General features: G+C 42.8%; 1 protein-coding gene across 1 annotated transcript; it reads right to left on the bottom strand.

Annotated features, from left to right (window-relative positions):
- Positions 1-44,400: 44,400 nt before the first annotated feature.
- On the bottom strand, positions 44,401-111,329 carry PHF3 (PHD finger protein 3). Its single transcript, XM_066604202.1, has 16 exons — positions 111,230-111,329; positions 94,393-94,659; positions 91,036-91,185; positions 86,817-88,374; positions 80,568-80,886; positions 78,130-78,307; positions 76,701-76,845; positions 73,595-73,751; positions 73,367-73,483; positions 71,763-71,891; positions 71,041-71,173; positions 65,902-66,097; positions 60,878-61,034; positions 57,411-57,500; positions 53,374-53,569; positions 44,401-51,801 (listed from the first exon to the last, which is right to left on the bottom strand). The coding sequence occupies exons 2-16, from the start codon at positions 94,634-94,636 to the stop codon at positions 49,733-49,735; spliced, it is 5,838 nt and encodes a 1,945-aa protein (XP_066460299.1). The 5' UTR covers positions 94,637-94,659; positions 111,230-111,329; the 3' UTR covers positions 44,401-49,732.
- Between the last annotated feature and the right edge of the window lie 32,850 nt (positions 111,330-144,179).

Raw genomic sequence — 144,179 nt, 5'->3', positions numbered from 1 at the left:
CCCCCCCCACCCAATTCTGCTAGTGAATCCCTTTTGCCATTCTATACCACGTTTCAGCAGCCTGAAGCATCTCACTGTCTGCCAGGGCCCCCTTCTTATCTCTCAAAACTTTTCTGCGTTCCCTGTCTACAACCCCCCCCCCCTCCATTATTCTCATTTCCCAACATACTCTGTTCCTTTCTTTCAGCAACAAAGTCACATGCTCTATGCCCTTTATCTTTGCTTGCTTTGTTCACCATTCTCTGAAATCCCTGGACAACCTGCATCTATGCCATTTTCTACTCTGCCTACTTATTCTATCCTATCCTGAATTGCTGGGTAAAGTAGTACTCCTTTACTAGATTCCATCTTCCTCAAATCCTCTCAGTACAACCCCTCCTTTCCTCGCAAATCACAATGCACATTAACTCTATAACACAAAACAAAAGCAACAGATGGGTTTACTGGGGAATACTCTCAGGGGCTTAAAGTATACATCTCACCTATCTGTACAACAACCCACCCTCAATCAGTAATCCCCAGTAACAAACCCTGCACACACTTTGGACAAGACATTTGACTATACACAAAGACTGACGATTATATTCAATGACCAAGACCTCAACAATATTTGGAGTATCCAGCCATCACACACCACGGCTATAATCCCCGTGTATCCCTTCAAGTATGAGAACATAACGCGCTCGATCATACAAGTAAATACGCCTATTTTAAATTTTCCCGGCCCTGCTCTCCAAGTGTATTAGGGCAAACCATGCACTATTACGTAGGAGAGTATGCCCCGGGTGTGCTCCCTCAAAGAGTATAGGAACACACTGTGTCCTGCTATACAGCCCAAGTCCGCCCTACTACAAATTAACCCTCACAAAATCTGTCTCTTGATCTTGTGCACACTGTCTTTAACCGTCTCAAACACAACATTCACAGCATACAAAATACCCCTAGACAGGTTACACGGTGAAAATTTGGAGTAGGCAAAACTTAATTACCTGTCTTTTAGTGATTGCTAGCTGACAGCTTAGGGATAGGGAGGTTAAGAGTTGGAAATCAGTTCACACAGGAAGATTAACGTAAAGCAATCTTAACGTACTCTGTAGATAGATAGCGGGCCCACTGATTCCATCTGTTAATCTTCCGATCTCTCTCTTATCCAGGCCACTGGTGATCACAGCCTACTCTCCCACCCATGGGGCGCCACTGCTCTGGATATGAATTTCTCCAGCAGGTTCTGGGGTATTCTGTAGCTTCCTAATTGCAAAACTCTGATATATGCGCGTAAGAAGAATTCAGACTGAGACACATGTCCAGTATGAAGCTTAGAGTTCAGAGGGAAAACAATCCCAGAGCTTCTTTTATTAAAACACACAATACCTGCCCTTTATGGGCGTATAACATATGACATAGTAATGTATATTTATTTTTATTCGTTGAGCCATATAGAATCTCCCCCCCCCCCCCCCCCCCCGCCGCCTCCTCAGGCCTCTTGTATAAACTAAGCCTTTGTCTCCTCAACATGTGGTCAGGCAAAGACCAGTTCCTTTGTCCCGGGAGTTCAGTTGGGGGTGGGGGAGGACTGAAGAGAAACCCAACGTTACTTTCAGTTCCACTGCATACCAATGTAATTTAACCCGAAAGGCTGCATTGGAACTTTACATTGGGCTAATGTTATAGCACACATCTTTCACCATGCCATTGTCCAGCAATTGCCATAATGAAATTATGCAGCTATCAGCCTCTACAGAGTTAAATAACTACAGCTGCGTAATACATCTAGTTTATGCAAATCAATAGACATTTTACGCTAATTAATCATCATTTCTACTACAGTACGTCCTGGTGAAATCTTTCACCATGCTTATCTGATAGGTCACTGCATCTCTCTGGGAAGTAGTCAAGGTATGAGTGCATGAAATGTACTTTGAGGGAAATGTTGCATCCCAAAGCCTGGTATGATCATGTTGGTCACAATCTGTGCAAAGTCATTTGATCTTGTCTTCCCCAGAAATTTGACTGTCACATTCTTGAGTGCCATCGAGATAGATTTTTCATTAAGCATTTCATGGAATCTATTGTCATGTTGCAATTCTCTAATATGTGGATTTATGAAAACACCCTCTTTTACTTTTTTTTAAATAAAAGATTGGTAAATTTGGTCTTGAGATAGGCAAATCCTTTACCATTTTATCCATTGCCTTGACAAAGTGTTTCATAAGGCCTAATTTAACCCCTTCATGACATGGCCTATTTTGGCGTTGAGGACCAAGCGATTTTTTGGTATTTTTCCATCTCCATTTTTCAAAAGCCATAACTTTTTTATTTTTCCGTGGACGCGGCCGTATAAGGGCTTGTTTTTTGCGTGGCGAACTGTAGTTTTTATCGATGCCAATTTTGGGTACATAGACTATATTGTAAAATTTTTATTTTTTTTTTAATGATAGCAGAGAGAGAAAACGCATCAATTCTGCCATAGATTTTTTTATTTTTTTTTTACACCGTTAATCATGCAGCATAAATGAGACTTTCCATTTTTTCTGCAGACCGGTACGGTTACAACGATACCAAAATTCTAACATTTTTTTTAGGTTTTCCCACTTTTCTGCAATAAAAACCCTTTTTTTTGGAAATCTTTTTTCTATTCTAAATTGCTGCATTCAAAGTCACGTAACTTTTTTATTTTTTGATGTACAGAGCTCTATGAGGGCTTATTTTTTGCGAGACGAGCTGTAGATTTTATTGGTACCATTTTGGCGTACATACGACTTTTTTGATCACTTTTATTGCGTTTTTAGTGAGGCAAAATGCTAAAAATGAGCATTTTGCCTCAGTTTTTTAGCGTTTTTTTTAGCGTTTTTTTCGGTGCACAGTCAAAAGCATGTGCAACTTATTGTACGCATCGTTACGGACGCGACAATACCAAATATGTGGGGTTTTATTTTTTTTTTACCTTTTTTTATGCTAATCTGAGAAAAAGCATAAAAAATGGTTTTTTTACTTTTTTTTTACATTTTTTTTAATTCATTTTTTAAATCTTTCTTTTTTTTACACTGTTTGTGTCCCTCTGAGGGACTTTAACCACTGCCCTGATGATCGCTGTCATAAGGCATGGCAGAGCTACTGCTCTCCCATGCCTTATCGCTTATACAGCGATCTCAGGCATAGGCAATACAGGACACCAGTGTCTGGCGTCCTGTTGCCATGGTGACAGGCCGGGCTCTCGCGATGACATCGCGAGTTCCGGCCGGAGACACAGAGGGAGCCGCGCTCCCGCTGTGAACTCTTTCCCTGCCGCGATCTACTTAGATCGCGGCAGGGAAGGGGTTAACAGTGGCGGGCGCATCTCCGATGTCCCCCCGCTGCTGCAGTGAGATGCCGGCTGTGACTGACAGCCAGCTCCCGCTGCGGGATAGCGCTGGATCACATATGATCCAGCGCTATCTCCAGGACGTAAGTTTACGCCCTGTTGCGGGAAGTACCCCGCTCCCAGGACGTAAACTTACGCCCTGCAGCGGGAATGGGTTAATATATATAATAATGGAGGAAGCAGGATGTCCTCAGAGGACACTAGACTCTGCCATTGAACATTTTTGCCCCAACTCTCCAAATTTTGTCTGGCCAATCCTCATGTGGTGAGATTACTTGTCATGGCTAGCCAACTTACAGAGAGAACAGGAATACTTTGTGAAGTGATTTGACAGCAATGATCTTTAAGTCTTCACAGAGCTTTCACTTATATTCAGAGTATTGAAGCATATGCTGCAGCATTTCATTGGACTCTTTTCCATTTCTTCACTTGACATTTTCTCCTTATATCTCTCAAATGGTAACTCACCACATAGATAGCAAAAGCTGTCTGGTTTGTTTTGGGAGGTGAACAAGGCACTGCGCCGAAACGCGTTCTTGTTTGTATCATGTACCTGATTGTACGAGCATGAAGAAAGAATAAAGCAAAGAAAAATCATCTGATGTGTCCGTATTCCCATGTATCCACTATCATTTGAACAAGCCATAGGACCAAATGGCAGAACGGATGTGAGTATGATTTTCTCTGCATGCACAGACTACAAGCACCGCAAGCAGCTAAGAAGGTGAGACAACTTCTTATTAGTTTTACTGTTAGACAGTTTTGATAAATGAGGCTGATGGGTTTTAATGGTCAATATACTGCAACACAATGGTACAATATTAAATATCCTACTTTACTATGATGTCTGTAACTTCATTATCTGGCCTGACAGACAATTTTGGTTGCCATATTTGGATCCAGCAACCAGAAAATAGGTAAGAACACAGATTTTTATACAGGAAAATACATCCATGTAACAGTGCTATTCTTTCTGGCATCTCCAGCAATTCACTCTATGCTTATATGTGGATAAGAGCAGATTTGTAGAGGTTATAAGGACAGGACACCATTTGTATTACATGAAGCATGCAAAAAGAAATGTAGTAAGGTAAATACACCTCTATGAGGTTCTGGAATTTATTGAAAAAACACTTATGTCTAATATGGAATGCATAAAACATTTGTGCTTTAGTCAGGTTCATCCTCCTTTGTACTCAGCCACATAATTAATTGATTTCCTCTGACCCAGTTTCAAGCCCTATAATCCATATGCAGTAGCATGTTGTATTTGTATGCGGCTTGTATATTTTGTGTGTGTGACCATGAATATTGGTTTATAACTGCAAATTTCTATAAGCGCTTGTCTACAACTTTCACAACTCTTTCCTAGTGTGAAAAAGGCAATGGAAAAGGTTACTTCAGTTTAACATCCTTCACTTAGCAGGTATTTTACCTTTGCAATTTAGCAATGATATGGCGTGAAATGAGCCTTATTCATTGAAGCAAAAGAATAGCAGCTTATCTCTGTCAATTAATGTAAATCATTTATTGTATTTGAATCCCCAGTAAGAGGATTACATTTGATGGATATAACTTTTGTTTTCATATTTTAGGGCCTTCAATTAGGACAATAGCGTATTGCACAGGCACCGTAATATACACTATGTCCCCGATAATTGGATCAGTTGCCTTAAGGGTTATACAGCCAGAATTCGAAAGACAGAATAAAAGAACATGACAATGATAAGGCTTTCATTGTATAGCAGTCAACAAAATTGACATTTCATTCTTGTATGATAAACAAAGCATATTGATGAGAGCCATTTATATTTGTAAGGAAAGGAAGAAGTCTGAAATTTCAGCTTCTACACTGAAGGGTATTAGAAATGGCTAAAGTGAAGCCCATTACAATCAGCATGTGGTAGCCTTCTCTTTGTCAGTTCTTTCTCACTGTTGATGATTTGTTTGTTTTCTGCAGTTCTCACTTATTAGAAAAATATTTTTAATGACACTATTGCAGATGTTTCTCCAGAGGTAAAGGAGATATCACAGCATTAGAGATGAGCGAACGTACTCGGATAGGCACTACTCGTCCGAGTAATGTGCCTTATCCGAGTACCGCTGTACTCGTGCTCAAAGATTCGGGGCGCTCCGCTGCTGACAGGTGAGTCGCAGCGGGGAGCGGGGCAGAGCGGCCGGGAGAGAAGGAGAGAAAGATCTCCCCTCCGTTCCTCCCCGCTCTCCCCTGCAGCTCCCCGCTCCGCAGCGCGTCCCGAATCTTTGAGCACGAGCACAGCGGTACTCGGATAAGGCACATTACTCGGACGAGTAGTGCCTATCCGAGTACGTTCGCTCATCTCTACACAGCATTCAAAGGGCAGACATTTCCACCTTTAGGGCATTGCCAAAGCTTGAAGAGTGGTTTTCTAATCCCAGTGAAGTCTCTAGGAAGCCAGCTTTAAATTAGCACACTCTGATACTGGAGTAAATGATAAGACTTATTAAGGAAGGGATGATTTTTTTAGAATTTGCCATTTAGTATAGGCATATTTTTTCTGTAAAATGGATTTTTGCTCCTGTCCTCAACCACTAAGAACAATGCATATGGATGTTCTAGCAGCCAGGTTAATATATATGTATTGCCTTTTTGTAACTTGTAAGTCTAAAACATTTTAAATTACACTTAAGGGCCAATTCAGACCTGCTTTAGGGCTTCACTCACAATTTTTGGAGCTGAAAAACAGAACTAAAATGGAAATTATTTTACCTTTTTTTCCCCACTGATCTTACTAGGTTTCCATAAAAAACCAAGGCTTTCAATTTTCTTCTATTCAGTTAAGTTTCATTTTTTTTTAACAGGAACAAACAGCGCAGTCTGCAGCGCTTTTTGTTCTTGTAAAAAAAATGGAAACCAAACAGTAAATTGAAAGCTTTCCATTTCATTTCCCCTTTTTTGAAACCCCATTGAAATCAATGAGGAAAAAAAACTAAAAAGTCTATTTTGGTTTTATTCATTTATCTGCTCTAAAAACGAAACAGAGAAACAGAATTGTAACTAAAGCCCTGAAGCAGGTGTGAATGGGCAATAATAATCGCTAAGATAGTAATCCCTATCATACTTAATAGTAAAAAATTACTATGTTTTTCAGTTTTTCATTGATTTTTCATAAACAAAAACAAGGGGTTGAGCGAAATGTATGGTATGTTCGAATTGAACCCAATATATTGTCGACTATTTAGAGGCATCTAGGATTGAGCTATAATAATGCACCCTGAAATCTCAGCTTTGGCCACAAGAGGGAGGTTAAATACAACCAAAGGTTATTACCAATACCCTGCTTCCTTTAAAATAAGACCTACCCTGAAAATAAGCCCTAGTATGATTTTTAAGTAGTGTCCAGGCAGCTATACATGTGAAAAAAGAAATATTTTGGAACAAAATTTAATATACAGTAAGACCCTGTCTTATTTTCAGGGTGACAGGGGTAGTACTGAATGCTACTAGTTTCACTGGAAAAAAGCCAAAAATGCAGTTCCTGATAAGGCGCAGAGCAGGCACAATCGCCATAAGTCCGGCATAATTGCCATAGGGTAGGCACAATGGCCATAGACCCTAACAAAATGCATTTTGGCAAAGACGCATTGGCTTAAGGGCCAACGTCAAGGCCACAATGCATCCATCAGAACTTACACTAACTCACTGTTAACTAAATAAAAATCACTGATTGTGCCTGCTCCGCATCTCATCAGGTACTAGATTTTTGGCTCTTTTCCAGTGAAATATGTTTTTGGCTTCCCTCTCACCTGTGATTTTTAGTTAACAGTGAGATAGTGTAAGTTCTGATGGACACGTGGTGGCCTTGCCATTGGCTTATCAGCTTATGCGTCTTGGCCAAAATGCTGAACTAACACCCGCATTTTATTAGTGTGTATCAATATTAACTTTATGCAGTTTGCTATAGACTTTTGGGGGAGCCCAAGATGTCAGCCAGTGTAGCCCAGTGTTGAGATACAGGGCAACCCACTGCTATGTCAGTGTGAGTTGTAATCCTGTATTGTGGGATGCACCCATCTATTGGCTGGCTTCTATGGTATCGTTCGCATTGCAGACTAGGTTCTTCTCCAGTTACTTCTCTCCAATCTGGGCTGGGCTGAGTGGATGGCTGCATATAAGTCTGCAGTGAACAATTTAGCTCCTCTAGTTTATAGTCTGGCTCACTGCATTTTGTTAGGGTCTAAGACCATTGTGTCTACCCTGCGGCGATTGTGCTGGCCTTATGGCAATTGTGCCTGCTCTGCACCTTATCAGGTACTGCATTTTTGGCTCTTTTCCAGTAAAATATGTTTTTGTTTTCCCTCTCACCTCTGTGATTTGAGTTAAACTACTAGCTTCTAGACAAAGTTGTGATTGGTTCTGTAACTCCATGTGATTCTGTGGTTGGGGACATGAATACAAATAAATTTTACACAAAAAGAAAGCCTATACTGAAAGGCAAATTCTAAAAAAAAGTAATTTCTTTAATAAGTGGGGCAAGTAGCCATCTTAGGACAGTGTGAGAGAAAGAGAACAGCAAAAGAAGTGGTGGAGACTAAGTACAGTAGTATAGGCCACATTTCCCCTGCAAGGGTAACGACCAGATTGAGGACTGCCAGAGTACCGAGTGACTGAGGACAGAGAGGGCCCTGATGACCCCAGGGTCCAAAGAGCAGCAGCCATGAGTGCCCATATAGATCACTAGTGCAAAGGACCCTTTGCCTTTATCTGTCACCGCCATGCCATACACAACACCACCCACCTGTTTTCATCTGCAATAACAGAAATTTGGTGCTTAGCCGGTAGTTTATAGTATCTCCAAAGTGCACAATGCTGAATGACTGAGTTGTAGCTGCAGCTTTGCATTCTGAAGGTAATAACTATTCTTTTTTATACTTACAGCTACTCTAATGGTTGGTTAAAATAACTTCCATGAGTGAGGGGTAGAGGTATATATGAAGAGACAATGACCCAACTAGTGGAAATTTTTACATGAAGACTCTAGTTAAAGATTATGACTACCTTCATAACCTTTTTTTTCCGATTATTACTATGCCAATGTATCTAAAATGAAAAATGAAGTAACTTTGTAATAGGTCTTGATTAAAAATTATTTTGTTTGTACAACACCTATGCAAACCTGTTGGCTTTCATGGTAACAGGCAATAGTCCTGTATAGTCTGATCTTACAGTCATATTTTTTTCCAAGAGTCTCCTACTAAATGCATGTTAGCATGAACTTGGAAACACACGAAAAAGTATGACTACAGGATAAGATTATGCTAGTTCTATATCTCAATTTATAGGTCTACATAGAGCTGTAGACCCCAAATAATATGAAGTTTTTAATAACCTGTTTTCCTAAGATGAGGAAAATCAGCTTGTACGTTATAGGGTTTTTTTCTGCCTTCCTCTGGATCAAAGATTGCAGGATAATAGGCTGAACTGGATGGACATATATATGTCTTTTTTCAGCACTGTAACACACTGTGTTACTATGCTAAATTTTAGAGATGAGGGAGCACCGAAATGCTCGGGTGCTCGGTACTCGAGTCGAACGTTTCGTAATGCTCGAGAGCTCGTTTCGAGTAATGAGCCCCATTGAAGTCAATGGGGAACTCAAGCATTTTTGTATGGGACCGATGCTTTGCATAGGTCCCACTATTAAGCCAAAATGGGGGCAAGAGCCTGGCGGTCACCCCCTAACAATTTACTGGGGACAGACCATAAGCAGCAAGGCACACGCGCTGGCACACTTTAGCTAAGCGCCACACTAGCTGCAATCAAGGACAATCACGGCCTGCGGGTGACACCGCTGCCTCTTCTCCTGGGTTACATGCTGGCATTGCTGTCTAATCCCCCGCAGGACCCTGCGTCCACAGCGCATACAAAATTTTCCCTTCGCAGCATTCAGCTGGCCTCATGCCACACACTCGCTTCATAGCCACGCCACCCTCATGTCGATTTATAAGTGCGTCTGCAATGAGGAGGAACTGGAGACACACACTGCAGAGGGTTGGCAGGGCCAGGCAGCGACCCTCCTTGAAAGTGTGGGCGATAGCCCACAATGCTGATGAGAATTGATGATAAATTAACGTACGATCATCATTCCAATTCCGTGCCACCTCCGTCACAAAATTGTCAGGAGCCGCAAACGTGGGCATGAAGGGGACTTAGGTGCCAGCACTTCTACACATCTCCACAAGGCAGCAGTGCATACTAACACTAAAGATTGGTTTGAAGCAGGAGGTGTCGCAAAATTAGCCACCACAGGTATACAGTGACCCTGTGAAAGTCTTATGAAATCACTAACGCTTCCTGTGTATGCTCCAATCCAGTATCTTAGATAACTGTGGTAATTTGTAGCACGAGAGATAATACATGCTGACCAACACAGATCCCGAGACCCCAAGCAGGATGATGAGGTGGCATAATAAGCCCGAGAAACCATGACCGAGGTAGGACCCGCAATACTCTGTGTGGGAAGCATGTGAGTGTGCCCAGGGTCAGGCTCAGTCTCAGCCTCCACCTTCTGTGACCCAAAGTGCCGCGAGTTACATAGCTATTGGAAATCCATGTGTCGCCACACAATTCATTCAGTGTATTTGTGCTAGATAGCTGAACACCGCAATGGAAATCTTTGTGCACCCACAGCATAGGCGAGCCCATGAAACCCAAGGAAAGTATTAAACATGAAGCAATTACAGTGCCCAAACATGGCAGTTTCACCCCACCTAGGACCTCGGTCTCTGCACACACCCTCAGCAGTCGTGGGCATAAAGCGGACTCGGATGCTAGTACAGCTGTGAACATCTCATTAAATCAGTTACTGTTGCTTTCATTGCTCCAAAGACTGGATGAACCACAAGGAAGTTCCACAAGCCAAACCTGGCGCGGTTGCATTCCCCCCCCAGGACTTCGGCCTCTGTCCATACCCTCAGTAATCGTGGGCATAAAGTGGACTTGGATGCTAGTACAGCTGTGAACGTCTCCTTAATTCAGTTACACTTCTTTTGATTGGTCCAAACCAGTGTCTCAGATAACTGTGGTAACACGAGAGCAAATACATGTCGACCAACGCTGATCCCCAGACCCCAAGCAGGAGGAGGAGGTGGCATAATAAGTCGGAGAAACCGTGACCGAGGTAGGACCCACAATACTCTGTGTGAAAGGCACGTGAGCAGGTCCAGGGTCAGGTTCGGTCGCAGCCTCCACCTTGTGTGACTGAAGGTGCCATGAGTTACATAGCTATGGGGAATCCATGTGTCCCCACACACTTTATTCTGTGTGACAGATAGCTGAACAACACAATGGGAAAGCCGTCTGCACTTTGCACCCTACCCAAGTCATTCAGTGCATTTGTGCCAGATAGCTAAAACACCGCAATGGGAAATCTTTGTGCACCCACAGCACAGGAGAGCCCATGAAACTCAAAGACAGTATTACACATGAAGAAATCAGAGTGCCCAAACATGGCAGAGTTTCACCCCACCAAGGACCTCGGCCCACACTTCCGCCCTAGTCAGTCAGTGTATTTGTGCCAGATAGGTAAAACACCGCAATGGGAAAGCCGTCTGCACCCTCCCCAAGTCAGTCAGTGTATTTGTGCCAGACAGGTAAAACAACGCAATGGGAAGTCTTTGTGCACCCACAGCATAGGCGAGCCCATAAAACTCAAAGACAGTATTAAACATGAAGCAATTACAGTGCCCAAACATGGCAGAATTTCACCCCGCCCAGGACCTGTGCCAGATAGCTGAACACCGCTATGGGTAACCTTTGTGCACCCACAGTATAAGCGGACCCCTGAAACTTTTCTGTTGTAAGAGTATAGTCGAACCCCTCAAACCTTTCAATAGCAAGTGTATAGGTGGACCCCTAAACCCTTTTAGTAGCAAGTGTATAGGTGAACCCCTGAAACTTTTCTGTTGTAAGAGTAAAGGCAAATCCTGGAAACATTTCTGTAGCAAGTGTATAGGAGAACCCCTCAAATCTTTCAGTAGCAAGTGTATAGGCGGACCCCCCAAACCTCTTAGTAGCAAGTGTATAGGCGAATCGATGAAACTTTTCTGTTGCAGGAGTATAGGCGAACCCTCAAAACATTTCTGTGGAGTGGTGACACAGTCTTGCTGGGAAGCCATAAAACTGGCAAAGGCCTTGGAGAGTGTTCCCCCGCCTGCGCTGGACATGCTGCCTGATTCCCGCGCCTCTCCTGCTAGTTGGCCCTCGGAACTGCATCTTTGCCGCTAGCGCTGTCAGATGGGAACTTTAGCATCACTTTTTCCATCAGGGCCCTGTGGTATTGCATCACTCCTGTACCCCTTTCCTCTTCGGGAATGAGAGTGTAAAGGTTCTCCTTATACCGTGGGTCTAGAAGGGTGTACACTCAGTACTCTGTGGTATTTCACAATTGCTCTACGCTGCTCGTACAGCCTGGCCAACATGTGCAGCGTAGAATTCCAGCGTGAAGGCACGTCGCACAGCAGTCAGTGCTCTGGCAGCTGAAACCAGGTTCTCAGGGTGGCAGCATCCGTGGTGGACTTGCGGAAATGTGCGCAGACGTGGTGCACCTTGCCGAGCAGGTCAGACAAGTGGGGGTAGTTTTTCAGAAACTGCTGAACAACCAGATTGAAGACGTGGGTGAGGCATGGCATGTGTGTGAGGCTGCCGAGCTGCAGAGCCGCCACCAGGTTACGGCCGTTGTCACACACAACCATGCCCAGTTGGAGGCTCAGCGGCAAAAGCCACAGGTCAGTCTGCTCTGGGGCTGTGTGCCTCTTGTCACCTAAGCTGATTAGTTTCAGCACGGCTTGCTGACGCTTGCCCACCGCTGTGCTGCTGCGCTACGCGCTACCGACGTGCTCACACTTCTTGACAGGTAGGGGTGACGGAGTAGGAGGAGGGGGGGTTGGAGGAGGTGGCATAAAACACTGCAGATACCAGCACCGAGGTGCCATGTGCTGACTTCAGAGGGCGACACTGCTGAATTGCGTATATATAAATGTATTTTATTGTGTTCTGGGGATGTGACAGGTTCCCTTTAAACCTGCATTAGCCCTTACACAACACCTAAATTAGAATGACAACATTGTTTTGTTATAACTAGCATATAGCAATAAAACACAGTGGAACACATTTTTTAAGAAAAAATTAAAAAAAAAAAATTATAACATAAAAAGTTATGAAGACATTCCAACTGATATATAATAATGAAATGGACAATTATTTATCTATGTTTAAATGTAGCTTATTGGAGACAAAGAGGTTTTGTTATGAAAAAAATATTCTATACTCACCTATTTCTTCCCCATCAAAATCCTTACTACGTCTTCTCATCACTGAGCTTCTCTAGTGTCCCAGGTCACCTCACCTCAAGCCGGGCTGTCTTGTTATGAAGCTGGCATTGCTCACATTCCTTCCGGACGGGTCAGTGAAGGTCACATCCCTGTGCTGTAGCGTTCACTGATTGGGAAAGAATTGTAATCTATTTCAGAGACATCTCGCATGAACAATCTCTGAAGAAGATCGGCACTCCCCCTGCAGGTCTGTGATGTAACGTACGTTGCAGGGCAAAAAGAAGACCGCTGGCAATGTACCTAACCTCACAGGAATTAGAAGAATCAGGCAGCTGGAGGTAAGGTGACCTCCCCGGACGGCAGAAGACAGGAGAAGATAGGGGAGGTGAAGATCAGGTAAGTAGACTGACGAGGGAGGAATAAGTAAGTATGGAATTTTTTTTTTTAAAGATAGAACCCCTTTAAGCAATGAAAACAAATTTCCTCACATTTTGGTCTAATCAGTCTAGAAAGTTTTACCTATGTTTATTTTTTAAATTCATGAAATAAACCGGATCATACAGTTAAAGACGTAGAATACTATAAGGATCTATGGGACTTAAGTCTGGCTTGTTGTTGTTAGATGATCTCTTCTGTTAACATTTTATAAACTGCAAATATTTAATAACATAGTATACAGACTATTTTGATAGTCTTATGAAGAGAAAAGACAAACATTTGTTAAGAAAGCAAAGAATATTGTATAGTACATATGCAAACCTTATAGCAATTTTGACCACCTTGAGACCAAAAATACTCCACATTTTAGATATAGTACATTTCTGTTTAAGTAAATTAAAGAAACAAATGATAGAAACCCACATACATGTATAAATAGCGAAGTGTAATGGTTCTTTAATGTAAATACTATTCTGTTACTCCAACTTAATTAAAGTGCCACAATATCACAAATAAGTCTACAATTGTATGATGTATGTTAATAAACAGAAACAGACCATGTTTATAAAAGAGTTCCACAGCCCTGCTTTTACATATGAGAATTTTCTTGTTGTTTGCCTGATAAAAAGTCCTTCTATCCAGGGCTATTTGGGCCAAATGTCATGTGCAATCAAAGTAAGAATACAGGAGCATAAATTTTCAGTTTCAAACACACCAATTTTTTTCAGCAGAAACGTAATCCATCTCAGTTAAGGTGGCAGGTCCTGAAGCATGATACTTTACAGCTAACAGCAGGCAACACACATAATTCAGTACTTAGACGTGAATATCAGTGGATGGACAGACGAGTGCCAATGTAAACTTGCAAAAGGAGCAAGGCTTAGGGTCTCAGGTGTCTACTGTAATTCAGAAAATATAGCACAAATTGTTTGTCCTCACTACTCTGCACTAAATCATTGGCATCATATTTATATCTTAAACTACAGGTGAATACAGGTTATCAGTAAAGACGTGAGAAAACCTTTTTCTCTTAAACAAAAGAATATGTACACTGTGCAAAAACTTCAAAGTCAGATCAGTTTTACTTTACCTTATGTCTTCTATACATTAATCTAGGCCACACAAATGAATAAGCATTTCTAAACTGATAGGTGTTCATTTCTTAGGGTTACATTGTGTGCAAAAACAATATGTTTCATTACACCAGATCTTGGAAAAAAAAGATGCCGCTCCCTGAAAACAGTCCTGAAGAAAAAATCCAGCTAGAAAGTTTAGACATACTACAGCAAAATGAAGAGAGACCAATGGGTGAAGATCATTTAGGACAAAAGTAGCATTAGGCTGGGTTCACACAGGGCAGATTTGCTGCGGTTTTGCCGCGGATTGCCGTTGCATATCCGCACTGCGGCAAAACAGCTGCGTTTGCAGTGCAATGCAGCACAAATGAGTTTTGCCAAAAAGCTGTTCTCACAGGGCGGATTTTTTTCGCACAGCCACAGATTTTCAAAGATGCAGCATGTCCATTCTTCTGTCTTTTCCGCAGCGTTTTTTTGTCCATAGACCTCTATGGACGCAGCAAAATCCGCACCAAAATACGCGGCAAAAAGTAAAAAACGCTGCGAAAAAAAACGCTTGCGGATTTTTCCGCAAGAAAATCCGCAGGAAAATCCGCAAGCCAAAATTAACCTTTGAAGCGGTTTTGCCGCAGAAGCATTTCTTCTGCGGCAAAACTGCAACGGAAAAGACGCTGCAAAACCGCAGCAAATCAGCCCTGTGTGAAACCAGCCTTAGTAGTAGCATTACAACATATAGATATGAGAAGATATTAAGATTAGAGATGAGCGAGCACCAAAATGCTCGGGTGCTCGTTACTCGAGTCGAACTTCCCGCGATGCTCGAGGGTTCGTTTCGAGTAACGAACCCCATTATAGTCAATGGGCGACTCGAGCATTTTTGTATATCGCCGATGCTCGCTAAGGTTTTCATTTGTGAAAATCTGGGAAATTCACGAAAGTGATGGGAACGACACAGAAACGGATAGGGCAGGCGAGGGGCTACATGTTGGGCTGCATCTCAAGTTCCCAGGTCCCACTATTAAGCCACAATAGCGGCAAGAGTGGTCCCCCCCCTCCCCCGCACTGTCAGCATAAAGATCATTCTCCTCTGCCACAGCTGTATCAGCTGTGGCAGAGAAGAACGATGTTAGCCCATTGAATTCAATGGAACCAGCAATACAGCCGGCTCCATTGAAAGCAATGGGCTGCTGGCGAGCGCGGGATGAATTTTCGGGATGGGCTTAAAAATATAAGCCCTTACCTGAAAATCATCCTAAAATGTGTAAAAATAAAAAAAAAATGTATATTCACCTTTCCGCTGAAGCCGGAGTTCAGCCGCGTCTGGCCGGCAGTTCTCCTGAACTGCTCTGAGTAGTATTCAGCAGCCGGGGATTTAAAATCCCCGCCTGCTGAATGAGCTGCCTCTGATTGATCACAGCCTCACCAATCAGAGGCAGCTCTCACTCACACCCATTCATGAATGGGTGAGTGAGTGCTGCCTCTGATTGACAGCTGAGAGCTGCCCCTGATTGGTCCCTGCGCTGAGCCAATCAGAGGCAGCACTCACCCATTCATGAATTCAATTTTTTTATTTTTACACATTTTAGGATGATTTTCAGGTAAGGGCTTATATTTTTAAGCCCTTCCCGAAAATTCATCCCGCGCTCGCCGGCAGCCCATTGCTTTCAATGGAGCCGGCTGTATTGCCGGCTCCATTGAATTCAATGGGCTAACATCGTTCTTCTCTGCCACAGCTGTTACAGCTATGGCAGAGGAGAACGATCTTAATGCTGACATTTTTTTATTTTTACACATTTTAGGATGATTTTCAGGTAAGGGCTTATATTTTTAAGCCCTTCCCGAAAATTCATCCTGAGATCGCCGGCAGCCCATTGCTTTCAATGGAGCCGGCTGTATTGCCGGCTCCATTGAATTCAATGGTCAGTGCTCGTTTAATCGAGACGAGTACCGCGTGGTGCTCGTCTCGAGTAACCAGCATCTCGAGCACCCTAATACTCGAACGAGCATCAAGCTCGGACGAGTATGCTCGCTCATCTCTAATTAGGATACATATACTGCAAACAATCTATGTAGAAAGGAAAGCACAGCACAAACCATTCACACACTGGACACAGCACACGCATGCTGCACACATAGGACTCATACAAAGGACACACTCTTTATACAGTGCATATTTCCTCCTACATTGGACATGTTGCTAACACTATGCTTTTTTCACTCACAGTGCAAATATCAATCAAAAACTTACATTACATTTCAGTACTTCATTTGCTTTCTACTGCCCACTGCAGATAGTATATAAGTATTTTGTAGAGAAATTTTACCTGTACTTAGCCATAACTAGATGATGAATTAAAGGAAATGTATCACCTATATTTTTTAACTAAATAAAACCAGATAGTGAAACATATTACATTTTCAAATGTTTTTATTTTTGATTGCAGATTTATTTCTGCTTTCTATACATGACAATGGAGCAGCTATTTTGCCTGGACTGCAGTTAACAGTATTTAGAGATATACTTTACAGCAGTTTCATGGGCCATTCACATAATAGATAGGAGAAGACTAGAGATGAGCGAGCACCAAAATGCTCGGGTGCTCGTTACTCGGGACGAAATTATCGCGATGCTCGAGGGTTCGTTTGAGTAACGAACCCCATTGAAGTCAATGGGCGACCCGAGCATTTTTGTATATTGCCGATGCTCGCTAACGTTTTCATTTGTGAAAATCGGGGCAATTCAAGAAAGTGATGGGAACGACACAGCAACGGATAGGGCAGGCGAGGGGCTACATGTTGGGCTGCATCTCAAGTTCCAGGTCCCACTATTAAGCCACAATAGCGGCAAGAGTGGGCCCCCCCCCTCCCAACAACTTTTACTTCTGAAAAGCCCTCATTAGCAATGCATACCTTAGCTAAGCACCACACTACCTCCAACAAAGCACAATCACTGCCTGCATGACACTCCGCTGCCACTTCTCCTGGGTTACATGCTGCCCAACCCCCCCCCCCCCCCCGCACGACGCAGTGTCCGCAGCGCACACCAAAGTGTCCCTGCGCAGCCTTCAGCTGCACTCATGCCACGCCACCCTCATGTCTATTTAGAAGTGCGTCTGCCATGAGGAGGAACCGCAGGCACACACTGCAGAGGGTTGGCATGGCTAGGCAGCGACCCTCTTTAAAAGGGGCGGGGCGATAGCCCACGATGCTGTACAGAAGCAATGAGAAATATAATCCTGTGCCACCGCCATCAGGAGCTGCTCACGTGGGCATAGCAGTGGGGAACCTATGTGCCACACACTATTCATTCTGTCAAGGTGTCTGCATGCCCCAGTCAGACCGCGGTTTTTTATAAATAGTCACAGGCAGGTACAACTCCGCAATGGGAATTCCGTGTGCACCCACAGCATGGGTGGCTCCCTGGAACCCACCGGCTGTACATAAATGTATCCCATTGCAGTGCCCATCACAGCTGAGGTAACGTCCGATTAAATGCAGGTGGGCTTCGGCCCACACTACATGCCCCAGTCAGACTGGGGTTCTTTAGAAGTGGACACATGCAGTTACAACTCCATGTGGACCGACAGCATGGGTGGCTCCCTGGAACCCATCGGCTATACATAAATGTATCCCATTGCAGTGCCCATCACAGCTAAGGTAACGTCCGATTAAATGCAGGTGGGCTTCGGCCCACACTGCATACCCCAGTCAGACTGGGGTTCTTTAGAAGTGGACACATGCAGTTACAACTCCCTGTGGACCCACAGCATGGGTGGCTCCCTGGAACCCACCGGCTGTACATAAATGTATCCCATTGCAGTGCCCATCACAGCTGAGGTAACGTCCGATTAAATGCAGGTGGGCTTCGGCCCACACTGCATGCCCCAGTCAGACTGGGGTTCTTTAGAAGTGGACACATGCAGTTACAACACCCTGTGGACCCACAGCATGGGTGGCTCCCTGGAACCCACTGGCGGTACATAAATATATCCCATTGCAGTGCCCAGCACAGCTGATGTAAAAAAATTGCCCATGCCCAACCAAGAGGGCAGGTGAAACCCATTAATCGCTTTGGTTAATGTGGCTTAATTTGTAACTAGGCCTGGAGGCAGCCCAGTTAAAATAAAAATTGGTTCAGGTGCAAGTTTCAACGCTTTAATGAGCATTGAAACGTATAAAAATTGTTTACAAAAATTATATGACTGAGCCTTGTGGGCCTAAGAAAAATTGCCCGTTCGGCGTAATTACGTCAGGTTTCATGAGGAGGAGCAGGAGGAGGAGGATGAATATTATACACAGAATGATGAAGCAAAAAGGTCCACGTTTTTGATGGTGATAGAGAACAATGCTTCCATCCGCGGGTGCAGCCTACGTATTGTTTAGGTATCGCTGCTGTCCGCTGGTGGAGAAGAGAAGTCTGAGGAAATCCAGGCTTTGTTCATCTTGATGAGTGTAAGCCTGTCGGCACTGTCGGTTGACAGGCGGGTACGCTTATCTGTGATGATTCCCCCAGCTGCACTAAACACCCTCTCTGACAAGACGCTAGCCGCAGGACAAGCAAGCACCTCCAGGGCATACAGCGCGAGTTCAGGCCACGTGTCCAGCTTTGACACCCAGTAGTTGTAGGGGGCAGAGGCGTCACGGAGGACGGTCGTGCGATCGGCTACGTACTCCCTCACCATCCTTTTACAGTGCTCCCGCTGACTCAGCCTTGACTGGGGAGCGGTGACACAGTCTTGCTGGGGAGCCAGAAAGCTGTCAAAGGCCTTAGAGAGTGTTCCCCTGCCTGTGCTGTACATGCTGCCTGATCTCTGCGCCTCCCCTGCTACCTGGCCCTCGGAACTGCGCCGCCCATGTTGGAGTTGGTATTCCACTATAGCTCTACGCTGCTCATAGAGCCTGGCCAACATGTGGAGCGTAGAGTTCCACCGTGTGGGCACGTCGCACAGCAGTCGGTGCACTGGCAGATGAAACCGATGTTGCAGGGTGCGCAGGGTGGCAGCGTCCGTGTGGGACTTGCGGAAATGTGCGCAGAGCCGGCGCACCTTTCTGAGCAGGTCTGACAAGCGTGGGTAGCTTTTCAGAAAGCGCTGAACCACCAAATTAAAGACGTGGGCCAGGCATGGCACGTGCGTGAGGCTGCCGAGCTGCAGAGCCGCCACCAGGTTACGGCCGTTGTCACACACGACCATGCCCGGTTGGAGGTTCAGCGGCGCAAGCCAGCGGTCGGTCTGCTCTGTCAGACCCTGCAGCAGTTCGTGGGCCGTGTGCCTCTTCTCTCCTAAGCTGAGTAGTTTCAGCACGGCCTGCTGATGCTTGCCCACCGCTATGCTGCCACGACGCGCGACACCGACTGCTGGCGACGTCCTGCTGCTGACACATCTAGATTGCGAGACAGAGGTTGCGTAGGAGGAGGAGGAGGAGGATGGTTGAGTGGAGGAAGCATACACCGCCGCAGATACCAACACCGAGCTGGGGCCCGCAATTCTGGGGGTGGGTAGGACGTGAGCGGTCCCAGGCTCTGACTCTGTCCCAGCCTCCACTAAATTCACCCAATGTGCCGTCAGGGAGATATAGTGGCCCTGCCTGCCTGTGCTTGTCCACGTGTCCGTTGTTAAGTGGACCTTGCCAGTAACCGCATTGGTGAGGGCGCGTACAATGTTGCGGGAGACGTGGTCGTGCAGGGCTGGGACGGCACATCGGGAAAAGTAGTGGCGACTGGGAACTGAGTAGCGCGGGGCCGCCGCAGCCATCATACCTTCGAAAGCCTCCGTTTCCACAACCCTATACGGCAGCATCTCCAGGCTGATAAATTTGGCTATGTGCACGTTTAACGCTTGAGCGTGCGGGTGCGTGGCGGCGTACTTGCGCTTGTGCGCCAACACTTGCGCTAGCGACGGCTGGACGGTGCGCTGAGAGACATTGGTGGATGGGGCCGAGCACAGCGGAGGTGAGGGTGTGGGTGCAGGCCAGGAGACGATAGTGCCTGTGTCCTGAGAGGGGGTTGGATCTCAGTGGCAGGTTGGGGCACAGGGGGAGAGGCAGCGGTGCAAATCGGAGGCGGTGAACGGCCTTCGTCCCACCTTGTGGGGTGCTTGGCCATCATATATCTGCACATGCTGGTGGTGGTGAGGCTGGTGGTGGTGGCTCCCCGGCTGATCTTGGCACGACAAAGGTTGCACACCACTGTTCGTCGGTCTTCTGCACTCTCAGTGAAAAACTGCCAGACCTTTGAGCACCTCGGCCTCTGCAGGGTGGCATGGCGCGAGGGGGCGCTTTGGGAAACAGTTGGTGGATTATTCGGTCTGGCCCTGCCTCTTCCCCTGGCCACCGCACTGCCTCTTCCAACCTGCCCTGCTGCTGCACTTGCCTCCCCCTCTGAAGACCTGTCCTCAGTAGGCGTAGCAAACCAGGTGGGGTCAGTCACCTCATCGTCCTGCTGCTCTTCCTCCGAATCCTCTGTGCGCTCCTCCCTCGGACTTACTCCAATTACTACTACCTGAGTGATAGACAACTGTGTCTCATCGTCATCGTCCTCCTCACCCACTGAAAGCTCTTGAGACAGTTGCTGGAAGTCCCCAGCCTCATCCCCCGGACCCCGGGAACTTTCCAAAGGTTGGGCATCGGTCACGACAAACTCCTCCGGTGGGAGAGGAACCATTGCTGCCCAATCTTGGCAGGGGCCCGAGAACAGTTCCTGGGAGTCTGCCTGCTCCTCAGAATGTGTCATTGTAATGGAGTGAGGAGGCTGGGAGAAAGGAGGAGCAGCAGCCAGAGGATTCAGAGTTGCAACAGTGGACGGCGCAGAATTCTGGGTGGTCGATAGATTGCTGGATGCACTTTCTGCCATCCTTGACAGGACCTGCTCGCACTGCTTATTTTCTAATAAAGGTCTACCGCGTGGACCCATTAATTGTGAGATGAATGTGGGGACGCCAGAAACGTGCCTCTCTCCTAATCCCGCAGCAGTCGGCTGCGATACACCTGGATCAGGAGCTCGGCCTGTGCCCACACCCTGACTTGGGCCTCCGCGTCCTCACCCGCGTCCACGTCCTCTAGGCCTACCCCTACCCCTCAGCATGCTGTATTACCAGTAGTGCAGAAACAGAACGCTGTAATTAAATGTGCCGCTTATTGGCCTGTGGTTGGAGGCTGACTTCTCTTACGGAACGCACAGCAGAGCCAGGAAACAATTTTGCGCACGCCTGTAGTGAGACGTAGGTGTGTATGACTGAGCTAGTGGAATTCACAGCGCTAAGCAGTCAAGTGGCCAAAGGCCAGTAGTAGGCCTTAAGTATTTTGCTTCTTTTTTTTTTAAATGCTGAGCTGAAACAGCAGACAGATACTGTAGGCAGCGTATAATATTATGTATAATCTTTCCCTCTGGCGGGATGACGGCGATCATGTAACAGAGACAGCAGATCCAGGAAACAATTTTGCACAAGCCTGCTGTAACGCCTAGCTGCGTATTAATTAGGACTACTACCCCCAGCAGATAGATACTGTAGGCAGCGTATACTATTATGTATACTGTTTCCCTCTGGCGGGATGACAGCGCTGAAGTAACAGAGACAGCAGATCCAGGAAACAATTTTGCGCAAGCCTGCTGTAACGCTTAGCTGCGTATTAATTACGACTACTACCCCCAGCAGATAGATACTGTAGGCAGCGTATAATATTATGTATACTCTTTCCCTCTGGCGGGATGACAGCGCTGAAGTAACAGAGACAGCAGATCCAGGAAACAATTTTGCGCAAGCCTGCTGTAACGCTTAGCTGCGTATTAATTAGGACTACTACCCCCAGCAGATAGATACTGTAGGCAGCGTATAATATTATGTATACTGTTTCCCTCTGGCGGGATGACGGCGCTGATGTAACAGAGACAGCAGATCCAGGAAACAATTTTGCGCAAGCCTGCTGTAACACTTAGCTGCGTATTAATTAGGACTACTACCCCCAGCAGATAGATACTGTAGGCAGCGTATAATATGTATACTCTTTCCCTTTGGCGGGATGACGGCGATCATGTAACAGAGACAGCAGATCCAGGAAACAATTTTGCGCAAGCCTTCTGTAACGCTTAGCTGCGTATTAATTAGGACTACTACCCCCAGCAGATAAATACTGTAGGCAGCGTATAATATTATGTATACTGTTTCCCTCTGGCGGGATGACGGCGCTGATGTAACAGAGACAGCAGATCCAGGAAACAATTTTGCGCAAGCCTGCTGTAACGCTTAGCTGCGTATTAATTAGGACTACTACCCCCAGCAGATAGATACTGTAGGCAGCGTATAATATTATGTATACTCTTTCCCTCTGGCGGGATGACGGCGATCATGTAACAGAGACAGCAGATCCAGGAAACAATTTTGCGCAAGCCTGCTGTAACGCTTAGCTGCGTATTAATTAGGACTACTACCCCCAGCAGATAGATACTGTAGGCAGCGTATAATATTATGTATACTCTTTCCCTCTGGCGGAATGACAGCGCTGAAGTAACAGAGACAGCAGATCCAGGAAACAATTTTGCGCAAGCCTGCTGTAACGCTTAGCTGCGTATTAATTAGGACTACTACCCCCAGCAGATAGATACTGTAGGCAGCATATAATATTATGTATACTGTTTCCCTCTGGCGGGATGACGGCGCTGATGTAACAGAGACAGCAGATCCAGGAAACAATTTTGCGCAAGCCTGCTGTAACGCTTAGCTGCGTATTAATTAGGACTACTACCCCCAGCAGATAGATACTGTAGGCAGCGTATAATATGTATACTCTTTCCCTTTGGCGGGATGACGGCGATCATGTAACAGAGACAGCAGATCCAGGAAACAATTTTGCGCAAGCCTGCTGTAACGCTTAGCTGCGTATTAATTAGGACTACTAGCCCCAGCAGATAAATACTGTAGGCAGCGTATAATATTATGTATACTGTTTCCCTCTGGCGGGATGACGGCGCTGATGTAACAGAGACAGCAGATCCAGGAAACAATTTTGCGCAAGCCTGCTGTAACGCTTAGCTGCGTATTAATTAGGACTACTACCCCCAGCAGATAGATACTGTAGGCAGCGTATAATATTATGTATACTCTTTCCCTCTGGCGGGATGACGGCGATCATGTAACAGAGACAGCAGATCCAGGAAACAATTTTGCGCAAGCCTGCTGTAACGCTTAGCTGCGTATTAATTAGGACTACTACCCCCAGCAGATAGATACTGTAGGCAGCGTATAATATTATGTATACTGTTTCCCTCTGGCGGGATGACGGCGCTGATGTAACAGAGACAGCAGATCCAGGAAACAAATTTGCGCAAGCCTGCTGTAACGCTTAGCTGCGTATTAATTAGGACTACTACCCCCAGCAGATAGATACTGTAGGCAGCGTATAATATTATGTATACTGTTTCCCTCTGGCGGGATGACGGCGCTGATGTAACAGAGACAGCAGATCCAGGAAACAATTTTGCGCAAGCCTGCTGTAACGCTTAGCTGCGTATTAATTAGGACTACTACCCCCAGCAGATAGATACTGTAGGCAGCGTATACTATTATGTATACTGTTTCCCTCTGGCGGGATGACGGCGCTGATGTAACAGAGACAGCAGATCCAGGAAACAATTTTGCGCAAGCCTGCTGTAACGCTTAGCTGCGTATTAATTAGGACTACTACCCCCAGCAGATAGATACTGTAAGCAGCGTATAATATTATGTATACTGTTTCCCTCTGGCGGGATGACGGCGCTGATGTAACAGAGACAGCAGATCCAGGAAACAATTTTGCGCAAGCCTGCTGTAACGCTTAGCTGCGTATTAATTAGGACTACTACCCCCAGCAGATAGATACTGTAGGCAGCGTATAATATTATGTATACTGTTTCCCTCTGGCGGGATGACGGCGCTGATGTAACAGAGACAGCAGATCCAGGAAACAATTTTGCGCAAGCCTGCTGTAACGCTTAGCTGCGTATTAATTAGGACTACTACCCCCAGCAGACACGCAATAAACTGAAGACGGTCACAAGCAGCCCAAATATAGTATTTTTCCCCAATTTTTTGGAAAAAGCCCACTGCCTATATAGCCTGAATATCTCTTTCCCTGCCTTACCAGTACTGGCCCTATACTCTGTACAATGACTGCAGACTGCGGACGCAATGCTCTGCACGCCCGATATACAAAAAAAAAATTGTGCAACACTGCTAAAAGCAGCCTCAACAGTACTGCACACGGTCAGATGTGGCCCTAAGAAGGACCGTTGGGGTTCTTGAAGCCTAAAATAACTCCTAACGCTCTCCCTATAGCAGCTCCGGCACCAGCAGCACTTTCCCTGAACTATGTCAGAATGCATCTGTGGCGAGCCACGGGAGGGGCCGATTTATATACTCGGGTGACACCTGATCTCGCCAGCCACTCACTGCAGGGGGGTGGTATAGGGCTTGAACGTCGCAGGGGGAAGTTGTAATGCCTTCCCTGTCTTTCTATTGGCCAGAAAAGCGTGCTAACGTCTCAGAGATGAAAGTGAAAGTAACTCGAACATCGCGTGGTACTCGTCTCGAGTAACGAGCATCTCGAACACGCTAATACTCGAACGAGTATCAAGCTCGGACGAGTACGTTCGCTCATCTCTAGTTGCAGCCTATCGGCTAGGATTTTGGGCAGGAATTTGTAGTCGCAATTTAGCAACGCAATTGGTCTATATGATCTTGGATCTGTCAGGTCTCTGTTTGGTTTGGGGAGCAGAATCGTTCTGGAAATTCCGAAGTCTTCTATTTGGGTGTCATTTGTGTATATTGTGTTGTAGAGTTGCATCATTATTGGTACTATATCTGTTGTTAGTATTTTACAGTACTCTGCCGTGAGACCATCTGGTCTCGGCGATTTGCCTCCTGCTGCCCTTGCGATCACTTCCGTGTTATAGTTTTTACTTTAATCCATCTTAAATTATCCAAGTTAATACAAATAAAATAAAAAAGTTAAAAACAATACTGATCGTACCCACTAACAACTCGCTCTCACCACACACACACACACACACACAACGCCCTATCATCATGCAGAAGAGAAAAATAAAATAATTTAAAGCTGGTTTTATACAGTAATCTTTTTTCCATGTGAATGATCTTGCACAGCCGTATTTTCTAATCCTCCACAAAGTGTCCACTTCCTCAAGAAACCTAATGGAGCATTACATGTAAATAACAATTTGCCTAAAAAACTTCTTACAAAATCCAAGCTCAAAATACCAGACTCTAAATAACCTACAGTACTGTGCAGGTATGGAAAAAATGCTGCAAAGAATGTTTTAAAATATAGAAATGTTAACAGTTATTTTTTGTCAATTCACAAAATGCAAAGTGAATGAACAAAAGAGAAATGTAAATCAAATCAATATTTGGTGTGAACACTCTTTTGCCGCATCAATTCTTCTACGTACACTTGCACACAGTTTTTGAAGGAATTAAGGGAAGTTGTACTAAACATCTTAAAGAACTACGCATAGATCTTCTGTGGATGTAGCTTGCGCAAATCCTTCTGTCTCTTCATGTAATCCCAGACAGATGCAATGATGTTGATATCGGGGCTTGGTGGGGGCCATATCATCACTTACAGGGCTCCTTGTTCTTCTTTGCGCTGAAGATAGTTCTTGTTGACATTAGCTGTCTGTTTGGGGTCATTGTCTTGCTGCAGAATACATTTTGAGCCAATCAGATGCCTCCCTCATGATATTGCACGATGGGTAAGTATTTCTGTATTTCTCTGCATCGAGGACACCCTTAATCCTGACCAAATCTCCAACTCATTTGTTAAAATGCAGCCCAAAACTTGCCAGGAGCCTCCACCATGCTTTACTGTTGCCTGTAGATGCTCATTATTGTACTGCTTTCCAGCCCTTCGGCAAACTAACTGCCTTCTGCTACAGCAAAATATTTCAAATTTTGACTCAGTCCAGAGCAACTGCTGCCATTTTTCTGCACCCTAGTTCCTGTTTTCATGCACAGTTTTGTTGCTTGACCTTGTTTCTGCATCAAAGGTATAGCTTTTTGGCAGCAAATCTTCCATGAGGATCACTTTAGCCCAGACAATAGAAAGGTACTGCCAGTACTGAGCTGATGGCACTGCTGCACATCTTTCAATTTCAGGAGAAAGTAAGCATGATGTTTCTTTCGGTTGCATTGTTTCCTTGCCAGACTACTGTGTCTTTGCACTTCTTCAAGAAAAACTTGTACAGCACATCTTGAAGAGCAGTCTGCTTTGAAATATTTGCCCGGAGAGACCTTGCTGATGCAGTATAACTACCTTGTGTCTTGTTTCTTTGCTCAGTAGTCTTGCCATGGTATATGACCTATGATATGGAACTATCTTCCACAACCTCACGTTTAATCTTTTGTTTCCGGCCTGTTGTGAATTGTTAATCCTATATATTATCTGCTATTGTATAGAAATTTCATGCTTGGGGAAACAAATCAGAGGTTGCTTTTCGCTCCTTTCCTCTAACCATGTAGTTTGGTTGGTCAGATTTTTTTGTAAACTGCTACGTATAGAGAAGCCACCACTGGCACTAACTATCTCTATACTATGTGTCCTATTTATGCTTGAAGGTCTTTTTTACCTGATTGCAACAATCATATTTATATAGGTGGTGGTGGGGGAGACACATGTACGCCATTTTTTAAATCTCTCCTCAGTATACTTGCAACAAATGGCGATTCATCTATTTAGGTTCCTTCTGTAGAGTAGTCTATTAACCCCTTAAAAACCAGGGTGTTTTGGACCAGACACTTTTTAGAGATTTTACCCATGTGGTGGTTTCTCTGTTCTATTTTTTTCCTTCAGCTACCAAAATTATTTTTGCAGCAGTGTTTTTTTTCTGTGACATATAGGGACAATTTTTTAAATAATTTGTATAGTTTTGCATTACAGGGCGCATATGGCGACGGTTTTGGTTGGCACGGTGGTGTGTCAATTTTTTATGTATATATTTTTATTTTATTCTGTAATTTTTTTAAACTTATTTTTGTAAATATTTTTTTTAACATCTACGTCCCACATTACGTCATATAAGACCTGTGGGGGTCATTCACATTGTATTTCCTTTTTTTAATTTCACATTTTTCCACCGTAGCTGGGGCATCCATCTTATCGGTGAGAATCATGCAGTTCTTGTCCAATTCTATGTGAACCACTGATTGATCAATATTTAAACTGGACAAAAAGTGCATGAGTCGATGATTTTTATGCTAGCTGAAACTGAATGACAAACGAGAACCACACCATTCATGTTTGTCGTTCAGTTGCAATTAAAATGAACAACTATCGTTCAGTTTCACTTGTTTGAATGATTTTCTGAACAATAAACGTACCATCTAAATGCAGCATAACTGATGAGATTTTGAAAGCAAAAGGTGGTGACAGCAAATATTGATTTAAATTTCTCCTTTGTATTAACTTTGCATTTTGTTAATTGCCAAAAATAAACTAATATGTACTTTTATTTTTGAAAGCATTACTTTCAAGCATTTTTTCAATGTCTGGCAAAGACTTTTGCACAGTACAGTAATTGAAAGCATTGCTTAAACATATGTTTAGCATATCATTAATAAAAAATTAAAAAATGTCCCAAACCCCAATACAACTTAGAGCATCTCCAGAGGAGGTGTACAAGTTCAGCATCATACGAGTGAAATTTGGGTCAGGAGACCTATGTATTAGGATAGAATTTAGTGCCTCACAGTATGGTGTGATCTGTGGTTAATCATAAATCTAATATAAATAAGCCTACATGCTTTTTCTTGCACCACACTTTAACTCTTTTGGTGTAGGATGTTGGTGTCATTAAATGACACACATGTGCACCGATGCCGTAAAATCATCAAATGTGAGTTTAATACATTCAGGGAGCTGTCAGGCGGGCTGGAAGTTACAATGTTAAGTCTATGGGTGGTGCTGCTGTGCTTCAGGCATGCGCTGGAATGAGTGAAGCATTGCTAAGCAACACAGCATACACTGCTAAGCTGAACCATACACTGCCCAACCAAGAGCGAGAGACAGAGAGAGAGACAGCGATAAAGAGACAGAGAGAGACAGTCAGAGCAATAAAGAGACAGAGTGAGAGAGCGATAGACAGTGAGAGAAAGAGCGATAGAGACAGAGAATAAAAGCAATAAGAAAAAATCTTTTTTACAGCTGCGCTTCTATACCGACCCTCGGAGGTAGATAGGGAATAAGCTACTAAAAACTTCAGTTCATAGTGAGCTAATTTTTATTCCCAAAAAAAGACAAATACATCCCGATAAATACAATAAGCAACGCGTTTCTGCGTCAACTGATGCCTTTATCAAGCTAATATCATTACTACTCATTCACAAATATATATATATATATAAAGCCTACCTTAATCATGCACCCTGATGTAGTACATCTGGTCTCTCCCCTGCTGCACCACGCCAGACGCTAACCTCGTGTGTGTGTATAGGGGCGGTTTTCCACATACCCGCTCACGTCATCTGACAGGTCCTCAAACCTTCCTGCGTTCCACTACGGGTGCCGAGCCACAGCATACGTCATCACTCTCACGTGGGGGTTGTGACCCAAATGAGGTCATCACACTCCTATCAAACTCAGCGAGAGGCTTGTTCTCTATGCATAGATTTAAAAGCCGTGGGCAGCGGCTCCCCGCTTAAAAAACACAGATTACGAATGTCTAATACGGAGGACACTTAATCCCACATTAATGTTCCTCTATGTTCATTTTTCTCAGTGAATAGGTTTAAAACCCGTAGGCAGCGGCACCCCGCTGGAAAACACAGAGATTTACAGATGTCTAATCTAGAGGACACTTCTTCCCTACATTAACATTCCTCTATTTAAATTATATCTCCTGTATAAATTGCTCATATTATGTAACCGATAATGGCTAAAAACCTAATAAAAGGTAGATTACTACTAAAATAGATTAGGTGGTATGTACAATAAAATTATACAGAATTACCTCCTTATTACAATCCTCATCTAAACCTTACTAAATGTTAATGCAATATGCATATCGCTTAACTTAAGATTACCTACCCCCAATAAATATGTCAATATTCATAATATCCAAACAATACTCTATAAAATATGAACTTACAGGTACATATAAAATGTGTGTCAAAAAATACATAATATCATATAATACTCTACATTGATATGCCAATAATAATACTATAAAACCACCATAAATTAGAAATATAAATACATAAATATCTCAATCAATATTAATAAAATCCTATAATATAATAAAAATGTTACGAAATTTTTTCTAACGTTTCGTTTAAACCATTGGGATGTAGTAAATCCATCCGAAAAATCCAGAATATTTCGCGTTCACGTAAAAGGGTGAACGATCTGGAGGGGATGGTTTCCAATGGTGTGACACTTAATTTAGTAGAGTCTTGATTATGTATTTCTTTAAAATGCCGGGACACACTATGTTTCATAAAACCTGATACTATATTAAAACGGTGCTGATTTATTCATGTCCTAAGGGGTCTTGTAGTACGGCCAATATACTGTAGTCCGCAGGGGCACTCCAATAAATAAATTACCCATGCGGACTCACAGTTTAGATGTTGTCTTAAAACTACTGATTTTTGTTCACGTTTCACAAAGACTTCTTTTCTTCCATCAGGGATGGATACACAACATTTACAGCGATTTTTTTGACAGCTGAAAGCCCCTCCACTAGATTCACTAGTTTTATCTTGAATTCTTTTTTTGTTTTTCAGAATTTTTTTCAAAGGATCTGATGGCGCGATGATATTTTGGAGAGTTTTATTCTTTCGATACACAATACTAGGAGTGTTAGGAATTTCCTTAATTAAGAATGGATCCATTTTCAATAGACTCCAATTTTTCTTCATTATTCTTTCTATTGATTTATGTTGTATATTAAATTTCGTCAAAAATAAGTTTTTTATTAAAATCATTCTTCTCCATTTTGTTATCACCCTCCTTTCTTTTTTCAGAAACAAAAGATGGTCTATTGTCTAGTAAAACTTTATTATAGGCGTCTTCGATCAGGTGTAAGGGATAACCTTTCTCAATGAATCGTGTTTTAATGATTTCAGCTTGTTCTTTAAAAATCTCAACTGAAGAACTATTCCTTCTAAGTCGTTTCAGCTGTCCGTACGGGATGTTCGTCCTCCAACATTTTTTGTGACAGCTTTTAAAGCTGAGATAACTATTACAGTCCGTCATTTTAAAATGTGTTCTAGTTTTAATTTCTCCTTCCTCAATATAAATCACCAGATCTAAAAACACTATTTCTGTGTAATTTATGTTACTCGTAAACTCTAGTTGACATTCATTTTTATTAACTCTGGAGATAAATACTTCCAAATCTTCAATACGGCCATCCCAAACTATTATAATATCGTCAATAAAACGTTTAAAGAATATTATCCGGCTATCATTAAAATTATTCTCCTCAAATGCACCCGTAAATAAATTTGCGTAGCTTGGTGCGAAACGCGTCCCCAATTTCTTTTGGGACTCTGGCATCAGGGGATCATTATTAAGGAATGACCGTATAGCTCTTAAGCCCTGGTGATGCTGTATGTTCGAATATAGAGATGTGACATCAAGTGTACACCAAATGTACGACTCTTTCCACGTAAGTGGTTCCAACAATGAAAGTACATGACTATGTAGTGGAAACCCAATATATCTATATTCTGGACTGTGGGCCTTTGGTAATGGACAATGAACCTGTTTTTATTTTGTATACTAAGTGCCAGTACTTTTCCATTACTGATACAAATATAGATATCCAATGTATCTACTTCCTCTTATGAAACTTCTGTTCTCAAAACGCTGACAAGATAATATATAGTATAAACACGTTACATTTTCCATCTGTTTTGCAACTTTGGAAGACAGTATAACTCAGACATAGATAACCGCAGTCTGAAACAGCTACCGCAATAATTACCCAAGCAATTTTACTGGAAACGTATGCAAATAACATGGGAGGTTTGTGCAATTTACAGTTCATGATGTAACATCCAATCATATCGAAGGAACCACACGTGGCTCCAAGACAACCCACTCATTTCATCCACCACCTGATGGCCAATCACAGATGACCGGAGGATGGAAGAATTGCAAGATGCTTATCCAATAATTAAACAATACGTTGTATCTATGTAATCTTTGACCTGCCCAGATGGGCGGATATGTTAAACTCTTTAAAAGAGGCTACACGCCCAACATTAAAGGAGAATTGAGGAAGCTATACATGCTGAACCTGCGTCAGTGTGAAAACGTCTTATGCGCATATAATCAATTCAGAATTAATATGGAAGGGTGTAAACATTCCAAATTGAGTAAGCCGTGGTTCCACAAAGGAATTCCACGACAGTGGCACCCCAGATGGGACGTGATCGATAGGCTCCAAAGAGCTCGGACACAAGGCACGGACATAGACAACCTTGGACTTAGCGGGCCCACCAAATCATCAGAACACGGTAAGATAAATTAATTATCTATACCTGTGTGGCTAACTCCAGGCTCGCCTATCTGCCGTGTCAAGGCCGAACGATTTGGAACTGCACGACAGGTACTTTTAAGTCTCGATCACGTGATAAGAACCTGTCATAAGATAAAAAGGAATGTTTACATGCCTGTTGTTTTGAGAGTACTGGTCGAGTGGCGAGGTCAATAAGCTGCCCTAAGGGGGGGAGACCCTGCACAGGCGTCCCTACTTGGTCACAGGTTTGGTTACAGAAACCTAAGAGTAAGGGACCTGTCAGGGGGTTTGACTAGGTGTTCCTACTCTGGTCTGGTTTGGTTACAAAGCCTAAGGGTCAGGAAGCCGTCAAACGTCTGGGCAGGTATCGCTACTTCGGTAAAGTCGGTAAAGGCTTCGGGAGAAAGTGAACTGCCAGACCGGATCCCGAGGGGCAGTGAGACTAAAACCAGCCGTACTGGTGCTCTGTCTATTTGTGTGTGTCCACAAATTTGTTTTTCGTTTGAATGTCCACGAGTAGATCCCTCCGTCTGAGGGTAGATTAATAAACTGTGTAGCGACAGAAATGCTAGAGACTCTAGGGCGGGGCATATTATGTCCGGCGTCTGAGGAGACTTCTATAATCATGAATCTGGCAGCCATGATTGAAATTGAAAGGCAACAAACATTGTACCAAGGTCAATTCTTACACCCTCCAGAAAAGCGTGGAAGGGGTGGAGAGTCAAGTTATCATTGATTAATCAAGCAATCTTTCTGTGTGTCCTACCTGTCTTTTATATAAAGTTAGTGTGCTTGTCTGTTGTGTAGAGCTAATCCTGCTGAGTTGTTATATAGAAATAGTCTGTTTGTCTGTTATATAGAATTAGTATCAGTCCTGCTCAACTGTAAGAAGGGATTGTCGACAGTGAGAACGCATTGGCTGGGTTATAGCCAAGATTAATACACCGTACACAGCGGCGCGCTGTGGGTTTGGACTTTGTAGGTTGCATGTTCATTATTGGATCCCTTCTAGTAAGGCAGATTACTAAACTGTGTTGCTGTTGAATTGTTAAACGTTAAAAGTATAGGCTTGTGCCCGTAAGTTTAGGGAAAGGAAAAAAAAAAAAAGGCTGCTAACTACATTTAGAAAGAGGAAGTGCTGTAACTCTGAATAGAAGTGAAGCAATTTATGTGCTGTAATAAATAACTACTGTTGGATGTTAAAACTACTAGTGTGTCTTGTTATGTAATCTAATCTCTGTTATACACCCGTCACACAAATGTAAAAAGTTATATGCCACTCACATCCTGAGGGGGCTCTTAAGAATACAAACTGTAACAAACTGCGTAGCCCACCATGCCCACAAGAAAATACATCTATGTTTGCCAAGTCCCCAATTCAATTGTAACCACATACAATGTTAGGTGGTCACCGCTGTGACCGTAAAGTTACAACATAATATTTATGCATTAGACGTTAGAATTTCCCTAAATGTCAGAAAGAGGAAGAGAAGGTGGGCTGAAATGGCGTCTGTATTAACACATGCCAAAGACACCAGCGTTCAATATAACAGTTTAGCAAATAGGGAGAATTGCAGTACATTACCAATCAGATGGAGATGCCCGGCATCTAAGACTGCATCTGCCCGGTCGCCGGAAGTCTGGGACAAAAACTGTTGTAAAAGTAAAATTAGCCACGTTCTCCCTTGTAATCCTGTCTCTGGGCTGTCACAGGAGCGAGAGATTTTAAAAAGAGGAAGTTATGATGCTGCAGTCCTAAGGAAGTTAAATTTAGATAGTTTAAACTGGTTTGAATAGTTAAATTTAATAAACGTAAAAATCAAGTACCGGAAGCGAATGAGGTAAACGAAGGTACACACTTCATAGGTGAAATAATGTGACATCATGTCTGGGAAGTAATTGGACAGGGGAGTGTGCCTTAGTAAAGCCCTTATGCTCCTCCACATCCTGTCAGACAGCATTGAAGATAATGAGGTTACCCCCAATAGTTACTTTATCTCGATCCAACTCTGCTGTGTTCTGTAGTTATCCTGTCATGTTGGTCTACCCTTGTTTCCTGCATAGGTATGACGGCTCTTTCCAGTCTTGTCACTAGGTAGTGTAGGGTCAGGGTAGGCGGCCTGGACGTGTTCACCATCAGGACTATCTCCAGGAGGGACATTGGTGTGGGTGAAGATCAGGGAGTCCCTATCTGTGCGTACCTGTGCATACTACTAGTATTGTAACAGCACACTAGAGTGAGAAGAGAGGCTCCTGGTGATAGTTTTCACCTACACGTGTACGTTGACGTCATAAGACAGCCAAGGGGGGTACCTGACGAGTTTTTAAAAATTTTCCTGATCATTATGGTAAAAAAAATGTTGACCAGATTATGTTTATTATAATTAGAAGCGATTTTTAAGTTATACTAGAGATGCCTTATAGGGACTAGTCGACCAATAGGACCTACCTCGACTATGATTTTTCAAAATAGAATGGCACTAGGTACGATTTTAGCCAAAAAAGGGAGTGTCTGTAAGATGATAGGGGAGACTTGTACCTACATTCCAGACAACACGTGACCCGCAGGTAAAGACGCAGTTGCCATTAAGAAGCTAACCGCACTAACTAAAAAGAGCTAACCTTAGTCTGTTTCCTCAGTTAGGCACATACCTAACAGCAGAATAGGAAAAATAAGTTTTAAAACATTGTGTATTTAGAACACTGTGATAGGTTTTCGCTAAGATTTTGCTTTATTTTATCTGCAGTGCACTCTGCTTATGTCCACGCAACATACCGGTGTTACAACGCCCCTGGTCCTGTTACCTTGCCGCGTCTGGAAAAGGGAAGTGGAAATAATCACCTTGTAGTTTTTTCCTTCCAGACTGATAGATACGATCATGCACTTACTAATGAGACAGGAGTTCAGTCATATTGATCAGTAATTAGATAGTTCTGATTTTGCACTCTTGTCGATGAATCAAGGTAGCGTCTACACAAGTTATGCAGTGTTTACCTAAAATAGTAAAAGCCGCACCTCTCCTAACCTAATGTCTCGAGATCCCAGGTGATAGCCTAGACCTCCACATGTGCCAAAGACCCGATTGCCATGAACCCACAACCTTTGAATTAAAACCCACACCTAGGTATCAGAGGGGCATTTGCAGCCTAGGCGACAGTTGTGAAAGACCGCCACTCTACTGAGTTTTCAAAACGTTCTACACAAGAGTTTATTCTGATAAGGAAGTTATTAATTATATTTGTCACCTTTATAGTCATCCTAATTTCTGTTTGTCGTTGCATACAGTGTATTCCGACCCTGATGACTGCCTGGTCCACCTGTCTCACTACGATGTCCAACAAAAAGCCCACTATCAGCGCAAACGTCGTCATCATGGATCCAGAATGTGATGATGTCGAACCATCCTATACCCCCATGGCAGTAATAGGCCCAGTCGTCTACAACACAATGCGAGTCTAGGGTCAGCGGTGGGGGATTGGGGTGGGACGAAGCAGGGCGAGTTTAGTGAAACAGATAGTTTCAAGGGGGTTCTGTAGTGGAAACCCAATATATCTATATTCTGGACTGTGGGCCTTTGGTAATGGACAATGAACCTGTTTTTATTTTGTATACTAAGTGCCAGTACTTTTCAATTACTGATACAAATATAGATATCCAATGTATCTACTTCCTCTTATGAAACTTCTGTTCTCAAAACGCTGACAAGATAATATATAGTATAAACACGTTACATTTTCCATCTGTTTTGCAACTTTGGAAGACAGTATAACTCAGACATAGATAACCGCAGTCTGAAACAGCTACCGCAATAATTACCCAAGCAATTTTACTGGAAACGTATGCAAATAACATGGGAGGTTTGTGCAATTTATAGTTCATGATGTAACATCCAATCATATCGAAGGAACCACACGTGGCTCCAAGACAACCCACTCATTTCATCCACCACCTGATGGCCAATCACAGATGACCGGAGGATGGAAGAATTGCAAGATGCTTATCCAATAATTAAACAATACGTTGTATCTATGTAATCTTTGACCTGCCCAGATGGGCGGATATGTTAAACTCTTTAAAAGAGGCTACACGCCCAACATTAAAGGAGAATTGAGGAAGCTATACATGCTGAACCTGCGTCAGTGTGAAAACGTCTTATGCGCATATAATCAATTCAGAATTAATATGGAAGGGTGTAAACATTCCAAATTGAGTAAGCCGTGGTTCCACAAAGGAATTCCACGACAACTAGAATCTTTAATATGGGATGGGAGGGAGACTACAAATTTCTGCAGGTGCACATCGATATAGTGCGACAAAGCGCTAGTAATGGAATTTATCCCCGCTATAATTGGGCGGCCCGGAGGCCGTTCAATATCTTTATGCACCTTAGGAAGAAAATAAAAAAAAGGAATTTCTGGATTTTTGATGCAAATAAAATCCCTTTCTTTTTTCACCAAACAATTATTCTTTAAGGCATCATCTACCAAATCAAATAATTTTATCAAAATTATATCTGTCGGATCGGACCTTAGTTTCTTATAGTATTTAGTGTCACTTAGAATCCTATCTGATTCCCACAAATAATATTCCAAATCCATGATCACTACCCCTCCCCCTTTATCAGCCTTCTTAATAATAATTTCATTGTTCGAAGCTAAATTCTTTAGATTGTGGAGCTGTTCTCGGGTCATGTTATGTGAAAGATTTATATCCGAATTGCACATTCCTGAAAAATCTTGTAGCACATTGTGATAGAATGTTTCTATAAAATTCCCACGGCTCTTTACTGGATTAAATTTACTCATAGGTTTAAGATTAGTCAAAATAGGATCTTCCAAATGAAATGAATCTTCTCTTGATCTACTGGAATCTTCATTCCTCAATTTCTGAATAGAGAAATGTCGACATACTGATAATTTCTTTAAAAACTGGTTTAAATCGACAAACAAATCAAAAAGATTTGCTTTCGTTAATGGACTAAATGACAGACCTTCAGCCAAAATTTCGGCTTCTTTTCTTCTCAGTATGTATTTAGAGATGTTAAAAATCCCCATACTCCTGGCTTCATCCACTCCAATATCTACGGTGTTTGTATTGCTCTCAATTTTTTTGTTATGGTTTTTTTGTCGCCCAGACCTCCTTCCGCCCCTTTTACCTCGGCGTCTTGAAAATTTCTTTTTCGTTGTTTCGACTGTGTTGGAGGTATTAGGGGTTGATAAAACTGAAAAATCTTCTTTGATCCTACCCCGGATCCTGTCGTGGAGTTTACAACCCGAGGAGTTGTGGGCTTCAGAACAGGAAAAAGGGGTTCTGTACTGCAAATTCCTTTCAAAGGACTACATTTAGATATTTGTTGTATATGTGATGCAGTAGCACTCTGAGAATTTAAATCAATAAAATTGGGGGGCGAATCCGCCAATGGTGAGCATAAAAGTATTCTCTCAATTTCCGAAGTTGAGGTTTTCACATCTGATCTAATTTCTAGCCTCTCTTCTCTTACTGAATTTTCTGTATTATTGATCACAATCAGCGGAGTTAATAATGGTGTCTCACAAACCTTTGTTCTTTTTTCTTCTACTGGTAATATTTTTGTAGATGGCAAAATGTTCTGGATTTTTCGGATGGATTCACTACATCCCAATGGTTTAAACGAAACGTTAGAAAAAATTTCGTAACATTTTTATTATTATATTATAGGATTTTTTTAATATTGATTGAGATATTTATGTATTTATATTTCTAATTTATGGTGGTTTTATAGTATTATTATTGGCATATCAATGTAGAGTATTATATATTATGTATTTTTTGACACACATTTTATATGTACCTGTAAGTTCATATTTTATAGAGTATTGTTTGGATATTATGAATATTGACATATTTATTGGGGGTAGGTAATCTTAAGTTAAGCGATATGCATATTGCATTAACATTTAGTAAGGTTTAGATGAGGATTGTAATAAGGAGGTAATTCTGTATAATTTTATTGTACATACCACCTAATCTATTTTAGTAGTAATCTACCTTTTATTAGGTTTTTAGCCGTTATCGGTTACATAATATGAGCAATTTATACAGGAGATATAATTTAAATAGAGGAACGTTAATGTAGGGAAGAAGTGTCCTCTGGATTAGACATCCGTAAATCTCTGTGTTTTCCAGCGGGGTGCCGCTGCCTACGGTTTTTAAACCTATTCACTGAGAAAAATGAACATAGAGGAACATTAATGTGGGATTAAGTGTCCTCCGTATTAGACATCCGTAATCTGTGTTTTTTCAGCGGGGAGCCGCTGCCCACGGCTTTTAAATCTATGCATAGAGAACAAGCCTCTCGCTGAGTTTGATAGGAGTGTGACAACCTCATTTGGGTCACACCCCCCACGTGAGAGTGATGACGTATGCTGTGGCTCGGCACCCGTAGTGGAACGCAGGAAGGTTTGAGGACCTGTCAGATGAGGTGAGCGGGTATGTGGAAAACTCTGCCCCCTATACACACACACAAGGTTAGCATCTGGCGTGGTGCAGCAGGGGAGAGACCAGATGTACTACATCAGGGTGCATGATTAAGGTAGGCTTTATATATATATATATATATATATATATATATATATATATATATATATTTGTGAATGAGTAGTAATGATATTAGCTTGATAAAGGCGTCAGTTGGCGCAGAAACGCGTTACTTATTGTATTTATCGGGATGTATTTGTCTTTTTTTGGGAATAAAAATTAGCTCACTATGAACTGAAGTTTTTAGTAGCTTATTCCCTACCTACCTCCGAGGGTCGGTATAGAAGCGCAGCTGTAAAGAAGATTTTTTCTTATTGCTTTTATTCTATTTTCCCCATTTGTTCTTAAGAACTTTGGGGTGCTTTTTGTGCTGCTGCTCTCCAGGAATACATGAAAGAGTAATATTAGATGCACATATTATATGTTTTTCTGGATAATACGGAAAGCCCTCCATTAAAAGAAATCCCTGAAAGGCGAACGTGGATTCCAGATGCAGACGGGACACAAAAAGCTTTTGGTGCTCCGCCTGTCACCCGGTAAGTAAAATTATTGACAGTTTCTGCTATCCCTTTCCATGGCTATGGCGCTCTCCCTAATTTGTTTTTCGATAGAGACAGAGAGAGACAGCGATAGACAACAATAGACAGAGAGGAAGAGAGACAAAGTGAGAGAGCGATAGACAGAGAGCAATAGAGACAAAGTGAGTGATAGAGACAGAGCGATTCAGAGACAGTGATAGATAAAGAGACGATAGAGGAAGCAATAGAGACAGAGTGAGAGAGCGATAGAGAGACAGTGAAAGTGATAGAAACAGAGAGAAAGCAATAGAGAAACAGAGAGATAGTGATAGACAGAGAGAAATAGTGATAGAGAAAGCAATACAGAGACAGAGTGATAGAGAGAGCGATAGAGACAGAGAGCAATAGCGAGACAGACAGAAAGAGAAGATGACAGAGACAGAGATAGTGATAGACACAGAGAATAAAACAGCGAGCAATAGGCAGACAGAACAAGAGCAATAGACAGAGAGAGCAATAGAGAGCCAAGAGAAAGCGATAGAGAGAACAACAGAGACAGAAAGGGAACAAAAGAGATAGACAGCAACAGCGAGACAGAGAGAGACAAACAAAAGAGACAGATAGAAAGAGAGAGGCAGGCAGAGAGGGACAAACAGACAATGAGAGAGACAGAAAAAGAGAGTGAGACAGACAAACAGAGAGAAAGACAGACAAAGAGAGATACCTGTAGGCTTTTTTATTAGATATCTGCTGCAAATACAAAGTGACACTCTAAATAATCACCTAACCAAGCAGATTTAGAAGTTCACAACCACCACTTTTGAAACATTTTATATTCACGTAGCGAACATCGGGTCAATCTAGTTATATAAAACAGTGAAAAATGTAGAAAATGTACTTCATACTCCTATATGCAGGATGTGACCAATGTAAGTTAGATATCTAATCAATATCCTGAGATCTTTTTGTTGACTTAAGTTCACCACCTATATTCTCAAAGCTCAACTAAATTTTATAAACTCCCCTTCTTAGATTTTCTTTTGTGAACCTACTCATAAAACTAGTGAGTTTTCAATCTAAAAACAGTGATTTTTCTTTTATGGACCTAAACCAGTGTTTCCACAGATACACAGAGGCAGCACAATTCTCTTGAAGTATCGGATTTATCACAGAAAAAGAACCTAAAGACTAACTTTTTTATGCTTAATTAAAAATGCAAGGAAAAAGCTATGTACATAAAAAGTAGCCGACTGTTTTGGCAGGGAACTGGGTAATAGATGTCCACCAATATTCATCCCTGTTTATGCAGTCCGTTGTGTCTCCCTAATATAATGAGATATATTTTCAGACGCTGCAAGTGCCTATACAAAAACTTTTAAATAGGGAAGAGAGATAGTATCTGTAACTGGTTTAGGAATATTCCCAACCAGTTTCTCTGCTCCATAGAGTCCCAATCCCTTGATATGATTAGGAATGCTTGTATACAGCAGTCTTGTGTCTTAAAACTCATGCAGCGTTAATCTGAGTCTAGAGACAGGCAATCCAAATCACTCTGTGAATCCCCGAGTGTTGTACTCATAGACCACACAGAGGGGTTATTTAGAAGGACCTCTTTTAAGAAAAAGACCTCAAAATACTATTGACAAAGAGACTGGTGCAGTAACTCCGTGATATATCTATTTGCAGATAGGGTAAAACTGCTGCGTAAAGAACCCAGTCCTTTGTATCCTCCGCACGTTTCAGTTGCCATTTGTAGCCAGAAGTGTACTTGCTCCTGGCTGCTGCCTCCCTCATGGAGATGCTGCAATGGGGCAGTTAATATGACAGAGTGTTCTTTTCTTTTATGGGGTAGAGAAACTTTGGGAATATTTCTAAACCAGTTACAGATACTATCTCTCTACCCTATTGAAAAGATTTGTGTAGGCACTTGAAACATCTGAAAATACATCTCTCATTATATTAGGGAGACACAACGGACTGCATAAGTGAGGATTAATACTGGTGGACATATATTAACCAGTTCCCTGCCAAAACAGTCAGCTACTTTTTATGTACAGTTTTTTCCTTGCATTTTTAATTAGGCATAATAAAAGTTAGTTTTTAGATTCTTTTTCTGTGATAAACCAGTGTTTCCCAACTACAGTCATCAAGGCACCCCTACAGGTCCTTTTTTCAGGATATCCTATGATAAGAACAACTACGGCAATTTCCAAGGCACTGGCAATAATTACATCACCTGTGTAATACTGAAGAAAAACAGAAAACACAACTTATTGGGGTGCCTTAAGGACTGTAGTTGGGAAATACTGACTAAGGATGAGCGAGTATACTCGCTAAGGACTATTCGTCCGAGTAATGTGCCTTAGACAAGTATCTCCCTACTCGTCCTTAAAGATTCGGGGGCCGCCGCAGGGCGGGGAGCTGCGAGGGAAAGCGGGGAGGAACGGAGGGGAGATCTCTCTCTCCCTCTCGCTCTCCCCTGCGACTCACCTGTCAGTCGCAGCGGTCCCCGAATCTTTATGGACGAGCACGGAGATACTCGTCTAAGGCACATTACTCGGACGAGTAGTGCTTTAACGAGTATACTCGCTCATCCTTAATACTGACCTAAGTTAATGTGAAATGTGGAGATATCAAAAAACCTCATGAGCGGAAATCCCAAATTCCTTATTAAAGTGTCAAACCTTTTTAAATTGCCGTTTGCAAATCAATGCAACATTAAAAATCCCATATCTAATCTAAAATTTATAATCAATATATTTAAAGTGAGTAATAAACTAATTCCTCCAGAAGTTATTTTTTAGGAAACCTGTTAAATCTTCGATATTCTTTACAGCATTCCAAATTTTGTGCTGCTTTTATAACTCCAAAAAGGTACATATATCTTTGCACAATCTCTTACCTAAGATTTTTTTAAATATTCAAATTTGCTCTGGCATAAATCCAGTCAACCAAATGTTGTATTTTTTGCCTTATTTTGGTCCTTTTGCCTTGCCAAATAATTTAATTTGTTATAAACAAAATAATTTTAAACACTGATTTTGGAAGCCAAACTGGTGAATTAGAGGAAAATGTTTAATATTTTAGGCCAAAGTCAGACGAGCGTGGTTCTTGTGTGCCTGTGTGCGTGAAAAATGCGCTGCTCGCATAAGCGGAAATGTGTGAACAGGCAAAGTTTCATGTGCGCAGTACATGAAACTTTGCCCGTTCACTTGAGCAACTGTACTTGGAGAAGTGCAGCTGCTCCACGAAGGTCCCCTCATCACTCAACACTGTGACAACACTTCCCACGGGCATGAAAGAATCCCCTACCACAACTGTGGCAGAGGTGCATGATTCTATCCCATTGTTTTTTAATGGGGCCAGTGGTGCTGCCGCCCTATTGAAAGCAATGGATGAAAGCAACCCCTCAGCTATGATTTTCGGGGAGGGGGGGCTTTAAATATAAGCCCTACCACGAAAATCATCCCTAGCTTCAGAAAAAAAAATCATAACTCACCTAGAAGTACTGTCCGGCTCTTCTCTGTGGTCTTCGGCAGTCTTCTTCTGTGTGGGGATTGAAAAATCCCGCCTCCTTAAAGCGCTGGCTCTGATTGGCTGAGCGCTGTGACCAATCAGAGGCAGTGCACAGCTGTCATTCAATGAAATCCCAGCGACAATGCTTGCACTGTAAATGCTGCAGATTTTCCATAGCTAATTCCACTATAGAAAATCTACATAATTTTTTAACCGTTGTGAATATACCGTTACATGCAGTTCACAGCAGATGAAGTGGGAAGATGCGCTACATCCCAGTCACAGCAGGGGGACAAAATGTAGTGAAACATTATTTGCCTAATTATGATTTCATTACATTACCTATCTATAAGGTGCAGTGGTCAACAGCTTTTTACACAGAGTGCCAGAGAGGCCCGTCTCCATTGAGACACATTCATGTTCATTCTCTGCACTCACTAGCTTCTATCCCAATCAGTTTGCATCCATACCAGCAGCAGCAAGAGCAGAGAATTAAAATTATGTGTCAGAATGGAGCTGATCCTCTTAAGCACAGTATATAAGAAGCCAGCAATGACAACTACTTAGCAATGCTGACCACCGCACTATGTAGTTAGTGTAATTAAATCATATTGAACATGTCACCTGCACCTCAAGAACATCGCAAAAATCCGCTCTTTTCTCACCATGGACACGCTAAAAACACTCACTGTTGCCCTCATCCACTCTCGACTCGATTATTGCAACTCATTGCTGATTGGCCTCCCCTGCACCAGACTCAACTCTCTCCAATCCACCCTGAATGCGGCAGCCAGGCTCATCTTCCTGTGTAACCGCTGCCCCTGCCCTGTGTCGTCACCGCACTGGCTGCCCGTCAAATGCAGAATACAATTTAAACTCCCTACCTTCATCCATATAGCCCTCCACAGCACAGTGCTACCCTACATTGCCTACCTCATCTCAATACATCACCCAGCCCGGACTCTCCGCTCTGCTAATGAAACTAGACTGCGCGCCCCTTTAATTCAAACTTCTCATTCCAGCCTTCAAGACTTCTCCTGAGCAGCACCAGTCCTCTGGAACGCACTACCAAAGGCTATCCAGGACTCACAAAACTTCAGTTGTGCTCTAAAAATGCACCTCTTCAGGGAGGCATACCGCATTCCCTAAACCAAACCCCTCTGTACCCCGCCTAACATTGCTCCCTGAGCTATTGACTGCAATCCCTGCTAGCCATCAACTGCCCCTGCAGTTATACCGATTCTGCCGTCACACGGCTAAATGTCTGACCATTGTTTGTGTATAGCATCCCATACTCTCCACCTCGCCATACCGTGCACATCTCTAGCCCCTTACCTTCTTAATCACCCCATTACTTGTAGTATGTAAGCTCGTTGGAGCAGGACCCTCACCCCTATTGTTTCCATCAACTGATTAACATATGTAACCGTGGTTCTGTAATTTTTGTTCTTTCTGTATTCCCCGTCTTTGTAAGCGCTGGCGCTATACAAATAAAGATTATTATTATTATATTACTTAGCTAAATAATATGTCCCACTATATTTCTTCCCCCCCCCCCCCCCTAAGCATACCACCCATTTGCTTATATAAATTATTAACTTTTCAAACAACTTGTGCTTATATGATAGCCAGTATGGTAAGTAGCAACAGTGGAAATTACTTTGTTACCTAAAATTATGTTATCTTAATTTGCCTGTTATAAAGTGATGCTATTTCTGTTACCAGAGACAGCATGATGGCCAAACATGAATTGAAGGAGAGGCATGAGTCATCCTGCTCAATGAAGTCTGAGAGTAGACAGAATGGAGGAGGAGGAAGAGACACTCACAGACATGCATTTAGTTCTAATGATGAGGTTTTTACTGCATTTTATTCTCATCTACACTGCTCACTACTGCTATACATTGTCCTACATGATGCTGTTATGCCTCTCTGTGTGGGCAGTGCAGAATCTGCAGTTCTCTCTACACACTCTATGGAAAAAACATCATAAGAGCTAAGACTCCTCCCACCAGGATTGACACAACCGAGAATCAGATATACAGCATGCAGAGGGGGAAAATGGAGGGTAAGCAGGATACAGGTCATGTAATCACCAGAAATAGTGTTATTTCTTATGTGCAACACAGCAGCTTATTCTGAAAAATCTGAAAAGTTAGGTACACTTTAATTTCCAGTCAAAACATACATTTGTAACAATTTATACATAAAAATACATATATATTTTACAAAAGATTAAAACACAAAACAGATTTGTGGTTATATCATTATTCCAACCCAGGGACAGACTTGGAGGCAGTGTCCTGTCATATATTACATATCTGATGACATAAAGGGCTTGACTTTGTGACTTTCCTCTGACATAATGTATTACAATTGGAGAAAAGGCATGCTGGTACTGATGGGGGAAATTCTCAGTTAAAGGCAATTGGTGAACCAGTGAAGGCAGCTTTCATGCTTTGCTGGATGTTAAGCAATAAGTACTACAATGCTCAATAATACTATCAGTTTGACTGAAAATGAAGTAAAGCAGTTTCTAGCTTTGCTCCGTACTCTATATAATACTTTGACCAAGAGCAGTATTTAACTGTTGTGACTATAAGTTGGTAACTGGGAAATGAATGCAATTTTTCACATACTGTCACATAGTTGAGAGTGGGTACGTATTGTGCTTACTATCTGACATAATAAATTATGCAAAGCGAATATGACATTTCATTAAAGGTTAAATTCATTTAATGAAAACATGATTGCGATAACATGCAATCGTAATATCCCATATCACATAAACCAAGTTCAAGAAAGCTTAGATAGGAGTTGTTTGATAGCTTTATCACAATGGATGAGAAAGAAGAAAAAGCAATGAATTGTTTTGAACTTGTTTCAAAAGCATTAAAACATATATGATGGAGGCTATAGGCAGGTATTCTGACAGCTTGCCAGAAGCTATAGTCTACGTTTTCTGAACCCCATCTATTATGGAGAGCTTGAAATTCTCCTGGTCACTAAGGAAAGTGTATAGATTCAGAACTAAATGTCACAACACAGTTGAAAACGTATTTATATACACATATTAAAACATAGCTACAATTTTGAACACCATTTATAGTTTACATACATAATTTATCAAAATGAAAAGTTGATTAATGTTTAACTGTCTTTATACCGTTGCAGTTTTTCATTAATGGAGTGTTTCATATCTCTGGGATCAGCTGATCTCAGTGGCCTGACTGTCAGGCCACCCATTGATCCCCATTGCTGAGCAGGCAATTACAACACAACATCATGAAATCTGAGCTACTTTCCTGAACAGCAGATGGTTGGGAAAGCCACTCGACAGGAGAAATGCAGAAGGGAATTCTATCTCTTCATTTTCAGGAGCAGTAGGAACTTGACTCCCACTGATCCAAATGTGATGTGTTAAAACAAGGGAAAATGGGAAAGCATAAGGATCTGAATGACTTTGACCAAATTCAAAATGGCTGAACAACTCGATATGCGCATCTCCTAAACAGCAGGTTTTCTGTGTTGTTCCTGTAATGGAACAGTTAGTACTTAAAAAAAGTGGTTCATGAAAAGATAACCTGTGACAGGATCATGGGCAACCTGATGCTATCATTAAAGTATGCATTGATGTATAGTACCATTTTGTGTTTTTTCAGAGACAAATCTTTATTGTAACAGTAGGGTTTTTTAGCGGACCTCCTATGCTGGAGAACATTTATTCACTGGTAAGAAAACATTATTCCATTAAAATATAACTTCTTAGTAAAATGCAGCAATGCATGGCTAGACTGACGCGTATTGAAAGGATCTTGAAAACTTTGCTTACCAAACATCAAGTGTAGCCCCAGTTTTACATAAAAATAACACAAAGTAAAAAAGTACAAAAGTATTAAATCAACTAATTTGAACCACTTACTTTCAGGTAGCCAGGGTTCTTTTCAATGTATAACCTTCTATCCCTTCTTACTTCTAGGATTCATTTGCAGATGTAATGTATGGTTGTGGGGTCAATATAATGGGCAGCACTCTTCAGACACTGCAATTTAATAATGACTGGTGTATCTGGTTTCCCAGAAGTTGCTAGTCAATTAGGCAGCCCTGATGTTAAAGGAGATGATTTAAAGAAATAAACTTTCTCCTGCAAACAACATAATTTAGTATACCTCAATTAAAAAATAGTGTACAATACTGATGTTTTGTTCTTTCCCCTAAAAAGCATAAATATTTGTGCTGCCCACCTTTCCTTTCTAATTTAGTAACAGGAAGTTATTAGTGACTGCCATGTTACAGATATAGTGGAGCTGGAGCCCAGTTACTGTTTCCACAAGTTTACAAGCTCAAATTACAGCTCCTCCTCCCTCTCACAGTAGAAAGTGGAGAAGAAAATGACTGCCTGCTTGACTCAATGCTGATGAACAGAAAGCTAACCTGATTGGTTAAGACATTAAAATGATGTAAGGTCTCTCTTTCAATGTATTTAATATCAACAGTGTTGTACGCAAATTATAATAATTTACATCAGTCTCTGTCCCTAATGTGGTTCACAATGCAAATGATTCTATCCATAGGAGAAATAGCAGTATGTTTTTAAAGAGTACCTGCAATTCCACTTCAGAGCACTCCTGCGCCGTCATTCATTTTCAGCTTCTTCGAGCAGCTGAATATGGCCCCATATAGCCAAGCGCTATATAGAGGCCCGTTTTCAGCTGCCCGAAGGAGCCGAAAATGAATGACGGCGCAGGAGTGCTCAGAAGTGGAATTGAAGGTACTTTAAGTGTTTTGTAAAATATAAAAGAGGGCCTGAAACACTGGAAGAACTATTTTCAGAAGTGACTTAGTAGTTTACCATTCTAAATAATACCAAAGATAACCCCATCTATTTATGCATAGAAGTGCTAGTTCTGCAATAATGTATTCAAAGTGTCAGTGTCAATTGCACCTTTGCATTAAACACCAAAATACTGATGTGGATATACGGTTTAAAAAATAACAACTACAAAAAATATATTCGGATGCTGTAAGTATGCAAGATAAAAAATATCAAGAATAAGTCTTTCAAGGGACTATATCACCTAAGGATTATATTTAATTAAACCAGATAGAGAAAAGCATTACATTTTTCTAATTTGTTTTAATTTTCTGACTGCAGAATTTTTTTTCTGTTCTCTATATATGACTATGAGGACTGCCATCTTGCCTGACCTAGATTTAACAGCATTTAGAGACATGCTTCACAGCAACTTCATGGAAACACAATGGACAAGAGGTGACCTATTGACTCATATGGGAGACTCTTCTAGACATGCTGTGTGACCAGTACAGAGGTCATTGTGCAGGGAGGGGAGTAGATAGTCACAGCTGATCACCTATTGGAAATGGTGGATCCTGTGTCATCATGCTTGCGAAGATGACTGCTGTAAAGTTTTCTCTAAAGATCAGGAGGCGGCAGACTAGTATTAGGCTCTGTGATCAGTGTGAAAAATGCAAGATTTTAGGATTAAAGAAAAAATACAGATTGTAACTGAAAATTAAAAAAAAAAAAAATCACTTAAAATTCTTAAAAAATGTTTAACACAAAAATGTGATTTATAAAAAAAAAAAAGTCATATCCGGATGACACATTTCCTTTAACATTATCTTCCTAAAGCAAACATTATCACAAAGAGGAGCAATTTGTTAAGGAGAAAAGGGTTGGTATAAATGTAGTAAAAAGGACACAATACCTAGAAATGTATACTTTACATATGAAAAAGGCACTATAATAAAAAGGAAACATGTAAAGCAAATGCAAGAAATATTACTAAAACCTTTACTTTCATAGAACAGGAATTAAACACATTACATACAGTGGAATGAGACAAAATATGTTAGTTCTTTTATCTTTAAAATCAAAATATTCCTTAAAATATTTACATTTTACAGTATAAAAAATAGCAAAACACAAGAATTTACAAGCTTAATTTTCAAGTATTTAAAGCACAAACAAAAATTTAACTTACTAAGAAATTGAAGCTTGAAAGATTAGCCTATATACCCCTATGGCAAGTGCATTTCAAAGCTATAGTAACCGAACGGCTTTGACTCAATAATCCATAATATAATTAACTCTGATATGCTGACCATAATAAGTAATATATAGAGACTTATTTATTTTGTCAAAAGTTTTTTTGTTGTTTTCTACAGCACCAAATAGTTATCTAAATCTCCAAGTAGGAATCTGTAGAGCTTCAAGATTTTATGGTTTTAAAAACAGTGCAATTAAAAACATTTTGTGTAAAGAATTTTCTTTCAAAATGTTAATACCTTAGCGTGAAAATAATCTGCTTTATTCTACACAAAATTTCCAACTAAATATTACCTGTCAGCATATTTAGAAAGAAATATATTAGACATTACATTTCCATTTGTGTAAAAGATTTGCTAAATAAGTTTAGGATTAGTGAGAACTGAATATAAAACATACACTCATTGTCAAGCACCTAGAAGGAGTTGTCGGAATCAAATGAAACTTTATGTGATTGTAACGTTGATATAGGTAAGTGATTACAATATCAGAGAAAAAGGATCATTTATTGCAGAAGATTGAACACTTGAAGGTAGTCTTTAGTACCCTGTAGGGCCTCTAGCTTGGATGCAAAATTGCATACAGGCGAGCATGGAGGCATACAGGTTCTGTTTGGTATCCCATGGCATATCGGTCCACTTTTGTTTTAACTGAGCCTCTAGATCATGCAAACTTATAGGCTGCCAAAGTTGGCGTCACAGATGGCTCCATACATGTTCTATTGACAATAAATCTGGCGGCCGAGCTGGTCACAAACTTGTGACAGTGTTATTGAGGCGTTCCTATGATACCTTCGTGTGGTTCCATCAGGCATAGGGCCTGTAATGATGGTGCTACCTGTCTCTGGATGGCGAACAATAAAACAGTTGGAGCTGCTCATATCTGTCAGATGAACAGACGCATCCACCAGTGCCAATATCTCCTAAAAGTCTGGTAAGAGTAATCCAAAGTGACGGGCCATTCATTGATATGACCATCCAGCTTCTCCCATTCCAATAATGTGCCCCCTTTCAAATTCTGTTAACTGAGTGAAATTTCTTTGATTGCATTGTGGAGGTACGTCTAGTGGTCAACAAGCTCTACACAAACGGAAAAAGGTTCACTGCACACAAGGAGCCTCTGAGAGCCTTCTTATTGGCCATGGGTAGAACCACTGTAAAGAGCCTCAGGTGGCAAGACCGTTCATCTAATCATGTCACATCTCTAATCATTTGCACATCTGCCTGACATGTAACTGCATGCCGAGTTTAACAGTAAAAGAGCAACTCCTTCTAGGGGCTTACTTTTCTTTTTTTGAGTGTATAATGGGCAATCAGGCTTACAACAGTTTGTGTCTGAAAAAACACTGACAATTAATAGAAAATGATGGCACATCCAAGTAAACGATAAAAAAAAATCTCATGCTGTTGGTTTTATCGTTTACTTTTAGTTTTATCGCTGTGGTCCCTACTTCTGTCTTTGTGATTCCGATCTCTGTCTTTTTCCTCTTCTCGATCTTTATTTCTGTCCCTACCTTTTTCTTTATCATGAGAACGGTCCTCACTTTTAGATTTATCATTTCTCCCTTCTTTACTTGTTCTGCTATCAGAAGACTTGTCACTATGAGAAGGCCGAGATCTTTCTTTATCCCTATGTGACTCATCCCGGCTTTTTCGATCTTTGTCATGACTTCTCTCTTTGTCTCGGTCCCTACGTCTGCTTCTTTCAGAGTCTCTATCTCCATGCTTATCACTCCCAGATTCCTTATCATGCTTCTTATCTCTTGAGTGATGTGACTCACTATAAAATCGCTGTCTATGTTCACTTCTACTGCCTCGACTAGAACTTCTGTCAGATATACGATCTTGCTTGTCCCAGGGATCACTATGACGTCTTTCTGAAGCTCTGTGATCTTTGTGATACAGCTTTTCTGGTGCTTGAAACCTGACTTGTTCAGTGTTCAAAAGGGGTCCAGTAGTAACATGTCCAAAAAATTGAGGAGGCTGTCTAGCTAACTGAAGTGTTTGGTGCCAGGCAACTAATGGATTATGGATACCAGTTTCTGCCGATGGAAATCTAGCTGGTCTTGGAAAACCCATTCCTAATGGTGTAGGTAAGAGAGGTGGTATATGAGGAGCATAAGGAAATATAGGATTACCCTGCAAAGGAAAGCCAGGAGTATGCTGGAATGGAAAAGCTGGAGGGTTAGTCTTTAAAGGTAAAAATGATGGTTGTTGTAACCTTAATGGAGAAAAGTTTGCTGAAAATGTAGGTGGATTTGATGCTAGTGTCTGGACTTTGTTTGCAGCCAAAGCTCGTCTAAACTGCTGGAGAGGATCTGTGTCATCTATAAGTAGATCTGGAGGAAATTGCTTTTCAGTATTTGATTCTTCAGCTAGATCAGGTTCAATATCTGTGGAAGAAGTCGACGGACTGGTTTTTGGTCTATTCTTAGGTGAAGGTACATCAGTTTCTTCAGGAGTATGTTTCTCTGTCTTATCTTTCGTTTCTTGGGTTGTACTCTCGGTGGATTCCTTATTCTGGTGTGAATTTGATTCAGAATCCTTTGTATCTGAAGAATTAATATGATGGCCTCTGCCAGCTGCTTGTCTAGGATCTCTTTTGCTATGTATCAACTTTGGAGATTTCACAGGACTTGAACTAACATCCATAGATGCTACATTGTTATCATCACTATTACTTTTTATCATTGGAATTGAAGACATATTTGAATTTGATACAGTATTATGTATATCATCATCTTGTTCTGCTAAGAGACTCTTATCTACAGTTTCTTCACCCAGAATATTCATTGTACTTAAAAATGCTTCAGTGGAAACATCAGGAGGTTTATCTTTTAGGGAAAGCCCTAATGATGATCCTGATAAAGTAGTTATTGGAGTTTGATTATCCTTTGTTTCTTCTATTGTATTAGATGTTGTGTTCATTTCTGTAGTTATTGATTTTTCAGATGTGACTATTGATTTTTCAGATGTGACTGATTCATCAATTACTTGTTTTTTTTCTTCTTTTAATGGCTTATCATTATTTGCTATACTTGACGGTTTACATTCAAATGCATTTTCTGTCGTACCTAAAAGAGACTGTAATATATCATCAACAGGTAAAGGTTTGTTAGCCAAGTCTAAGGTAGATTGTGGATTTTCCCATCCAACTAATACACCTGGTAGAAAACGTAGTGGCTTTGGAGGTTCCCGTTTAACAGCCTCTGGTACAGGTTCAACTGCTGCCTGTGGTTCCTCAGTTTCTGAAGGCTGTGCTCTGTTTCTATTTTTATGCAATACGGTAGTGAAAGAATTAAAAAAATCATTTTCATCGTCCTCTTCATCATCTTCATCATCAAGGTCAACTCTACTCTTCTTCTCTGGAATATTAATTAAGGAGCCTACATGCTCATCATCAACGCTTGTACTGTGTTGTCGTTTCACTTTTTGGCGAATTATCAGAGCCAGAAGTAAATTTGGTCGACGTGCTTCTAGGCCTGTAGACAAAATAAACATATATACATCTAGTAAGAAGTCATTTATTGTAAGAATAAAAATAACATACCGTATATACCGGCGTATAAGACGACTTTTGAACCCCGAAAAATCTGCTCTGCAGTCGGGGGTCGTCTTATGCGCCGGTAATACAAAAAAAAAAAAGTGTAAAAAAAAAAAATTTTATTACTCACCTCCCACGGCGTTCTGTCGCGCTCCGGCAGGATGTCGCTCGCTCCGGCAGGCTGTCGCTCGCTCCTCGTCCCCGCCGCAGCATAGCTTTCTGAATGCGGGGCTTGAAATCCCCGCTTCCAGAAAGCTAATACACACGCCGGCAGCCATGACAGCATTGAATGGCTGTGATTGGCTAAAGCACACGTGGCTTCAGCCAATCACACTATTCAATGACATCATTGAATGGCTGTGATTGGCTGAAGGCGCACGTGTTAGCAATCACACCCATTCAATGATGTCATTGAATAGTGTGATTGGCTGAAGCCACGTGTGCTTTAGCCAATCACAGCCATTCAATGATGTCATGGCTGCCGGCGTGTGTATTAGCTTTCTGGAAGCGGGGATTTCAAGCCCCACATTCAGAAAGCTATGCTGCGGCGGGGACGAGGAGCGAGCGACAGCCTGCCGGAGCGAGCGACATCCTGCCGGAGCGCGACAGAACGCCGTGGGAGGTGAGTAATAAAATTTATTTTTTTTTCTCCACTGAATACCGGCGTATAAGGTGACAGTTGGGGGGTCGTCTTATACGCCCGTCGCCTTATACGCCGGTATATACGGTATTTCATTATCAGGATAATATCAAATAAAATATTTACTAACAGCCTGAATTTGTAATCATATTCCTATCCTTTGACATCCTTTGTCAAACAGATGTGATGGTCCAAGCATGGACATCTCTGTGAACTCATGGAAGTATGGAGATGTGTAACTCGTCCAAGCATCACGTCCCATTATCCATTATAATTAATGGTCTAGTGCCTTTACTTCTGAATGAAGCCAAGTGCGCCCTATTCATTTTCATGTCAGGTGGAGCTCTAAAAGCGTAGACTCCCAATAATACTGTCTCACTATCTAGAACATGTCAGACAGAGATTTGGACACAATCTCTTCAGTTTTCTTAGGTGAGACTTGCATAATAAATAAGTCTATAACTGATAATTCATTAATAATGCAAAGCTAGTTACTTAATAAGGATAAAGTGATGAGGATTTAACATCAAGCAGCTCAAGTATAAAAAACAGCACACAATGTTGTTGCTAAAAAAAAATGCTAAGGATCATGGTAAATGGAAAATGTGTGACAAGGAAAAGGTTAAAATTATTCCAAACTATATGTAGCTAGTTGTAAGGCTTTTTCAATTCCTACTCTTGTATGAACCATCCAGGATATCCTGTAAATATTTTGTATTATATTGCATTTTCGATGCAATACATAAATGCTTCCAAACTTTTAATAAAATAGATTAATCTTCTTTTTTTTTGCAAAATAGTGTAGAAATTCTTTAACATTTAGAAATCGAGTGTTAAAGAGTAAGATTGCTTAAAGTGCTTAAAACTTACCAGGACCATCAAAAGGTACAAAGAAATGTGGAATTTTTTCGGAGGCACCCAGGGGAATGAGATACATGTCTTTCACCTGCCTCATGTTGTTTGCAACTACACCGTAACGCTTTCTGCTGCTGAAGTAAGAATATAGCAGTGTGTAAGATATTTGATCTTCTTCTGTCTCTGGAGTAAACCGTATTACGCAGGTTTCCTAAAGATAAAATGATAGTAAATAATAGTTATGAGTACAAAGGTAAATTTCCTGCCAGACCTACAAAAGACACCATCTAAACGATAACAGTACATCATATTACATTTTATTGGCCTGGTGTTTTTGTGCTTATTTAACTGATCAAATTTACTGCTCAGAAAATTTCAAGATGAGAGTCAGGTAGATTAGGTGTTCACTTCCAGCAGCACGCATTGCGAGCGCGGTGGTCAGCATTACAGCACATTTACTGGGAGAACCATGTTCTGTGCAGTTCCAAGTGATTGAGCATTGCTTTTATCTCCCTTCCTTCCTTGCATGTAACCAATTAAAGCAATACATGTCTCTCCAGATGGGGAATAGCTACTTGTGCAGTAAAAGCCATTCAGGGATTTCCTTTCATAAAATCCATCCTCAAGTACTAGTCTGTGGCTCATTTACGAAGAAAGAATCAGCAGGAGTTCAATCACTTCTTGACATATTCACTGATCACTATGTTTATCCATTATACAAGGAAAACATGCTAAATTGATTGCGTTAATACAGAGATTAACCTGTTAAACCAAAAGGGCATATATGTACACTCTCTGGGTGCAGGGTTTGTATAGAGTGGAATTGGGAGCCAATCTTGCTCTTTACATAGCAGGTGCCGGCTTTCTTTGACAGCTGACACCTGCCTACAACAGCTGTGATCAGCATAGCTCATTATTTTAATTAATCTTTTTTTTTTTTCAGATGCAGTGACACAAATTTTTTTAACTTTTAATATTTTTGTATATATTTTTTGTTTTTGATAGTTAAAATGATTTTTTAAAAAACAAACTTATTTTTAATTTTTTATTAAAGGGGTTGTCTCGCGAAAGCAAGTGGGGTTAAGTACTTCTGTATGGCCATATTAATGCACTTTGTAATATACATTGTGCATTAAATATGAGCCATACAGATGTTATTCACTTACCTGCTCCGTTGCTGGCGTCCCCGTCTCCATGACTCCGTCTAATTTCGGTGTCTTCTTGCTTTTCTAGACGCGCTTGCGCAGATGGGTCTTCTCCCTTCGGCTCGGCAGTAGCGGCATTTTGGCTCCGCCCCTTGTGCGCGTCATCGCGTAGCTCCGCCCCCGTCACATGTGCCGATTCCAGCCAATCAGGAGGCTGGAATCGGCACATGTGACGGGGGCGGAGCTACGTGATGCCGCGTACAAGGGGCGGAGCCAAAACGCCACTGCTGCCGAGCCGAAGGGAGAAGACCCATCTGCGCAAGCGCGTCTAAAAAAGCAAGAAGACACCGAAATTAGACGGAGCCATGGAGACGGGGATGCCAGCAACGGAGCAGGTAAGTGAATAACTTCTGTATGGCTCATATTTAATGCACGATGTATATTACAAAGTGCATTAATATGGCCATACAGAAGTACTTAACCCCACTTGCTTTCGCGAGACAACCCCTTTAAGTCCTCCTAGCAGACTTGACCTAGCAATCGCTTGATTGCTTTTACAATATATTGCAATACAGAAGTATTACGGTGTATTGTATTATACAAAATACTGCAATACTGAAATAATGCAGTAAATTGTATTGCCACAGGCTTTCTATTAAGGGGTTATTGCACAATCTATCATTTTGTCAAAAGCCCAATACTTCCTAACATCATAAATAGAATGTCACATGTCCTGTATTTAGACTCTAGTACTGCCATTTGTGAAGATTTCTTCACTGAGCAAACAGGGTGGTCCTTCTACTCAATCAAATGATCAGCATTGCTAACTGGGAAATAATACTTCTCAGAAGCACCTACATCTCCTCCTGGCACCTCCCACTTCTACATATTTTCCAGTAACACTACTCTGTCTGTGCACTGAAAGGGTTAGGCCGGGCTCACATGAACGGGTCAGATCTACATGCAGATATCCACAGTGGAAGACCTGCGATCCATCGTAGAAAATAATTGTTAATGATCATAAAAGATTGCGCATGCGTGAAGTTTTCTGCGCGGATGTATGCGTATGCACAGCATATCATTCGTGCGGAAAAAACAGCTCTTTCCTCCAGCCAGCATTCTGACTTTTTTATCTATTTTAATATCAGGCTGTAAACGTTTCTGCCGCTCATACTCAATGTTAATTGCGTGCATTCATAGACATTTACTAAGACCGTCTGCGCAGAATCCACTTAAAAGTAGAGCATGCTGCGATTTTTCTTCCGCTCACGGAATATGCAATTCGTACCCGCGAGTGTGAAGGGAAAATTCGAAAATACATGCATTTAAATGCCTGCACTTTACCATGGATCTTCTATGTGGTCAGCGATAGTGGAATCCACCCTCGAAATACGTTCGTGTGAGAGCCGACTTAATTGGAGTACATTAACTCTGTCCTCCCCCTGAGCTTGCTTTATAAAGTCTGAAGAGGGGAGCGAACTAGAGCTCTACAAAATGTTTCCCTTGTAGCCCTGATAAGGCCAACTGAACTATACCTATGCATATGACCTTCTGTCAGAGAAGAGGTTTCTGATCCTATTGAATGCAGGAGCGAGAGAGCAGAGACAGTGTTTGCTCTGCACATGCTCACCATGCATGCTAAATAGAATAGAAGGTGGATGTACTGAGCATCCTCGACCAGAATGAAGAACTACTGGAGGATGTGTCTAGAAGCAAGCAAAGGTAAACAGAGTGCAGATGGTATGTTTATAGAGGGTTAGAATTCAGGTTTGGTGCATTTAAAAAAATATGGGTGTATTTGCAAAGATTAATGATTTGAGATAGAGAACACACTGAGAAACCAATGTGATCTCGAGAATATCTCTTTAATAGACACACAACAGCATTTTTAGGTTGCCATAAGGAACAAACAGTGGTCCGCGATCTCGTAACGTGCAGGATGTTTGGGTGACAGAGGAAGGCCCCTCTCTCTGTCAGGCCATTTAAATGAATCTGTCAGAACTAAATGGAGTTGTCTGCGACCTTGGCAGTTGTGGTCGGGCATAGGCTGTCAAAGACAGCTGACACATCCAGTATATGGAGTGGACTCAGCTCCAGAGCCCATCCCATATATTGACACCTAACCCATACATGCAAGCCACTTATGGAGAAGGTGTTAAAGCCTTTGTTTACACTGCTCACAATCTTAAAAAAAAAACAATATTCGATGTTCAAAAGACATGTGGGGATACTTATTAAATGCTTTGCACCAACTTTTTTATGGCACACGCTACATTTGCATAATAATTTGTGACTTTTTGCCGTTTTACATTTCTAACAATTCTGGGGTTTAGAGAGAGGGGAAAAGCACCCACAGACTGATAAATTTACTATAATTTAGATCTATTTTCTGGCACACATACCGCCAAAAATGTGCTAAATTTATTAAGAAATGTAAAAATAACTACTGTTATTTCTCGTGCAGCATATGCACATGACCCCACTCCCTGCAGGAGCTAGGTTCAAACTTTTGAATGTGGATCTTGTGGCCCCTTCCCATACCCCCACAGGCCTAAAAAGATAGAGCTGTGAGATCTTGCAACTCAGAGCTTAGAGTCATCAGCATCAATAATAATTGCTGTATTACTACTCTAAACAGTACTCTTTTAATTCAGAGCTGAGAGATCTAGCGCTAACTAGTAAAATCTCAGTGTATGCCATTGTGGGTATAGAAACAATATGGGAAGTTCCACACCTGAAAGTTCGTACCAGACTCCTGCGGAAAATCATGTTGGGTCATTTTTGCATATTTTTTTTAATAGCTTCCCTTTCGTGTTATTTTTCTATTTTTCCTCTAAATGCCAAATCGTATTTCCATAGGTTTGTGGAATACACCAATTCCTAGAAGAGCTCACTTTATTTTATTACCTTTGTTCCAGAGGCCTTTATCTTTTCAACATAGTCCCAAACAGTTTGCGGAGAAATCCTGCCACCTACTTGTATGCTTTCAGGAAGATCCTATAAAGAAAACAGTATACTCTTAGGGATCAAATTCATATTTAGATACATATTTGTAACAATGTGTCCATAATCTCCCCTGAGGCCGGCCTTACATGTGGGAGGCCCGCAGCAGATTCCAGCTGTGAGCCTGGCAAGCGACCCTGCGTACCAGAATAATCTGTATTGCATATGACCGCAGTGGCTCGCTGCCGATCATGGCTGTCCGAAAGTTAGTTCTAGTTAGTCTAGGTTATTTTACCAGGATCACTATAGGGTTTAGCTATAGATATTGTTCTATCACTAGTGTTACTACTAAACTGATTTTTGAGGTAGTAAAAAAGTACCGTACTTGGAGAAGATCTAATCTATTGTTTAGGGACAGATCAATCCCATCTTGTTTTGTAGGAGCTTTATGCAATAATCTTCTCTACTGACACCAGCTTTTTTGCATAATAAACAACCAGTGTCTATTAACCTGGTGTTAAGTAGTCTGTAGAGAATTGACATTGTCAAGGTTCCTGATGAAGTTGAGCAATCAACAGAAACACATTGAACCAAATCTTGAAGCAACTAAATGAACCAACAATCTAGTATTGAGAGCCTAGAACCTAAGGAAAATCCAGAATTCAGTTGAGTGTCTGGAATCTGAGAAACTCCTATATTACTATAGAGAAAAAGGCACTATGGGTTTTGACCTGACTAATAAACTAAAACGAATGGTACATCCTGTATCAGTCTAGTAAACCCCTCCTCTATAATAGAGTGTGATTTTGGTTACTTATGGCTCATTTACACCAGCCGATGATCGCTAAAAACAATCGCTTATCGGCGATCGTTTTAGCGATAATCCGTGCATGTAAATGTGCGTCCATCGTTAAATTCAGTCCAACCTAAAAATTGTCACTCTTATCAGCAGTTCTCCACGGGTAGTGCTGATAGCACTGTAGCATTGTTTCCCGTGAAGAACAAAAAATCTGAGCGCAGATAAAAGCCCTCGGGCTATTAACTGCGTTCAGTGAATGCTTGATTTGCACATCTAATTGGTAGTTAAGTAGCTGAGTAGCTACTTAATAGTTTATGCTAAATAATCGCTCAAAGCTGTCACTCAAACTGTCGTTTGAGCGATCATCGGCCCGTGTAAACCGGTCTTTAGTCCCTGTTGATAGGGAAATCCAGAATATCTTGTCATTCTTTAACCATAATACTCTCAGGGTCTCCGTGTACGAACTACTATAAGTCCTAGATCCAAAACAGCGCATTATTAAAAGTTTATTAACACCACACACATACATCTTTCTTTGCAACGAAGTAGAGGCTAATAGATGTTTTTCCGCGACATTTGCCATTAAAATTTCTCCCTCACAGTTTGCGAATGAAGCTTTGCCCGTTCACTTGAGCAGCTGATCCACGATGGCCCCCTCATCACTGAACACTGTGACTGTCATAGTGTTCAGTGATGAGGGGACTGCAGCGGGGAGGAAAGAATTCCCGTGCCACAGCTGTAGCAGAGGAGCATGATGCCAATCCCATTGCTTTGAATGGGGCCGGCGCTGCTGCCACCCCACTAAAAACAATGGGATGAAGGCAACCCCTGCAGCGATGATTTTCGGAGAAGAGCTTGAAATATAAGCCCTTACCTGAAAATCATCCCAACAAATGGTTGCCAATGTGACTAAGAATTTGCAACTGGCGACATAGTTGCTACCAGCCATGTCACCATTGCCCATAGTCAGCCTCCCATATGTATAGAAGGAACCCTGCATTTAGCATAATTACCTATCACTCCATTCCCCCCATGCATGGATACTCAGGGCTGCCCAGGGTTTTGAGGTCCTGTTCCCCTGAGTGTCGGCCGTCTTTAAGTATGCAATATGAGCCGCTGACAAGCACGACTCCTGTTTACGTCTTGGGGAGAGGCGAACCGCTTGGCTGGTGGGGAAGGGAACTTCTGTATGCAAATGATAGGGAGGCCCGTGGATGTGGCTGATTGTAGCTGGAGGGGGAGCCCGTGGATGTGATTGCTTGTACCTGATGAGGGGAGCCCATGGATGTGACTGATTGTACTGAGGAAAGGGGGTGAACATGGATGTGGTTATTCTTATATAGGAACAAGTATTATGGTAGTTATGTTACTGTACATCCTATACTCACCTCTCCTAGGTCCGGGGCAGGCAGCTCTGGTCTCCCCTATAATGCTGTGTTTACAGGTTATAGTCAGTCTATGTACGGGATGTCAGAGCCTGCTGCAGCCAATAACAGACCTCAGTGTTTCTAATTGACTACAGCCTATAAACAGACCTGATGCAGAGTACAAAGGTGTGACAATGGACATGCAGGAACCCAGGAGAACTGACTGTATGATCATTTATTATTTTTACAAATGTGGAGTACTAATTAAAAACAAATAACTCTTGTCAAGCTCCTAAATGATCTATGTATTAAAATTTATTTCCTAGGTGATTTTTTTTAGTTGGGGTTCTTGTGATAGTTCTTATGCCTATTAGGACACTGAAAGAGAAGAAACTCGTCTTCCTCCATTTTGAGGTAAGGATTACATATTCTGACAAGATATACCTGACCTCAAAATAAAAATCAACTTCCCTCAGGATTTTATAAGCAACATGAAAGCAGGGAGGAAAATGCAATGACAATACCTTAGTCCGGACCGGCATAATAATTTCAATCCCATCCCTAACTGAAGGAGTGACACCTTTATGGTTAACCAAAAAAAATTGTATCTGTAAGCTTCTGGAGCAGAGTGCTAGATTAATGGAACCAGGGAGTCTCCTTGCTTGCACTTTGCCATTTATTTAACTTCTGCACTCTACGGATGGCAGGTACACCACCTTAGCAAGGTTGCTGAATCACACTTTTACTTGCCTTTCCATCAGGCAAGTCTACCAATAGATATGAAAAAAGTCATTAAATTAAATGTTACACCAGGATTTCTGCACTTGAGTTGAGCATCTTTAGGATAAGCCAAACAATAAAACTGAGGTTTTTGATCAAAATAAAACAGTAGTAATAGGTGGATTCATAGCACATAAAATTTGCCCCTTTATTTCAATGATTGATGGAGGTCTTGAGAGGCGGACTCCCATCAATCAAAACAGATGACAAGTCACTAGTACTTGCCAGATGTTTTTCTAAGCGCTGTGGAATAAATATTATTAATTCTAATAACAGTTAATACAACCCTGGACTGTAATGCAGACTGGAACCTAAGTAATGTAATGCATTTACAAACATAACTTTCTATGTACACGTTCTATTAGCAAACTGGTGTTAAAGGTGGAAATATAATTTATTAATAGAAAAAAGTAAAGAATATTAAAATAAAGAGCACTTAATAGAAACACCATGACAATTTTAAAAGCTAAAAATGATTTCCAAACCTCTGATAAATGCTCCAAAGACCCAGAAACAGGGTAAGCCTTGATTATAAATTTTGCCACAGAAGGCATGTTAAGAAATCCTTTCCAAATGTAGGTTAAACGGGCTAAAAAAGTAGATTCATCTTCAGCGGTGTCCATAATACTAAAGGACTCAGAGCTAGAAAATTATTATAGAAAAGAAAAACATTTAACATTACTCATTGAAGATGTTTTTTTTGGAATGCACATCAACAACACATAGGTATACAAAGAATATTCTGTAACAAGAGCAATACGTATTTTAACACAGGAGTGGATGAAACGCTATAGAGTTTTGAAGCTAGTTGTGGCGCTTATGGTTGTAATTTGACATTTTTTATTTGCTAAGACATATCACAGATGTAGAGGAAAACACATGTGAAAAAGTTTTTTAAATTCAAATTTGGCACTGTGAACCAACACTGCTAAACCTTATTGTCAATGTAACCCTATTACTGTTGTGTATGGCAGGCTTCTTCACCCTCTTGCAGACACGTCCATTTTTTTCCCTCTTCACTATCAAAAAAATAATAACTTTCATATTCTTCCTTCGACATAACCATCTGAAAGCTTGTTTTTTGCAGTACAATCTGTGTTTTTGGTATGTGGGGATAAAATTTTAAAAAATAACAATTGCGCCATTTCTGAGGGGTGTTATTTATGGCAAAAATGACGTTAACTTTTATTCTGTGGGTCGGTATGATTACAGCATTACCAAATGTATATTTCAAAAATTAATTATAAAATTAAGACATCTTTAAAAAGAAAAAAATCTTTTGCCACCATCTTCCAACCACCAAATTTTACATTTTCTGTGGGTAGGGTTGTCTGTAGGCTTTTTTTGCAGAACGACCTGCAGTTTCCGTTGCTACTATTTTGAGGTACATGTGACTTTGTTATGGCTTTTCATTAAAATTTATCTTGAAGATGAGGTGACCAAAAAAAGCACAATTTGGGCACTGCTTTTTTTTTCCCTAAAAGTATTCACCATGCAAGATGTTGTCTTGCAATAGTAAAATACTTTATTTTACTTTTTCTTACCTTTTCGCTTATTTTTTTTAATAGTCCTCATAGGGAAGTTGAACTAGCAAATCGCTTAAGTATTGAAGTAGATTATATTTCTACAGGCATTCTACTAAGCCATGCCACAGGCACAGCTAATAGGCAGAAATGCGTGGTAGTCCTGGTGGCCTCCACAAGGCCCCAGGCTAACATAACCCCTGAACGGGGAATAGAGCCCGGGGTGGAGCTGGAGGTGAACTGCCTATTATACGGTCCCCCTTCCATATTGAATGGGAAGTGTGTTAACACTGATATTTTCTGTTGAAAATATTAAAGGTATCTTCATCATTAACAAGAAGTCCTGCTTTTTACCATACGATTAGTTTATAATGCTAAAATGATGCGACAGACTTCCTTTAGGGTTCCCATAGCAACCATTTTTGTATTTTCATCCCCAAGAGATGAACTTTTTTATTTTTTCATTGATATTGCCATCTGAGGGCTTGTTTTTGAGGGACAATATGTATTTTTAATGTTACTATTTAATGTATCATATAATGTATGGAAAAGATGTATTATATTTTTAAATGGGAGAGTGTGGGGAAAAAAATAACAATTCCGGTATTGTTTTTTGAATTTTTTTTAAACTAAGCAGTAAAAATAATATGTGAACTAAAATTCAGAACCCTATAATACAGAATTTTCCATTTATGAAGCTGTATAAGGACTTGTTTTTTATGACAAAGCAGCAGATTTCATTTATACCACATTGGGATATTTTAGCTCTATCTTTTGGGGGAGCCAAGGTGACTAAAAAAAGCAGCAAATAAAGCATTTTTATAAATTTTTAGCAGTGTTCACTGTGAGGGATAACAAGTTGGCAAAAATACACTCCTCCCTCTGTCTAAAATATTAGGTGCTACAGTCAACACGCACTGCAGCATGTAAGGGGTTAAGAGGCCAAAACTGCATTGTGCTGTGAACTAGGCAACTGCAGGCAGGTATGATCTGTGTAACACAGTTGACACTCACCATGCCTAGGGCAGGCTCAACTCCTCACAATGCTCCAGACCCTGCTCTGCATAATATATCGTACATGTAATGTCAGATTTTGGAAGGGCTTTTTATGGCATTTGTGGGGCGGTAAAAAGGACATGTTGTCTTTATTCTGCGACTCAGTACGATGACAGCAATACCAAATTTAGGGTGACTACCCACTAGCGGGTTTTTTCACTGCGGAATTCGCAGCGGTTCTTTTTTCTGCAGGGATCTATGGGACTTGTAATGTTAAAATCGCGATTTACCGCGATATCGTGATTTTGCGCGATAGCGATTTTAGCTTTACATGTCCCATAGACCAAAGACCCCTGCAGAAAAAAAAAACTCTGCGAATTTCGCAGTTAAAAAAACGCTAGTGGGTAGTCACCCTTAGGGTGCCTACCCACTTGCGATTTTTTTTCCTGTGATGTTTTGCGTTTTTTCTCAAGAGCAATTCGTATAGAATGTGTTCTTGTCCATCTGGGGGTTTTTTCCGTTTCGTGGGGTTTTTTCACATAGGAACTGTCAGTTGCATATGTGTCCTTATTTTTCTCTTAATGCATCCATGATTGTCAATGGAGGGCTGCAAAAAATGCGCAAAAAACGCCGCAGGAAACGCGCAAAAAAGCCGCGTTTTTCACGCGCGAAAATCGGCAATGCAAGTGGGTAGGCGCCCTTAGAGAGTATTTTTTAATGATTGCACTTCTTAAATTAAATACCTTAAAAAATTCTGTCGCCATCTCTTGACCCCATAAAGTGTGAGTGCTTGTTTTTCTGCAGGGGTACATGTTGTAGTACCAAATTCTTTTTTTAATGCATTTATTTTCTTCGAGATGGGGTGACCAAAAAAGCCTAGTTCTAGCACTGTGTATTTTTTTTCTGATGGTGTTCAACGTGCGGGACAAATAATGTGATATTTTAATAAGCAATAACTTGGATTTTCTTAAACTTTTACATTTACCAATAATTAAAAAAAATACTATTAATCTTATTTTGAGCTTTTCTTTTTTTATCTCCATAAGAAACTGGTGTCCGATCACATTGACAATATACTGCAACACGTCAGTATAGCTCAATAACTATAAACAATATGTTCCATGGGAAAACCCCTTTAGGCCCCGCCCCTTTTGCTGAGGCCACACCCAGACAAAATTGGAACAGATCATAAGAAGCTTACTATAGTTTCTATTTTTCCTGTATTTACACAAATTATTTAAAATTAAAATATAAAAGATAGACTCTGCATTGAGTGAAGTTCATTACCTTCATATAACTCACACTATGTTTCTCTTGGGTTCTGTGAATTTTAATCAAAATGGTTGCTTATGAATATTCATTAGTATTTTAGAATATGGAATTGAACAGCTTCCAACTGTCACATGACCTCACTTTCAATTCTGTGCAACATTTAACAAGATTAAGGCCGCCAGTAGACGGGCGGGTCGGATCCAGCTGCGAGGATTCTCGCCGAGGGACCTGACCCGAGCACCTGCAGAGAGCAGCGTGTACTCACCCGCGGCTCCGGCTATTTGATGTGCCGGCAGCTTCCAAGGGCGGAAAATTCCACGGGAAATCCCGCCGCGGAATTTCCGCCTGTCTGCAGGCGACCTAATAAAGCTGCATCTTAAGTTTCAGCTTGTAGATTCATTATTAGGGTGCCATTGCACAAACATTTCTCACCTGCAAAATGCAGCCGGTTTTGATCACAACCTGGACTTGTCATTCATTCACTCAGACAAATCCAGTTGCTGGCCACAATCAGCATTTCTGCATTTTGCAGGGGAGAAACGTTGCTGTGTAATAGCAGACTTAAAGGGGTTGTCCCGCGAAAGCAAGCGGGGTTAAGCACTTCTGTATGGCCATATTAATGCACTTTGTAATATACATCGTGCATTAAATATTGGCCATACAGAAGTTATACACTTACCCCCTCCGGTGTTGGCGTCCCCGTCTCCATGGCGCCGACCGAAGCCTTCTTCTGCCTGGATTAGACGCGCTTGCGCTGAAGGGGCCGCTCCGGCGTGCTCGCGCCACACAGGTCTTCTGCGCATGCACAGAAGACCTCTGCGGCGCGAGCACGCCGGACAGGAGAGGGCAGACTGCGCAAGCGCGTCTAATCCAGGGAGAAGGCAGCTTTGGTCGGCGCCATGGAGACGGGGACGCCAGCAGCGGAGGAGGTAAGTGTATAACTGTATGGCCAATATTTAATGCACGATGTATATTACAAAGTGCATTAATATGGCCATACAGAAGTGCTTAACCCCACTTGCTTTCGCGGGACAACCCCTTTAAGCCCCATTTACACGAGACAACTGCCAGGCAAATGATGCCTGACACTCGTCCCTGCATGTACTCGTTCCCATGCTGCTGCACAGGAGCGAGTATCATTGGCTCGCAGCGGGGCGGCTAGAGGAGATTTCACTCTTCACTTTCCCCTGCCCATCTCCTTTCACTTAGCACAGCGTCTGTTCAGTGCCGAATGGCTGCTGTTTATACTGAACGATCACTGTTCAGGATTTTAAGCTGAATAAAATCCTGAACGATGATCGTACAGTTTAAACAGCAGCCGTTCACTACTGAATGGCCGCTGTATAAGTGAATGGAGAGGGGTGGGGGAGAGAAGGAGTACAATCTCCTCCAGCCGCCCCGCTACGAGCCAACGATATTCGCTCCTGTGCAACAGCACGGGAGCGAGTAAATGCAGAGACGAGTATACAGTCGTCTCGTGTAAATGGGGCTTTAGACTCATTTGTTACTTGGTAACATTTTCTGAAACAGCTTGACAATTCCAGTCCAACATTTGGCTAATTAACAAAGACTAGTTATTACAGTACATCTACTATTAGACCTTTATAACGTTAAAAAGGTTAAAGAAATTAAAGTAAAACTATATAATTCAAAATTTAAAAGATGTTTCAATCTTTTAAAAAAGTATTAGTGTTTAAATCACATGAAACCATAGGTACCTGGCTGCTGAGAAGAATGTGTCTTTTGGAGACTCCAGTTTTTCTGCTTCTAGCATCTCTACATCCAGTGAAGCAGATACAGCTGAAAGAGCTTCTGTTACATTATCAGCTTCAATATCTGAGTGCTTGCGCATAACACTGGTGGCCAATTTTGCTTTCTTAGGTGATAAATCTTCAGTAGGAGGGGCCATACGCCCTTTAAAAAAAAAAAAGAGTTATTTGATGATATTAAAATGTAGAATCAATGATCATTACAATGTTATAAATTCAATTTTAAGGAACACTAACTTTTCATACAACTTATGCTCATCTATTAGCTTGTGTTAATCTTACTGTTTCCTTAATATACTTGGATTAAATAAAGTTGTTGCTTTACTGCTGTAAATAATGTTTGAAGTGGCTGACACTTAGGCCTCATGTCCACGGGCAAAACTGAATTGCGGAATCCCTGCGGGTCACCCGCATAGACGGTCTGCAGTTCAATTTGCCCATAGACAATCATTGGGCATGCGCAGGTAAATACCTGCGGATGTCATTTTATCCCATGAAGCGCGGTACAAGAATTGCAGCATGCTCCATTTTCTACGAATTCCCGCATGGGCGGCTTCCATTGAAGTCAATGGAATCTGTCTGATCCGCGGCACACCTGCAGCTAACACTGCAGACGTGCCGCGGATCTGTGGGAAAGCAGGAGATTTGAAAAAAAAAAAATTTAAAATGCACTACGCATGCAGAAGAAAAGAAGATCTGTCCGGGACGGAGAAGACCCGCACCCCATCCGGTCAGTTGAGAAAATATCCATGGCTTCGGGGCACGGGTGGAATACGCTGCAGGATTCTGCACTTGAAATCTGCACGTGCCCGTGGACATGGGGCCTTAAGGTCTCTCTTCCAGTTTCTTTGCAATACACTCTCTGCCATTAGGTACAGCTTCTATAGTTACAAGAACAATGCAACATTTCCATAGCAACAGGGAAGGCTTTCTTCACAGGTAGCTCCCCTTCACTCACAGGCTAAGGCTAATAGATCAGCAGACATTGTGATAACGATCTCCACAGTCTCTGCCTCTTCTGCTGTTACATTGTGTGGGTTTGTATCTGTGTGCACACACTACACACACAATATAGTGGGTTTACTAACCACCTGGCTAGAATGTCTCTAAATACCTGATTGCTCTGGGCAGGTAGAGATGAGAAATTATGATACTGCCTCCCTGCTGATTAGACAAGAGATTGTGCAATTCAGCTTGGAAAGTAAAGGCAAGGAAGTCAAGACAGTGAACTACTGGCAAAATCCTAGGCTTGCCATATGCCCCCTCCCTGAAAGTAGATTGCAAACAGCAGGACTGCAGAAAAAAGGGGAAGACCACCTGAAAATCAGAACTTACAGGCATGAAACTCAGTGCAAACAGCAGCTAATGAGTGGGTAAGGAGAACCTGGTGAGTGGAAAGAATGAGTGGAAAGCTCAGGTATGTGTTAAAGCTAGTGCAGTAAAAGGCTGATTCTATTAATACTAAAGGAAACAGGACACAACATTAAAATAATTTTCCCTATCAATGTTCTGTAACTATACGTTGCTTATACAGTCAAGTCAGCACTGCAATATGACATATGAATAGTTAAAATAAACTTTTGTAAGTAAAAAGCCACTTGGTATTAAGAAGTAGCCTCATATTCTAAGGTGTTTTTCCATTGCAGAAAATTACGGTTGAGGCTGCTTGGAACAACACCAATGATCAGAATCAAGAGGCTGAAACGCTACGGCTCTGTCACAGATGTTCCCTTTGTAACAACTACAGTACAGCCGTATTTGCCTACATGGAGTTGTGCTGCAGCTCAGTGTGGGCCCAGTACACTGCTGTGCTAAAAAAAATGCTGCAGGGGCTTCTGTTACTACGTTTTGAGAATCGGTGAAGATCACAGATGGCAGACCCCTCACTGAATAGTGTTACGTCATATCCTATAGATAAGATGGGCCTAACTACAGACAGCTATTACAATAATATGCAACTGCTACACTGCAACATCACATAAACAAATTTTAAATTAATTTTTAAATAAGGTTTATATGAATTTTTCTGCTTTGAGAGCCACATTGTTAGACTGAATCAATCTCCAGAGCAGCAAAGGAACTTAAAAAGGGCTTTACTATCTACAAGATTTGATGCTTACAGAAAATACATTATATGCCATAAATGTTAGATGGAATTTCTTTGAAGGCACTGGCTGTGTCAGAGTGATCGTTTAAATTATTGGTAGGGCTTGCATCAAGAAGACCACAATACCTTTCAATGACAATAATGAAGGAAGAGCCTCTGTGAATAGTGCCAGACAGTGCTCTCAGTAAAACACATTTTGGTATACACTTTCCAATATACAAAAAGGGGTCTAAAAGAGAGCCTGGTAACTACAGGCCAGTAAGTCTCACTACTGTATAATAATTGGAAAAATATTCCAAGTGGTTTCTGAAAGATGCCATCCTGGAATACCTCAAAGAAAACAACGGCATAACTTCTTATCAGCATGGGTTCATGAGGGGGGCGATCATGCCAGACTATTTTAATCAGCTTCTACAATGAAGTAAGTTCTAGGCTACATCTGGGAGAGTCTATTGCGGTATGGCGTCGTCTGATGATGCAACTGGCTTGTCGCGTATCACGTAACCGTGTTCATTCAATTTGGAATGCAACTTGCATTCCATTAGGAGCGTCATGACATCATTACGCATGAAGTACCATATCTTAATGAATACAGAACTTAATTGGTAAATCGTAATTGCATTAATCAATTGCTTTAGATATATACATGCAACTGTTTACTGGTGATATTTATATAGGCTTGCATATTAATATCTATTGCCCCTCAAAGATCAATTGCATTGGATTATCTGTTGTAAATTGTGAACATTGCATTTTGATAGAATGTCCAATTTAGTTTTCGCTCCCTTTTGTATGTACGACTTCCGAATTAAGTTCTGTATTCATGAAGATATGGTGACGTCATGCATAATGACGTCATGACGCTCCTAATGGAAAGCATGTTGTGTTCCAATTTGAATGAACTTGGTCACGTAACACACTACAAGCCAGTTGTGTCATTGGACGACGACACCAAACTGCTCACTCTAAGAGCAGTGAGACGGTGGAACTCTCTCCCTGAGTACGTGGTGATGGCAAAATCGATAGAGTAGTTTAAGAGGGGGCTAGATGTCTTTTTAAAGCTCTATAATATTACAGGATATAGACATTAAATATCCACTGAGGTTGTTGATCCAGGTCTTGGAGTCAGGTAGGAACTTTCAAACATTGATCCAGGGTTTATTCTGACTGCCATTATGGAGTTGGGAAGGATTTTTTTCCCCCAAAATGGGCTAAATTGGCTTCTGCCTCATTGGGTTTTTTTTTTTTGCCTTCCTCTGGATCAACAAGGGGAATTGGAAATAGGCTGAACTAGATGGACATTGTCTTCTTTCAGCCTAATATACTACGTTACTATGGTACTAAGGCAGCTGAGGTCACATCACATTACGGTATGGTGTGCTCCCAACTGTCCCCTCTCGGAGTTCCATATGAACCACAAAAAACAGCATTCACAGAGAACTCTAAATGGAATAATAGCTCTCTTTCTGACATAATTTTCATTCCTTTCAGTCTGTTTTATAGGACAGAATAGTGTAGTTCCATGTTAAGGCCCTTTTAAATGGGCCGATTATTGTTGTAGTTGGTGAATATTACTACCCGGGGGGAAAAAAAAGGAAAGCCAGAAATTCACTTTTTTTGGTCACCATGAAAAAATGCAATAAAAAGCGATCAAAAGTCATACATATTCCAAAATGGTACCGACGCAAACTATAGGACATCCCACAAAAAATGAGCCCCAGTACAACTATATCAACAAAAAAATAAAAAAGTTATTGCGCTCAGAAGATAGCGGCAGAAAATAATTGAAAAAAATTAAATATCTTTGAAAAAAATACAAGTAGCAAAAAAAAAAACAACTATATAAGTTTGACATTGGAGTAATCGTACTAACCGACAGAATAAAGTTATTATTTCATTTTTGTTGTAGTTTGTGCGTTGTAGAAACAAAACACACTGAAAGAAATAGCGGAATTTCATTTTTTTTCCCCATTTTTCGCCACTTAGAATTTGTTTTTAAGTTTTTCAGTACATTGCACGGTACAGTAAATAGTACCATTAAAAGATACAACTCGGCCACAAAAAACAAGCCCTCATACAGCGATGTCGATGAATACGTGAAGGAGTTACGATTTTTAAAAAGGGGGTAGGAAAAAACGAAAATGAAAAAAGAAAAAAAAAAAAAAGCTACGTCACTAAGGGGTTATATGCTTAAAAACCGAACGACACGCAATTCGGTGTAAACAGCAGCCATTCAGTACAGTGAATAGAGAAGGGCGGGGGGAGAGTGGGGAGAGAATTCTCCTTCAGCCGCCCTGCCTCCCTGTTGGACGCGCTTGTGAGTGATCCAGCCATACCCACTCTTGTGTAACAGCACGGGAGCGAGTATACACGGGGATGAGTGTTGGGCATGTTTGCCTAACAGTCATCACGTGTAAAAGGGCCTTTATTCTGTTCTCCAAAATACACAGAAAGAAAAGGAACCCACCTCAAATACAGACCTTATCGTTTTCCATTTGACTAACAAAAGCCTATTGTTCCATCTGGGGTTCTGTCTGAATGCTGTTTTTGGCAATGCAGAAAGAACCCTGGGATGGAACAGCTGACTGTACACTAAAACGAACTGTGAACCCAGGCCTTATGTGTTCTAATAACCTTGACGAGTCTGAACTCTCTTTCAGCCTGTGGCTCTGGTAGCCTACAGTCAGATATGATGATGTCTGGCTTGTATTGTGACCTAAGGGAAGAAAGCAAAACAGGGATCTAATAGATCCCATTCATCTGCAAAACAAAACTGGGTTAAGATTCGTGCAACAGCTGATAAATCAATCTGGCTGTGATCTTCACAACTGGAGCTGAAGAACACAGCCCAATAGGCTGAACCACTATCCTGATATAGCTCTAACATTTACCAACGATGACGCAAGCATGTACAGAGGCTTCTTGATAGCTCTGCATATCTCCTGGAACACATAAAAGCTGATTTAAATAAAATAACAAACCTGTGCATATTTTACAATTCAAATCAAACAGATGATTTTTGTGTTGTGCTGTTGTATCTGATGTAACTTCTTCAGGATCTTCTTTTTCTTTTTGAATAATTTCTTCCTTTTCTATTGGCTTAGCAACAGATTCCTGTAATGTAGGACACATAGCAGTACATTAAAATGGAATATCTACACGTTAAGTAGTTCTGCAATAAGACAATCATTATGTAACCTATACTGTGTCTGGCAATCAGCAATTATACTTACAGGTGTAGAGAATCAAAGGGGTTGTTCAGCTTTAAATTATTTATGGCCTATCCTAATAGTAGGGCATCAATAATAGATCTGCAGAGGTCCACCACAAAGGACCAGCTGTTCGCCGGGTGATCTGCTTGTGCCGGCAGCAGCTAGCTTCGGTTCCACTGCAGTTGCCCAGGTTGGTGAATAACAAATAAAGGTCCCATTAAAGCGCACTGAACTAGAGCAGCTCAGTTCTTCTAAGGTGTGCGGTCTTTTTTTTTTCTTTTAATTATAGGTTGCCTTAATTCATATCATTTTTATGATGCTTTTTCCACATTGACATTAAAGGGGGGGGGGGGGAAACTGCACGTGAAAGAAACATTTACAGTCCTAGAAATATTTCCTAGAAACAATGCAACCCCAGCAAAATGACTTTTGAACTTGTGCTTAAACAGGTTAATGTAAAATATTAAAATAGTCTAAAAAAACAGCTGTACCTCAGTATCCATGGCTTCCGGCTCTTTCATAGGAGCTTCACTTTCTATTTCAATTTCCCCTTTATGTGTAATTTTGGTGATTGGACGCCGTTCAACTTCCCGTTGTTCTTTTTCAATCATTTCAATGGTCTAAACAGGAATCAAAGAACACAGATATGAAGGTTTGTTCACATAGTGGAATTCACCGCGGAATTTTCTGTGTAAATTCCACCTCTAAAAACTGCATCAAAATCCGTTGCTTCCTGACTGATCCATGCGCGGATTAAGCCTTGTCCATAGACAAAATCCACATGCAGAATTCCAATGTGGTCCCACAAGTTTCCACATTAATAAGTCAGAGGTCACTTCTTGACCTGGAAAAGTACATTTCCGCGTAAGAATTCCACACGTGGATTTTGCACATTGACAGGGCTAAATCCACGCATGGATCTGTGTGAAATATATGGCAGAAAGCTGCAGATTTTGATGCAGTCCTTAGAGGCGGATTTACACAGAAAAATCTGTGGTGAATTACACCATGTGTGAACATACCCTCCAACCGCTGCAAGGTCACATGTAATTGGATGTTCCTGTATGGTGAAAGTGCAAAACGTCAGGCAAAGGTGAGTGGATATAGACTTAGAAGTTAAGTTATAGACTTATTTAGAAGTTTAATGATTGCCAAAAACATAAAAGTAAGCAATGTGGACGTCAGAATTTCAAGGTACAAGATTTATTTCAGGTCAGATATATACAAGGCAACGTTTCGGCATATTGTGCCTTTTTCCAGCAGTGTTTAAAGGCAAAAGTACATTCTTAGGGCACGCTTGCATTTTTCTTGCGCGTTTTTTTCATGCGATATCGCTGCATTTTTATTTTACGCGATTGTCAATGGGACTTCCTAATGTTAAAAACGCATCGCAAGGCGGTGCTTTGCAATTTTTGTGTGATGTGTTTTTAACACTAGAAAGTCCCATTGACAATCGTATTAAAACTCAGCGATATCGCAAGTGTGCAGGAGCCCTTATATAGTGAATTACACAATTATGCAAATAATAATCAAATTGATAACCAGTCATCTGATAGCACCACTTAAGTGCATCAAAAACGCTCAAAATGAAACACCCTATAATATATTAAAACTCTAGAAACATATGCATGCATAAATGGTACAGAAAATTAGTTATCAATCAGTGGTTCTTATTTACATAATTGCGTAACTTGCTATACATCAATGCACTTTTGCCTTTACACACTGCTTGAAAATGGCTTATTCGCTGGTCTGAAATGTTGCCTTGTACAAGTCAGACCTGAAATAAATCTTGCACCTTGGAATGCTTACGTTAACATTGCTTATTGCTATGAATTTGCTTCATGGATGAAATTGCTCCTGATCATCCAGGATGGTCTGCTGCCTTTCTTTAGCTTGGAACGTGCTGTGCTGTCCCCAACTCTTCTCTACAACTTGCCTGTACAGTCATAAAACATATCCCCGCATTATCAGAAGCTAATTCATTTTGTACCCCATCTGAAATCTGCTGTTAATTGCAGTTACACTCAAATTAGGACAAGAATCATTTTAAAGAACAGTAACCATATATATAGTTAATATACATTTATCTTACATGTCTATTTTCTCTTTGTCTCCATGCTGCCAACTCTCTAGAGGCCAATTCCTCTGGAGTCATCTTGATCAGATGCTCAGGGGTGATGTCTCCTTTAAGTACTCTCTTGTAGAGTACCTGGGAAAACAAAATGAAGTGTACATTTTATTGTATATACAACTATGCCAATAAAAAATAGAAGATTCAATTACTTAGCAAACAGCATACTTAGATTATATAGGAACTTACATTGTTTTTAGGATCTTTCAAATTAAACATTAAGCTTCTGTACTTATTTTTGTATTTAGCGTCTGTATCTCGATAAAACGAAAACAGCTCCTTTTCAATCTTGGCTGATACTTTTGTAGCTCTTTCTTCAGGAATCTTAGAATTTGACTCTGAAAGCCTAATTAAAAAAAAAATCTTTATAAATGTTCTGTTGTTCCCTGTGACTCATACTTCTATAGAGAATCTGCATTTGATCATTTCTTCTGACATGGTCATAGTGTTCCATGTAATTTGTTGTCATTGTTCATTTCAAATGGCTGCACAAATCATATCACATTATAAGTACAGCAGCAAATATAAATCAATCTCAAATATGCTGAGAAGTATCTTAAGACCTGCTTTCCCTGGCCAATCTGCAACATGCGCTGCGTAGCAGGGAAGCATATAAAGGACTGAAGGAGATGGTGATCACATGATGCATCATGTGACCACTACTTTCATTGTATTCCATGGGGGCTCATGTCCAGTCATACACTGTAAAACAGGTTACTGCACAGGAGACGCTATGGATGCAGCAATGCAGTGTTCACAAGCTATTTTTTCCCACTTGTTTCCATACTCTACTGTCCCACGGCACTTTACAAATCAGGAAGGGAAAACAGAACTTAAAGACAAGCTATGACTAAACCTTATAACTTTTCATTCTAAGGCATATACCAAGTGTGTTTGCAAAGTAACTAAACACAAATCAGTAGAAAGGAAATCTAAAGAATGTCTCCCGGTAAATAAAAGTACACTTTATTTAGTGCTCATAGCAGAGAACAAATATACAGAATACAGCGGAATGACCATTCTGCATCACATGACACTTTCTCAGTGCCAGTGTATTCAGTGTAATTGTTTGCTGTTGAATACCTGCTATGAGTGATAAATAAAGTCTACTTTTATCTATGTGGAGAAGTGCCGTAGATTTCTTAATTCCTGAATCAATTGAATCTGGAAAGTAGTATTGCAGCACTATAAGTCCCAGCATTATTACACTGAGTCACATAAAGGGAGTAGTGCCGATTTATTTTTTCTTGAACTTTGCAAAGTAACTAAACGACGAATGGAAATTGTCCACTAGTTTTCGTTCACCACCTCTTTTATGCTGTCAGTTGCACAGCAATCTATGTGAGAGAAGGCTATCGACAGCACAAACTATTGCAGTAATGAAAAAATATACTTATGTTATAACCTATAAATGACTTGCTATACCAACGATTGGGGCTCATTATGGATAATTTGTCTGCCTGGGTAAAAGGACCCAAAGTGTTTCTATAGGTTGTCAGACACAGAGATAACCATGATAAACAGTGATCATGAAAACAACTATTTTTCACAATTATCTGCCAGTATTCAAGACAACTGTAGTCCTCGATCTTAGAACTTAGAAGCCAAATTTTAGTTAGTATTCCTTTAATTTTTTCTCTCATCCGTAGCATTGTGGAATACAGCCTTGACCATGGGTAAAGCTACTGCCACAAGGAGGTGGATACTAAGCAGACAAAATTGTTAGCTCCTCCTACCAGCAATACTCTTCCTGCACGCACCAAGCTAATCAGTTTTTAGCTTAGTGTCCGTAGGAGGCCGACCTATCTTCCTCACTGATTTTCAAGCAACTTTTTTGGACTTGGGGAATAACAGGCAAAGCAGGACTCTTCCTGTTATCCTATTGAGGCGGGCGAACAGATCAGAGCTAACCATCCTGTTGACTGCCTCCAACCTATGAAGAAAAGAAGGCACGTTCATACGTTAACTTGAACGTAGCCTGCCAACCATAGGTTCCCCCCCCCCCCCTCCCCACTGAATGGCCCAAGCAATCATCACCGGAATGCTCCCTTTCTCATTAAAGTCAGGCGAGCACCACAGGAAACACTGTTGGAATTGTGCAGCATGCCACCAATGGACGCCAGGGTTAGTTGCGATAGATGAGTATTTCCACACATGGATCACTAAGGTAAGTGTCCCGGATCTGATGCGTGTCCCTGTCCCTACTCCTTTCATCCCCATTAGAGGCATAGACAGACTTAATGCTGAGCGAGTGTACAGTGTCCCTGTTGCAGGGGCTCATTGCCCTTACCTTTTCTCAGGGTGCCGCGCTCCTCGGGCTCCCAGGGACCTTCTGCGTAGGTGTGTGCTTCTGCTCACGTACAGCTCCTCTAATCCAGATAGAGATTATTGCTGCACAATATTTTGTATTTGTCATACTAGAGAGTGCTGATACACTGTATCAAGCCTAGCATGTGTGTCAAGATCAGGACAAATCTGCATTCACTGACAGCAAGCAGATCTTCGCTGATCAAATGCTGATCTTTGTACTTAGATTTTGTCTTTCATAGAATAAAAAAAAGGCCCAATGTATAAGGACAAGCATTGCAGAATGAGCAAGTGGAGTGTTTTTTGCAGATGGCTATAAACTGACCATGTGTCCTGATATATCTTCCCACCCCCGGCGACTGTTTTTCAACATCCCACATTCAAAGCTGTGTCCCCCAATGATACGAACGAGAAAACTGGATTTTTGTACTTCCTATTAAATCTCTACCCAACCAGTCTGTTATTAGAACTTTACACACACTTCTCCTTGTTGGAGTGTTCTCCTTGCAGTGCACAAAGTAACAGTACTCATATTGTTAAATTAACTGTTGTTTTTTTCGTATCCTACTTGGCTGCTTCTACTGCTTGTATACAAACTGATTAGATTAGTGCCTGCAGTAAGAATATAGCTGATAGGAGGCGCTAACACTTTTTTCTGTTTAGTGTCCGCCTTCTAATGGCAGTGGCTATACCCATAGTCAATGAACAAGACAAGAAAGAGTTTTTACAGTAAGTACAAAAATCCTGTTTTTTTGAAGGGGCTTTTAAAAAATGTATAGATTTTCATATAAGCGATGTACTGTAAGTCTATTATATACGTCACATACACTTTGCACATTTAAACAAATTGGTGGTGGTAAACTAATAGCGAGCATTACAGCTGTTACCATAAGTCATCCAGAAGTGCTACTAGAGGTGAAGATGTTAAACTGATGAATTATTTTTTTTAAGCATAGTACTGTACACAATATACATCAGATTGGCATACCTCTTTACTAGTATATCTTTTAGAGAGTGGCGAACGCTTTGTCTTATTTGCTCAACAGATGGTTTTGGTGTAGATGGGGAGGTAACACCGGATGACACCTTTTTTTCTGGTTTTCTTTTTTTCAAGTCTAACTTCTCAATAAAACCTGTATTGAAAATCAAACATAGAACTTAAATGTTACTTCTACTAAATAACTAAACAGATCAACATATGCATCATCTATGTGTAGCTATCTATCTATTGTAGAAAAGTAGCTATTACAAGAAAATCATTGTTTAATCACCAAATTTATGTAAATATGTAAGTTTATTGGAGAAAATCTTTTCCCTAGCAATGCTCTTACAGGAAACTTAGCAAGTGAGCCCGCGTACTGAACTGGAAAAAGAAAGGTGGAGTTGTAGGGGCTGTGTCAGTCCATTACTGATTCTGGAAGACTGTTGGGTGTATCTGATATATAGAGGAAGACCACAGCACTCCTTTTCAAGATGAATACAAAGAAATTTGTTTATTACTAGAGATGAGCGAGCGTACTCGGAAAAGCACTACTCGCTCGAGTAATTTGCTTTATCCGAGTATCGCTGTGCTCGTCCCTGAAGATTCGGGTGCCGCTGCGGCTGACAGGTGAGTCGCAGCGGGGAGCAGGGGAGAGCGGGCGGGAGAGAGGGAGAGAAAGATCTCCCTTCCGTTCCTCCCCGCTCTCCCCTGCAGCTCCCCGCTCCGTGCCGGCACCCGAATCTTCAGGGACGAGCACAGCGCTACTCGGATAAAGCAAATTACTCGAGCGAGTAGTGCTTTTCCGAGTACGCTCGCTCATCTCTATTTATTACCCTGAGACATTATAGCGATTGATGCTAAGCAGTCTGCACCAGACAGGTAGCAATTATTGATTGAGATGGAAATATGCCTTTAAGAAAGTGTTCTCAATTGGCACTTTTGGTGCAAGTCTAACTTCCCAAACCAGAAATAGAGTGAATGCTTTATAATTCTCTATTACAGCTTCATTGACCATTCTGGTTAAAGAAAATGCCTGTAGACATATCCCCCTACTTTCCATCATTCTGGGCTTGTGTGTGTATATCTGTACCAGTGATAGTAACTATGAACCAGTTATATTTACCTGTGCAAATGTGGGTTATTACTACATTTTTAAGTTGCTAAACTCCAAAAATGATACAAGAAAGTAACTTGGAGACATAAAAAATGCCCATTATAATATAAAATAGTACAGAAAATCTGGTTTTATGTAGTACCTTAAAAATTTCTAACGGCAAATTTTGCCATCAATTAAAATAACATAGTTTTGTAGCACTTCTAATCGCAAAAACACAATGTATGTGTTATCAATATCACAGCTGAAGAATTCTGGATAACGGGGGAAATGACAGTCTTCAACAACATATATAAGGTACATGGATGCTCTCTGCTTTACCAGGCTTTGTAGTCTTTTCATCATGAGTTGAAGCATTTGCAAGATCCTTTGAAGACTTTTCACTTCTTTCCTCTGCAACTCGGTGGACTGTTATGGCAGAGCTCTTGCGATTAGAGATGTGTTGTCTCCTTATATCAGAATCCCTGTTTTCGGTGGAATGTCTGGTATCGCCAGAGATCTAAGAGCAAAGATAACATCATGGTTTAATTACTAAAGGCGTAAGACACTACCTATACTCAGTATAAAATGAACCACAAGGGAAGGTTCTTTACAAACAAGAAAACAAATTAGCTATCATGGTTCCCACTTGTCTATAAAACCCCATTCTCCAAACTGCACAGGTAAACACGGGTGTCAGATAGAAGCACTTCTTTCTCCCCTGTCTCCTTGCCACATACACGACCTCTGGCACATCTAAAAAGGCTTTGGAATTGTGTCACCCCCAGGCATTCTGCTGTGTTCAATCCAGCTGAACTGATAAAGTCCCCGTCCCCGAAACGCATTTTCAATTGCTGGTTTTTATTTTGTGAAATAATAAAAAAGAAGTGCTTTAACTATGGCATATTGGACCTTAATCTTCTAGTAACTTGTGTTACGCCTTCACACCAGTATTTTCCCCACATTCTTTTTGCATATGAAATATGTCTGGTCTCCTGTATTATCCTATCTGAGGGCAGTATTCGCATGGCCAGAAGCAAGCAACTCACATAGGAATCACACAGCACACAGACACATATGTCCTATTCCCATGCAACGCTCCCACAAAAACAAGACCTGCAGCAACTTTTCAAAGTTGGTCTTAAAAAATCATGTCCACCGGCGGGTTGGATTTGCAGAGATCCGTAAATCAAGCCGCCTACAGGGAAGTATGGGCATCCGCAAATTAATTTAAGCAAGCGGATTTGTTTTGCGGACCAGAAAACAAATCACAGCATGCTCTATTTTGTGCGGATCACGCACTGACTGCTTCCATTAAAGTCAAAGGAAGCAGTCCGATCCGCAGTATGTCCGCAGCTGATCCCGCGGGAAAGCTGTGAGGACCATGCGCAGTACAGCGAACCCATAAGTGGAGACATCCGTGCAGACGCCGCTGCCAGGGAGATACAGGTAAGCATGGGTCACTAGCCACGAGCAGGGCTGGATTCCGTGCGGGATTCCTCCCATGGAATCCGACCCACCCGTGGATATGGGGTCTTACATGTAGTTTTTTTTGCCATTTTTATCTATTCCATATTTAAAGTGTACCTAACTTTTCTCACACTTTTCATTTAAAAGCATGTGTGCGTCTCCTCAATCTTGTAACATACTTTCATTACATTTTCTTTTTTGCTTTACCATTGAAAATGAGCAATGACTGCAGTATCTGCAGGGTTAAACGGCATATAAGTGTGATTAGATGACCATGAGCTCATCATTTCATTCCTCTAGAGGAAAAAAAAAACGATATGTGACAATGAGATAGCAAATATGATCTCTGATTGATGGCGCCGGGTGGGTAATAACGTGAATAAAAGTCCATGCTAGATCAGGGTAGGGGTCCAACCACTGGAACTCCCACCGAACCAGAGAAATAATCCTTGATGCGGTCGTTGGCACCATGTTATTCACTTCTATAAGAACTGCCAGAAAGATCAGAGTTTAAGGACTCAGCAATATCTGGCAGTGCCATTCACTTCTATAAGACTACAGGAGATTGAAAAGCACTTGAACTCGACTCACTTTGGCGGTCCAATTGAAGTGAATGGAGTGATGGTGTACATGCACTGCCATAGCCATCAAAATTCAGGGATGCCAGGGACAATTTCTCTGGATCGCTGGGGGTCCCCGTGGTCAGACCCCCACCGATAAGTGAATTAACCCTTGTGAATAGGCGATAACTAAATACCTCTTTAAGTTTCCTGCCACAGCACAACCACGATGCCAGGTCATTATCCTGACAATTTATTACATGGGATGGACAGGAAGCAGCATGACAAATGAAACCAATAAAGAAAAGAGCGATGTGGTTAGATACCATATGGAAAAGAAAAAAAACTGGTGTACTTCTCCTGAATCTAAAATACACAGCTAAGCAGGTAGGCTAATAGACCAAATGGAATCATAGATAGATAGTGGTTGCCTTATTTATCCACTGTCTATCTCTGATTCTATATGATCCATGTACCGCCAGCTTAGTTGTGTATTATGGATTCAGGGAGTGCACACCTGTTTTTTTCCTTTTGCATATGGTCTATTGATAACCCCAGGATTCTCAGGAGGGTTTAATCGAGGACTTGCAGAACACCCATGATTACTGGCCCTGAAGTTTCTTTTGAGTAATTGTGCCTCCAGTACAACTCTGCAAGGTGACCACTGATTTTGCATCAGCTATATTTCAAAACATTTAGAAATACTATTTGAAGAAGCGTTCTGCTCTCTCACTTCAGGCATGTAGATACCTTTTTGGAAATCTTAACTCTGTGTTCTTTGTTTTTCACGGTATCATCACTTGGCTTGGATTTTTCTTGCGGTAAGCCATGACATTCTGTCACCATGGTTTTATCATTTTCTAAAGTTTTGAGATCTTGATGTACATCAGTCTTCTGATTATCACTAGAAATGTCTTTTTCTATAATATCAGTTTTTTCTTCTTCTGCACAGCACTTTGCGCATATATATTCTTTGTCATCCACTTCCATTTGCTGTGCTTGAGCGAGGTTTAAGCCAACACATTCTCCATGGAACCAATCATCACACCTTCCACAACCGACCATGAACCTGCGGAAAGAAAAAATGCATTTAAAAAATGTGGGCTAAAGATGCAAATTATACTGCAAAAGAACGCAGTTCATCATGTCTAATATAATTTAGATGAACACCATGTTCACAGCCAGTTTTGATATATAAGGACCCCCCCATACACGTAAGAGAAAAGCTGGCTGAACCCAGCAAGACCGGCTGATTATCTTATGTGCATGCTGAATCTGCCCTGAGAGATCATGTTGGTGGAAGGAAAGATGTTAAAATTTATGTTGGTTGAAGGAAGGATGTTGACGTTTACACGCTGAGTTGTTTTCTTCCAACAAAAGAAAAGCTGCAGCCAGAGGTGTCTGGTAGTGGCTTATTCTCCTCTCCCCATTTAAAACCTTTGGCCAAGACTGTATGGGCACGTCTAGTCTGAAAAGTTTGCAGATTGCGTGGCAATTATCAGATGGAGTGAGCAACTGCTAATCCATTTACAAAAACGAAGGGTCCATTTAGACGGGACGCGTGTCAGGCAAACAATGCCCGACACGCGTGCCTGTGTCTCCTAGCTCCTAGGATGTTGCGCAGGAGCTAGTAGCTCTGGCTCGCTTACAGAGTAGCCAGCATGGGGCAGCTGCAGAAGATTTCTCTCCACGCCCCCTCCCCCCCCCCTCTCTATTGACTTAACATAGCGGACGTTCAGTACTGAACGGCTGCTATTTACACTGAGCGATCAGCTCATCGGGCATCATTTATGCAGCATAAATGATGGTCGATGAGCTGAACGATCATCGTTCAGTGTAAATAGCAGCCGTTCAGTACTGAACAGCCGCTATAGAAGTCAATGGAGAAAGGCGAGGGAGGGCGAGGAAAGAAATCTGCTCCAGCCTCCCCACTGTAAGCCAGCGATACTAGCTCCCGTGCAGCAGCACGGGAGCTATTGTGTGGGGGCATGAGTGTGGGGCATCGTTTGCCCGACATTCGTCCCGTCTAAATGGGCCGTAACTTATATGGTCATTAAATTTTCAAAAAACTTGTTGTTATATAGCCAATGTGATAACTAATAACTTGCAATTCACTTTATTTACTGAAAATGACCAGAAAGCAGAAAGAAACTCAGACATGCTGTTATATATAACAGTAAATGATGAACTGCACCACAACTACTGAAATCACATCAATACTGCTCAGTCTTGATTTATAATGTTCCTTCAGAATGCAGTTATGAATGTATGTATCCATGTATGTGTGTTGCAAAAAGCGGAATCTGCAGTTCTCTCTGATCACAGTGTAGCGAACACATCATAACTTCTAGACATCTTCCATCAGCTCAGAAGGAACTAAAAGCCAGTCTACAGAGGGGAAATTACAGGATACAAGCCATATAAAGGCCAGATATAGTATTATCCCTCAAGTATATACACATGGCAGCTTATTCGGAAAAGAGAAATATACACTTTAACCCTTTAGTGACTGCCCTATCGTAAAACTACGTCCTGCTGTTGCAGGACGTGTATGGAGGGAGGTAGCGGTGCTATCTCCCTCCATACAGCGCGGGCATCAGCTGTTTATTACAGCTCACACCCGCGGGCAATAGCTGCGCTCGGCCGAACGCGGCTAATAACCCTTTAAATGCCGCTGTCAATTCTGACAGCGGCATTTAAATCCCCCGAACGCTGTTTGGGGGTCCCGCACGGCCCCCCCGCGGTGAGATCGGGGGAGCCGTGCAGGTGTCATGGCAGCCGGGGGCCTAATGAATGGCCCCAGGGCTGCCTTAGCAGACTGCCTATCAAGCCATCCACACAGGGTGGCTTGAAAGACTGCCTGTAAAAAAGCAGTATGACGTAATGCTATAGCATTACGTCATACTGCAGGAGCGATCAAAGCATCGCATGTTAAAGTCCCCCAGGGGGACTTCAAAGTAATGTAAAAAAAATAATCAATAAAGTTTTTTTAATTGTTAAAAAAAAAAAAGTTATAAAAGTTTAAATCACCCCCCTTTTGCCATATCTATTATTAAAAAATCTAAATCATAAAATAAAAATATGTATTTGATATCGCCGCGTCTGTAAAAGTCGGATCTATCAAATTAGTGCATTATTTTTCCCGCACAGTGAACATCGTCTGAAAAAAAAAATAAAGAACGCCAGAAATACACTTTTTTAGTTACCCTGTCTCCCAGAAAAAACGCAATAAAAAGTGATCAAAAAGTCGTATGTATTCCAAATTGATACTATCGGAAACTTCAGGACATCCCGCAAAAAATGAGCCCTTGCTCAACTACGTCGACAAAAAAATAAAAAAGGTATTGCGCGCACAAAATGACCGCAGAAAATAATTGAAAAAAATTAAATATCTTTAAAAAAAAAATAAAAGTACTACAGCAAAAAAAATACTATACAAGTTTGGTATCGTAGCAATCGTACTGACCCATAGAATAAAAATATCAGGTCGTTTTTGTTGCAATTTGTGTGCTGTAGAAACAGGACGCACCGAAAGATGGTGGAATGTCGTTTTTTTTCCATTTCTCTCCACTAAGAATTTTTTTTAAAGTTTTTCAGTACATTATATGGTACAATAAATAGTGCCATTGAAAAATACAACTCATCCCGCAAAAAACAAGCCCACATACAGCGACGTCGATGGATAAATTAAGGAGCTACGATTTTTTAAAAGGGAGTAGGAAAAAACAAAAATGGAAAAAAGCAAAAAAGCTCCGTCACTAAAGGGTTAAAGGGACTTTCTGGTATTTGAAAAAAATTAAAAGGGCCACTCCAGTGATTTTTTTAAATTTAATTATGATATAGCTATCTCCCCAGTGTATGAAAGTCGACTAGTGTTGCCTTGGTTAGTTATTTCTGTTTGAAACTTCCAGGCTCTTTTTCCCAAATGGTCATGTGATCTCAGTTCTGACCAGCTAAGATCTATTTGAGGGTTACAGATACATTTTCTAATACATTTCTCAGTCTGTGTGATGTTGCTACGTGGATCTACCACTGAAACTGTGTTGATGGGGATACAGGCACTCCTCTCACAGTTACTGATAATCACACAGATCCTATCACACAGTTATAATAGAGGACATCACAGCTCACCTCCCTGCCTATATATGTATGGTCTGTAGCTTATTTAAGTGAACACAGGAGGTAATGATAAATCAAAAACAGTTCATCCTGCAGGCAAAATTGTATAATCTAAGCTAATGCAATGCTAATGCATCATGAGATTGATTAAAAGTGAAAAAATCTCAGCTTTAAGATGGTGGCTGATAATCATCAGACTGGGGGGGGGGGTTCTACAAAAGTGGCTGCAAAACACAGAGGAAACCTCCAGAGTATGACAGGCAATCATGTGAGGGGGTCAGGGATGGAAAAATGTGTTTTCAGTGTATTAGCCCGTTAAGCTACCTGACAGAAATGTCATGAATTAAAAATTACTTTAGTTGGGGGGGGGGGGGGATTTAAGAGATGCATCTTATGGCATTTCCTTCTGTTAGCTTACTGGACAGCCCCTTTTCAATTGGACCCCCTGTGTGAAAATAAAAAGCAGAAGTGTACTTTTCCACGGCATCTGCAAACCTGAAATTGTGCCTAGAAAAAGTCCTAATAAAAGAGAGGCCCCAAAATCTACCAGGTGCTCCTTCATTTCTGAGGCCTGTGTTTGAGTCATATGATGCACAGGAGCCACACGTGGGGTAATTCTAAAAGCTGCAGAATCAGAGTAATAAATATGGTGTGGACAACTGTTAACTCCTGCTGTGTAATGGAGAAAAAGTGAAAATCAGCAAGTAAAAAAAAGTTTATATTTCACGTTACTTTAACAGCTGTGAAACATCTAAAGGGTTAACAAACTTCCTTAATACCGTTTTAAATACTTTGAGAGATGCAATTTTTAAAATGTGGTGATTTATAAGGGTTTTTCTCTAATATTTGGAACATCAAAGACACTTCAAAATTGAACTGGTCCCTAAAAAATTGATTTTGGGAATGTTCTTCAAAATCTAAAAAAAATACTTGTAAGCCTTCTATCATCCTGGAGAAATAAAAGAGCAGTTAGGCAAATTATACCAGCGTAACGTACACATATAGTAAATATTATAACTGTTTAATATGTTATGACTGTCTTACAAGCTGTACATCAGGGAGTTAGTATCTCTCCGCTGAACACTATAGCTTGTTTATGCATTGCAAAGTTAATATCACAAAGTGAAATGTCAGATTTGAAAAATGGGCCAAAACTGTCTCGGGTGGTAAGGGGTTAAAGATATGACAAATTTATTGTGCAGCATGTGATGAATTTGGTTGAATAAAAATTGAAGAAATGGGGAAAAAAAGCATGGTAGAAATGTGGCATCACAAATTCCCTGAAAATCAATTATTGTGTTGTGGCTACCAGCAGCAACCACTAGAGGGAGTGTATGAGCGCGTACACTGTTCTAGAGTAGCTCAATAATAACTATGTATGCCGCTTACATTCTCCCTCTAGGGCAGCTGCAGGCAACCAGAGGGTTATGCCGTAAATCTGTCCATGCAGCTTAGCTCCAGGCTTAAAAAAATATCTGAAAAAATAATGTGTGCTTTTGGCTCCTTATGTAAGAAATAAGAACTTTAGTATATACGATGGTAAATAACATACCTTATATAATATGACATATATATGTGAATTAAAGATGGAGAGCCATGGGTTTGGGTGCAAGTGTGAATGGAATGCAACTCATCAGTATACATAAACACTCATGGTTTACACTGAATCTCACATGAAAAGGGCTTTTGAGTGTTCTAGGTATCTCTGATGACCCATTTACACTTAACGATTATTGCTCAAAATTCATTCAAACAAATACATTTGAGCGATAACTGTTCTGTGTAAACACAAAAAAAAATAAAAAAAAAATCGCTCTCTATTTTTTCGTGGTTGTTCGCTGGTTTGGTGGCTTCTCGTTGTGTGTAAACACTCCCTGCTCAGCGCATCACGTAGAAGGTGAAGCGATGAGTGATAATCCAGAGATGTCTGTGAGTCTAAACTCTCTGCACGACCTTAGCAGTGTCGTCAGCGCTCATGCAGGCATTTAAACGACTGTCGGCCCATGTAAAAGGGCCATTACTGATGCTGAGTAGGAGGGTTAACAATATGTTACAGTGTGTAAACAAGGATGCCAAAAAGGCTAATACCCCATTTACACTGACAGCTGTTTGAGTGACAGTTTTGAGCGCTCATCTTTGCATACTTTATAGTAGCTAATTAGCTACTATAGAGCTATGCAGGCACAGCAGGACACAGCTGCGGGCACTAATAGAACAACACAGCTGTTTTGCATAAGAAAACTGATGTATTCTTCTCAGCACTGACTGCTAGTGCCCCTGCTGTGAATTCACAGCAGGACACAGGCACAGAGAATCTTATCAGCACAGCCGTCTGATAACAGCCTGTTCCGATGAGAACAGCTGATCATGCAATTCTAGCAAGCTAGAATTCAGCGATCAGCAACTCGTGCATGAAAACTGCACGATGTCCCTGCATTCAGACAGAACGAGAATTGTTCAAAAGATTCTTTTGAGCGAATTTTGAGTGATACTCGTTGTGACTAAATCAGCCTTAAATCTGGTTGATAAGAATTGGGTCTTTATTCTTCCTTTACAGGATGGGCGAAGCCCAATTTGGTCATCAAAATATATAACCATACTGTCGCCGAAGTAAATAGAAGGCTGAAATGGCAGTGCTGGTAGGGGAGTACTGTGTTTTGCTTTTTTTTATATACTATGTGTACCCCCACTGGTACTAATGTTGGAGATACTCAGAAAACCCCTTTAAAACCAAACAGGCTTCGCCATTAAGGGGTTAAGTTGCACCAACTGAAAACTTACAACCAAGCCTACTAGGGTTTCAACAAACAAAATTGGAGCCAATAATTAAATAGAACAGAGATAAAAATTAGAACGACAACGATAAAAGAACCAACGTACCTATTGCCATGAAGTTTTCTGCAAGAACTACAATGTCTGGTTGGGTTCCAAATATACTTATCAGTTAGAGACATCCCATCTGTTCCTTCTTTTTTGATGGTAGGAATGTTATCAGGAATAAACAAAGGTGGCTCATCAACGGAAATACTCTTACTACTCCTCCTCTGGCGAGGTGGCAGTGACTTTTTCAACTTAGTTTTCTCTTCTGACTGCTCGCTGGCTTCTTTCTTTTCTCCATCATCCTTGGCCTGATAGCCCCCTTTTGAGGACGCCTGTTTACTGCCGGCCTTGTCACTAGAATGAGACAAGCTCCTAGAGCGAGCACGAGATGAAACCACTGGTGCCACTTCTTTAAAACTTCCTTGATTATCTCTTAACGCATCATCCAATTGTTTTAACAGCGTAGATGTGTTGGGTTTTTTGTCAACCAGATCCAACTTCTTTTTTACTTTACTCTTTAAAGCAACTTTATTAGCCTTCATGCCTTCAGATATTTTCTTCTTTACTTTCACATTTTTCAGCTTTTCTGGTTGGCTCATAGGTGGAGGATGATGATTTTTTGTGATTTTTGTCCCCGTTTTTCGGGTTTTGGTATTTAAGCTGGCGTCTTCTGAAGCAACAAGACTCTTCTCTGAATTTTCTTCAGACAACCGCAATTTGGCCGAGGTGGATTTTAGTTTTTTCACAACCTTTCTGTTATGACCTTTCTTTTTGCTATTATCATTCTGAATTGGTATCTCATTTTCTGTAACCTGAACGTTTTCTTCACTCTTCCAGCTTTCTGGATAATTTTTAGAGCTGGTTTCTAGAGCAGAATTATCTGTGTCAGTATTACATTTATCACTGGGATCTAAACCTTCAGAAGGAATGCAGCGAGCTTCTGTATTGCCACCTTGTATGGATCCTTGATCAGCATTCTGCAACACACTTTCATCATTCACGTCTGCGTGCACCACTGCTTTCACATCCAGATTACATTCAACAACCCCTGATAAAAGCGCGAGCTCCTGATGAACTTTATCATATATTATATCTGTCTTTTTATCTTCAGGCTGATACAACTGATATTCTTTCTCTTCGGCGGCTTCTGCTACGGCTTGGTCAGCACTCTGTAGCCCTTGTGAATTACTCGAGCCACGCTCTGTCATTGCATCCACAACTTTATTAGCATTTTCAGTTAACAAAACAAGAGCCTCCTCATGTAAAATTTCTGCCTTTTGTCCCTCTTTTTCCAAATCCTTATTAGCTAAAATATCATTGAGTGGATTAGAATACCCTTCTGTTGCTTCTTGTTCAGCAGTATCATTGTTATCCTTCAGTTCCTTATTTGCTATCCTTGTTGATCTCCTTGAACTTCCTGGAGAAGTGCTTGCTTCTTCTACTGGAATAGTTCCTTTGGCTGTTACTTCATCAGTCTCCAACTGTAGAACATTCTCTTCTCCTTTCCCTTTATCTGCTGCTGTATCTTTCCTTGAATATCTAGCTTTTTTTGGACTTGAAACTGTTACAGGATTCAAAGATTGCTCAACAGTGCTTTTCCTCAGCGATCGTGTGGATTCTGTTTAAGACAAGAAAAAGAACTCAATTTGGAAAAAGTGTACTTTTGTAACCATATCGTTTTATATAGCTTCGGGGAGTCTGATTGCAGACTGCTGTAACTGGGAGTGCTGAACTGCTTAAAAGTGAGTGATTTCTCTGTAGTCCATACACATGAAAAAATTGTGAATTATTATCTATGCAAATCACTACACAGTAAGAACAGTAGGGCCACAGTAACATTTTTCCAACAAAAATAATTTTTAGAAACATTCTATTAATATTCTAGCTAGAGGTAAGTAAAAGCATGACGTGACACCTGCAATGCTGCTCTTCCCTTCCAATGCTGTCGGGTCATTCCATGCCAAGTGGACCAGTGGTCCCCACTCGGCCATCTCCGATTTTGCTGAAAATTTATAAGGATGTACATGTATGTTTGAAACGAGGTTCTGTAAAGTTCTAGGGCCAGATATCAAATACCTGGGACACTGTTGCCCTTTCACTGGAGGTCCCAATGAGCGCGCGGCTTCAGCTACGAGGATTTTGCAAACTTAAGCCATACTTTGGTTAAATATATCTCAAAACCAAAAACCATTGGTAATTTGTGCTTTGACCAGTACACCAAACAGCTATATGGCTTTGCACTGCTGCAATATCACGGTCAAAGCATATGTATTTGTGAAGATATTCACACCCACATATGATGAAAAATGTTAAATGATCAAATCTGACCTATTTTTAAGGTCAAATATCTAAAAAAGGGTACCCCTCAAATCTATTTATTTTGATATCAGTCGAAAGAGCAAATTTTTCTCTACAAGGATCATCATTTTATTTTTTGGAGTCTTTCAGTTTAAGAAAAGAAAAATGCCACTGAACATGGCGTTTTTAAACATACGCAATGAATGATAAATGCACTATTCAAACCCTTGCGTTGGTCCATGGTGGTTATACCACTACCAATTCCCTAAGAATTGGTATTATAATCCTATTAAGAATTGTAATAATGCCAAATCTTTTGAGAATTGGCAGCCCCATCGCCTAGGGGCCACGCCCGATAGCCGTGCAAGGCCAGCCACGGGCGGTCTCTTTATCACAGGTTCCGAAGCCTGAGGGTGGGTGTCTTAGCCTAGGATCCCAAGCCTAATATTGGGTCTCTTTTGTTGGTTCCCAAGCCATAATGTTCAGTCTAAGTGGTCTGGAACTGTTGCTGAATTTGCAACATAATTGGCTCCAAGAAGCTGTATTGTCGTCCCATTGCTGTTGCAGCTGGTGCTGGCAGTATTGCAATGATTGACTGCTCAGGAATCCAGCAGGTATCATTTCTCACAGGCCAGTGAAAGAAGCTAGCTGGTCCATGAGGATGCATGAAATTTATTAATGCATCATGGTCGTCGACTGAAATTTCAGATTTGGCATTATTACAATTCTTAATAGGATTATAATACCAATTCTTAGGGAATTGGTAGTGGTATAACCACCATGGACCAACGCAAGGGTTTGAATAGTGCATTTATCATTCATTGCGTATGTTTAAAAACGCCATGTTCAGTGGCATTTTTCTTTTCTTAAACTGAAAGACTCCAAAAAATAAAATGATGATCCTTGTAGAGAAAAATTTGCTCTTTCGACTGATATCAAAATAAATAGATTTGAGGGGTACCCTTTTTTAGATATTTGACCTTAAAAATAGGTCAGATTTGATCATTTAACATTTTTCATCATATGTGGGTGTGAATATCTTCACAAATACATATGCTTTGACCGTGATATTGCAGCAGTGCAAAGCCATGTAGCTGTTTGGTGTACAGAGCAAAGCACCGGTTACAAGTCGTTTTTGGTCTTGAGCTATACTTGGCCAAAGTTTGGTGTAAATGTCATGCTGCGTGATTTTCAAGCTACTTTGACACAAAATTGTGGCCGATATATTCTTTTGTGATAGCCGGTACTAATTTTTTTGTGTTCACCAGCAAAAGTTGAGCTAGTATGTCCAATTTCAGCATCATAGCCAGTATATTTCTATAATGCCTATGTGCCAAAGTTTGCAAAATCCTTGTAGCTGAAGCCGCGAGCTCAGTGGGACCTCCAGTGTAAAGGCGACAGTGCCACAGGTATTTAAGATCTGGAGCTAAAACTTCACAGAACCTCGTTTCAAACATATACATATATCTGAGTAAATTTTCAGCAAAATCGGAGACGGTCGAGTGGGGACGATTTTGAAAATTGGTCCAATTGATGTGGAATGACCCTGTCATCACATTGCCAGGCCATTTCTAAGATGAACAGTTAGGTAGACTGAGGCTACCTTCTATATGTTTGTCAAGGAACCTTTGCTAGTAACAGGGCACTGATGATATAGTTAACAGGTTATGCAATGCATCCTGGGAATATATCTAGTTATTGCGACATCCTACCTCCCGTCGCCCCTAAATGTTTAACACTGGCCATACAGAGCAATGCCTTCCTGGCAATGATTGGAGAGACATTTGCCCAGTCCCAAGAGGGCGCTGTGGGCAGCGGTACATGTATTCTGATCCCCAGATAAGCCCATTTTTTTTGAGAAGGGGATGTATGGGCAACCTTACACAATAGAAATAGATCATTATGTATTAGAGAAGAGGAATTTGGTACAATTTAAAAAAAAGACTGTAGATATTACCAGTCCACAGCAAAAGAAACTTACCCTGTGCTTTTAAGCGTGGTGATTTCCTTACTGATTTCCTAGATGTTTCATCCAATTTATTTGCCTTCTTATCTGAAAGAATCAGATCCTCTTCATCATTCACGGTGATTTTATCAACACTAATATCCATTATGTCATCAAGACCAACACCTTGAGGGAAAAAAGTTGAAAATTTAGCAAGTGAGAAAACTTTTTCTGCACAAAGTTAAAATGGGATGTCAAGATCTTTATGCCACAAAAGAACTGAGAAATCCATTGTAAGCAGCAAACAATATGCCTACCCAAACCTTCTTCAGGATAGGAAAGCAAGTAGCAAACCTGCCATGTTATTGTACTTATAACACAGACAGGCAATATACCCCAGCACGTTGCCATCGTTCGTAGTACTCCTAACTGCATTGTATGGCTTTCAGTTTGTAGTTTTTGGTGTGAGCGCACACTCTCTATGGTTTTTATTTGTGCATTTACAAGGATCTGTTCACATCTGTATTTTTGTTTCCATTTAGGTCACACAAAAAGACACAAATGGCGTCTGATGCCCCCCACTGAGTTACAATGGGGTCTGTGATGTCCTGCCGCTGCATCTGCATTTTGCCTGAAAAAACGACCACCTTTTTTTCCAGTCAAATGTGGTAGAAACCTGCCGGGGGGTCTGCTGACTGTGAACAGAGCCTGAGCTGCTACATGGTTTTGGGTGTAATTAGGTTTATAAATGATATAGAATCGTTCTTCAATGATTTAACTTCCAAATTAAATGATGTCATCTGATTATTGTTAAAAAAGTAATGGACTAGATGCTCAGAACTGTAATCCAGAGAATATGTACAAAGGAATATTTCACTTTGCTTTTAAAATGGAGCAGAATAACTTCACATCATGTACACTGATTATTTCTATATAGACACAGATTCCAGTAAAAGCCTAATAACTTGGTCACGATTTTCTATACTCATTGGAAAATGTTTTTTCTATTTAAATTAATCAATGTGAATAGTCTAACAGAAGACAACACAGCTGTGCATTACACCGCCAGACCACTGATGATATTGCTATTTACGTAATGCTTTATTTCCCCTACAGCAGCAAAGCAGGGGAGTTAACCCCTTAAGGACTCGTTCACATGGCGGTATGTGTACAAAGCTGTGGGTCTCCCGTAGCATTGTACACATTACAGGCCATACGTTCTGCTGGCAGGGAACTGGCAGAGACCATGTATGGGCTGTGTGTCTCTGAGCATGCCGCAAATATGACGCGGTCACAGACAAGCGCAGTGTGTTTTGCTTTTTTTTTCGCTCTGTTCAGTGTGGGAATGCGCATGGAAACGCTGGCCACATGCAAAGCATGCGTATGGACAGTGTTTCATATGCAACCCACACAAGAGCTGCGTATGATATGCAGAGAAATAGAGCATGCTGCAATTTATCTCTCCTGTGAATAGATACACAGTGCCCACACACAAGTGTGCATGGAAGAAAGAAAGTCCCTCAACTTTCATTGCCTCCATTCACCGCGTGTTACACACAGGATATACGCGTGCTTAATACTCGGTGACAATACGCTCGTGTGAATGAGCCCTAATGCCCACAAATTGTAGTTAATTGTATAGATTTCCATATTTTTATTGAAATGTATTATTAAAAAAAAAGTAGACTTTAGGCTGACACTAGATTATTAGTGATCTAGTAATATTACAAAATAACAGTTAGTAAGCTGCTGGCCTGAAGAAATAGTAGCTGGAAATGGTGACAAAAAATGCATAAATACAAATGATGTCAAGTTAACAATGTAAATTAACAATGTGCATTATGGCCAATTTAAACGGGATTATGGTTCAGAATCGTTCAAATTCCCGTGCTCCCACGGGAATCCAAATGATAATTGTCCCGTGTAAATGCATGCAGCGACTGAACAAGAATTGTTCACGTTTAGTTTCTGCATGCAGAAAGCTGAACGATGAGCCGTTCAGTATAAACAGTTGTTCACTTCTGAACGGCTGTCTGCTTACAGTGAATGGAGGCGGACGGAGGGGACGGTTTCCCGGCTCACTCCACCTCCATGCCAGCAGCGTTCTCAGCTATGCCAACGATACTCGCTCCTGTGTAACAGCACAGCAGTCAGCATCACTGAGACAAGCTGCTGGGCATCGTTTGCTTTGCTCTGTGTTAATAGGGCAATAGAAAGTATGCAAACTGGTAAAGATCAAGTATGTAGAATGAGCAAGTAGAATAAACCAGATAAGGGGGCATTTAGGGCATATGATATGTAAATCGGCTTCTAGAGTAATGTGGCAAACCACAAAAGTTAAATTTCATTGTAGATCCAAGTATATGTCATGCTATATTCTGTGTTGGATCCTATCTATGCAATGGTATAACTCTATATAATCTCTGATAACTCTATGTAAGGCCTCATGCCCACGGCGGGGTCGGATTCCGACTGCAAATTCTCACAGCGAAATCAGACCTGGTGCCCCGGAAGATACTCCCATACTCACCTGTCCGGATCTGCCGCGAGTGTCTCGGCCGGCGAGCCAGCGTGACTGCAAAGTGCAGGGCATGACGCACTGGCGTAGGGCTGTGACACAGATTCCCACGATATTTCTGCAGTGCTCACTGCGGAAGTGCCACGGGACGGACGACTTCCATTGACTGCAATGGAAACCGTCAATACGATTTTCCGCACCAAATAGAGCATGCTGCGATTCTCCTTCCGCGAAAGGAAAATCACTGATAACTCTACATAATCTCTGGTTATCAGATATTGAGATTTTTTTTAACCTAAACTCCTTGATGCATTTTTTTTACTTATTTTTGCTATCTTATTCTTTTTTGCTCCAGATTATTTATTTTTTATTGTGACTCTTCTCGTTACTATAGTTTTCGACTATCCATATTAAATTATGCCCACTTTTATTCCCTTTTTATGTGTCTTTCCTCATTTCACGTGCAGATTTGCTGCAGAAATTTCTGCAATTGAAAATCTGTGGCATACACCTGAATAAGATGTGCAAGAAGCCCAAGGATTCCTTCAAAACTCTATTCAGAATAATGGGATAATTTCAGTAACAAATCTGCAGTGCCTGAGTCACTGATGACATAAGTGTTGTTCACCTAACATTTAAAGAAGTGCTATTGTTCACAGCAAACGTTTGTATCCTTTATATTACCTCTCAATATTGGATCTGTCACATAAAGACACTGCTGATACCAAACACTTGGAAACCATTTCTGCAGAGCTTAGTGGAAGCAACTTTATTTGGTTTACTAAACCATCCTGCTGGCTCAGATTACATGACCTGATTGCTGAACCTAACAATAATGTGGCTAAAAAAGATCAAATTCCGATAAATCTACACACCTGTTGAGGTTGATAATTGAAAACTGGCTTCAGTGCTATCCAAAACTGGTAGGCAGAATTGGGTGCTTGCAGATCCAAGCATGGGATCCTTGTCACTGAGCATGTTCTTCAAGGAGTCTTCAATGGCATGTTGGCTTGTGGCAAATTCGTCACAGCCTTCACTTTCTAGGTTATCGCCTAGAAACAGGGCATCATCCAAATGTTCACTAGGGATTAAATGGTTGAATGTGTCAACTATATCCATGAAGAATTCTGTATATTTCAGTCCTGTGAAAAAAAAATGTTATTCAATTACACCAAGTTCTTTAACACTTTCTAGTAACATATTGACAACACCCAGCACTTTAAATGTACATAAAATAAATAACTTTGTAAGTACATTTCTTAACTTATCATCCTACAGGGATTCTTTAATGTTTTATTCTCCATTAAGACAGAAAACTAAAGTTAAAACTGGAATGAATGCAAATCAATTTGTAGAAAATTAGAGAATAGATTATTACAGTCTCCTGGACGCAAAGGAGTCCGGTCCCTGCCAGAAACCCAAGAGTGATTGTATGCATTTGCCCTATCTCTATACTGTGATATTCTCCTGCCTTAATAGAAAGCCCACTAATAGTACTGTGTTATACTGCTTTATTGCAATACAGTTAGTCCCCTACTTGCGAACAGGTTCCGTTCCAGGAGCCTGTTCGCAAGTCGATTTGTTCGCAAGTCCGAACAAATGGTTGTATGGAGCGGGATCGCGGGTGGATCCCGCTCCATACAACGTCGGGTGCCGGCTGTTCTTATAGCGGGCACCCGGCAGCAGCAGTTCCGACGAGCCCCGCCGCTCGTCGGTACTGTTAACACTTTAAATACCACTCTGACAGCGGAATTTAAAGTGTTAACAGTTCTGACGAGCGGCGCGGCTCGTCAGAACTGCTGCTGCCGGGTGCCCACTGTAAGAAACAGCCTGCACCCGACGTTCAGGGGGCCCATACAGCGTCCCGCGATGAGATCGCGGGACGCTGTGCGGTTGCTCAGCAGCCGGGGACCTCCTGAAAGGCCCCAGGGCTGCCTATGCAGAGTACCTATCAAGCGCACGGCTTGATAGGCGCTCTGCATAGGCAGCCCTAGGGCCTTTCAGAAGGCCCCCAGCTGCCTAGCAACCGCACAGCGTCCCGCGATCTGACCAAACAGGCTTCTATCAGGCTTGATAGAAGCCTCTCCGGTCCCTGCACAGTATGATGTAATGCCATAGCATTACATCATACTGTGCAGGACAGATAGTTCGTATCTTGCAAAATTCGTAAATCAAATGTTCGCAAGTAGGGGACTATCTGTACTATATTACACTCTACAATTTGTGCCATGGTTTGACAGGAGCCTCCCGCAGTGCTTGGAATCAATACTCTTTATCTGCTTAGTAAATGTTATATCATTTAAACCTACATGCAGATAATTTAACAGATACAACCCATTCTTTGGTAACAATGTAGTAAGCCACGACTCAAGGATAATTTTAGGCCTCATGTCCACGGGAGGGTTAGATTCTGTGGGCGGGAGCCCGCAGCGGAATCCCACCCTACCGGCGGCAAGAGGACATTACTCACCCTGCCGGATCCTCTGCGTGGCTGTACGGGTCTTCCGTCTTCTCCTCTGTGGATGTGGGCGGGCGCGCCAGCACGTGGGAATTGGAGTTTTGTTTGTTTTTTTAAATCTCCTGCTTTCCCGCTGGATCCGCGGCACGTCTGAGTGAGATCAACGGATCGGACGGCTTCCACTGACTTCAATGGAAGCCATTCGTGCGGGACCGCGGCAGAATAGAGCATGCTGCAATTTGTTTTTTGGACAAGAAGGTCCGCAAAACAAATCCGCATACTTTAATTAAGCTGTGGACGCCCATGTCTCCCTATGGGGGGCTTGAACTTTAGATCATCCGCAATTCAAACCTGCCCGTGCACATGCGCCCTTAGAGAAAATGTTTTCCAGGAAAAAAAAAAAACAAACATTCTTATTTTCCAATCTTATTTTCCCATTATGAGATCAAATCTTTGCCAAAAATTAAACAACAGTTACCAGAAAATTGTCAACCACTGGCACACAGATATGGTGCAGGTTTTGCAAGTGGAAATAAATAATAGATTACAGAAATGAATGGCAGAGCACATGCGAAGAGCCATATAAGAACACTCAGGCTATGTTTGTGCACCAACTCAACTCAGAAACGGGGCACTCAGTGAGTATGAAACACAGCTCTTCAGACGCCCCGTCGCCTCACCTTTGAGTCACATGACGTACTTTATGGGGCTCAAAGGTGATGACAGGTTCCCTTTGACCCCTTATCGACCGCCCATATGTCTTTTGAGGGTGGCCATTAAAACGCTTTATTCCGTACCAGGGAGAGCAAGTGCTTGCTCTAACAGTGGGCAACGCTGAAACCTTAGACCCTTGCTTTTTAACCCTTTTTATGCAGCGGTCAGTGCGACCACGGCATATGGCCAGCACTTGATGAATGGCTGTGATTGGTTCATCGAGCGCAGGCTGTGATTGGCTAAGCGTCAGCCAATCACAGCCAGTGCTTCCAGGAGGCGGGGATTGAAAAAGAAGAGATGAAGGAGAAGATGTGACCAGGCTAACAGCACTTCAAAGGTGATGTATACTGTTTTTTTTTCCCTGCAGCTAGTGCTCTGTTACCCAGCAATTAGGGTTATGAGTTCCCTTCCTTGAGAGTGAAGTCATCCCAGCACTATTGATGAAGGGGTTTACCCCGAAACACGTTTATTAGCTGGATTTTATTCAATATTCTAAATAAAACGAGAAGTTGATCTAATTGTTCTGGTACATTTATTGGAACCTCCGGAGAGTTGTGCCTACACATCAGATTTTTCTTTTAGCATATTCTACCCTCCCATCATCGGTGGGTTAATCTAAGTGGCAGCAGCTCCTGCTAGCTACTATATCCAATCGAAGCACTTTAAGACCAGGGTATCTTCCCAGGCCTTTAGTCGCAGTCTTCACTGTGGGTTTGCTCCACGTCTCTCTCCACCTAATTCTCAGGGCTTAGTTTAGACTTTGACAGTAGGATTTCCACCTGTCAAAGTGGCATCGCATTGCACGAACATTGCTTTTCCTGTGATGCGATACAACAAGAGGAAGGCTCTGTAGGTAAACATAGGCTACAAAACCTCACGAGTCGCGGGCATATTGCCAGACCCACAAGGTATTTGTGTCCGGTTGTTGCATGCTACAAAACATCACACATGTGAAGCAACCCATAGGAAAGCATGGGCTTCACATACACATTCACACTGTAGCAACGCATCAAAATAGCGCAACTTTGTCGCCCGTGTGAATGAGGCCATACACTGCAACAAAAATGACATGATAACAAGCGCTGCAGAATAAGTTGGCGCTGTACAAATAAAGATCATTATTATTATTCTATAGGTTAGTATGATTACTACGATAGCAAACTTATATAGTTTATTTGCTGTACTACTTTTAATTTTTGACAGATCAGACTTTTACGCAAACAGCGATGCCAAATATGTATTGTTTTATTATTTTATTATAAATATGGCAAAAGGATTTTTTTTAACTTGTAGTACTTTTTTTTTTTTTCATAATTAGTAAAACTTTTTAAAACTTATTTCTACTTTGTTTTTTAGTCCTCAGAGGGGACAAGAACATGCGATGCTTTGATCATTCCTGAATTATGATTTAATGCCACAGCATTACATTATACTGTGATCTGACAGGCATTCTATAAAGCCATGATGTAGACACGGCTTGATAGGCATTCAGAAGGCCCCTGGCTGCCATGACACTCACACTGTGATTTTGCGACTTTGCAGTGCTCTTTCGCCGGGACTTTCGGGGGGGCTTGAAATATAAGCTCTACCCCGAAAATAACCCCTAGTTGCATATAACCCCCCTCCCCCAAAAAAACAGTACAATACATCACCTAAGAGGCATTGTCGGCTCCGCCGTGCGTCTCTTTTCCAGCTGCGCTACTTGTTTGTAGTCTTCAGGGAGTGATGAACCGATCACAGCCATTCAATGCGATGATTGTGATTGGTTCATTGAGCGCTGGCTCTGATTGGCTAAGTTGCAGCGCTCGAGAACTAATCACAGGCAGCACTTCTGGAAGGCTCCATAGGGAAACATGGGCTACAAAACATAGTAAATCGCGGCTGTATAGAACATGCCAAGATTTTGTAGTCTCGCAATGCAGAAGCCTACAAAACATTGCTAATGTGAAAGAACCCATTGGAAAGCATGGGCTTCATATACATGCGTTTTGTAGCCCTGTCGCATCGCTACAAAATCGTGCGATTTTTGTCACCCATATGAAAGCTGCCTAAGCGGTTACGGCTGGCACGTAGTGAAGGGACTATATGTGGCTCTACCATATGGGGTATTTTCGGAGTAACTAAAACAAAACCATTGTATACGATAAGGTAATGCATAGCTCAAGATCTGCACAATATTACTCAATAGACATGTAACTCGTTGGGAAGTAAAATGCATGCAAAAACGGATTACAATCTTTTATTAGCACATATGCCCAAAAGTACATTAGAAAGTTGCATAACGTATACACTGTACATTATGCAATGATTAAAGTGTTACTGTAATGAGACACTTATGAGTGAGCAATTGTATATATAAAATTGTTACTCACCACTTTCAAAGTGCCTGTAAAAACAAAAAGTGGCCACATGAATGTCAGTCAGGCCAGGCTCACACAAGCATATGGTCATAGTGTATGACGTGCACAGGTTTTGCGCATGTAATACGCTGTACCAATCTCACATATTCTCCCATGTTGCCACTCACACGAATTGCACAAAATACTTGCACAGAAAAAAATCACAGCATATTCTATCTTGGCGTGCATTACACGTGCATACATGCCAAGATAGTGCATGACGATTGGCGGGGTGCAACAAGTATGTGTTATTAGGTACTTGCGTGCTCGTGAGAGACACGTGTGCGGCACACCACAAATTACGGGCTCAGTCTTTGCTCCAATGAGCAGTGCAGTTGTAGCAGCCCTTCCGAGTGAAGCAGTGTCCACTATCCTAACTGGTGATGGGCATCTATAAGATACCTACAATTATTAAAGTGATACCGCTTCACTGAACCCTTTAAAGGGATTATCCGACTTTACAAAAAGAAATAAAACAGCTGTCATTTATGCAAAACAAAACAATTAAGAAGAAGAGGTACTTGCCTCTTGTTTCACCTGGCGAGCCTGAAGCTATGGAGGCCCTCAGCCAACAAATGACTAGTACAGCCAATCGGTGGCTGCCGTGGTCATATGCCGTACAATTAGCATCAGCGCTCAGCTGTGAGAACCTTGGTGCCAGGAGTACGGAGCATTATTTACACAACTTGTCAATCACTTTGAATGTGCAAGACATTTTTTTGCTGTCACACAAGCCATTAGGAGATGCACCAGATTACAAGTTATGCCCTATTGAGAGGATAGTGGATAACATGCTGATCAGTATAGTTCTCACCATTGAGATCCACGCTGATCCTGGGAACAGGGGTCCCATGTCCTCCTCACTGCGGGCTTATTGCACCATCTGCAGTGAGGAGGAGAATGAATGATTGAGAATGGCCACTACTTTCGTTTTCAATGGGACAGCCAGAGATAGATGAGCGGCCAGTGCTTGGGCATTTCCATCAGCCTCATTGAAATGACTGTAGTGCTGATTGCCCGTGCTCAGCCAGAGCCCCATACAGTGTGCCATAACTGTGGGTGAGAGATGCATCTTCACAGTAATGATAGCAAAGGGACATGGGACCCCTGTTCTTAACATCATAGTGGTCGTAATGGTGAGGCCTCCAGCAATCAGCAACTTAATAGGGAATAACTTGTAATTCGGTAAGACCCTTTTAAGACAAAAAAAAACAAAGAACTTTATCCTCCTGAAAGTCCATATCTTGTGGTTCCAAGATATAGCGTAATTCTACAAAGGTTTTATCCTGCATAGTTTTCAGCACGTGGTGCATAGCTGCCCGCAGATATGACAAATGTAATCAGAGGCTTGCGCCTTTTATTACATTTTGTGCAGCTTACACCATTGTCATTTATTTAAGACTGGTATGTAAAACACTGCTCTTAGATAAATGTGCCCATAATGCCCAAATAGCATTGCATCATCTGACCAGAGAATCTACTCCATAGATCGCAGAGTCTGTCTTTTTGGTGAACTCCAAAGTTGTTTCTTAAAGGAGATGTCTCGAGGAAGCAGTAAATTTTTTTTTTTGCCCAGTCCCCCCCATTAAACACACATTACTAAGCCCCCCTGTAAATGACATTTCTAGCTGGTTCGTACTTACCGTTCCAGCGTTTCAGCAAGTTATAAAAGTTTCCTCAAGATGGCCGCCGGCTCTTTCCCCGTCGCTCGCTGCAGCCCGACGTGCGCGCTCCCGAGACGCCGCCAGCTGTGTCTCCATGGCAACCGGACGCATCGCAGCCGCCGACCAGACGCCCCGCAGCCGCCGACCAGACAGCAGGTAACCGGCGCTAGCCCCCGGCTCCCCAGCGCTAGCTCCCCCGGCGCAGCGACAGCCCCCCCCATCGCAGCGACAGCCCCCCCGGCCTAGCGCTAGCTCCCCCGGCGCAGCGACAGCCCCCCCGGCCTAGCGCTAGCTCCCCCGGCCTAGCGACAGCTCCCCCGGCGCAGCGACAGCCCCCCCGGCCTAGCGACAGCCCCCCCCATCGCAGCGACAGCCCCCCCGGCCTAGCGCTAGCTCCCCCGGCGCAGCGGCAGCCCCCCCGGCCTAGCGACAGCCCCCCCGGCCTAGCGACAGCCCCCCCGGCCTAGCGACAGCCCCCCCGGCCTAGCGACAGCTCCCCCGGCGCAGCGACAGCCCCCCCGGCCTAGCGACAGCCCCCCCCATCGCAGCGACAGCCCCCCCGGCCTAGCGCTAGCCCCCCCGGCGCAGCGGCAGCCCCCCCCCCGGCGCAGCCCGGCGCAGCGGCAGCCCCCCCCGACCCATCACTTACCTGGGAGGCTTCTCGGGGCGGCTGGGCTGGGCTGGTCTTCTCCGCTGGGCAGCTCCAGTTTCTGCACCTTCCTCTAACAGAGGATGGTGCAGAATGGCCGCTTCAGCGCGCTCCCGAGCAGTGACAGCTCGTCTGCGCATGCGCAGAAGAGCTGTAGCGGGGAGCACACTGAAGCGGCTCGTGCTGAATGGAGAAGACCGGACTGCGCAAGCGCGTCTAAAAAAGCAAGCTGCCAGCGAATTTAGACGGAACCATGGAGACGAGGACGCTAGCAACGGAGCAGGTAAGTGAATAACTTCTGTATGGCTCATATTTAATGCACAATGTACATTACAAAGTGCATTAATATGGCCATACGGAAGTGTATAACCCCACTTGGTTTCGCGAGACCACCCCTTTAAGTTGTTATTTAAAACGTACTTGGCTTTGCAGAATATGCTGTGTGTAAATGAGGAACAGTCCTTCTAACCATATGACCTATATTCTGTATTTTCCCCTCTGCAGGGTGAATATCCGATTCTCAGTCCTCTCAGGTCTGGTGGGAGCAGCCTGCTGCTGTACTATGTGTGCTGCATTCTATAGACTGTACACAGAAAACTGCAGAGATTCAGATCTATGTCTATTACATGCTGCATTCACACGAACGTATATTGGCTCGGTTTTCACGCCGACCCGATATACGTCGTCCTCATTTGCGGGGGGGGGGGGGGGGGGGGTTGGAAGAGCCAGGAGCAGGAACTGAGCTTCCGCCCCCTCTCTGCCTCCTCTCCACCCCCTCTGCACTATTTGCAATGAAAGGAAGCGGGACGGGGTGGGGCTAAGTTCTGAGAATTAGCCCCGACCCCGTCCCACCTCTCCCCATTGCAAATAATGCAGAGGGGCGGAGAGGGGGCAGTAGCTCAGTTCCTGCTCCTGGCTCTTCCAACCTCCCCCCCCCCCCCCCTGCAGATGAGGAGGACATATATCGGCTCGGCGTGAAAACCGAGCCGATATACACTCGTGTGAATGCAGCCCACGAGGGTACAGTAGTGTACATGTGTATAAACAGAAGCAGATATCTCAGAAATAGCTCCTACATTCATGAGTTAGTGACTCTCCCGCCCTTCTTATGCATACAGTTGAGCTTTGCTGTCCTAAGGTACCTTTTAGACAAACCAACTGCTGTCACACACAAACGATAGTCATTCAGAGAATGGAGGTGAAGCAGTCTGTGATCTCTTTACTGCAAACAGGGAGTCGTTCATATACGAATGACTTCCAGTCCACACAGGCTGATAGTCAATTGGTTTTTGAGTAAGCTAAAAACCAAGCGACTCCCACCAGTGAGCGAGAAATCACTCACTACCCTGGCAGATGTCATGTGTTCACAGGACAACTATCGCCTGAATTCACTCTTTCCAGCAGTAATTTGTATGATGATCGCCCCGTGTAAAGGTACATGTAGCATTACCTGTCAATCATGTAATTAGCACATTATATTAGCGCACGTTATTTTAAAAGTTAGTGTCCAATTAAGACTTTTTTTTTCTGGATGCTCTTCCATTAAGCCCTAAGGACAGATACTTCCATCTCTGCTTTGGATCTTTGGCGCTCCTTCCGCGTTATGGTTGGTGTCTTTGTGGAGTCTCCGATTATTGTCCTTGGATAGTCTATGAGTTTTGATGGGCAACCTTCTGGTGTCAGGTTCTTGGTTATACCATATTCTTTCCATTGGGTTAAAATGGATTTGACTACGTTGGATGTTCAAAGTTTGGGATATTTCTATATAACTCAATCCCGAGCTACACTTCTCCTCAATGTTGTCTCTACTCTGTTTGGACAGCTCTTTGATCTCTATGTTGCTTGCTTAACCCCTTAACGCTACAGGACGTAAATGTACATCATGGCTGCGGGGTACTTACTGCAACAGGACATACAATTACACCCGTGGGATAGCACGAGTTCAGAAGAGATCCAGCGCTATCAGGCAGCGGGAGCCAGCTCTCACCGATAGTTGGCCTTTTGCCACAACAGCGGGGGTGCATCGGCTGTCACTGATAGCCGGCTTCTCGCTGCAACAGCAGGGGTGCATAGGGACCGCGACCCCCGCTGTTAACCCCTTCCCTGCCGCGATCTATGTAGATCGCGGCATGTAAATGGCTTCAGAGAGGGAGTGCGCTCCCCCTGCGACATCATCAGACTCTCGCACTGTAATCACGGAGAATCCGACGGGTTGCCATGGCAGCAGGACACCAGATACAGGGACCGGCATTGCCAGTGCCTAGGATCGCTAATAAAAGCGATAAAGCATTGCAGGATAGAAGTCATGTAATGCCTTATCACAGGTGCTATTGAACAAGTCCCCTACAGAGACTTAAAAGTGTAAAAAAAAAAAAAAAGAAACACCTTTTTTGTGCTTTTTTTCCTCCCATATCAGCATAAAACATTTTTATAATTAAAACCCCACACATTGGGTATTGTTGTATCCATAGTGACGATACATAATACAATAAATTGAACACGCTTTTTATCCTGCGCGGCTCCGACCTCTGTGTCATTGCGGCGCTGACAGACCCCAGACAATCAACTATTGATGACCTATCCTGATAAGTCATCAATAGTATTCTCCCTGGAAAACCCCTTTAAGGTACATTTACACGGTACAACTGTTAGGCACATAAACTCCTGCCAACCATTCCAGAGACTATTGCTCCTTGCTTTCTCACAGATGCAATAGTCTATCAGAGATTAGAGGCAGCACGGTCCAGAAAATGTGAGCAACTCCTGTTTGCACTGAGCAATAAGTCTTGCAATAGTCATTCAGATATTGACAAGCGATAACTGAGTAACTCCTCACTTAGTGCCCCGTTGGGGCCGTGTGTACATGGACTGACAGTTACCCATAATCGCCCTTTCAGCGTTTATTCAGGCAACTATCAAGTCCATGTAAAGGTACCTGTAGCGGTGTAGCCGTTTCATGGGAACGGTATTCCACTAATGATGTGACTTGTAAAACTAATCAGTTAGACCAGGCCTTATTTAGGGGCTTCACAAGAAAGGAGGTGAAGACATACACATTCACAACTTTTCCGTTTTTATTTAATTTTTAAACAAAGGATGTTTTTCATTCCACTGTAACAATTTGATCTATTTTGTCAGGATCATTACACAAAATCTAAATTAAAGGGGTTGTCCCGCGAAAGCAAGTGGGGTCATACACTTCTGTATGGCCATATTAATGCACTTTGTAATGTACATCGTGAATTAATTATGAGCCATACAGAAGTTATTCACTTACCTGCTCCGTTGCTAGCGTCCACGTCTCCATGGAGCCGTCTAATCGCCTGATTAGACGCGCTTGCGCAGTCCGGTCTTCTCCCTTCTGAATGGGCCCGCTCGTGCCGGAGAGCTGCTCCTCGTAGCTCCGCCCCGTCACGTGTGCCGATTCCAGCCAATCAGGAGGCTGGAATCGGCAATGGAACGCACAGAGCCCATGGTGCACCATGGGAGAAGACCTGCGGTCCACCGTGGGTGAAGATCCCGGCGGCCATCTTTGCAAGGTAAGTAAGAAGTCACCGGAGCTCGGGGATTCGGGTAAGTACTATCCGTTTTTTTTTTTTTTTTAAACCCCTGCATCGGGTTTGTCTCGCGCCGAACGGGGGGGCTATTGAAAAAAAAAAAAACCCGTTTCGGCGCGGGACAACCCCTTTAATATCCCTTTTAATTCCAGGTTGTAATGCAGCAAAACCACCAAAAGGATGAATAATTTCACAAAACACTGCATATACTAGAATACAGTAGAGGCTGTAACACCCGAGTGTAAGATCAGACTACTCACAAGATCTGAGGACCAAACAGGCCTGTGCACAAGAGCGGCAGCACAAAGTGGCTTTCCCACCAATTATACAAACCATTCAAAGAGAATAGCAGATTAACCCCTTAATGACGCGGCCCCTTTTTCTTTTTCCATTTTCGCTTTTTCCTCCCACCTTCAAAATAATCGTAACTCCTTTATTTATCCATCGACGTCGCTGGATGAGGGCTTGTTTTTTGCGGGACAAGTTGTATTTTTCAATGGTGCTATTTAAAGTAACATAATGTACTGAAAAACATTTTAAAAAATTATAAGTGGAGTAAAGTGAAAAAACCCCGACATTCCGTCATCTTTCAGTGCGTCTTGTTTCTACAGCGCACAAACAGCAACAAAAGCGACATGATAACTTTATTCTATAGGTCGGGACGATTACTACGATACCAAACTTGTATAGGTTTTTTTTTACTATACAATTTTTTTTTTTCAAAGACATTTAATTTTTTTCAATTATTTTCTGCGGTCATTTTGTGCACGCGATAGCTTTTTTATTTTTCCGCCAACGTAGTTGAGCGATGGCTCATTTATTGTGTGATGTCCTGCAGTTTCTGATAGTACCAATTTGGAATACATACGACTTTTTGAGCGCTGTTTATTGCTTTTTTTCCTGAGACAAGGTAACTAAAAAAATGCATTTCTGGTGTTCTTTATTTTTTTTTTTTTTCGGACGACGTTCACTGTGTGGGAAAAATAATGCACTACTCTGATAGATCGGACTTTTACGGACGTGGCAATACCAAATTTTATTTTAGGATTTAGATTTTTTAATAATAGATATGGCAAGAGTGATTTTTTTTTTTTTAATTTAAAAAACTTTATTGATTTTTTTTCACTTTACTTTAAGGCCGCCTGCAGACGAGCGGGTCGGATCCGGCAGCGAGGATTCTCGCCGCGGGACCCGACCCAACCACCTGCATGGACGAGCGCGTACTCACCTGTGCCCGGCGGCCCCGCCTCTTTCATTTGCTGGCTGCCGATGCATGCGCAGACCGGAGCCGGCGGCGGGGTGAGTGACATTTCTGTGCGGGGCACTGCGAGCCCCGCACAGAAATAGGACTTGCCGCGGTTTGTTTGCCACACGGCCAAACCACGGCCATCTGCATAGGATTGCGTTTGTTAACGCAATCCTACGCAGGCTTTCAGTGGCGGAAATCCCGCCACGAGATTTCCGCCCGTGTGCAGGCGGCCTAAAGCAGCGATGCTTTGATCGCTCCTGCAGTATGACGTAATGCTATAGCATTACGTCACACTGCATTCTGACAGGCAGTCTATCAAGCCACCCAACGGGGATGGCTTGATAGGCAGTCTGCTAAGGCAGCCCTGGGGCCTTTCTAAAGGCCCCCGGCTGCCATGACACCTGCATGGCTCCCCCCATCTCACCACGGGGGGGGGCGTGTGGGACCCCCTAACATCGGGGGATTTAAATGGTTAATAGCCATGATCGGCCGATAGCCCCTATTGCCCTCGGGTGTCAGCTGTATTAAACAGCTGACGCCGGCGCTGTATGCAGAGAGGCCGTCCCGCGACCTCTCTGCATACATACCCCGCCGCTCCATGACGTACCTATACGTCATGGAGAGGGAAGGGGTTAAAGGTGGTTTCACATTTATGTTGGAACCTCTGCCTGGACGTTCCATCACAGATCCGGTACAAAGCCGTGCAGAAACAGAGTGGACACTGTCAATGGGGTCCGTATGGCGCAGTTAGGTTCCGTCATAAGATGGATCTGTCAGCCAGGGGATACCCCTTTCCTGCTCCCCAACGCAGCAAAAAAAAAAAAAAAGCGGAGCCCCTGACGCAAATGTGAAATCCCTCTTATTCATACATGAACTAACAGCCAGAATAGCATGAACAGAAAGAACTCCAAGTTTTTCATGCACCTTAGAGATGGTCAATATGGGCACCATTGGTGACATGACAAATGTCAAGTTGGTAGTCCGGTTCTGCCCAGACGCATGCAAGCATATCCTCTTATCAATTCCGCTGCAGTGCAGATGTGTTGTTTTAGGTCAACAGCACTATTACTCAGGCGACTGGTGATCCATGCAATTGCTCAAAAAGAGTGTCAGCCCACGTAAATATGGGACGCAGCATGGCAAGTGAGCAAGAATCACTCACTTCACCTAAAAAAGCCAAGCAACTATCAGCCCATGTCAACAGGCAGTGGTTCAACTAGGAGCAATTGCCCATTTACTGTGTTCAGGCAGCCGTCCGAAAGAGATCTCCGCTGCTCTTGTGTAGAAGCACAGGAGCGATAATTGTCAGGACGGCTGTTGTGCGCTTCAGTAGCAGACACTTGTCCCGTGTGGTCGGCCAAGGAGTGGGGCGATTATTAGTAGCATTAATTGCACGGCAGCGGCAATGCTAGTCTACAAGATATATAGGGGGGGAAAAAAAGTGAAATTGTTCAGCCGTTTCTGTGTTTATTACGTGACCATAGAGAACAATGGGCTCCATCACACGTAATATAAAAAAAAAACACTAATGTGAGTAGGTCAAGGAAAATCAATGTATGTTCATTTAATCCATTCCCCGCAATGAAATTACATTCGTGTGAATGAGCCCTAAGGGCCGGCTCACTTGGGCGTAAGCAGATTTCAGCTGTGTAAACAGGTTTCATATAATTGCAACCAAAAATTGCTTATGTTCATGTAGTTCACCAGCTCCGGCAGATTTGCGCATGCAGAAAAAAAATTAAATCGCATTAATTTTGTGCATAAATACTCAACTAAATACACTGCTTTCCTATGTATTTACGCACGCTCATTTCAATGGGCTTCTAAGGCGTAAAATATGCACCATGATAGTACACATCGCATAATTTTTCACATGATTGCACGTTGTGTGAGAAAATACGCTCATATGAATGAACCCATTGTAGCCAACTACGGTAGTTCTTTTCACTGCAGAAAAATTGTCACCTACACGGGGCAAATCCGCTCATTTGACCAAGCCCTAAAGCTCAGTTTACACGGAACGATTATTATTCAAATAATGGTTCAGTATAAACACAGGCCAATAACTAACAAGAATCGTGCACTTATCAGTCATTCGGCCAATATAAAAATCAGCGCCATTTCAAAGCCGCTCAGGCTCCGTTCACAAGGGGTATTTTGCTTGCAATAAAAACCGCACCAAAAAGTGCATTGAGGAAGCCATGTGTGTTTTTACTATGTTTGCAGTAAAATGTGGCCCAAAAAAAAACAACTGTTTTGCAAATCCACTTTTTGGTGCGGTTTTTATTCCAACCGAACTGCCTTGTGTGAATGGAGCCTCATTCAGTGTTTCAGATTGGAATGTGAAACACTGACCGATTAGTGCACGATTGTCAAGTGTGGGAAACCTGGTGATGAAGTCACAAGCTTGCTCTGTTGGGCAAATGAGAATCGTGAGATTTTGGTCCCGAGTAAAAGGGGCATTACAGACTTCGTGCAAGTGGAAGCAACCATGGAAGTAGTGTAAGGGGAGGCTCACACCAGCGTAATTTCATTGCGCGTTATGCACGCAATATACGTGGTGAATGGATACACTGAAAGTACATAGATTTTCATTGTGTGTAAACAAGAACGCAGCACACTCTATTTTATCATCTATTACAGGCTACTGTTGCCTATGGCTGTGTATGAAATGCTGTACATATGCTGCTAGGAAACAAAACAAGGGGAAAAAATGTAAAAGGAGAAACCAGGAAGCCAGAGTATGACTGCATGCGGGAGATATGCTGTCATGCACAGGCATACGCAATCACAATGCTACACACGCCGGTAAAACACCGCGTTTTATACCATACGCTCATGTGAGCCCCGACGAGCCAGATTCCACATGCGGACGGCTGATCCCAGCCAACGACCCCACATACCTGTCATTTCTTTAAATGCAGATAACCATTGGTGCTCGCCATTGGTCATGCACCGTACAGATTCTCTAATTTAAATATTGGTTTTTCCTGCAGTAGGCGCTGACGTGAGTACCCGCGGCCTATCCAAAATATCGGACAGCCTCCATTGAAATTATTGGAGGCCTTTCGCAGCAAAATACAGAATGCTGCGATTTTTCCTCCGTTCATGGCAAATGCAATTAGTTTCCGAATAGCTTTCTACACATGCGATTTGCTGCGAATCCTTCGTGTAGACGCAACTGGATACCACAATCGGAATTTAGTTGTGTGAACCGACCATAGGCAGCAGAAGTCATCATTCCAGGACTGTCACCAGCGTTCATGTTGCAGTGTGACTCGAGGGGGCCTTATCCAAATTGTTACATGTGGCTACCCATCCCCTTTCCCTTCATAGAAGCTCCTTCATCCAAATGCTACTGTGTTTCCCTGCAAATAAGACCTTGTCTTATATTAATTTTTGTCCCAGGTCCCTCCAGCTGCTCTCCCGATTCATAAATCCCACCTTTGATTATTCGATCGCTGCTCAGCCAATCAATGAAGCGCTCGATGAACCAATCACAGCCATCGCTTCCTGGAGGCAGGATTTATGAATCCCATAACCAGGAAGTGATGTTGTATGAGCGGGCGAGGACTGCAGGAACCACAGCAGAGCTCTGGAGAGCAGCTGGAGGGGCCTGGACCAAGCCTGCTGGGTGATAGATTCCTTTTTAAAAAATAAAAAGTAATACAACTAGGGCTAATTTTCTGGGTAGGGCTTATATTTCAAGCCTCTACTGAAAATTTCAAAAAATGAGGGTAGGGCTTATTTTCTGGGAAGCACGGTATCAGAAGGGATCCTGCTCATCAATTTCTGGTACATTGTATAATACATGAATAAAAGAATTGCTAATACAATCTTAGGCCCCCTGCAAAACTGGATTGCGCATGCGAAATCAGGCCCTGGGAGCAGCGCCGTCCAGCGGTACCTGGTACTTTCCGTTTATATCTGTCCTGCAGATAGTCCGCCCGGCGAGCCTTCGGACATACGCAGTACTGATTTTCTCTTTTTTCCTTTCTTGAATCTACTGCTTTTCCCTAGGCGATGACACAGAATCCACGACCTTTCTGCAATGTGATTGCGGATGGGCTGCAGATCAGACTGCCTCCATTGACTTCAATGGAAGCAGTCTTCACGGATTCTGTATATAAAAAATAAAAAAAAAGCAAGCTGCGATTTCTTTTTTTCCCTCCACTTGCAGAAACCAATTGTTTTCTGTAAGTGTGCAGGAAGAAGCGATTTCCTAGAGCATGCTATGGGCGCTATCTGCTGCGGATCCGCGGTACGGACGCAGATTCTGCAGCAGATATCCGAGCGTGGGCAGGAGCCCTTATAAATTAATGTGGCCCCACAGCAGGCTGCAGACCGCCCCTATAGTACAGTGGGCTTATACATCCCTATAATGCAGGACCGCTCACCCATCACCAGCGTGCCAGGGAGTCTGCTGCTGACGCTTAACTTTCCTGCCACCGGGCAGCCCCACAGAGGCACTGCCACCAGATTTGAGCTCCCAGTAAGTATTATTTTGGGGTCCCCGCGGAGTGCGACCACCCCCCACCACATAGGAGGAAGTTGTATGGCTGTGACAGCAGTGGGGGACATGATGGCATGTGCGGCCGGCCGCCTACAGCACAGGGACACAACGTGCACTCACAAAAGGTCACCCGTCCACAGCGCTGCCCCAGCCGTGATGAGGCCCGCCAGCACGCAGGCCGGAGCCCGGCGCTACACGCATGTGCACATGGCATACATGACACTGAAAACAAGCCGTGTCGTCATGGCTCTCCACCATGTCCACACGGAATAACATGACACCCCGCCGCCCGCGCTGCACACGGTGACAGACGCGGCGCACAACGTGCTAACAGCGCCTTATCAACACACACGCCCCACACTGCGCCCGCGGGCAGTCATCTGAAGAGGCCTACGTCCTTCCAGGCGCCGCTGCCCACAAACACACAACTTCAGCCACAAGTCCCCTCAGCACGCACACGGCACGCTGCCTTATAAGGGTGTGCGCAGGTGTTCCCAGTTTGCACTTACCGAGGTGGGGGCGGTCACGGGTAACGAGCTGCTCATGTCTACGGCCTCAAACCCAGCGCGCTGCTAAGCGCAAGCGAATGCGCGTCCCCGAGCCCTAGCCTCTATCACGTGACTCCCAGGACCCCAGTGCGCGCTCCCGCGCTCTCCGGGAAGCTGCTTGTGGCGCTACTGTAATACAGCTGTAATTCCTGTCAGCACTAATAATACGTGTACAACCGGCAGAGAGCAGCTTTATAACGTGTATGCAAGAGTCAGCGCCGCTCCTGTGCTGCCATAGCTAACACTGGCACAGGGGCACTTACTATGGCTTATGGGCATGCCTGCTCTCCCATGCACTCTGGGATATAGTGTTCTGGGTGATATGGAAGCTTTTATTCTACCTCAGCAGCATAATCTATAGCAACCAATCACAGCGCAGCTTTCATTTTACCTTAGCCACATAAGAAATGAAAGCTGCGCTGTGATTGGTTGCTATTTCTTATACGGTTGAGGTGAAAAAAAAAACAGCTGTGATTGGTTGCTACTGGCAACAAAAATTATGGGGGAAGTCGGTGAGTTTTTGATTTTTAATTCCGCCAGTATTCGTCGCCCAATGCTGAAGAACGCTCATGCTAAATGTCATTCAAATCAGACAAAACTGTGGATTTGTATACGGCACAAACAGCCTGTGCGTATATATATATATATACCCAAGTACCTGATTCAGAACGCGTGCTATACAAAACAGGACATTTTACGTAAGAGGTCAAATGAAAGCTGTACTGTGATTGGTTGCTATGGGCAACAGTGTTTAATCCCCTTAGTGCTGAGGTAAAATGAAAGCTGTGCTGTGATTGGTTGCTATATATTATACTGCTGAGGTCAAATGAAAGCTGTACTGTGATTGGTTGCTATTTCTTATACGGTTCAGGTGGGGGAAAAAACAGCTGTGATTGGTTGCTGTTGGCAACACAAATTATGGGGGAAGTTGGTGAGTTTTTGATTTTTAATTCCGCCAGTATTCGTCACCTGGTGCTGAAGAACGCTCATGCTAAATGTCATTCAAATCAGACAAAACTGTGGATTTGTATACGGCAACAACAACACATTTTATATGTAAGATGAATGCTGTCTCATATGAGCGCATTCTACCACAGACCGCAGGCGTAACGCGTGCTACCAATCTCTATATTACTTTGAATTGTGCCCATCACGCAGCGCCTAAAGTGCGTGTGCAAAAGAGGATACAGCATGCACTAAGTTGGTGCGTAATACGCGCACATACACGCCAAGATAGTGTATGGGGATTGTCAGCTCGCAGCAAGTACGCAATGCATTGTATCCTGCGTGTAGGAGATGCGCGCAGTGTGCTTTATTAAACCCTTAGTGACCAAGCCTGTTTGCGCCTTAATGACCAGGCCAAATTTGGGAAATCTGATGTGTCACTTTAAGGGCTCCTGCACACTTGCGCTTTTCTTGCGCATTTTTTTCACGCGATTGTCAATGGGACTTTCTAATGTTAAAAACGCATCGCAAGTTTATGCTTTGCAATTTTTTTGCGATGCGTTTTTAACATTAGAAAGTCCCATTGACAATCGCGTGAAAAAAATGCGCAAGAAAAACGCAAGTGTGCAGGAGCCCTAACATAGAATAACTCCGTAAAGGTTTTGCATAACCAAATGAGGGCTCCTGCACACTTGCATTTTTCTTGCACGTTTTTTTCACGTGATATCGCTGCGTTTTTTTCACGCAATTGTCACTGGGACTTTCTAATGTTAAAAACGCATCACAAAAAAACTGCAAAGCACAAACTTGCGATACGTTTTTAACATTAGAAAGTCCCATTGACAATTGCGTGAAAAAAAACGCAGCAATATCGCATTTTTAAAAAACGCGCAAAAAAAACACAAGTGTGCAGGAGCCCTGATTCTGACATTGTTTTTTTTGCCACATATTGTACTTTATTAAGGGCTCAGTCACACAGGCGTTTGTACGCGCGAAAAAACGTCCGCACCGCAGACGTCCACACTTGTCAAAAAAAGAACATATGGGTGGCAATAGAGCTGGTCATTCGGACTTTCGTCCGCACACGGGTGACTACCCACTACAGTTTTTTTTTCACTGCGAAATTCGCAGCGTTGTTTTTCTGCAGGGGTCTATGGGACTTGTAATGTTAAAATCCCGATTTCGCAGTGAAAAAGAAACTGTAGTGGGTAGTTACCCTCAGGCCTTAGTCAGACGGGCGTTTTTTCGCGCGATTTGCGGATCGCATGACGGATGCGCATCCGCAAATCGCGTGACCGGTGCCCGAAAATCGCCCGAAAATCTGCTCCTAGCCGCGTTTCATTAGAAACGGGCCGGAGCTGTCCAGCGCATTGCATTCAATGGAGCCGGAAATACAGCGGCTCCATTGAAAGCAATGCGCTGCGGGCGAGTGTGGGATGAATTGTCGGGAAGGGCTTAAATATATAAGCCCTTCCCTGCATTTCATCCAGAAAAGTGTTAAAATAAAAAATATATATATACTTACCTGTTCCCGGCAGCCGGAGTTCCGGGCGGCCGGTCTGCAGTGGGTGTGAGTCAGACCTGCCCCCTGATTGGCTCAGGCCGGCCTGCAGTGGGTGTGAAGGGGGTGTGAGTCAGACCTGCCCCCTGATTGGCTCAGCGCTGAGCCAATCAGGGGGCAGGTCTGACTCACACCCCCTTCACACCCACTTCAGGCCGGCCGCACGGAACGCCGGCTGCCGGGAGCAGGTGAGTATATATATATTTTTTATTTTAACACTTTTCTGGATGAATTGCAGGGAAGGGCTTATATATTTAAGCCCTTCCCGACAATTCATCCCGCGCTCGCCGGCAGCCCATTGCTTTCAATGGAGCTGGTTGTATTGCCGGCTCCATTGAATTCAATGGGCAAACATCGTTCTTCTCTGCCACAGCTGTTACAGCTGTGGCAGAGAAGAATGATTTGTCTTCTATATGTTCTCAATGGGGTCGGCGCTGCTGCCGCCGGCCCCATTGAGCGCATATAGAGAACAGAACAGGAATCGCAGATCGCAGATAGGTGCGATCTGCGATTTCTGTTCTATAATTTATCGGACGAGCGCATAAAAAGCGCTCATGTGTCCGATACCATTGCAAAGCAATGGTTTTATAAAATCGCCGGACGCATGCGCATGCGCAAATCGCGGCAAAAAACGCCCGTCTGACTAAGGCCTCAGGTGGTAAAAATAGACCAAGAGAATTTGTGTGCATTTATTAAAGGTGCAAACATACATACTGTACACATTTTTGATGACGTATATATTTCCATCTGTTTCATTTATTCTGGAAGCACATTGGAAAAACTTCATGTTTTCATAACCATTTAGGAGACGTACAAATTTAACATTTATTCTTAACATTTTGAGGAACACTTTGTTTTCCTGCACCAAGCCAAGATTGCAAAGGCTCATAGGTGTCAGAATGATAGTTACCCCCACAAATGACCCCATTTAAAAAAACGACACCCCTTAATGTATTCACAGAGGGACTCAGGAGTATTTTAGCCCATAGTTTCTTTTTAGGTTTTTATGCTATTTAGGGGGGACATTTTTTTTTATATATGACAAGATTTGTTTTCTCTAGTGTACATGAAAATGAGGACTTACACCCCAAAATGGATCTCCCTGTTTGTCCTGTGTTCAGAAACATACCCATTGTGGCCCTAATCCTATGTCTGTATGCACAATGGGGCCCAAACCGAAAGGAGCAGCCAGTGACTTTCAGAACAGAAATTTTGCTTGGAGGTGTTTTAGGCCTCAATACGCACTTGTAGAGCCCTTCAGCAGCCAAAACAACAGAGAAACCCCACAGCTGTTTTTTCTTGTACAGTAAATATATGAATGAAGACTTTCACCCCAAAATTGATCCTCCTATTTGTCCCGTGTTCAGAAACATACCAGTTGTGGCCCTAATCTTCTGTCCGCATGCACAACGGGGTCCAAACCAAAAGGAGCAGCCGGTGGCTTTCAGAATAGACGTTTTGCTTGAAGGTGCTTTATGGCCTATTGCACACTTGTAGAGCCCTTGAGCGGCCAAAACGATGGAGAACCCCCATAAATGACCCCATTTTGAAAACTAGACCCCTTAACGAATTCATCTAGGGGTGTATGGCAAATTTTGACCCCACAGTTTTTGAATGAATCTAAGCAAAGCAGGGGGAAAAAATTACGATTTTCATTTGTTTGCCAATTATGTCATTTTAAAAAACATTTTTTTTTATACAGCATACATATGAATGAAGACTTTCACCCCAAAATGGATTCCCCTGTTCGTCCTGTGTTCACGGAACATGGATTCCACACCGTGTTTCATCAGTTTTTTGGCTTGAAAAAGACCTTTTGTAGGTCAAAACGTCGCCTAAATTTTAAACTATGAAACAATAAAGCATGTTCCTTTAGACAAAGAGTTCATCTTGCATCATTATATGCTGCCACCTTTTTTGCTACACATATGAATGAAGACTTTCACCCCAAAATGGATTCCCCTGTTCGTCCTGTGTTCAGAAATTTACCAATTGTGGCCTTAATCTTTTGTCTGGCTGCACAACAGGGCCCAAACTGAAAGGAGCATTAAAGTTCAACTGTTTTTTAACTTTTACGTGATCACCATTAATCATTGGATAACTGCGATCACGTGACTGGGGACCGCTCACCGCAGCCCTCGGTTACTGCTCTAGGCTCTTGGCTACCTTTAGTAGCCAGGAGCAAGGAGATTTTAAATTTCCTGGGCCCTCCCCAGCTTCTGTGCTTGCGTCCACTATTTTGGCGACGGGTGCATGCGCCGAAGCTGGGAAAAGAGCACATAAAAGGATCCTATCAGGGAACATTGCCAGAGGCCTTAGGTAAGGATTTTCACCTCCCCTCATGGTTTGGATCCGTGACAGGAGGTGAAAATTTAGCTTTACTTTTATGTCATCGCCGTTATGTATTGGATATCAACGATCATGTGACCAAGAACTGCATACTGCAACCCCCCATGAAATCTCCAGGCTTTTGGCTATTTTTGGTAGCCAGGAGCATAGAGATTTTAAATTACACGAGTAATCCGCGGCAATTGCGCATGCGTCCATCATTTTGGCGACGGGTGCGTGCGCAGAAGCCGGGGTAAGGTTTGTGGATAAATCCGGGGGTCTTAGGTATGTAATTTTTATCTCCCCTCATGGATATCTTCCGTAAGGGGAGATCAAACTTAAACTTTTTAAACTTTTTGTTCTGCTTTTACCCTTTTGTTTTTAATTTTTACACGATCGCCGTTATCCATTGGAGAGAGGTGACATCTCTCTGCTCTCGGCTACCCATACTAGCCAGGGGCAGAGAGATTTTTAATTTCCCAGGCCCTTCCGTCCTTATAAATGTGGGCATGACGTCTGGCTGCACGCACAGATGCCGGCGTCAGGTCCTGAAAGACCAGAACGCCCTAGGACATTGCGGATGATGGAAGTGAGTACTCTCAGCTCCCCACAGGAATCCGATCCATGAGGGGAGCTGAAACTTTAACTTTTTTTAACTTTCTATTTCCTTTAATGCGATTGCCATTTTCCATTGGCGGCAATCGCATGACTGGGGGCTGCTCCCCACAGCCGCCCATGACAGCTCCAGGCTGTTGGCTACCTCCGGCAGTCAACGGCATGGAGCTGTCACGTCCACCGCCCACGTGGCTTTAATCCCCAGAGCTAGCATGTTTTTACGGCCCTGTGGATTAACGCTCACTAAGCTAGGACTTAAAACACTATGGGGTGTTCTCTAAGGGGTTAAAACGCTCATGTGAGAGAGCCCTTATTCCACATCCCCAGTGAAGTGCCTACCCTCTGGATTTGGCTTAGTAAGAGGCGTTTGACGAATACTTTTTTACATGTTGCGCTCTTGAATTTAAAACAGCTCGTTAACTGACAAAGAGGTTGTGGGTGTCGGGATGGTCAGTCCACCACATCAAGCACCAGGGGCAGATTGGAAACCCAAAGTGGCCCTGGAAAAAAATTACAAAGTGATCCCATGTTGTAGGCGGGCCCAAACCAGCAGCAAGTGGGACAAATACAAGTAGATAGGAGTCAGCAAATCGCCAGCCACAAAGGTGGTAGGAGGGGGAGAAGCCTATGTGGTGTGCATACTAGTAATTCTACCATAGCTCATTTTCTAGGAAGCACAGAAGATGTTGAACCTAGAGGTATCTATTAAAGTGCCACTTATTTTCAACTCATTAATGACATAAATGAATATCACAAACTGGCTTCTCTTACGCCTCTATGACTGTGACCTCAGCTCCTGCTGTAATGGCCAGGATCTGAGAAAACTCTGATCTTGATCATTTAACTCCTTAGATGCCACTATCAGGAGCAACCACAGCATCTTGGTGATTAGACAGAGGGAGAGGACATTATGTAAGGGCCAAATAATACTGCAATGCAATGATCACATATTACCACCACATAGTGAATGCATAATACCACCATACTATTACTGGAAAAAAAACACTACAGAGGGTAACATTAGCAATAATACAGCCCCACCATGATCACATATTACCACCACATAATGATGGAATGCTAGTAATACTACAATACCATTACTGAGAAAAAACAAAGACAAATAATAATACCCCCACACTGTGACCACATAATACGACCATACTGTTACTGAAAAAAAACCCTGAAAAAGTTTTATATTACCCCCAGTGATCATATAGTGATAGGTGCTCAGCAGTCTGTATTAGTGATTATAGTACTGTTATATCCAGTAATAACAGGCGATGTCTCCTCTGACTGGATTTGTTTGCATTTCCTTTTCTCCTCCATCTGTCCCTGATCACTATGATGACTTCTCCCAGCCACAACTCGTCTCTGCTGAATTTGACATATGAATAACTTTTAACTCCTTAAGATTCCAGCATGCTCCCTGTCTTTCATACCTCTACTCATCAGGAATAATGCTCCCCCTTATTGCCCTATCTTAAAAAATGCTCCATCATATTACCCCATTATTAATAATTTTCTCCCTTGTTACCTCCTCATTAATAATGCTCCTACTTGTTGCCCACATCATTAACAATGTTCCCACATGTTGCACCCATCATTGATAATTATCTCAATTGTTGTTCTGTCATTAAAAGACTGCCCTTTATTTATAATGCTGCCTAGTTGTCCCTAACAGTAATATGCTGCACCTTGTTGCCCTCATCAGCAATAATGATCTTTATTGTCCCCAACAGTAATAATGCTCCCCCTTGTTGCCCCTTTCAATTATAATGCTGTGCTTTGTAGCCTCTATCAACAATAATGCTGCCGCTTGTAGCCCCAATCAGTAAAAATGCTCCCCCGGGCCCCATTATGCTGTAAAATTACTCACCTCTCCTTTGCTGTCTAATCTGCTCCGATCCGGCGTTCCATTCTTCTGCTTCAGTTGTTCCTGACTTCTGGGTTGCACAGTCACACATAACCGCTGCATCCAATTGGGCGCAGTGGTCACATATCACATGACCGCACAACCTTGAAGTCCGGGAGGACTGGCGGAAAGCGAAGGAGGTGAGTATACTCTTTTCTTTTATTACTTTACAGCCCTACCCGGTCACCTTGTAAACTGGAGTCTTAGGCCTCATGTCCATGGGCGTTCCGCTACAGATTCCGCAGCAATAACCCTATGGAAAAATGATTTTTCATGTCCACGAGCGGAAGCCAATTACAGTTTCTGCTCGCGATTAAAAATCACAGCATGCTCCATTTTACTGTGGTTCCCGCATGGATGGCTTCCATTGAAGTCAATGGAATCTGTCCGATTCGTGGCCTGTCCACAGTTGATACCGCGGACGAGCTGCGGATTCCGCAGGAAGGGCAGGAGATTTAAAAAAGAAATTTGTACTGCGGCACACATCCACAGTACAGAAGAGAGACAGGTACGCGGGGTCGCCAGCAGCAGGCATGAGCAGATTTCACGCGTGATTCCGCATGCGGAATCCATGAGTCCCGTGGACATGGGGCCTTAGGCCACCTGGACATGGGCAGATTTTTGCTGCAGAATCTATAGTATGCCCTGGGAAATCAATTCTTCCTGCACACAAGTGGAAATCAATTGCGGTTTCCGCTTGCAGAGGAAAAATCGCAGCATGCTCTATTTTTGCATGGATTCCATGCGGATGGTTTCCATTGAAGCCGTTCAACCCGCGGCCCATCTGTAATTAACATTGCGGACAGGTCGCGGATTCCGCATCATCGCCCAGTGATGGCGCAGAAAAAAAAAGTGAAAAAAGTCTGTAGTGCGCATGTCCGACGGCGAGCCATCGGGTCCATCCGCAGTACATATGAAGAGGAAAAATGACAGGTACGCACGGACGCCACTGCTGTCAGGCTCTGCAATGTGCAGGTAGCCTTAGGGGAAAGCCTGTAGCAGCTGCTATGGTTGATGCTGCAGTAGTAGTTGTGGGTGGCCGCAGGACCTGACCGGCCCACTTGGATTTTTTCCAGTGGAGTACAAGGCCAATTTGTACCTGTCAAGCACGCTAGGGAACAATGGATCAAATGCTAATTCCTGATCATCAACACTTCTGTTATGATGTGAGTGAGAACTTGGTGCAGGTGGAAAACTATTCCTTTTTCAGAGTCTATAAAAATAAGAGAGAACCTCCAAGAGAGCGACAAGTCTCTCAAATAGTAGCGACTATGTCCATCAAGATCAATCAGTCACTGACAGCTTCTACTACACTTATAACACTCTGCCTGTGCCTCGCTTTATTACTGAGGTCCATTAACCAATCGCTGTCTTTCGTAGTACTCTGGCTATCACTCACAATCGGTATTAGGCTGCATTCCCACGAACGTATATCGGCTTGGTTTTCACGCCGAGCTGATATACGTTGTCCTCACCTGCAGGGGGGGAGGATGGAAGAGCCAGGAGCAGGAACTGAGCTCCCGCCCCCTCTCTGCCTCCTCTCCACTCCTCTGCAATATTTGCAATGAAAGGAGGCGGGACAGGGGCGGGGCTAAGTTCCGAGAATTAGCCCTGCCCCCGTCCCACCTCTCCCCATTGCAAATAGTGCAGAGGGGCGGAGAGGGGGCGAGAGCTCAGTTCCTGCTCCTGGCTCTTCCATCCTCCCCGCCCCCCCCCCCCCCGTGCACATGAGGACGACGTATATCGGCTCGGCGTGAAAACCGAGCCGATATACGTTCGTGGGAATGCAGCCTTAGGGTGGTTTCACATGGGCGAACGAACCATACGATTTTCGCCTGCTGCGTTATTCAGTAAAAAATCAGAATATGAAACCAATGATTTACAATGGTTTCTCTCTCACATGCAATGTTTTTACTCATGTGATGTTCAGGAGTTAAAAAATCGTGGCATGTCCTATCTTTCCGCTTTTTGCCTTTTTTTATCGCCCATGTATTTCTATGGAGCCTGTGTTTTATCGCATCGCAATGCATGTGCTTGCGATTTTACGGCGATGCGATGCGTTAAAACGCATATTACCATGCAGATATCCAAATTGGAGGGCTGAGCTGCCTTGAGGCCTAGGAAGAAATTTCAGTACAGCGTGGAGGCAGGCAGTTTTATACACATGCAGAGAGAAGCTGCTAGGTTTGAAAATGGCTCACGTGCTGATAAGGGGCAAATGATCGCCCTTGTGGAAGCGCATCCGTTCCTCTGGGACACCAGGCCAGAGGATTATTACATTCGGACATGGAGGGATAACATCTGGGAGCACGTGGTGGAGAATCTTTTTGGCCGGAGGGGGTGTGGTTCTGCAGAGGCTCTTACAACTAAATGGGTTTCTTAGCCAAATTGTCAGACTTCAGAGATACGCCTCAGCATAAGGCTGTTCCAGTTGCTTCAGTGACTCTACACGAACAGAATTTTGGGCTGAGTATCCCAAATCTAGTATCTTTCTTTATTTTCTTCCTGTTTATTTTAAAATACTATTTGTTGTGTATGCCTGTATACCCTTATCTCCAGTGTAACATCCTTTTCTGTGTATTTTTGTATACATATAGATATTTAGCACTGCTAGTCTTTTTTAGTATAAATCTGCAGTTTATTTGTCAGGCCTTATCCATTTTAAAACAAACCATAACTTTGACAATTGTGTTCATAATTCATAAGTCGGGGCTCCAGCTTACCTGTAAAAGCTGGCTACAAATCACCCTGTACTGTAACGACTTCAAGCTTTTAACCCCACTGGAGTGATCGATCAAGGCTCTGCTGTGACAAGTGGTCATAGTGGTGAAAGCGCTTGGAATAGTTGATCCGTGACAAACAGGCGATGGAGGCGGGCTCAGTTGGGGTCCTTTCTCCCTCTCTGTGACAGAAACTGTTACCAACTTTAAGCACAATAAATTAAGTTATGGTGCCTAAAGTTTAGGTGACAGGGAGTCTGGGGAGCCTCTTTTTATACTCACCTGGTACCCCTTTTCTGCTGTGTTTCCGGCAGAGTCATTGCACACAGACCTGCTTGTGTCTTTTCAGAAAGCTGTGGGTACATTCATAGGAGTGCACACGCAGAGTCTTTTGAAAAGAGTCAAGCTGGTGTGTGCTGATTTTACTGGGGAACACCACAGAATGGGAGACCAGGTGAGTATGAAAAAAGGATCCTCAGACTTCACGTCATCTAAACTATAAGCACCATAACTTAGTTTATGTTGCAGTCGTTGATGAAAGGTTTCCTTGAAGTCGTAGATTACTCTGCTCCTACCGAATTTGTTGCACGTTGCAGCTGTTCATTCGTCCTTCCCTACAAGTAAGTTCCTGATATTGGAAAAATTGCAACCAGACTCGATTGTTTGGATTTCTACCAATCCAAATAGAGAACATTTTAGCTAAAGGGTGGATAGTTATTATCCTTTTACATGGACTGATTACACTGTCCAACGATGATTTTGTTTCGGGCTCAAAATTAGCGTTTTCTTATGTATTTCTATCAACTGAATTCAAAAATCAGCATAAAAATGGCCGATTAGCTCTTGCTTTGGAGATACAGTGACATGTCATTTTTTTAGAGTTTACATTTTTATTTTATGGGAATATTTTTTTGAGGGAGTTGTCACACCTGTCAACTGACATAACACAACGTTCTCCATATATTTGTAGGTTATAAACTTAATAAATATTGCTATGACTGTATTTCATTTTGTTTCTGTTTTTCTTTTTTCAGAATTTCTGGTTTTAGCGTGCTTCTGAAGTGTAGAATTCGCTATATCAAAATGCCACGAAAATGTGTAAATTTAGTAAATAATTTTTGTTACATTTGTGGTGAAATAACATTTTCATCACAGAAACGCAATCTGATGCCTCTTGTGAACATTGCCTATCATCATTATTTTGGTATGAAGGTAGGGGACCAGGATAAGTCATGGGCTCCACATATATGTTGCATTTCTTGTTCAGGTAATCTACAAGAATGGCTAAAAAATAAAAAATGATCTATGCCTTTTGCTGTGTCTATGGTTTGGCAGGAGCCTACAAACCATACAGATGACTGCTATTTCTGCTTGACTCCACCTGTAAAGGCAGGATTGTCAATGAAAAAAACAGGAACAGTTCAATACCCTAATCTTCCATCTGCTATTTGACATATTCCACAATCAGATAGTTTACCAGTTCCTACTCCACCCCAACATTATGACCTTTAAGTAGAAAATGAAGAAAGTATGGAAAAAGAAGAATCCAAGAAGCCTTCCACATCCCATGACCCTGACTTTGAGGTAAAAGATGATGTACTGCACAGACGGAGTCAAGCTGTATTGAGTGATCCCATTCGAGACCTTGACTTGTCGAAGGAGAAGGCGGAACTTCTAGGGCCAAGACTACAGCAATGGAGTGTTCTCCAACACGATCTCAGGGTCTCACAGTACAGAGAACATCAGAGGGATCTGCTTCCGTTTTTTGAAAAGAAAAACAATCTGGTTGTTTTCTGCGACGTTAATGGATTGTTGAAATGTTTGAATTTGAACCATGATCCAGCTGAATGGAGGCTATTCATGGACTCCTCCAAGCTTAGTTTGGGTTCAAATAGGTTTTTATTGAACATCAACAGCTTGATCACATTTTTAATTCACTTCAACATTATCAAAACAAGCAGTAAAATAAACCTGGTAAACTATTGTAGATGGGTCTGCTTCAGAAGCTTATTATACAAGCAGAGAGTTAGCAGAGAAGAAAAAACAGAAAACAGAGTATCGTGGGGGATTAATGTTGCGTTTCGCACAGTAATCCTAAGGCGCCTGGTTTACGTTGACGCCTTGTTGCGCATTTTCCCCTGCTCTCCTCTCCGTCTTGATCTATGTTACGAGACTGGGTGTCCCGTCCCGTCCCATCTTATAATTCTGATATGGACCTCTCCTTTGCTGTTGACTTAATTTTACTTACTCTAAGACACACAATAGGGGGGGTGGGGAAGTTGTCCGGGGAGTGGGAGAGTAGGGTAGGGAGGGAGGCAGAAAGAAGGGAACTGGGGTGGGGGGTGGGGTGGAGAGGAGAGGTGTGCGGAGTTAGAAGTAGGTATGGCCGCGTATGTTGCGCTCCGGGGGTCTTTCATACGATCTCATTGGTCTATAGAGCCTTGCTCTATCCATTTTCTGAAATTATCAGTTCCCCTGAACGCCACCCACGGCTGCCATAGCTTGTAGTAGGTTTCCCATAATTTGGGCTCGTCTGCCCCCAGCTCATCGAATCTCATGAGAGTATGGAGTTCTTCCACCCACATGCCCCTGGTTGGAGCGGTGGCTGAGCGCCACAATCTTGGAATGAGTCTTCTCATTGCTATTATAAAATGTTTTAATAGACTTGCTTTCGCTCCTCTCTCGGAGCCTGGGAACAGTGAGAGCAGGGCAAGCTTGGGTGTCATCGTAACGTCCGAGTGGTTGACGTGGTTGTACAAGGTTGTCACTTCTTTCCAGAGCTCGGCTACTGGCTGACATTCCCACCAAATGTGTATCATGTTGCCTCTGCTCCCGCTGCATCTCCAGCAATCCGAGGAGACCTGGGGAAAGATCCTCTGCAGTTGGTCAGGGGTTCTGTACCACCTTGAAACTATCTTGTAGTTAAGGTCTTGAATTCCACCTGCTGTGGAGACCTTATGGGTCAGATTCCAGATCCTTCCCCAGTCCTCCTCTGTGAGGTTGTCCCCCAACTCCCGCTCCCAGGACTCCTTGTACTTCAGGGCCTCATCCCCCGTCTCCCGGCCCAGCAGCATTTTATATAGCTTAGAGATCATGTGTCTCTGGTTTAGGCTTGATAAACAAATTTGTTCGAACTCTGTGAGGGATGCTGTTAGATTCACTTTCGGCGTCAGCGAGCTCACAAAGCCCCTTAGCTGTAGGTATTGCAACCAAGAACCTGGCTGTGGTGGAGACTGGTCTAGAATCTCTGTCAAAGGTTTCAGTCCTGACTCTGTCACTACGTCTCTTAGCCTGGGTGTTGGAGTGGCCGGGAGGGACAGGAAACCCATCCTATTTTTGGTGGTTTCAAATAAGGGATTTGCAGTAAGCAGTGTTAGTGGCCCCGGAACTGTGACCAGGCCGATGCGAGGCGCAAAGCCCACCCATGTGGTAAACAATTGGAGACTGAAGGGAGGGATGTTAGGAATATCTTTTATCCACCTGGTTGGTATCCAGGGGGCTCCGTATAGGCCGTCCGTCTCCCCTGCGTGTTCTATTTCCACCCATAGCCTTGAGCTCCTGCTTTTAATGATATCAAGGGCACAGTTTGCTATGTTGGCTTTATGGTATAACGCAAAGTCTGGTAGGCCCAGGCCTCCCTTTTCTTTTTCCCTCATCAGTATGGAGTAGCGTAATCGTGGTTTGCACCCCTTCCATACGAAGTTTATGATCAAAGATCTAATTTTTTTGAAAAATACTCTTGGGAGTCCTATTGGAACGGTTTGACTGATGTATAGAAATCTGGGCAGCACGTCCATTTTTACCGCATTAATTCGTCCATTCCATGAAATGTAAAGAGGGTTCCATTTGCCCAAATCCTTCTCCAGACTTTCGACAAATGGAATGAAATTTAATTTATAAGCTGCCGTAGGTTCTGCTGAAATGTTTATTCCTAAATATTTTAAGTGTGAGTCAACCCACCGAAAGGGGAGTACCGACTTCAGATGAGAGACCTCGGCCTGCGGGAGTGATATGTTCAGGGCCTCTGATTTCTGTGCGTTGATTTTATAGTTATTAATTCTCCCGAATTTCTCAAATTCCTTTAAGAGCACAGGCATGCCGATTCGGGGGTTGGACAGGTATAGCAGCAGATCATCGGCGAATAATGCCATTTTATGTTCTGAGGTGCTAATCCTGTAGCCCTTTATTGAATCGTTACTGCGAATAGCGTTCGCTAGGGTCTCCATGGTAAGAATATAGAGAAAGGGGGAGAGAGGGCACCCCTGTCTCGTCCCGTTGCTTACTCTGAGCGTGTCGGACAACGTCCCGTTCACTCTGATTCTCGCAGTGGGATCCTGGTAGAGCGCCATGATCCACTGGAGCATGTGTGGGCCCAGTCCGATTTTCTCTAGTGTGGCAGAGAGGAAGGTCCAGCTCACCCTGTCGAAAGCCTTCTCTGCATCAATCGACAGGAGGCATAGGGGGGTGTTTGTCGATTTGGCCCTAGCTATTAGGGACATTGTTTTGATAGTATTGTCCCTTGCCTCTCTGCCAGGGACAAAGCCAACCTGCTCCAAGTGAATCAGCTTAGGGATTTGATTTTGTAGTCTGTTTGCTATCAATTTAGCAAACATCTTGAGATCGACGTTTATCAATGAGATTGGCCTGTAACTCCCGCAGGCCGAGGGGTCCTTGCCCAGTTTAAGTATGATTGTGATGTGGGCTTGCAAAGCCTGCTTGGGGAACGGGTGGCCTCTATTTACCGCGTTGAATGCGTCTAAAGCTATTGGGACAAGCTCTTCCGCAAATAATTTATAAAATCTGGCTGTGAATCCATCTGGGCCCGGACTCTTATTTACTTTCAGGTTTTGAATTATGTCGGTCAATTCTAAGGGTGAGAAGTCTTGCTCCAGGGCCTCGGCCTCTGTTGGTGTCAGGTTCTTAGGTGCGTATTCAGAGAGGTAGGCATCTATCTCATTTTTAAGGGTCTGGTGTGGGGTATGAGGCTCTATCGGGATGTTGTAGAGTTTATCATAATAGGATTTAAATTCCTCCAGTATATCTTTGGTGTTGTGTACTATTTGGCCTCTGGCGGATTGAATTTTAGGAATATATGTTTGGGGGGACCTGGGATGGAGGGTTCTAGCCAGGTGTGAACCACATTTGTCCCCGTATTCAAAGGACCCTTTTCTGATTTTGTCCCTGAGGGCTAGAGAGCGCTGATCTAGTATCTCTAGGATCTGCTGGCAGACCAGAGAGATTTCCGCCCTCAGTGTTTCGTTTTGCTGTCTTTTGTTAGTGTTCTCTTTGGCCCTCAGGGTAGCTAATAGCCCCGTCAAAGTGGCTGCTCTTTCTTTTTTAATCCTGGTTCCCTGGGAAATCAGCACGCCCCTTAGTATACACTTGAGGGTTTCCCATTTTATTGGTGCAGGGGTCTGGTCAGCTTGGTGGGTCTCCGTAAAGATTTCAATTTCTTTTCTAAGTGTTGAAACGCACAGGGGATCTTTTAGGAGATTGTCGTTAAGTCTCCAAGACTGACATCTAGGTGTGGATCCCCATCCCGCTAAACCCCCTAAGACTGGGGAATGGTCCGACCACAGCAGGTCCCCATGTGAGCATGAAGGGGAGCTATCTAAGAGGCTGTGCGAGATCATAAGATAATCGATCCTACTGTAGGAGTTGTGAGCCGCTGAGTGGAACGTGTAATCCCGGGTGTCTGGATGTAGTGTTCTCCAGAGATCTATTAAGTGTAATGCGTCTAGCTTTTTTTTGAGTGCCCTGATTGCTGCCCGGGAGACAGAGGACTTACCTGATGAAGTGTCCACTGAGGGATCCATTGCCACGTTAAGGTCTCGGCCCAGAATTATTCTCGATCCGTCCGCGAATTTGGCTAGAGCGTTCAGCACTCTCAGCGCCACAGGAACTTGATTCTGGTTGGGGAGATAAATATTAGCAAATGTGGTCACTGTACCCAGTATTTCTACCTTAAGAAAAATATATCTGCCACCTGGGTCAATAAAGGAATCGACTTGCTGGTATTTGAGTGTCCTATGTAGGGCAATGGAAACCCCTCCCGCCTTTCTCAAAGGGTCGGGACTATGGAGCCACTTGGGGTAGTACGAGGAGGAGCAAGATGGCACGCTCCCCTCCCTGAAATGGGTCTCTTGTAGCATAGCTACCATCACTCTTTTTTTATGGAGGTGGTAGAGGAGCTGTCGTCTCTTCTGTGGGCTGTTTAGCCCCTTGGTATTGTGGGTGCAAAACGTTAGGTTCGCCATTTGGGCCTAGAAATCAGAGTGGATGTGTATCTCCCATCTCTCCTCAGGTGGGTTAGGGGTGGGGAAGGATAGGGGGGGTGACACAAGAGGAAACGGCACATCGGGAAAGACCATATAGGGGGTAGACACGTAACTTGAGAACAAACAACATCTGGTAAGGGGCCGCTAGTGGTCCCCTAGAACTAGTGGTCCGCCTAAACTAGGCAGAAAACAACAGCTTAAATTAGCTGTCAGCCCTATGTGGGAGTGTGGCGGCCATGGAAGGGTGGGCTCCCTCCCGCCTCTCAACCCCGTCAAGAGAGTGCGTCCCGGGTGTCGGAACCGGGATCCTTAAACATATAAGTGGGCGTTCCCAGACCCGGCTACGTCAAATTCGTCCCCCCTGTTAATTAGATCTTGTATCATGTTCAGCCTGTAAGGGCGCGCTTAAGAGAGGGGGGAAGGGGGTTATAGGTATAGTAGGAATATATGCATGAAAAGAGGAGAAGCAGGACAGTACGAGGTTATAGACTAGAAGTGGCTGCGTCCTGGTCACTCTGCTGCTCCACTTCTAGCGTCTTCATTTCCCCCCTGGCGTTGGTCTCTGCGTTGTCGTCTGGATCTCGGAGGTACCGGTAGCCACGTGTTTCTTGGGGGTGGCACTGGAAGGGAACACGGTGTTGGCCAGTCTGGTAATCGGACTGGAGGTAATTCCAGAGTTCCCAAGAAATGTGGTAAGTCTCCCAGTCCTTGGAATGTTGCTGTCTTGCCATTCTTGGAAGCATATAGTTGGAAGGGGAAACCCCAGCGATAGGGGATCTCCCTGTCCTGGAGGATGGTCAGCAGCGGTCTCAATGCTCTGCGCAGCTGCAGGGTTCGACGCGAAAGGTCCGGAAGAATCAGGATCTGGGTACCCTTGAAGGACAGATCTTTGATGGCTCGTATTTTTTGTAGAATTAAGTGCTTATCTTTATAGAAATGGATTCGGCAGACCACATCTCTGGGTCTGCTAGTGTCTGGGGATTTCGGGCCGAGTGACCTGTGTATTCTATCGATTTCTAATAAGGAGGACTCCGGTCCTTTTAGTATGTTGTTAAAAAATGACTGGGCCCAGCTTTCAAGTTGTGATGGTTCAACTTCTTCAGTAAGGCCTCTTACACGTATGTTATTTCTCCGATGACGGTTTTCTAGGTCATCAAGGTGCGTGTAGAGATCCAAGATCTGTTGAGAGTGTAAGTGTAGTTCTTGATCATGGGCCTCAAGCGTTTCTGTAACCTTCTCCTGAGCCTCCTCTACTGCCTCTACTCTCTGGCCTGTTTGTCGTATCTCCTGCTGGAGAGACGCAACGTCCTTCTTGCGTGCGGCCTCGAGTTGCTGAAAAAGGGTATCGATGTGGTTCTGCGTCGGTAAGGCCCTAAGATGGCTTTTCCAGTCCCAGTCCTCTCCTACGTCTGATTCGAGGGTTTGGTTGTTAGGTTCGCTCTGGGTTAGACACCTGGAATTCGATCGCCCTGCTCTGTTGCCGTAGTTATCTGCGCTGCCTGTCCCCAGGTTCGGCTTGCTGACTTGCGTCTCGGGAGTTTTGGGTTTGGCTGCGCTTTGCGCATTAGTCTGCGTGTATCTTCTCTGTCCCGCGCTTCTTTGTGGTAGCGGGGCGCTATGGTATGGCTGTACTGGTGAGCCAGACTCTGTCTCGGGCTGGTGGTAGTCTGTGGGTTCTTTAGGAGGGGCTCTGGGTTCTAGAGGTGGCTCTGGCGAGCCGTGTGTCAGTGGGAGACTGGACCGCGGAGGAGCCCGGTCCGGCTGCGACGCAGGGGGTGTTGATGCATTCTTGGCCCAGTTACTGGACTCGTTCTGTTTATTTGGGCTCTGTGATGGCTTGTTTATGGTTGTGGCCTGCTCGTCGGCCGGTCTGGTCTTGCTTTGTAATACACTTTTTTGTGGCTGAGGGGAGCTCAGTCGTGGCTGGCTTGTGTCGGCGTCCGGTATTTATGTGCGGGCTGTGCGTAGGGCCCTTAAGAGTGTCTCCTTGCCATGTGGGTGGCTCTGGGGAGCTGGATGCTGGTGGGGTGCTGCTCTGCCTTGAGGGGCTGTTTCCTGGTGAGGGGTGCTCGCTGGCCAGTGCTGCATCTTGCTGGGGAGATTCACCCTGCCTCGCTGGGTGCTGTAGGTGTCTCTGATTTAGCTGTACCCCCTTGCTGGGCTTGCTGCCAGTGTGGGTTGTTGCTCTTTTACCCTGCTCCACTATGGGCTCTTCTGCTGGGGGTGGTTGTCGTGCTCTCCCCTTCTCTTGGGCTGCTTTCTCTGGCTCCTTTTCCCCTGCTGGGTGCTGCAGAGCTGCCTGTGGGGGGGCTATCTGGGCCGCAGGTGGCTCGGATTCTGAGCTGGTGGGGTCTCCCCTTGTCCTTGTGGCTGGCTCTCTGATCCCACTCACCGCTCCCGCTGCCTCGGTTGCTGTGGCGCCCTTCGTGCTTGCTGCTCCTCCTCCCCCTTCTGTTAAGTTGTTGCCGGCGGGTTCCGGCGGTCCGCCGTCCGCCACTAGTTCTGTGCCGTCTCCTCTGCTCTGCTGGATGTGGTAACCGGGGTCTGCCGCCGGGCCGCCGAGGCTTCTGCTTCCTCCCCGAGTTCTTGCCGGCTGGTCGCTGCCCGATGCAAGGCTGAGTTGCCGCTCCGGAAGTGGAGCGGGCACCATCTTAGGTGCGAGCTTCCGGGACTCCGCTCCCGCTGTTCTTCTTAGAAAGGTCGCAATACTTCTCCTGGAGTCATCTGGGGAGGTTGGTGCGACTCCTCTTTTCTTCCCCTTCGCCATTATTGTAGATTGCCGGGTCTGGGTCATCCACATGTGGGCTAAATAGGGCTGGATGCGGGAGCCGAGCTGAGGTACTTCTCACTCCTCCATTAGCTGGCCACGCCCCTCCCTCCAAGCTTAGTTTGAAAGCTGTATTACTTCACAACAGCAACCGTCTTCCTTCTATTCCTGTTGGTCATGCAGTTTAGATGAAGGACACTTATGCAAATATGATAGCCCTACTCGATTCAATCAAATATGCTGAACACAAGTGGAAAATCTGTGGCGATCTAAAAGTCATCGCTGTACTCTTAGGAATGCAACTGGGATACACTAAATACTGTTGCTTTTTATGTATGTGGGACAGTAGGCATAGGAAATCACATTACATTCAAGCGGACTGGCCTGCAAGAAATCTTGACTCTACTGAGAAAAATGTCATTGCCGAGCCTTTCGTGGACCCAAAAGATGTTCTTCTTCCACCCCTTCATATAAAGCTGGGTTTAATGAAAAATTTTGTCAAAGGTATGAACCAAGAAGGACAGGCATTTAAGTACTTAAGAGACAAATTTCCTAGATTGCGTGATGCGAAGGTTAAGGAAGGTATTTTTGTTGGGCCACAAATTCGACAAATTGTAAAGAATCCTGCGTTTGACCAAGTTTTGGAGGGAAAAGAAAAGGAAGCTTGGCAAGCCTTAAAAGGAGTTATTCATGGATTCTTAGGCAACAAAAGAGATTATAACTACACTCAGTTGGTGACAGTACTTCTGGAAACATACCATCAACTCGGATGCCACATGCCCCATTAAAACCCATTTTCTCCTCTCCCACCTAGACCTTTTTCCCTCCTAGTTGTGGAGCTGTCAGTGATGAACACGGAGAAAGATTCCATCAGGATATTTCTGTAATGGAACAAAGATATCAGGGCAGTTGGAATGAAGCAATGCTTGCAGATTACTGCTGGTCTGTGTGTAGGGATTCTCCGGAACTCATTTACAAGAGGCAAGCCAAAAGAAAACGAAACAATCTCATGAAGTCACCACATGGTTCTCTTCACACCGAACCACCTACCAGGAATTCTTCCATCAATTTAGAACTTTTAAAAAACAAATTCAAATGCACTTTCAATGTTGTTAGCATATGTAATTAAAACATATCATTTTCTCTTAATCCGTTAAAATAACATACCTCCACCTATTGTATATCACAGAAGCTAGAGCTAATAAAAAATTTTCTTTCTCATATTCCTTTTTCTCACTCCAAAATTAGTAAGATTTGACTCATGACAAATCTTGACACTATCTTAGTTAAGGAAACATTCCAAAATATTTTTTTTGTTGCCCAGTATTATTGCATTACTCAAAATTCTTGTTCACCTGACAATTGGGCCATGTAAGGGGAACAATGATTAGCCATTCGCTAGCTTATTGGCTAATTTATGCAAGCATAAAAATGCTCAGTAATCAGCAGTACATGTCCCTTTGTGAACAGGGAGATGTACAGCCTATGGGGATGAACAATTGTATTAGAAATCATTTATCCCCATAAACCAATTCTCAGCCTGTGTAAAAAAGGAAATGAAATAATCACCAATCAATGTGTATGTTGATCGGTGCTCATGATATCACCATAATCCCCTAGCTCTCCTGTCAATGTCCTACCTGTATATATTAACCCTTTGCAATGCAATTTTGGATTCAGGGTTTCCTAGGGGGCTTTCTCTTTCTGCCATTATACAGTGGCGCCATCTGTTGGCTAGAGCCAGTACTGCGGAATGTGACATGCTGGAGAGGCCCCTGACAACAGAGCGTTCAGTAATCTACAGTAAGAATACCCTGCCAGACGTCTTCCGACATCAGAGCTGTAAGCCTTCAATCAAAATGTCTTTAGACGGCAGACAGTGGATTGGAAAGGGTTAATGGGTTTTCCAGGCAGCTACTCTGGGATCAAAGTGGAAGCCGCTGCTCCGAACCCCTGTGTAGTGTCCGGCACTCGTAATTGCAAGTGCAACTTTCATCTGCACCTGCAATTATGGACACTAGCCACTACACAGAGGTCAAAGCAACGGTTTCCACATCAACCTTGGTGTAGCCCGGCACTGACAAACAGCGCTTCCTGGAAAACACCTTTAAAGTGGTTGCAAACAATTGATGGCCTAGATAGTTCATCAATAGTCGATTGGCGTCATCTGTTGCCCAGGACCCCTGCCAATCAGCTGTTCGTCAAACCAGCAAGCTTGTGCACTGAGTTGATTTCTGCAGGAAAAAGACAGCTCTATTCTTACTGTAGTGACCAGGCTTAGTACTGCAAACCAAGTAACCATTATTTCCATTTGGAACATGGCCTGCAATACTAAGCCTGGGTACTACAATAGAAACAGAGCTGTCTGCTTCCTACACAAATCAGTTGAGTACATGAGTGCACAAGCCTAGTAAATAGCTGATCAATGGGGATCCTGAGTGACAGACCACTGTTAATTTACTATTGAGGTTACAACTGGACAACCCCTTTAACCACTTAAGGACCAGGCATTTTTAAGGGATTTTACCCATGTGGTGGTTTAACTGCCCTATTTTTTTCCTTCAGCTACCAAAATTATTTTTGCTGCATTTTTTTTTCTGTGACATGTAGGGCAATTTTTTAAAATATTTTTTTCACTGACTTTTTTTCTGTTTTTTAGTTTTATTGGGGGTAAAAAGCAAAATAAATGATTTTTTTAACATTTATAGTTATTTTTTTTTAATTAGTATATTTATGCTAAAATAAAGTATGGGAATTGGCAAGAGGAGTTAAAAAACCGCTCCTGCCTTCTCCTTTGGAATTTCAGCTGTGACTAACAGCTGACAATCCGTCCTACTTCTGATTAATGGCACAAGCAGGGGCTTTAATCCTCCGCCGTATTTTTACAATCCTTTGCCGTATTTTTACAATCTGCTGAGATTAAAGCCCAGGACCAAGCAAAGCAAATTTACAGTGCTTGGTCCTTTATGGGTTAAAGCACTTTAGAGCAATTAGGGAATCTCTCATGTTTAGCACTTATAGAAACTATAAATAACAATGTTACTTCAATTTAAGTGGTCATATACTTTCGAGGGGTCTACCACAGTATATCGTGACTACAATATTAGTATTAATTAGAATTTTGAACCATAGTGACATATATATTTCTTTAGGGATTTGCTACAACATATTTGGACAAGATATTCTGACCCTTAAGAAATATTAGTTGCAATCCCAAATATAACAGGGAAGGAAATAGTCATCCATTGAATTCAAGTTAAGCATTCAGACAAACAGCTGATTGGGGGGTGTCTCAGACACCAAACCTTTACCGATCTACTAATAACCCATTCTATGGCTAGGCCGTCATTAGTTTACAACTGGACAACCACTTTAACCCAGCCCCCACCTCCCTCCTCCCCAAGATGACAGTATCCATTTTTTTTTTTATTCATCTTTTTTTAGTGTATCATGATCAATTGATAAACGTAACTAACTGATGTTATATGTGCTTCTTTGCAAGGTTTAAGCAATGGTAATTCAATTTCCGTTTTTCTAACTATAGACTTATGTAGGCTAATTCTACTTTTTCTTGTTTCTGTATCTCATCTACATAATGTAGGCTGCATGTGCAGGTTAGCAGATATATAATGTAATTAGGATTACTTGTATAATATCCCTTGATCTTATATCTCCTACTGGTATGGAAATGGCAAACGGTATGTCCTTTTATCACACCGTGCAGTGGGTACAAGATAATCATGGGAAGGTGCCATATTTGGGATGTGACAGGAATTGTTGTGAAACCTGGTCACTGCCCAAATCCGCCTTTACCAGTTTTTCCCTTTTGTTACCTAGTTTTCCAGTAGACCGTGATTGGAGGTTCTTGGAAGTCTTTATTGTTGGGAGTTCCAAGAACCTACTGACTGCTGAATTGGGAATGCATGGTTCCTAAAGAATTGTATTATGGACTTGTAGAAATTGAATACAACACTGTATGGTATAAATGTAGGAATTGTATCTTCATTAAAAAATATGCTAGGGGAGAAAAATAGATATATTCATCATTACACTGTTGGATTACCCCCAGAGTAAGCTATGAATCATAGAGTTAATCATGTAACCTGCTAAAGTGCAGAATGTTCATGCAACAGCAGATGCATTGATGAACAAATCGAGCACCAGCAGCCAGATCACACATCATGTGACCACAAGTGTGAAACAGATGTAACCTAGTCATTGTGAATTATTTCATCTTCAATAGCAAGAAGCTGAAGATTAATTTTCACTTATTAAATAAAAAAATCTGAGTGATTCAACAAAATACTTTAATTTCTCCTTGCTTCTATCATCAGTCCATACATTTTTCAAAATAATCATCAGACCGAGAAATGATTTATGACTGTTTCATCCGTGCTGCTTCTGTATCCATTTCAATGTTTCCGTATTTGGATATGTGGAACCAACAGCACAAATGGAGTAAACCCTTCTCAAGGGGAGGCTTTAAGGCTGCACAGTCACAAGCAGAAGATGGACTCCTATCTTCCTCAATAAGACACAAGTTTAAAGGGGTTGTCCCACGAAAGCAAGTGGGGTTAAACACTTCTGTATGGCCATATTAATGCACTTTGTAATATACATCGTGCATTAAATATTGGCCATACAGAAGTTATACACTTACCCCCTCCAGTGTTGGTGTAGCCTTCTTCTCCTTCCATTAGACGCGCTTGCGCAGTCTGCTCTTCTGTTCTGTTGAATGGGGCCGCTCCGGCGTGCTCACGCTGCACAGGTTTTCTGCGCATGCGCAGAAGACCTGTGCGGCGCGAGCACGCCATAGCGGCCCCATTCAACAGAACAGAAGAGCAGACTGCGCAAGCGCGTCTAATGGAAGGAGAAGAAGGCTTCGGTCGATGCCATGGGGACGCCAACACCGGAGGGGGTAAGTGTATAACTTCTGTATGGCCAATATTTAATGCACGATGTATATTACAAAGTGCATTAATATGGCCATACAGAAGTGCTTAACCCCACTTGCTTTCGTGGGACAACCCCTTTAAGATGAAGCGACAGCAGCACAAATCCAGGTGCACTAAAATAGATTTTCTTTATTCCATCAGTAAAACATGCTTTTGACGTTTCGGCCATTGCAATGGCCTTTCTCAAACATGCATTATTACCAAACTACCCCCCTTAAATACTAAAAGCATAGGTATTGCTTAATGGTCATTGGTCGCAACATAGCCACTCCTACTCACATAGCTGTATCTCATTAATCAGTAATTTGTATAAGAATACCTTCCTCCTTCTCCACTGCGTGCAGACACTTCCCGGTACACATCCTCCATTTTGGCATCTGACAGTTTAACTGCGTCTGCGCGGATCACTTACCGCGTCACCCTCTCGGACACTTCCTGTTGCGTCACTTCCTGGAGTCACCAAGAATTTCGTCCGTGTCCAGCTGCCCACTACACTCACCGTGAGCTACGCCAAAGACAACCTCCAGGGTGGAGCAACTAACGCGCATCATCGTAACAAGCGTCCCTACATTGGTCAGAGCCACACAGCAGCCGCATCATCACCAAGTGCCACCCCTCCATATGTAATCCAATCGGGTCAACCTAGAGACTGTGTCGTCATCACACGTGGGCTGAACTCTCATCCTCCATATCTTTACCAAGCGCCGTCGCCTAGCAACACCCAAGCGTTGTCCCGCCTAGTATAAGCAAGTTGCTGTCGTATTAACGAACTAAGCAGAGAAACTCTCTGCACTACATATCCCCACAACATGTCAGTCTGTGCAAACTGCAGGGACTGTGTGTCAATTAGCAATGTATCACCCCATATCTGCAATATCGCGGTCATATAAGACCTCTGTCCTGCAATCATTATTATCAACCAAAACTGTCCACCTGTATGTATCAGAAACCCAGGTTAATAAAGAATTGGTCTGTTTCAGCAACTAAGTCAAACACTCAATTTGCACAGTATCAACTAATTGCAAAGAAATTTTATTCATATCCGCAATACCACATACAGTCTTTATCACATGATCATCAGTTTCATGCTAAACACAGATAATAAGGGAAGACGGGTCAAGTCCACATGGATGCAATACGTGTACCGAGGCGTGTACAACCACACAGGGAGGCAGAAGAATCCTAGAAAAAAATCTGAAATTTTTTTATTATTATTATCTAAAACGCAAACAATGACCATATCATCAAAACCTATAACCCTGAATCTTAATTGGTTCACGGCATGACCACAATCCACAAAGTGCCTAGAAACCGGCAAATCAAGATTCTTCAGGCGTATTGTGCTCTTATGTTGGATAATTCGCTTCTTGATTTCTTGTGTGGTTTCCCCCACGTAACCTAGCCCACACGGGCAGGTCAGTAGGTAAACCACATAGCTGGAGTTGCATGTAAACCTACCTCTAATAGGAAATTCTTTACCAGTTAAAGGGTGCCTAAACGTGCTCCCCTTTACCAAGTTACCACAACAGATACAGTTTAAACAAGGGAAGTTACCCTGACGAACAGGCAGCAGCAAACCCTGTCCACCGCCACCATTTTTGTCAACTACTGTCCGGACCAACATATCCTTCAGATTTTTGCCCCTTTTGTACGCCATCATGGGAGGGGATTGGAACTCACAGATATCATTACAACATCTCTGTAATAAACTCCAATGTTTCCTTACTACCCTCGCTACCTTCTTACTCATATTGTTGTATGTCATTACACATGGAACGCTTTCTGTTTTAATGCCAGTTCTAGGGCTTTGTGTTTGAACCATTCCTGCATCAGAAACCTTCTCTTTAGCCTTAATCAGAACCTCTTCTGGATAACCACGTTGCCTAAATCTCTCACACATTTGTTTGAGATGTTCCTCTATGATGTCACCATTGGCTATCCTCTTCACTCTCAATAATTGACTAACTGGTAGTGATGTTAACATAGATCTTGGATGGAAGCTTTCATAGCGCAATAAATTATTGCGATCTGTAGGCTTTCTATAGATATCTGTACTGATACCATTGATGTTTTGGTCACCAGTATATCCAAAAAGTGAATTTCCTTGGATGAGCAGGTAAGGGTGAACTTCAGTTCTGGATATACTGTATTAGGGGGTCCTTGAAAACTGTAGAGATCTTCCACAGAACCTTCCCATAGGACGAAAATATCGTCTATAAATCGCCATCATGCTCTGAATGAGTGCCAGAATCCAGAAGTATAGACGAAGTCTTCCTCAAACGCCCTCATAAAAATGTTGGCGTATGTGGGGGCCACATGCGAACCCATCGCAGTGCCCTGCCGCTGCCGGTAGTACACCCCCCCAAACATAAAATAATTGTTTGTGAGGATGTACTCCAGCAGCGACAGGGCAAAAGCGACACACCTGGTGGGAATTGTAGAACTGTACAAATAACGACTCACTGCCTCCAAACCCTTGGAGTGCTTAATCGAAGTGTACAAGGCTACGACATCAAATGTAGCTAATATCGTGTTTTCTGTAACCTGTACCAACTTCAATTTATCAAGGAAGTGTGAAGTGTCCCTAATGTAGGACGACGACTCTACCGAACATTCACGCAGTACTTTGTCCAGAAATTTGGAGATGTTTGAAAATAAGGAGTCACACCCTGAAACAATTGGGCGACCGGGGGGGGGTTATTGATATCTTTATGAATTTTTGGCAGAGTATAAATTATAGGCACTCTAGGAAATGCTATCTCTAAATACTTAGCCATCGCTTGATCAATGATACCATCCATAGAGGCATCATTGAGTATCACACATAATTCTCTTTTGAAACACGCCGTTGGATCTCTTTCAAGCTCTTCATAGACCTCAACATCTGCCAACTGTCTACGTATTTCTTATTCATACTGTGTGGTGTTCATTATAACCACTGCCCCTCCCTTGTCAGCAGCTCTCACCGTTATGCTGTTATCATCTGACTTAATCGCATCTCTTTCTTCCCTGGACAAATTATTATCAAATCTAGCCCTGGTCCTCAGATGGTTTGCCCTCAATTTTTTAATGTCCCTCTCAACCAGATCTATATATGTTTATGCGTGTTTTACTGATGGAATAAAGAAAATCTATTTTAGTGCACCTGGATTTGTGCTGCTGTCGCTTCACCTTAAACTTGTGTCCATTTCAATGTTTCATAACTATATGTCCAGGATATACTGGATAAGAGCTTTTGCAATGAGCGCCACCATTTGGATGCTCTACTTTCAACCCTGCTTTTGGATGGAAACACATCTAGCACACTTAGAGTATTCTCTGTGGAGTGTGCTCCAGTAATGTTGAATAGCCAGAGCATGTGCTCCAGAGATGCTCCCGGCAATAACGAACCTCAAGAAGGGGTCTTTGTTTTGCTGCAAAACTTGACAGTTACTTATCGGGCATATATAGAAATGATTAGAGTTGTGACGTGATTAGATAAATGTTCTTGCCAACTGTGGCCCTTAACCCCTTAATGACATGGCCTATTTTGGCGTTGAGGACCAAGCGATTTTTTGGTATTTTTCCATCTCCATTTTTCAAAAGCCATAACTTTTTTATTTTTCCGTGGACGCGGCCGTATAAGGGCTTGTTTTTTGCGTGGCGATCTGTAGTTTTTATCGGTGCCACTTTTGGGTATATAGACAATATCGTAAAATTTTTTTTTTTTTTTTTTTTTAATGATAACAGGGAGAGAAAACGCATCAATTCTGCCATAGATTTTATATTTTTTTTTACAGCGTTAATCATGCAGCATAAATGACACACTAAATTTTTTCTGCGGGTCGGTATGGTAACAACGATACCAAAATTGTTATATTTTTTTTAGGTTTTTACACTTTTTTGCAATAAAACCCCCTTTTTTTTGGAAATCTTTTTTTTTTCTCTATAGCTGCATTCAAAGTCATGTAACTTTTTTATTTTTCTATGTACGGAGCTCTTTAAGGGCTTATTTTTTGCGAGACGAGCTGTAGTTTTTATTGGTACCATTTTGGGAAATGTACGGCTTTTTTGATCACTTTTATTGCATTTTTTGTGAGGCAAAATGCTAAAAATTTGCATTTTGCCTCTGTTTTTTAGCGGTTTTTTTTACGCTTTTTGTCGTACAAAATAAAAAGCGTGTTCAACTTTTTGTACACGTCGTTACGGACGCGTCAATATCCAATATGTGGGGTTTTAGTTTTTTTTCCCTTTTTTTATGCTAAATGAAAAAGCATAAAAAAGGGGTTTTTTACATTTTTTTTTTTACATCTTTCTTTTTTTTACACTTTTCTTTTCTTTTTTTTATACTATTTGAGTCCCTCTGAGGGACTTACATCACTGTGCCTATGATCACTGTCATAAGGCATGGCAAAGCTACTGCTCTGCCATGCCTTATCGCTTGTACAGCCATTATAGGCACAGGCAATACAGGACGCCAGTGTCTGGCGTCCTGTTGCCATGGTGACAGGCCGGGCTCTCGCGATAACATCGCGAGTTCCGGCCGGAGACACACAGGGATCGCGATCCCTCTGTGAACTCTTTCCCTGCCGCGATCTACTTAGATCGCGGCAGGGAAGGGGTTAACAGCGGCGGGCGCATCTCCGATGTCCCCCCGCTGTTGGAGCGGGACGCCGGCTGTGACTGACAGCCGGCTCCCGCTGCGGGATAGCGCGGGATCTTATATGATCCCGTGCTATCTCCAGGACGTACCAGGTACGTCATGTTGCGGGAAGTACCAGGCTGCCATGACGTACCAGGTACGTCCAGGAGCGGGAAGGGGTTAAAGTGGTTCCACCATTGGCCTATAAAAAGGCTCTCAGACGCTACTTGTGTGTAGTGATCCTCTTTTTCTGCTTATGTAGAGCTTGTTGATCACTAGACATGTATCTATGACACAATCAAAGAGATTTTGCCTAGTTAACAGAGCTTGAGAGGAGGAGTATTATTGGAATGCAAGAAGCTAGATGTTCATATCGACGAATTGCCCACCACCTGGGCCGTTCTGACCAAACTGATAGGAGGAGTTGGGACCAGTGATTGTGTGAGGGCATTCACACAAGTAGACTGGGCTTAGGGTGCCCTCAACAGACCACCAGTAGAGAGGATCGTCTGACAAGAACAAGCAGACCCAACTGTTTTGTTTTCATCCAGAGACAGGTGGCACCATCCTTACAGGCTCTGTGTCTGTCTGAACCATTTCCAGGCACTTGGCTGAAGAACATTTGGTCTCACGGTGCCTATTATGTGTACTGCTTTTGACTACCCCCCATCGTCATCTCCGTTTACAGTGGTGTCATGAACGATGAAACTGGACTGCTGCAGAGTGGAACTGGGTTGTCTTCAGCCATGAATCCAGGTTTCGTTTGGGCACTGACGATTCATGTCTTGAGACTTAGAGATGAGCCCCTCAATCCTGCAGCCACATATGTTGCCTCTGATGTCAGGGCTTCCAAGAGGGTGTCACAGGAATGCCTCCACAACATGTATGGGACCATCTGGGATGCCACCTTCATCCTATGAGTTTGCACAATCTAGAGACTCACTAGCAGCAAATGTGGGCCGATATGCTGCAGGATACCAACCTGTATGCCTCTATGCCCACCCGTATCAGATCTTGTATCCAAGCTATAGGCCATACAAGAGGGTACTAGAGCCTCTATTCAAGTGTTCAGTTTTCCACAATAAATTATCCTTTTGCTCTGATATTGTAATCACTTATGTTGTGTCAGTTTGAGTTTGACTTTGCTAGTTGTTTTGGATTTCTTTCCATTTGTCTCCTTTAACACTGGTTGGAGTTTTTATTGGTGTGTTTTGCTGTTGGAGTACACCTGGGGGCAATTAGGGAGGGTTTTAATGTTCACATTGCCTTTGTTCTGTGCTGTTTAATTTCTGCAGTCTCCTTCTGCCGAAGCAGGTGAACATTGCTGGATCAGAGTTCTGTGGTTCTTCCAGTAACTCATTGGGTAAGTACTGAGGTTTATTTTGTGGAATATTTTTATATGCACTGTGGTATTCATTTGTTATTTTTACAAGGTTAGTGAGTGGCAAAGGAATGAGGGTTATATGTGTCCTTATCAGGGTGGGCCATGCACTATTAGGCAGGGATTGTCACTATCTAGTGCCCAGTAGGGAAAGTTCCCCTCATCTTTTGTTTTTACTACTCATAACTAGTCTTCCTGGTAGTGTGATGTGTACATTGCCAAAAGATTATTTTGGTTTGCAGTTATTGCACGCTTGAAGCGGATATGATAACATATCAACATTACAATCACACATAGAAAGTTTCATTCCATTCCGACAACTCCTTCTAGGTGCTTGATTTTTTTGACAATGAGTGCATTTTATCTGATTGGTGCCATTGGGGTAATTTGGGCGCTGCAGGGTGGTATTTGGTGCTGTATGCTAGTTAATTATTTTTTTGTTGGTGAGGCCCTGTCATCACAATGGACTGGTTGCTGAGTAGAAACATTTTGAGAAGACCTGATAGTACCACCCTCACTCCTGGGCTAGTCTTCAGCTCCAAGACTATTTCTTTGCAGTTTGCTTTGAGTGACACTATTTTTATGCAACATGGCGTTGGGTGGGTGGGACAAAATATTACTTGTGGACTGGTGGTGTTTGTTTGCTAGGGCTACCTTTTAATCCCAGTCTGGCCTTGTATACACATATTTGGTATCTGTGCAACCATTAATCACGAACAGTCAGTAATCACTTTATTATTAAGCTGAAGCAAGATGGAGCTTGGTTTTTCAAGATGCAAGCCAAATGCTTTGTGGGACTGTGCCTTAAGTATTAGGATTTAAACCTTCTCTCATCTATTAGCTCTTGAGTGATTTCTGTAATTTGGTTTATACTTTATTTAAGGGCTAGGCAAGCCTCATTCCCCAACACAATCAAATATTCCATGGTGATCAGATTTTTAAATATTCGGCGGTGCTTGAAGCCAAATGCGGTCCCGTGCCCCTGCAGAGGCCTGCAGCTCACCCGCTCCCGGCGTCTCCTCTCTGCGCTGTGTGCCGGACAGCCGGCACATGAGCAGAGGAGACCGGCCCGTCCCCACTGACATTTCTGTGCGGGTCTCTGCTAGACCCGCACAGAAATAGGACATGCTGCGATTTGTTTTCTGCGTGTGATTTCACGCGGACAAATCGCGGCCGTCTATCTAGGATAGATTTTTCTAATGCAATTCTATGGCAGCGGCCACGGGCGGAAATTCTGCGGGGAAATCCTGCCGTGGAATTTCCGCCCATGTGCAGGGGGCCCTAATGTGTCTTTGGAACAAATTTTAATCCCAGGAAACATAGGGTATAGCTAGATTAATAATCGCATACAGGCAGCAACAATGTCTGCCCTCACATGTCTGCCTGCTTGGGGGGGGGGGGGTCTAGCTTATGATGTGCACCCTCTTTCCCTCCACTCCACTCGGATTAGGTGCAAGTCACACTCGGGAAGAAGCGGAGCTAGGGCTTATTAGATCCCACATTCCCATATTGAAGTCACCTAGTGAACTATAGTATAGTTGTAGACTGTGTCAGAGAGCTGCAGGTTCAGGACCGAACATGTATTCTCCCTGGAAAGGAATTGCAGAGCTTGTTCTTCAAAGTCACATCTGGCCTTGCAGTATTTGCACCATATCTGACTGATTCCGCTGATGCGTCCTCTAGGAATCCTGTAGCAATCTTTAGAAGGGGGAGGCAGCTAGCTCACTCCTCTCTGGGAGCCGTTCCTTTATTGAGGTCTCTATCCGGTTCAGCCACAGGACCATAGACCTGGCTACTGACGTCGCTGCGATATTGGCTTCAATGGTGAAGGAAGTTGCTTCCAACGCTTTCTTCATCAGTCTATCAACCTTCTTGTCCATAGGGTCTGAAAGTTGTGAATCATACTCAAAGGGTAGCAGGGTTTTAGTCACTTTGGCTATCTGCATATTCACCTTTTGGGGTTCTCTATAGATGCAGACATCTGGCACAAATGCCAGACTGTTTTTGATCTCAATACTGAAAGTCTATTTCCTGGCTCCTGCCATTCATCCGAGATGACTTGCTGCAGGGTCCGATTTATTGGGAAGATAGTTTCCTCCTGGACCAGAGTCCCCCAAACATCTCGTCCTGGATGGTTCTGGGCAGACGGCCCTCTTGGACCTGCATGGTCTCTTTCACCGCTTTGGTGTCCCATATCGACTTCCATCTTTGGCTTGTGGCAGCAGGTCCTCTAATTCCCCTTTGACAGGGGTTCCAAGGACGACTGAGATGGAACTCAGCGACTCTGCTAGCCTTGACGGACCAGGCTGCCCATAGGGAAGGGCTACCATAGAAGCTTGTAGTTCCTCCCTCATCATACCCCTAATATCCGCTTTAAAAGCCGCCCTGCTAGAATTTTCCCCATACATTCTTCGCGTAGAGATTTTCTTAATAGATATCTTCCAATTTCTTATTGCAGCTAATGCATTTTCTAGCCTGTTTCTTAAGGTCTGAAAAGCAAAACAGACCTGAAACAGTCTGAAAAAAGAATCCCATGCAAAGAATGGAAGGGGGTGTGGGATGAAGAAAAAAAAATAGGCATTCAAAATCAACCAGTGACAATTTGCATATTCCCTTTTAGCATATAGCCACTTACGGTTTGCAGGGGGTCTGCCTCTCCTTTCCGTGCTGAGCTGTCGTGTGCTGACGTGCTGGAGCACTCCATGTTCGCAGGATAACCTCCAGCAGGAGTAAAGCCTGATATAGAGGCACAAGTTTGAATTTGAGTGCCATTTCTGGGATTCCCCAGTAGCCATGCCCCTGCCATGCGTGTGACATCATCGCTCTAC

Source organism: Eleutherodactylus coqui, chromosome 1 (assembly GCF_035609145.1).
Source record: "Eleutherodactylus coqui strain aEleCoq1 chromosome 1, aEleCoq1.hap1, whole genome shotgun sequence".
NCBI lineage: Eukaryota > Metazoa > Chordata > Amphibia > Anura > Eleutherodactylidae > Eleutherodactylus > Eleutherodactylus coqui.
The sequence above is the reverse complement of the archived record's forward strand: the minus strand, read 5'-3'. Positions and strand labels throughout refer to the sequence as shown.

Coding starts and splice junctions, on each gene's coding strand:
- PHF3 (XM_066604202.1), bottom strand. CDS start 94,636: ATGGATATAGTTGACACATTCAACCATTTAATCCCTAGTGAACATTTG. Junction 88,375..91,035: donor ACCACGCTTAAAAGCACAGG/GTAAGTTTCTTT, acceptor TGTCTTAAACAG/AATCCACACGATCGCTGAGG. Junction 73,752..76,700: donor AAAGATATACTAGTAAAGAG/GTATGCCAATCT, acceptor TTTTTTAATTAG/GCTTTCAGAGTCAAATTCTA.